At 42.1% G+C, this 144179-nt stretch overlaps 6 protein-coding genes across 8 annotated transcripts; 4 read left to right on the forward strand and 2 right to left on the reverse strand.

Moving 5' to 3' along the window:
• Positions 1–13112: 13112 nt before the first annotated feature.
• On the forward strand, positions 13113–31935 carry LOC124131281 (polycystin-2-like). Of its 2 annotated transcripts, XM_046494466.2 has the most exons (15): positions 13114–13561; positions 17389–17502; positions 17912–18039; positions 19343–19617; positions 22280–22504; positions 22739–22901; positions 23314–23550; positions 24037–24218; positions 24944–25163; positions 25384–25517; positions 25678–25795; positions 26186–26521; positions 27192–27380; positions 28414–28431; positions 30206–30343. In XM_046494466.2, exons 1-14 carry the CDS (start codon positions 13351–13353, stop codon positions 28426–28428), a joined length of 2547 nt encoding a protein of 848 aa, XP_046350422.1. In that variant the 5' UTR covers positions 13114–13350; the 3' UTR covers positions 28429–28431; positions 30206–30343. The 2 variants fall into 2 exon arrangements, with proteins under 2 accessions (XP_046350413.1, XP_046350422.1); XM_046494457.2 differs by lacking the exon at positions 28414–28431 and having other exon boundaries at positions 13113–13561; positions 30206–31935.
• A 7624-nt stretch (positions 31936–39559) lies between these two features.
• On the forward strand, positions 39560–74673 carry LOC124133310 (sodium-coupled monocarboxylate transporter 1-like). Its single transcript, XM_048400831.1, has 16 exons — positions 39560–39912; positions 40435–41043; positions 47901–47966; positions 48279–48330; positions 49521–49588; positions 49845–49999; positions 50573–50713; positions 55593–55722; positions 56182–56270; positions 60529–60644; positions 63381–63448; positions 65120–65206; positions 66307–66524; positions 67520–67620; positions 69823–69944; positions 70753–74673. Exons 2-16 carry the CDS (start codon positions 40672–40674, stop codon positions 70945–70947), a joined length of 1980 nt encoding a protein of 659 aa, XP_048256788.1. The 5' UTR covers positions 39560–39912; positions 40435–40671; the 3' UTR covers positions 70948–74673.
• Positions 71339–72580, reverse strand: LOC124133319 (A-agglutinin anchorage subunit-like). The gene is made up of 3 exons (XM_048401011.1): positions 72542–72580; positions 72051–72332; positions 71339–71713 (listed from the first exon to the last, which is right to left on the reverse strand). The coding sequence occupies exons 1-3, from the start codon at positions 72578–72580 to the stop codon at positions 71339–71341; spliced, it is 696 nt and encodes a 231-aa protein (XP_048256968.1).
• A 297-nt stretch (positions 74674–74970) lies between the features above and the next one.
• On the reverse strand, positions 74971–92319 carry LOC124131297 (alpha-2-macroglobulin receptor-associated protein-like). Its single transcript, XM_046494488.2, has 7 exons — positions 92104–92319; positions 89363–89504; positions 87695–87853; positions 84557–84652; positions 81824–82047; positions 80920–81078; positions 74971–78313 (listed from the first exon to the last, which is right to left on the reverse strand). Exons 1-7 carry the CDS (start codon positions 92263–92265, stop codon positions 78245–78247), a joined length of 1011 nt encoding a protein of 336 aa, XP_046350444.2. The 5' UTR covers positions 92266–92319; the 3' UTR covers positions 74971–78244.
• A 3847-nt stretch (positions 92320–96166) lies between these two features.
• Positions 96167–104316, forward strand: LOC124129572 (ubiquitin-conjugating enzyme E2 8-like). Of its 2 annotated transcripts, none has more exons than XM_046493015.2 (6): positions 96167–96249; positions 96603–96666; positions 99094–99125; positions 100145–100222; positions 100444–100549; positions 100839–104316. In XM_046493015.2, the coding sequence occupies exons 1-6, from the start codon at positions 96226–96228 to the stop codon at positions 100979–100981; spliced, it is 447 nt and encodes a 148-aa protein (XP_046348971.2). In that variant the 5' UTR covers positions 96167–96225; the 3' UTR covers positions 100982–104316. The 2 variants fall into 2 exon arrangements, with proteins under 2 accessions (XP_046348971.2, XP_046350462.1); XM_046494506.2 differs by having other exon boundaries at positions 96226–96249; positions 96603–96670.
• A 2019-nt stretch (positions 104317–106335) lies between these two features.
• Positions 106336–113386, forward strand: LOC124131316 (ubiquitin-conjugating enzyme E2 11-like). Its single transcript, XM_048400833.1, has 5 exons — positions 106336–106435; positions 109342–109404; positions 110380–110457; positions 110680–110785; positions 111058–113386. The coding sequence occupies exons 1-5, from the start codon at positions 106412–106414 to the stop codon at positions 111198–111200; spliced, it is 414 nt and encodes a 137-aa protein (XP_048256790.1). The 5' UTR covers positions 106336–106411; the 3' UTR covers positions 111201–113386.
• The last annotated feature ends 30793 nt before the right edge of the window (positions 113387–144179 follow it).

A 144179-nucleotide genomic window follows, 5' to 3' on the forward strand; every position in this document is an offset into this window, starting at 1 on the left:
TCAATCAACCCTCGTACAACAAACCATTTTCAAACCACCTGGTTGTAACTACCTGGTTGTAACGACCTGGTTGTAACTACCTAACGGCTTGTAGCCAAGTGCGTGACGTTCGCTCGTTACGCCAAAGGCAGGGTTCGATTCCCTTCATGGGTACAACATGTGAAGCCCATAACTGGTGTCCCCTGTCCTGAAATTGTTAAAATATTGTTAAAGGCTTCTTAAAACTCATGTAACTCACTCATGTTTCTTGATAGTATTTGACCTCATAACGGTTCTCGTCTCCCTGGGCAGAGTTGCGTCCTTTTGCTGCCAGGTTCCTTGTGGCCTGTGTTTGAATCTCACTTTTACTACAATTATGACCCGTGGTCCGTTTTAGTTACATGGTTCCTTGCATATGATCACTGTACCTATACGCGTCGGTTTCACGAACAACCTGCTTCACGTTGAGATCTGTCCTCACCTCATGCTGGCACTCCCTGCTGCAGTTGAAATATATATACTGATGGACATAAATAAGGGAGCACTTAGTTTCAGGCACTGATATGATATGCTATCATTGGTTCCAGCCTTGTCTACCAAATACGCGTCGTAAACAATGCACACAAACACATCTCAACATTTGACTCTGACATTTATATACAACACACATCATTGTTTTTTTTGTCATCTATGAAAATATATGACAGACCTTCACCTGTCTGAGAACAAAGACAGGCCTACACAGATCTGCTTGATGATTTGAACGTATTCTCGGAACAGTACAGTATAATGCATTTGTTTCTCAGGGACGCTGTGCTCAGGCAAATTGGCAGGCTAAGGGCCCATTGTAAATCAAATTTTAAAGTTTAAACTTTAACATATTAGTATTCAAAGTATCAGGCTTGTTCAAATAGCAGATAACTAGCATTTCTTTCTTTCTTACACTTGTAAGTTTTGGACTTCTGACATGGACAAATACACAAATATGGCTAAATTGAGTGAACATATTTATAACCTCAAAATCTAAGTATGATCAAATCCGTGACTCAAGGTGAATTGTGTACCTTTGATTGTAATATTTCTATGTCCTTCTATAAAAATCAAAGACTCTTGTATTTTAATTCTTGTACAGCACAATTCTTGAAATATGCAGATTCTGTGGGTCAAAAGGGGCCCTCGTATTTAACATACCTTGCCCTTTGATTTAAATCCCGTTTACGTTTGGCAGCTAGTTCTGTTTTATAGGGTATATTAGTCTATCATATAATATATGTATACTACAGACAAAAAATACGGCAACTGAAGAAATGATAGTGAAGGCCTAATGACGATTAATGACTGTAAAATTAATTTCGGGCCTGTAGATCAATAGCTGGTGTGTCCACCATGTTGGGCGATACATGCATGACACCTTGATGGCATACTGTAGATAACCTGTGTATGGTTGCCCCTGGTATTGCCCGCCATTCCGCCTGAAGAGCTACCCCAAACTGGGCCACGTTGGCGGGTACTGGGTCTCTGGCGTACACTCTCCGACCGAGAGTGAGTGAGTGAGTTGGGTTTAACACTGCTTTTAACAGTATTCCAGTATATCACGGCGTGTCAGCTTAATGTGGGAGGAAAGCCCGAAGTGATGCAGGTCTCAGACGTTTACCGCTTCGATGAAACCCACGAGCACGGGTACGGTGCTGACAAACCTAGAAACATAATCGGGGCGAACCGGGATTCGAACCCACAATCATAGGTTTCTGGCGTGCTTAAGGGACGCAACTTTGCACAGCGAATCGCGGGGCCTTAGACGACTGGGCCACCCGTGTCCCCTCTTTGCCCGAGAATTTCCCACAGATGCTCTCATGGGGAGACACGCAGCGAGTCAGTCCAATCTCCGTATGCCTTCTTGTCGTAGAAAATCGGTGACAACCTGAGAACGACGTGGCCTGGCATTGCCATCTTGCAGTTCAAACTTTCTGCCGATAATTCCAGCGAATAGAACAACAACAGGACGCAAACCTTCGTCAACATTTCTCTAACCAGTCAAATGTTCATTCACAATAACCAAACCAGTTCGCCTGCCATGTGTGATACCGCCCAACACCATGACACTGCGACCCAATAGCTATTATGGTAAAAAATTGTTGCCCTTGCATACCACTCGCCGCTACTTCGTCAACAACGTTTTCTGCCATCCATTGGCGCACAGTCCGTTCCTGGTGTTGCCTGGCCAATCTCAGTCTTTGCCGCCTGTGGTAAACTGTTAGGGTCACGCCCTTCACAGGGCTCCGTGTTTTCAGGTGTGCTGTACAGAGCCGGTGTTTAACGGTAGATGTTGAAATTCGCCTTCCGGTCATTGTATGGAATTCTCAGTTGAAACTGAATATATTTATAAAATCACATAAGAAGAAAAGATTAACTCTAGCTATGAAAGAACTATTAACAACAGCAAATAATCTTATGTCTTCCGAAAAGAGGAAAAAACATTTACCAATAGATTGCACTATCAAGGTTTCTGGTGTAATTGTACTGCCATTAATTTTGTATGGTTGTGAAGTTTGGGGATATATAAGTAATAGAAAAATTCCTATTAAAATTTCTGAAGATAATAACTGGTTTTGGGAATTCTAGAATTCTAATAACTTCAACCGAAATTGGTTAAGATCATAAGTCAAATCTGTACTACGAGATCATTTTATACAACCACGGAGAAATGATACGTTCTCTAGTTTCGAGGGATTACTGTATTCATTATTTGTAAAGTCCCATTCTTTCGAAGGGGCGACGGGATATCCTAGTGGTAGCCTAGTGGTTAAAGTCCCCCGAACATCGGGTTCAATTCCCCACATGGGTACTGTGTGTGAATTTGTGGTGTTCCCCGCCGTGACATTGCTAAAAAGGGCGTAAACCCATACTCACTCACCATTCTTTCGTTAAATAGACTTGGCAATGCCTTATCTCAAATACAGAACCTCGAATCATACATTTCTATAGAAACCGGCAGATGGCGGCGTGGTCGTCCCATTCAGGACAGAATATGTCGTTTGTGCGACGCTCCATCTTTTGCAGATGCATTTAACTATGGATTTAAATGTCCTTATTTTAGCTCTCATATATGTAAGTATTTAAAGGAAAAGATTTTAGCGTATTTAAATATTCAGGTGTGTTATTCCCTACAAGACTAAACCATATCACGCAAATGTATTCGGTTATTCCCGCTACCATCAACACAAAAAAATGTTGGCTCCATGCCAGTATGCATGTGTCTGTCTTGCATCACGTGTAACTATTGTAACATTATTGAAAATAGTTGGTAAAATATGCTCTTGTACCACCGTGGGTGGTTTTGAGAATAAAATCACTTGACTTGACTTCCCTTGATAACAGGAGCAGAGTTGCATCTATTGCGTAGTGCAATTAATGCAATGAGACGATCTTGTCTAGGTGTCGCTTTGTTAGGCCTGGCCCTCCCAGGTCTCCTTGCAACCCCACCCGTTCGACGATACTTGTCCCACAGTCGAGCAATTTCACTTTTTGATTTGTCAAACATTCCGGCAACTTGGAATATTGGCGTCCACCACTCTATCGTACCCACAATTCACCATTCTTTCTATTCAATGAGATATTGTCTCGGAAACATTAAAATTGTGCTTAGCTCAATTGCATTAGTGATATAGCTCCCCTATAGGCGTACACACTTTGGCTTCCGTATGCACGTGCATCACGTGCTGTTCATGCAAGATGTGAAATTTCATTGTGATTAGATGTTGCGTTCAAATGCAACGCCACAGTATTGCAAATGTACACCACAATGATGGCTACATTCAAATCATTAGTTTCCTTATTTTGTGCCCGTAGTATATACTACTCAAAAGAAGTTAAGGATCACCCGATTCTTTCATATTGGTAATGTTAATCTGTCATGGCTTGAGAGATTAACTATTGTAATATGAAAGAATCAGGTGATGGTTAACTTCTTTTGAGTAGTATATATTTGAAGCCTAACTACGCAGAAACAAAATCTTAACTTCAAATCTCGCACTAATCACAAACGTCTAAAACAGCAGATAATTGGCTCTGCGGATGATTAGCACAGTCCCTCTCTAAATGTTGTCTTGGAGTAGACCTGTTCGATATATACACTTTTTAAAATCTAATATTTTGATTAACACATACATGTCACCACACATATAAAACAGTTTGCCATGGGTATTACACCACATGGTATTGGTAATAAACTCGGTCTTGGATGTAGAATTATACATATCTTGTTTAAAATACAGGGCCATCTTAAGAATGTATGTAGGTCAGATAGCACGTTTACTTATCTTTAATCTCTACGTACGCAGGCAAACGTACCTTTTGATTGCCATGCAATCTAGACAGAGAAACAATGACGCTAATATTTAAACATTGATGGGATGTACCCGGTAGCCAGACAACCAACTAAACATCAAGCCTGGATGAGGATGTAGCCAAGACGATGAATTGCTTCTTATCGATCGGCAAGAAAACTGCTCCGTGTGTGTACATAGGTATACTTTGAAAGGTATTATGATTCGTGAATAAATTATGATTAATCGACTTCACGATAAACATGGCGTTCTCAATCGTTATGTCGCTGGTGGTTTCAAAATGGTATGCGTACATGTATAAAATCTTATACAATATTAAATTCCAGATAACTAGAAGTTGCCCCTTATTAAACGCGGTGGTGATAAACATCATCTTTTAGAATCATCTGTGTTGGAATTTGGTTTCAAATATTAATTATTAATGAACGCTCAGGTACTCTATATTCAATAACACCACAGAACTGAAATTACATACAATATGATGAATAATGTAAATACCAAAATATCTTGCACTTGTCTAACCACTCTATTTCTATGTCAACTTAAACACAAATGCTTCCGAACTCATGGGAGATTAATTTGAACGTCAGATTTTCTTTATTAATTGGAAAACATGATGAATATTATTTTCCCATCTTGTGCTAAGAAAGGGATTTGCGGGTTCTATTCGACGTGGTCGTGTTAACAATATTTGTTTGTTTGTTGTTTAACGCCGCACTCAGCAATATTCCAGCTATATGACGGCGGTCTGTAAATAATCGAGTCTGGACCAGACAATCCAGTGATTGGCATCATGAGCATCGATCCACGCAATTGGGATACGATGACATGCATCAAGTCAGCGAGCGTGACCACCCGATCTCGTTACTCGCCTTTTACGGCAAGCATGGGTTGCTGAAGACCTATTCTACCCCGGATCTTCACGGGTCTAACAATAATCAGTTTGCAGCACAGCCCACATTTGTGTTTTACATTATGTAAGTTTATTTTATTCCCTGATCGTACTTCGAGGTGAAAAAGATTGTTACACAGCATATATTTTCATTTTATACTGAGATGAACTTCCTCTGTCTCCAATACAGTAAACTACGGCCATGACGAACTCAAAGGGACCTCTAATTTCAGTTCGTAATAACCGTAGTGCGGTATAAGCATATACATGTATACAACAAATGGCCGGGACTAAAAGATAAGTTCGTTATATCGGTCAGTTCGTTATAAGCGTGTTTGTTATAAACGTAGTTTACTGTATCTGATTATCTGGTGGGGTCATTGATTTTTTTTTTAAAATTTCCCAGTAACGGTTAACCGCAATACTTGAATATCTGGATAGAAGAAATGTTCCTTAAAACAAAAAGGACTGTGAACCTCTTGGAGTATGTGTATACATCCAATATATTCAAAGCAGCATTAAACACAACTCTCTCACTGTTGCATCCATCGCGACATTAACAACTGGAGTGAGTGAGCCAGTGTCATGTGTATAACGGAGCTTTCAACATAAATAGACGGGCAAGAATATTGTACACTTAAATACTGGATATGACAAAAACATTATACTATAAACATCATCAAAACGTTACTGGTCTGTAAACAGTCGCCGAAACATTGAAAACAAAACAACGCCAAAACACAACTGTGATACCCGTCTCAAATACATCACCATCAAATATGCATGTCGTGTTTGTGTCATTTTAGCCAACATCAGTGAGTGGGTGAGTGAGTATGGTTTTACGCCGCTTTTAGCAATATTCCAGCAATATCACGGCGGGGGACACCAGAAATGGGCTTCACACATTGTACCCATGTCGGGAATCGAACCCGGGTCTTCGGCGTGGCGAGCCAACGCTTTAACCACTAGGCTACCCGACCGCCCCTTAGCCAACATCAAACATGGGTGTATACTGTCTTTTGCCTGGCTGTTAACTTGGGGCATGCTGGAATTAGATAATCTTGAAACCCTTTTTGATATTAGGCAACTTCTCTCTTTTCTCGACATTCAAATATGTGAAACTATTATGATTTATTAAACCTTAATGAAAAGGCCATCACATTGTGCACAATTGAATAAATTAGTCACCATTCTAAAACAATTATTCCATAGCAGTTAAATGAGCATATAGACATGTCGATATATGAATGAGTGAGTGAGTGAGTGAGTGAGTATGGTTTTAGCAATATTCCAGCAATATCACGGCGGGGGACACCAGAAATGGGCTTCACACATTGTACCCATGTCGGGAATCGAACCCGGGTCTTCGGCGTTACGAGCGAACGCTTTAACCACTAGGCTACCCGACCGCCCCTGTCGATATATGAGACACGCCTACCTACTCAATGGACAATATTGTTTAGTAACAGTGATAGAGATTCGGTGATCGTGTGTTCGAATCCCAGAAACTTCCTCATGATCCTCAGTTGGATTATCAGATTTATAACCGTGTACGTGGTTTCGCCAAAAGGGATACCCCTCATATTGAACCAAAGCAGCGTAAAACTCAACTTACTCATTCACGAAAGGCAACAAGCATTTTCAAAATAAAATAAATTTAACCTTATGAAATGAATAATAATTTAACATCCCATTGTGTTTAGAATTAGCGCTATACAAATGTGCATGTTTTATAATTCCCCGTGAAGACCAATATAAAATAGTTTCACCAACCCATGTTTGTCGTAAGAGGCGAATAACGGGATCGGGTTGTCGTTGGCTTGGTTGATGCATGCTTTCGTATCCCAATTGCATGGATCGATGCTCATGATGCTAATCACTGGATTGTCTGGCAAAGACTCCATTGTTTACAGACCGCTGTCATACAGTTGGAATATTGCTGAGTGTGGCGTTAAACAAAGAAATATTATCTTCATTAACCTCCTGCATCTGGCATTTTGGCCCAAGTAATCCCTGTAACAAAATGCAAGAATCATTTGACATGATAAGAACACCTTATGACGTCACATGATAATCAAGATGTAATGAACCGTAACAGTCATTGTTGGTTTCATGCAACGACATCTGGAGACACGTGCAATTACGTCATCCGTGCTGTGTCAGCTGGACATATATAACAATGACAATAACAAGCACCATGCGGCTGCGGACAACAGTCAGAGGTCACCGTGGGATGACCTACAGGTGGACATGTTCATTTGTCTTGATGGGGAAGGGAGCATAAAGAATGATAGTAATTTTCTTTTTTTCATTTTTAGCCACCATCAAACATGGGTGCATACTTTCTTCTACCCGGCAGTTTATAACCATCCTCCGGTTTCAAGCGGTAAGAAGTGGTTGCTTGTATGGAATATTTGTGTTGCAATAAATACTTTTCCAACTCATAGTAGGGTTTAAACAAATATAATTTGCTTTTTGACGACAGGATTATTCGCAATGCCAATTTGAGTAACTTATCCTTCATTAATAGCAGTGTTGTCATGTACAGGTTGTTGTTTTCCACAAATAACCTGTCTAATTGACTTTTTGGCGCGTTCTCGTGTTTGATAGAAATAAAAACCTCTTAAACATATTTTTTCGTTAAGCATAGAATTTTATGGTACGTAGAATAATACAAATGCAGTTGAAGATGATATGTGTGTTAGAAAAGTGTATGTATATAGTTCAAGCCAGTCAATCGTTATTCAAAATGTCCTACAACAAAATACCTCTCTCCTATTGACCGGTTTGTACCAAGTATACGTGTTACCATGTAACGCCCTCCAATCAATAACCATACGGCAACTCGATACCACGACACACAAAGACCCCCCTTGTCACGTCGCAGTGTCCAAGGCAAGTCTGGCACCGGCCCAATAAACATATCTCAAAGAAAATGAGATAAAGACTTACAGAATTAAAGCACTACCTATGGTTTGGTGTGTATTGATTTCCTTCTTGGTTGGGAGTTTGGAGACAATTAAAGAAATATACTTGGAGTGGAGTATTGTTTGAAATATCGTTTTTATGCAGTCTTCTTACGTTGAGCTGTCTTGTTAAAACATTGCACGTCTTAGACACTATAAACTAGAGAGCACAGAAATTTCTTTGAAAGTGTTCGGTGGTCGATGAGTCCTAAAACAGTCTATGTATATTGTCAATGTAAAAGAAAAACTTACATATGTTAAAAAACTTCAAAATATATTGTTAAATTATATTAAAATTATAAAATTGAATTATAAAAAAAACGGGACGTGTGCCTACATCAGTGACTAATATATCCTCTTGACAAAAAAACAAACAAGTTGAAAATAAGATATTGTGTAGATCTTATGCATACACCGACTGTACATTTCGAAACAATGTGTGCTATGAAGTTGTAGGAGATGATATGGGCACGAACGCTATTTTAACTACAATTTAATAATGCGACGCTATTCTATACTTTTCAAGAGAGAGAGAGAGAGAGAGAGAGAGAGAGAGAGAGAGAGAGAGAGAGAGAGAGAGAGAGACTAACGGACACACACAGATACACATAGCGACACACACACATGTACACATATCAAAACACAGAGACACACACACACATACGTATAGCGAACCACACAGAGACACACATATACACATAGCGAAACACACAGACACACACACACACACACACACATAGACATAGCGAAACACACATACAGACACACATATACACATAGCGAAACACACAGAGACACACATATATACATAGCGAAACACACATACATACACACATATACACATAGCGAACCACACATACAGACACACATATATACACATACTGAAACACACATATACACATAGCGAAACACACATACAGACACACATATACACATAGCGAAACACACAGAGACACACATATATACATAGCGAAACACACATACAGACACACATATACACATAGCGAACACACATATAGACACACATATACACATAGCGAAACACACATATACACATAGCGAAACACACATACAGACACATATATACACATAGCGAAACACACATAGCGAAACACACATATACACATAGCGAAACACACAGAGACACATACACAGACACAGAGCAAAACACACGCACATATCCACGTACATTGCGAAACACACACAGACACATACACAGACACAGAGCAAAACACACGCACATATACATGTATATAGAGAAACACACACATACACAGACACACGCATATACACATAGCGAAACAGACATTGTGTTGTGTGGACATTTATTTGTGCTGCAAAGTCCATGAAAACACTCTACCGCCAATCAGTCATTGAGGATTGCGATTGGCCGGGTCGGAAGACCCCGTCTGATTGTAACCTACAGGACTGGCATGCTTTATCACGATCCTTGGTCATCAGACAGCTTTGTGAGACCCTTCTTCGTCCCCGAGTCAAAAGATTGGAAGATAGGTGGAACGGTAGAGAGACAAACAGGCAGTTGTATGTAGATAGGTGGGACGGTAGAGAGACAAACAGACAGTTGTAGGTCGATAGGTGTGACGGTAGAGAGACAAACAGACAGTTGTAGGTAGATAGGTGTGACGGTAGAGAGACAAACAGACAGTTGTATGTAGATAGGTGGGACGGTGGAGAGACAAACAGACAGTTGTAGGTAGATAGGTGTGACGGTAGAGAGACAAACAGGCAGGTGTAGGTAGATGGGTGTGACGGTAGAGAGACAAACAGGCAGTTGTAGGTAGATAGGTTTGACGGTAGAGAGACAAACGGACAGTTGTAGGTCGATAGATGTGACGGTAGAGAGACAAACAGACAGGTGTAGGTAGATAGGTGGGACGGTAGAGAGGCAAACTGACAGTTGTATGTAGATAGGTGTGACGGTAGAGAGACAACGGGCAGTTGTAGGTAGATAGGTGTGACGGTAGAGAGACAGACAGACAGTTGTAGGTAGATAGGTGTGACGGTAGAGAGACAGACAGACAGTTGTAGGTAGATAGGTGTGACGGTAGAGAGACAGACAGACAGTTGTATGTAGATAGGTGTGACGGTAGAGAGACAACGGGCAGTTGTAGGTAGATAGGTGTGACGGTAGAGAGACAGACAGACAGTTGTAGGTAGATAGGTGTGACGGTAGAGAGACAAACAGGCAGTTGTAGGTAGATGGGTGGGACGGTAGAGAGACAGACAGACAGTTGTAGGTAGATAGGTGTGACGGTAGAGAGACAGACAGACAGTTGTAGGTAGATAGGTGTGACGGTAGAGAGACAGACAGACAGTTGTAGGTAGATAGGTGTGACGGTAGAGAGAAAAACAGGCAGATGTAGGTAGATAGGTGTGACGGTAGAGAGACAAACAGACAGTTGTAGGTCGATATGTGTGATGGTAGAGAGACAAAGAGCATTTGTAGGTAGATAGATGTGACGGTAGAAAGACGAACAAATAAACAGATGGATGGACGGACGAACAGTTGTAGATAGATAGAAAGGTCGGTAGAAAGGAAAACAGACAGATGGATGGACTGGCGGACAGGTTTAGATAGATAATGTATATATAAATAGATATAGCGGAGTTGGTAGATTTTTGCCTTCATAATTCAAACTGTTAGGGTGAGCTACGCTGACATGTACAGCTTAATCAGCACAGCCATTGCGTTCTGACGTTGCTTCAACTGTATGTATTTGATTTGATCATTTCTGGTTTCTGCGGGTCTGACAAATGGGAAATTGAATGTCGATAAACAGCTAAACATTCCATGTCAGATAACAGTCAGAAAATAGTCTAAAGCACACTGGGGTCCCAGTGTAAGGCAATTGGCGTCGTTCTCGTTGGGGGTCTTATAGCGATCCGCTTATAGTGTCCGACTGAGAGAGAGAGATTTGGCCACATTGACGTATATGGAAGCGGTACCGGGGACCTTCCTTAACGCTTCCCTCCATTTCAATCTCAGAGTGATTTTTGTCACCACAAAGTGAATATGAAATGTCTCCATTATGTTTGTTCTTAGGTATTTCGATCAATTTATTTATAATATTTTTTACACTGACATGTAGCTATAAATAAATGCAACTCAATTTCCGGAAACTTGAATGAGCAGTCTATGTGTTCCAAACACGATGCTGCGAAATTCTTGAGAACACGCGGAATAATTAATTTTTCACGTTGGGTTTTCTTTTCATCTCGATAAGGGGGTGGTGGGGTAGTCAAATGGTTAAAGCGTTTGCTCGTCACGTCGAAGACCCGGGTTCAATTCCCCTCATAGGTACAATGTGTGAAGCCAATTTACGGTGTCCCCGCCGTGATATTGCTGGAATATTGCTAAAAACGGCGTAAAACCATACTCACTCACATCGAAAAATGTTTGTTTGTTTGTTGTTTAACGTCTCACTCAGCTATATTCAAGCTATGTGGCGTCAACCTGTACATAATCGAATCTGGACCAAATAAACCAGTGATTGATAGTATGAGCCACGTGCCACGCAATAAACCAAGACACCGATCGAGTGACTGAGTGAGTACCCGATTTAGGCATTCCAGGCATTGGCTGCTATATTCTACCCCGGAATCCAAGAATCCCTGTACATGACTGAAATATATAACAACAGTCCACCCCGTGAATCCTGTGGGTGTGTGTATCGCGGAATGTGAAAAAAGACAGGCGACTCTTGGTTTTGCTGAGTATTTACACTCACGGAGAGTAAGTGGAGGGACATATGTCTTCCACTGAATCTATGGAATTTAGCGCGTTATATTATTATTATTATTATTATTATTATTATTAATAATATACGTTGGGTTTAACTACGTTATGAATACCATTAGGTCCACTATTCAAATCAGTTAAGTCTATGTCAAAGACAAAGAAGACAAAGTGGTTAAAAAAGTGATGCTAATTAGTTAAAATATGGAAGATTTTAACCGAACGTGTGATCCTCGTCCCAGACCGAATGCGAAAACGTTCAACAACATAATTATAAAAAATAAATCGTCAATACAAGAGAATAACCAGTCTAGATGATCCATCTATAACTGGATTAAAGTTTGGTAGAAAGGGCAAAATAGAATGGAAAATAATATGAATGGACAGTGAAAATCTGTGATGACACCAGGTGTTCGCGAAAAGGGTAAACATGTCCTGCCCTACCTGTAAGCACCGCCATTCACACACTTTGCATAAAAAATGTAAGTATTTTTTTCCTGATTCCGCACAGCAGTACTCTGCCTTGCGAGTGCGGCCTGTAATCAAACCAGGCAATCAAGTGCATGATCGGTGTACCAGAAAACATAGTGACGCGATTGTGTACTTTTTGTTGAAACTTATAAACACTATATGTTAATTTTACGTCTGCTGTATTCAAGTGCAGAGATTCTGTTTGTGTGGAGGAGTTTTAATGTTTCGGACCAAACATTTTTTAGAAATTGACTCAGATAAATGCGATAGATGACTTCATGTGTTTTCATGTATTTTTGAAGCAAAACATCTAAAATATGATGTCAGATTTAAGATTTTTCCACCTTATTTTAACATAGGTGTGTTTGTGAGTTGTCGAAAAATTGATTTTGTAACCGGTTTGTGTGGAACTAAACTGTCCGAGGAGTGGTAGTACGTATACGGCACTGTATTCTTAAACCGGTTCGAAATCTTCCAACTACGCATTAAGTTCTTCATTGTATTGCAAGCTTTTGCGACAGAAAAGTTCATTGTTCCTGTTTTATAACATCGTATGTGTTTCTGGGCCTATTGCTATCTGAGCAGGCCCAGTCTATCTGGTTTTAGCTGGATGGGAAATGAAATCAATCGAACGTTTCAGGACGAGCACTGTGGGGGCTCTTGTCCAATCAACACGTTGTTGTCGTATGACGTCATGCAATTTCCGCCATGTTGCTGAGAAAGTTGTGAGCCCAAAACTTTTATCGATCTGTCAAACAGCATCGGTAGCTGATATTCGCGCATCTTCTCAGTCTCCACCTTGCGGGCGCGTCGACCACAAGCTTCTGAGTGGTACTCGCTAAATTTGGGACATATCGTCCCCCCTTGTCAAACTCCGTCCATATAGAATCTGTTCACCTTTTGTGAAACTTTACGTGCTTGTAAATTCGTGATAGTGTGATGTCAAGGAATCGGCCGTCGAGCAGCCAGTCCCGCACGGCGTGGGGCGATGAGGGCATGGAGGGGTATGGGCCAGATATTCGGGATGACCCCGACCTCCCTGATCAAGTTTACATGGACCAGGACCGCCGAGGAAACGTGCCCGCCGTTAGGACCAAGAGCACGCCACAGAACACTGGGTGCATGGGAACCTTCGTCCGTGGTCTTAGATGTAAGTAAATCTATCTGTCAAAACATGGTACTCTGATTTTGTTAGAGACAGTTGGTATTAATGATTTCATGAACTTTGATATGACATTCTTCTGTCTTTACCAAATTTGAAAAATATCTTTTGGACATTTTGGACGACAATCTGACTGAAATGTTTTGAAGGAGTTTGACATGTGTGACAACAAATTTTCAATAAATATTTATGCCTGCAATCGTATTTGTTCAGACCTGTCATAGCATTTTAACTCCAAAACTGCAAACAAATTGTTTAGGTAGTTAAGTGAGGAAGAACATTTCATGCGAAATAAGGCTCTTATCATGTAATAGTATTATTAATCTTATGGGCATGTTTGCTGCATGTATCTGATGATTTTAAGGTTTCAGTAAATAAAATATTACTTTATCATAATCATGAATAACATGGGTTCAGATTGTCCTTTCAAAATGTCTGGTTCCTGATGTCTCTTTCGGATATGTTCGTCATGTTCATCTCTGACTGCTATTCTCAGGGAATTAATATTTGATGCCTGGGACCGGTTCTACAACTTCATAATGTAACCCAATCCTGGTGTTGTGATGGTACCATGGACACAATATTGATTATCTATGCGAAAACTCTTTCCAGAGCATAAACAGCTTTTGTTAAATTCTGCTTGCAATGGATGTTATTGATTGGCTATATTGGTTCTCATGTAGTCTTGTTGATCCATTGCTATACCAGCTTTGAAAGAAGCTTAGGTACATTGTCATGGCTGTTGGAAGAATATGTCATAACAAAATCAATTTTGGTGCCATGACAACTTGTGGCAGGATTGACTTTGTCTCCATAATGCAAAGACGAAACTGAGGCGCTTGAGGGTTCAAGCTGTATTAATGATTATAAATGAAATAGATGATGGGTTAATGTTTCTTTTGTTATTGAATACACAATACTGGTTCCCATAGACAATGATAAATTGAAAACTTTGTGTATATCATGGTCCATGGTAATAAATGGATTAGTCATAATTTAGCAGTCTTCAGAACATGCAAAATGCAACATTTTCCTAGATTTACTTTGATCAAACAATGCATATGAACATGAATAACATTGTTAAAAAAAAGAGTACCCTTTGCAGGCAAATTGGGCAAAAAATCATTATACTGTGCAAACATGATTTTTTTTAAAATTCTTATTTTCTGAAACTTGGATTGTTTTAACATAGCATACGGCATATTGAGTGCAGTGACGTAAAACTAAGTAAAAAAGGACATATACGCTTACCATGCTTACAGGGCTGATGGAATGTGCAGGTTACCAAAAACACGGTTAACATGGGTAACAAATTCTTTGTATTGTGGAATGGTGATTTAAGATTGAATGGCACAGTAAAATTAGTTCTCAGTGCCTGAAGCAGTGAAGAGCACACAAAACCAGTGTGATGCTGCTTATTAATTATGATCATATGAAGTAAGTGTAATTGTACTTTTTGAACCTCTGCTCTTGACAATTGCATGGGAAATGATGACCATTTGAAGGCATGTAACCATGGTAACATGTGTAATGCACAGTATGTAAATCAAAAGGAACCTGGGAACTCAGAAGTTGAAAAGTGTGTTACCATGATTACCTCTTGTATCTAAATTACAGGTACTAACTTTATATATGGCACTTGATGTTCATAGGATAATCCCTGTTAGGCATTATAAACAGCGTTAGAATTTGGCACTGGTCCCTACCCTTGGGACTCAGAAGTTGAAATGTGTGTTACCATGATTACCTCTGGTATCTAAATTACAGGGTACTAACTTTATATATGGCACTTGATGTTCATAGGATAATCCCTGTTAGGCATTATAAACAGCGTTAGAAATTGGCACTGGTCCCTACATCCTTGCCAAACTGCCCAATAGTTCAGGTATCATAAGGACTAGTAGAAATTTGCCCTTTTAGGGTTTGGCTGTATGTTATCATCATAAGGACTAGTAGACTAAAACTGTTAGTTTCTATCACTGTAAAGTATTCTGGATTTCATTCTTTGATGATGTTCACTGGGAACAACTTGTGGACACTGACTTACGATATAAAACAAGGCTTCACCAGACCTCCAGATAAGCTGTGTATATGCGTAATTATGCACAATATATCACCATTCCCAAATAGGCATGATAATGTTGCTTGTATACAAATATGCAGGAAATTGAAAAACAAACAAAATAAATAGTGAAAAGATACTGCATAATTAATTTTCAAATGCAACCTTTCAGCTTGCGTACATGCATGTTTACAGATATTTATGTACTGATCCAATGCAGGCCTCACGTATGTACGTGAACTCTACTGGAGTGAATTTTGCAGGACCCGTGAAGATCCAGGGTAGACTGGGTCTTCGGCAACCCATGCTTGCTGTAAAGGCGACTAATGGGATCGGGTGGTCAGGCTTGCTGACTTTTGTATTCCAATTCAGCGTTAGAAATAAGCACTAGTCCTTTTGTCCTTGCTAGTCCTTTTGTCCTTGCCAAACTGCCCAATAGTTAATGTATCATAAGGACGAGTAGAAATTGGCCAATTTTAATTTTTTTCTATATTTTATCATTATAAGGACTAGTGGATTAAGAATGTTAGTTTCTATTGCTGCAATTATGTATTCCAATCACTGGATTATCTGGTCCAGGCTCAATTATTTACAGACTGCCATCATATAGCTGGAATATTGCTGAGTATGGTGTTAAACAACAAACAAACCAACAAAGGATATTGCAAAGAAGTGCTGTCTCTCTTATCTGGCTGTTGTGAGCTTATGCCATATGTGACACTTGGGGCATCACAATGACAGGTGCAAATTAGAAGTCACCTGAAACAGCGTTTTAATATAAGTAGAATTATTTTTGATAAAGGGTCACTCATGTCCAATCATGCAATAGACCATGATAGACTGGCCCCAAGGGGTAAAATATCAAGCTCCTTCCCAGCGTGTGACACCTTCGTTACACTCTCGGTAACATCGCTGCCACCAGTGTGGGCGCGGCCATTACAAGAATCTTGAAATTTGGCCTCTAACCCCAAATGTAGTAATGTTCATGCTTTTGTTTATGTGTTCGGGAATGCCATCATAGTGAATTTTGTAAAGGTTTACGACTGACCATGTTTTCCAGATGAATTTACTTTGTTGTTTGTATAATCAGATTGGTTCGAGATTGCAGACTAACGGAAAATCAACCAACTTCTCCCTTACATTTTTACTTTATCAATAACATGATAGTTTTAATGAAATAGAAATTCAAATTGACAAACAAAGAAAGTAATTTAGCAGGGGTAAGTGTAATTGGCGTCACGACAGTCGTCACTTGTTTGTAAACATAACGGTCTTTTGGTTGTGAGTTGAACTCCAAGTATGGTTGGGGTCACCTATCACAGTGGGGAGTTTTGACTGGTGGCAGCGATATAGAGAGCTCCGTGAACGGGCTATTGCTGCGAGGAGCATGGGTAAAATATATTGAACACACAAAGAAGGCTATCAATAATGAAAGTGAAAGATAACATGGGAATAAATGCTCAGTGGTTCCAAAAATTATCTCGAACCCTGCAGTTCAATCTTTAATGCTACTCGTCATTAGTGAAACAAATTGTCATTTTAGATATTAATGAAATAGAATGTTCATCAAACGATCACTATCATAGTACAGCATGGCAAAGATAATATCTTGTCTAAGGTAGATAATATCTTGTCTAAGGTGTTTTGTTTAGTTTAGCACTGCTGATCATGCTGATCTTGTTATTTATTTTCATGTATATTTATATGTAGCACTTTGATGCTGTTGGTAAGACTTGGCGTTGCTTTCTTCCAGCACTATGGGCCACAAGGCACACCGAGGAGACCAAGTCAAACAGGGAGCTGTATGTGAAGACCACCCTGAGAGAGTTGATCATCTACATCGTGTTCCTTGTCATCATCTGTGTCAGTAAGTAGCAGCTGTTGCACACTGTCACATGTAGTGCTGTCTAGCTTCCGGAAGGTCATCTTGACTGATGGTATGGTGTGGCAAATTCCTGTCAGTGGGATGTTTACCATGTTTAAGGTAATCAAACCCATTTTCAGGTAGGATTTTGTGATCTAAACAGAAAATGCTTGAGATTATTTGCCAAACTGATACTGTTTCAGAGTAAATGATCAAAAGCTTAATGCATGAGATATTCTTGCAGCATTGCTTTCATTCAACATGTTATTGTTATTATTCAAGTGGTTTTAATCAAGTGTGTAAATTTTGATTATTGAATGTACTTGACACAGTGTATAAGAGTTACAGGAATACGATATGCCTATTTTGTATTGTTGTGACCATGGTACCTGCAATTTGTTGCTTTTTACAGTTACATTTGGCATGACAAGCACCACCATGTATTACTACACCAAGGTAATGAGCGATCTGTTCCTGGACACCCCTAACTCACTCGCAGGAACCTTCCGAGGAATCACCAGTGTTGATGACTTCTGGAGGGTAAGTACAAGTTTGTGATAGGGGTGTTGGGTACTGGTGATGTTTTAGTAGTATTATACACCAGTGCCCATGGTTGTGCTGTAGGGCTATGTATTGGCAAACAATTTGTATTGCAATACATCAAATACAGGTATCTGTATTATGATACGCATTGCAATATATTGGGAGTGTTTGACAGTGACTGACACTGATTTTATATGTTCTACATACTTCGTTTAATATTACTCAGCATGGTCAGTCGCCACCATTTTGTAGTCATGCATACAGGGGGGTGACAATGTGAGAGAAAAGTCACTTCCTCGTTTCCGCCATTTTGGCAATCAATTTCAAAGGGAAAGATAATTTTTGTTTGAACTTCTGTGTAGGTTTAAGGTTATGTTTATTTTACCCCAATATACTGGAACACAGAAAAAGTATTCCTATACGTGTTGCAGTTCATCAGTGATACCGAGAAAAGAGAAAAGTATTATTCCTTTAGGTGCAGAGCTCATCTTTCTAGAAGCACTGACACTGATAAACTTCCCAGGGATTTTAGTGATGTTCAAATTTTTTAATGTCAACACTTTTGTATACTTTTCATGAATGTTGACATCTAAGATCTTTCGGGGGCACGGGTGGCCCAGTCGTCTAAGGCGCCGCGATTTGCTGTGCAGAGTTGCGTCCCTTGGGCACGCCAGAAACCTATGATTGTGGGTTCGAATCCCGAATATGTTTCTAGGTTTGTCAGCACCATACCCGTGCTCGTGGGTTTAACCGAAGTGGTAAATGTCTGAGACCTGCATCACTTCGGGCTTTCCTCCCACATTAAGCTGACATGCCGTGATATAACTGGAATACTGTTAAAAGCGGCGTAAAACCCAACTCACTCACTCACTCACTCACTCACTCTAAGATCTTTCGCCTTTTTACTCCATCATGTCCATTTTTGCAATATTTTTTAAAGTGAATGCAACTTAATGGTCCGAAACCTTTGTTTGTTTTGTGGTGTAATGTTTTTACTCTGTTATTGCCAAATGGATAAGAGGCATTATGGTGGACATAGTGTTTGCTCGTCATGCCGAAGTGTCAGGTTCGATTCCCGACGTTGGTACAATAGGTGCAGCCCATTTCTGGTGTCCCCCACTGTGATATTGCTGGAATATTGCTAAAAGTGGCTTAAAACCATACTCACTCCCAAACGGATAAAGACATTCGAGGACTGATCTCTGAGTTAAACATACCTCACTGTACGTCCATTCCAATAAGTTAGTCTCTCTCACAGTAAGGTGTTCTGTGTTTGTAAGATAGGCTTTTTCCTTATCAGTTCACCAAGGGCCCCATGCTCCGTGGCCTCTACTGGGAAACCTGGTACAACAAGGAAGCCGTCCCAGAGCAACAGCTGGGTTATATATACTACGAAAATAAGCTACTAGGCATGCCCCGACTCCGACAACTGAAGGTCCACAGCAACTCCTGCATTGTCCACGACGACTTCACTGATGTTATCAAGGAATGCTTTGACTCCTACTCCACCAGCATTGAGGACACCCACACCTTTGGGAACTATGATCCCAATAGTGAAATTGCCAATTACACTGCGTATGTATTTATACTTATCATTTCAGACAGGTGTAGGCCTGGGCCCACTTGCACAAAGCGGTCTTAGCCTATGTTAAAGTATGGGAGTTACGATCACCTTAGCGCTAAGATTACTTTGTGCAAGTGGGCACTGGAACTTAAGTTGATGTTAGAACGTTAGTGAATATTTTGTTTGTGTCAACTGGGAATATGTTGGTGATTGTGACTATGATTATTATCCCCCGCCGCGCGAAAGCGCGAAGCGGGGGATATAGTATTCACGACCGTCCGTACGTACGTCCGTCCGTACGTCCCACCTGTTTGTTGCCGCGATATCTCAAGAACTAAACACTGGATTGTCTTCATATTTGGAACTATGGTGTATATACAGACTCCGCAGACACCAGTCGGTTTTGGTGACCTTGATCCCATTTTCAAGGTCACAGCAGACAAATCTGCTTTTAGAGTTGGAAAACGGTGTTGCCGCGATATCTCAAGAACTAAACACTGGATTGTCTTCATATTTGGAACTATGGTGTATATACAGACTCCGCAGACACCAGTCGGTTTTGGTGACCTTGATCCCATTTTCAAGGTCACAGCAGACAAATCTGCTTTTAGAGTTGGAAAACTGTGTTGCCGCGATATCTCAAGAACTAAACACTGGATTGTCTTCATATTTGGAACTATGGTGTATATACAGACATCGCAGACACCAGTCGGTTTTGGTGACCTTGACCCCATTTTCAAGGTCACAGCAGGCAAATCTGCTTTTGGAGTTAGAAAACGGTGTTGCCGCGATATCTCAAGAACTAATCGCTGGATTGTCTTCATATTTGGAACTATAGTGTATATACAGACACCGCATACACCTGTCAGATTTGGTGACCTTGACCCCATTTTCAAGGTCACAGCAGGCAAATCTGTTTTTGGAGTTGGAAAACGGTGTTGCCACAATATCTCAAGAACTAATCGCTGGATTGTCTTCATATTTGGTACTATGGTGTATATGGCGGGGGATATTTCGTCACTCTGTGACAAATACTTGTTTGTTGTTTTTTCACCACACTCGAAAAATATTCCAGTTATATAACAATGGCCTGTAAATGTTCAAGTCTGGGACAGATAATCAAGTAATTTTCCAGTAATCAAATTTTTTGGGGTATGTTAAAAGACTATCAACCAAGTCACCGTGCCACCTGATCCATTAAGTCGTAAGGCAAGCATAGGTTGATAGGGACTCGTGACTTATTTATTGTGACTATGTGCATGTTGTGACTGTCTAATGTCAGAGTGTGAGTGTGAGACTGTCTGGGAATGTATGTGACTGCTTTTCAATAACGAAAAACCTGGTTCACAATAACTCTAGCCAGATCAGCCTGGTTTTTACTGGAGCTAACACTTTACGGATGGAATGTGTGGTATTAATAATTCAAAAGATCAAGCTACTTGTCCTATTGATCCAACATTATATTATACGATCATTAACAATGGCCATTTTCTGTGGCATATCTAGAGTTAATATACATGGTAGGGGTTGATATTGTCTGTGTCTGTCACATGTTGGACAATCAGCCACCATGGCAAATACTTCACAGGTTTGAATACATACACTTTATTCCTCCGTCACATAAAGCAGCTGTGACTGTGGATTAGTACCAATGTGTGTTTCTTCTTAATCTGCTGACAAATGTGTGAGGCCATTTATAACTCACAGAAGTCAAATAAGAACAACTCAGTGCATTGACTCTTTGCAAACCTTACCTTTACCTGACATTGAAGACTGCCGCCTTGGTTTAGTGGTGGTGCGTCCGCCCGGAGAGCGGAAGGTCCGAGGTTCAATCCCCCGACGTGTAATACCAAAAGACGTTAAAAGATGGTACTTGTTGTTACCCTGTCTGGCGCTCGGCATTAGAGTCAGTGTACTGTGTCTGAGTGGAATATTCATGTTAAACCACATGGTCTCAGTGAGCTAGCTCTAGAAATTGGCATCAGTCCGGACTAGTACAAGCAGCCACACGTCGCTATATAAGTGGAATAATCTTGGACACAAGGTTATACCCAATTTCACCTCACCTGATATTGAAACAGTATGTAGGGCCACAGGACCATGTAGCATATGATAATAACGAACAAGCTCACAGATGAAGTTTGTTTCGGTCACGTCTGCGAGTTTGTTTGTTATTATTATTAGTTACATGGTCCTGTGGTAGGGCAGATGAGTGCAAGTCTATGGCACATGTTGCAAGGGAAATATGATCAAATTTGGGTGACGTAATCTGAGTGCTCATTGATGTGAGCACTTTCTGGTTTCCTCCACTATTCCGTTCATGTAGGAACAAGGCAGTAACTTCAATTGTTGGTTAAAAATAGTGACTGTACCTCAAAACAGTCCTATGAATTCAAAGGTGATGGAAGGACTTAGTGTATACAAAACTTGTAAAGTATTGACGATGATCAACCACATGTTACTAATTGTTTAAAGCATGTTTGACATTCTGAGGTAAGATACGTGTTAGACATTCTGTCAGGTGTTAGGACGATTTCACATATAATAAACAAGCTGTCTTCTCTTCTGATCTTAGACAACAATCCATCATCTGCAACATGGCGCCACAGTCGCCATTGGGGGTTCTGTGTCTGTATTTATGATGTATGTTTTAATTTCTGTTCCTTGTTGTAGGTGGAAGTATAAAACGGAATCAGAACTAGAAGGTTCGTCACATTGGGGGTTGCTGACCACGTACTCCGGAGCAGGGTATGTTCAGGATCTCCGGGCCAGCATGAATGAGTCGCAGAAAATAATAGACAACTTGTTCAATTCGTTATGGATAACGCGGGGGACAAGAGCGGTGTTTATAGACTTCACGGTCTATAACGCAAATATCAACCTCTTCTGTGTTGTCAGGTATGTATAGACATGTATGTTGTATGTAAGATATTTTATCAATTATGATCATGATGATGTGAACATGATGAATATTTTATTTGTAACCATGGTAACCTCCAGTTAGACTTATGGTCATCATGATTTTGAGGATTATTTGGCATAAATTTATTTCAAATTCCTTTTTCACATCCTTCTACATCTGTGACTGTTTCTGTTGTATGACAGATGTAAATTTTGAGTTGTCTCCCTTAGACTTCTGGTTGAGTTCCCTGCCACCGGAGGCGCGATCCCATCATGGACTTTCCGAACTGTGAAACTGATCCGTTATGTGACTGTTGGGGACTACTTCATCATGGCCTGCGAGTGTATCTTCTGTCTCTTCATCCTGTACTACATCGTGGAGGAAGTGCTGGAGGTGAGGCTGTTCAGGGTTAAACCATACCTTCACTCATATTAGAGCTCTCTATTTGATCAGAGGTGGTCCTTAAATAGTTTGATCATTACACAGAAGGCCCAGTTTTGATTCCCAATTTTGAAGCCAATTTCTGGGGTCAACCCAAGTACCTTGTGATCTGGTGATATGCTGGAATTTTTGTTAAAGTGATTTAAAACCTTTCTCACTCTTTCTATTTGGTCATGTTTGTTGGCATTCCTTATCAAAGCTTTAATTGCTCATTCCCTGCTCAGAGTCTTGGCAGCATAGGTCATGCTTTTTTGTTTGGTTGTGTTTGGATTGGCAACTTGAGCATGTTGAGTGCTCACTGTCTGTCACATTGCGCTGACACTGTCCCACACTGATCCCTAAACATTTCTTTTGTTTTCTTCAGATCAAGAAACACAAACTGACCTACTTTAAGAGCGTCTGGAACATCCTTGACATCCTGGTCATCATGATATCACTAATCTGTGTGGCGTTTGACATATATCGGACAGTTGCGGTCGGGGATAAGTTAACATCACTGCTGGAGAACGACAAAGTGTACGCGGACTTCGAGAGACTGAGCTACTGGGAGACTCGCTTCAGCAATGCTATTGCTATAGCGGTCTTCTTGGCGTGGATCAAGGTAAGGCAGTTGTCTGGGAGGCAAAGATGGGATACAGGGGCTCTCGAAATTGCGTTAGCTCTTGCAATAATAGGGTTGTTTCAGTAAAGTTTGGGTTCTTACTTTAGTGAAGTGTGGGGTCATCCTCAGTAAAGTTGGGGTCTTGAATCAGTATAGGTTCTTATTTTAGTAAAGTTTGGGCTTGTCTCATTAAAGTTGAGGTTTTCCTTAGCAAAGTTTGGGCTCTTGCCTCAGTAAAGTTGGGCTATGGTAGTGGTAATGTCATGTACTTGTACAGTATTAAGGTTATGTATTACTTTATTACTGATTCTTAATTGTTACAGCCCTAAATGTGTTTGTAATCAATGCCTTTGAAGAATAGTTGCTAAACGTATTTGAAGAATAAGGTAATCTTGATCATGAAATCTTAACTTTAGTGAAAGATGAACTAACATGTTTTATGTCCCTACGAATCCCTTCTGACTGTCACAAACATTGTGTGTTCAGATCTTCAAGTACATCAGCTTCAACAAAACCATGACCCAGCTGTCTTCAACCCTGGGGCGCTGTGCTAAGGACTTGGCAGGCTTCGCTGTCATGTTCTTCATCATCTTCTTGGCTTTCACACAACTGGGTTATCTGCTCTTTGGAACCCAGGTCAAGGACTTCAGCAGTTTCCAGGACTCCTTGTAAGTCACCAGCTGGCCTTTAAAGCTGTACTCTTACAACTTAAGCTTAGCTTCAATAACATTTTACAGAGATTCTTGTATATGTTGAATAGTAACAGATTATTTCAAATATATATGCAGTGGTGCTTGTTTCATCCCCTCCACATAGTTCAGTTAACTGAGCTTGTGTGTCATGTTGATCTGGGTGACTTGTCAAGAAGTTATCTATAAACATTTCCTTATGTCTGTCATAGGCATGGCCAGACCTAGTAATCCTTTGCATTGCAATTTGTTGTGCAAAGTTGCTTCCTGAACCGTGCTTGGATTCCCAAGTTATGTGTTTGAATCCTAGATTTGCCCTGATTACGACCCTTGGTTGGCATCATACCAGAGTGGGTGCAGGTCTTCCTCCTGCTCCACTGGGGCTCTCGACCCGTGAAGATTTCGGGGTAGAATGGGTCTTCAGCAACCCATGCATGCCGTAATCAGGTGGTCAGACTCGCTGACTTGGTTGATGCATGTCATCGATCCCAATTGCGTGGATCGATGCTCATGATATTAATCACTGGATTGTCTGGTCCAGGCTCGATTATTTACAGACTGCCGTCATATAGCTGGAATATTGCTGAGTGCAGCGTTAAACAACAAACCAACCAACCAACCACTGGGGCTTTCCTAACTCATTAAGCTGACATGCTGTCACACAACTGAAATATTGTTTTCTTACAACTGACTCTGTGTTCCAGCTTCACCCTGTTCCGTATCATCCTGGGAGACTTCGACTTCCACCAGCTGGAGGCTGCTAACCGAGTGCTGGGACCGATCTTCTTCATGCTGTTCGTGTTCTTTGTCTTCTTCGTGCTCATCAACATGTTCTTGGCTATCATCAATGACACCTACTCTGAGGTTAAGGGTGACATGGCCAACCAGAAGAATGAGTTCGAGATGACCGACTTCTTCAAGAAGGTCAGTGGAAGTGTTGACAATCACTGAGAGGGAATGAAGAAAATAAAATTTATCAAAATAATGATATTTGTGTGATGGTCAGATTAATGTATCAAGGCTTATATCAGAATAATATTTATAGTTATCCATAGACATGAAAGAATAATTTTGCATGCTGTTTTACCTGGTTGGTCAAAAGGGCTATACCATTTTACTTCCATTGTTGATTGTATTTTTCTAGGGAGCACAGAAGATGATGGACAAACTGAACTGGAAGAGAGACAAGATCGTGGACATCCAGAAAGCGCTGCAGTCAGCCGACATCAACGACGACAAGCGACTCGACTTCGATGAATGGAGACAGGACCTGAAGACGTGAGTGTTACTGACCATTATATAATGCAGTACCAACATGCAAAAGGCAAATTGGAACATGAAGACATTATAGATGTTATTCTGTGTTTTTATGCGAAATGAATGAATCGTCATTGTTGTACCAGTGTTTATTCAGAGATCGATTCAAATCTGTTTCCAGGCGTGGTTATGCTGATGGTGAAATCGAGGCTATGTTTGCCAAATACGACATCGACGGTGACCGTGTGCTTGATGAAGATGAACAACGCCGCATGCATGCTGACCTCACAGAACAAAAGGTGCTCTTGAGTCCCTGCTAAGAAAATGCTTTGAAGTAAAATTAGAAATGAAATTTGGTCATTGTTGTCAAGGGGCGGTCGTGTAGCCTAGTGGTTAAAGCTTTCGCTTGTCACGCCGAAGACCCGGGTTCGATTCCCGACATGGGTGCAATGTGTGAAGCCCATTTCTGGTGTCCCCTGCCGTGATATTGCTGGAATATTGCTAAAAGCGGCGTAAAACAGCACTCACTCATTGTTGTCAAGGCATGGCACCTTGCTCATAATATCAATCACTGGGCCATCATATAATTGGAATGTTGTTAGTGCGGTGTCAAATAACAAACACACACAATTAGATCTACAATTGTCGTAACTTGTATATTATTTAGACATCTGACAATATATTTTTAGAATGCTCTCAACAAAGAATATGACGAACTGGAGGAGAAGGTCCATCGCCCAGGCACTGCTCGCCGCTCCAGCAGCCGAAACAGCTTCAACGAAGACAGTGGAGAAGACAGCGATGACGAGGACAGTGGAACTAAATCATCCCGAACTGGCAGAACATCAAGCGGGGTTTCATACGAAGAGTTTACAGTCCTATCTCGGAGGGTGGACAGAATGGAACACTCTATTGGGAGCATTGTATCAAAAATAGATGCTGTGCTGGTTAAACTAGAGGCCATGGAGAAAGCCAAGTTAAAGAGAAGGGAAACAATGGGAAAAATTTTAGATAGCATCACAGAGGTAAGTGTGACTATACAACAACCTTGCAATCTCCACCTCAAAACGGCAGTGTCATTCTTGTTCACAGTGCTTCAGATTGCCAGGCTCGGAGCATTGACTCTTCCAAAATTTACTTGACCCATCATTTCTGTTAATGTTTATCTATTTCACAGGTAATTGGTCACTTGACCAATACTTTTTCTTATCAACTGAAGATCTGTCTTCCGATTCATCACTTAGACATCCCTCAGTTTCTTTTCGGCCAGGGGGGTGGTGTAGCCTAGTGGTTAAAGCGTTTGATCATCACGCCGAAGACCTGGGTTCAATTCCGCACATGGGTACAATATGTGAAGCCCATTTCTGGTGCCCCACTCCACCCCCCATGATATTGCTGAAAGCGGCGTAAAACCATACACACGCACTCTTTTCATCCACTTAGTGACGAGTGAGAGAGTTAAATTTAACTGTCTCTGGAGCCAAGTGGAATTTTGCCACATCTGTTTGCTCATTAAAATAACCAATCTGCTTATTGTCAGATTTTATGTATTTAATTGATAAAATAATGGTGAAAGTCTTTCTCGTTCTTATGTCAGTTTCTCATTTTTTTTAACTTATATTATATCTGTTTCTACAGGTTGTACCTGTTGCCTTGTATGCTTGATAAGTATATAAGTTGTGATCTCCATTTCAGTCTGATGGAACGAGTGATGAAATGAAAAGGGAGCAGATGGAACGTTTAGTCCGCGAGGAGCTGGAGAGATGGGACTCCGAGACCTCTATGGGGGCAGGGAGTGCACGAGGGGCGTCACCCAGCGGAACTAGCGGTAGCAGTGGCAGAGGAGGAATGAGAGCTCGTTCTCGTCCCGGGTCAGGACAGAATGTAAGTGTCCCTGCCTCGTAGAAATACCCCTGTTAAAGTCTTCACCTTTCAATACTGCAGCAGTAGATGAAGTGGTAGAGAACTTTTTGCTTTTTGTGAAATGTCTTGTGACTTTTCGTCCATGGATTCCAAGTTTCTTTATGATGACTAGAGCAATGCATCTGCTTGACTTATGTAATCGACGTTAGTTGCTGAATCGATATACATGTGTGGGTGTAGTTTTGCTGCGTAGAATTTGATTTAGTCTTTGTTATGGATTAGTTGCTTTATAGATGAATGATGTACCAATCTCATAATATCAGATCTTAGTGCTTGCTACTGCTAAACAAAGATATGAGGACATCCCATTACGGCTCACATCAGAACAACCTTTCATCCGACCACTCAGATTTTGGTATCAGATCGGGGAAAGTGACAGTCAGAAAGTGTTTTTTTGTCATGCAACATGGAAACACAGGGTATTGCAAACGACAGTTACAAGCTGTACTACTGATTCCATCAAAATCATTGTCTATCTCCCACTTCAATAGGATAAAGACTTGGGAAATACTGCCATACAATCTCGGCCATCTACTGCACATTCAAGAATTGTTTTTCGTTCAGTTTTCAAATTTTGAATCCAGAACTTTGTCAAAATATTTTTTAATAGTCTGGAATAGAAGTCGCCAGTTTGAAACTAGAGCCGTAAAGCTGGAGAAAGCTGCTTTCTGTTTGGCTCTTGTCGACTTCTTGTCAGTCCTTCCATTGGTCGGTCAAAGTTCGTGAAAGGTCATTTGGACATGACTTGTAATGGGATGTCCTCAGATCTTTGTGTAGCGGTAGCGAACTCTAAGATCTGATTTTAATGAGATTGTACGATTACTCTCTTGAATAATCAAGAGTTCTCTTAATTCATTTATACATACATATACATTAGCATAGATTTGTTTGCCCTCTTATAGGTGAATGGTTAATGTCTAAAGAAACCGGTAGATTTGTACTCATGATTTTCAATATTGATTTCTGACAACTGTTTTTCTTTCCCTCCTGACAGTCCTCAGAGGTGTAATAGGTAATTTGAGTTTTGTGTCTCTGTAGTGCTAGTCTGTATTTATTTGTGCACACCACAAGCAGGTGTCCACTGTGCTTTCTCATTGTTGTGACTCCCTCAGCGTCTTCATGCCTTGCTTATCAAGACAAACTATTTTAGATGTTTGCTTAGTTTCTGTACAATGTATCCTTGATCAGCTGATGCGACTTGAAAAAAGTACAGAGAAAAATGATAGGTCAATGTTCAAAGAAAGAAGTTTAGTTTCAAGATATAAAGATTTCAGTATAATTTTTTTTTCTCATTTCCCAACGCCATGCACTAATAATAAACATGATAACTTTTAATAGTTTCTTAATTCTATTTCATTTTGATGGAAAACAGTCAACTAGAATAATTATTATGACTTCGGCTTTCTCTAATTGGAGAGTATTTTGTACTGAGTTTCCGCCTAGTCATGGTTACTGTATTCGACGTAATAAGCCCCCCGCTCTTATAAGCACCCACGGTGATTTTTGCTGATATATTGGCAAGTGAACAAGCCCAATTTGCACCCCTTCCGATTGATCAATGTACAAAGGCTTATTTATTCGGTAAAATACGCATACGTGTGTTATATGCACCCTTATTTATGGGTAATTAACATCTGGAAAAATATATCTGTCGTACATAAACATTTCAGGCTGTCAGCATAAACAACGAAATTTATCTTTCAACCATTTTTTTTTTCACCGAAATAATTTTCTCATAAGAGCCCCCTATTTCTAATTTTGAGAGCGACCCGGGCGCTTATTACGTTGAATACGGTATCATATAAAACAGAAATACCCATGATCAGTCCTGAAGTGCACTTGACACCTGCTTTTCTCTGTAGTTCACATTGATATTCTGCATGCTTTGATGTGTCACTGAGTCAATGGATGTCAGTTTGGAATTAAGCTGTCTGATCTGGAAAGGAAAGATCTTTTAGCATTTTGTTTATATCTGCTGGTATACTGCATGATGCAAGTAAACTTTAGTCATGATATCGCATGCTTTCTGTTCTTTTAAATGTCTTTACTTTCGTTACCCAAAGGAACTAGAAAGAAAGATTTCAGATGTGTATCTAAAGTGTTGTTTCATATGCAAATGTATTGAGTGTGTTGCAGTCATTTGATTATCAGTTATTTCATTTTCATGTAGTCATTTGTTTATCAGTTGAATAATTTTGAGCATTTTAATAATTAACCTACCCTGTGAAGCTATGAGGCAATAACTCATAGTATTATGCATGTTTTTTGAGTTTTAAGTTGTGTTTTCATGTAAGTGTATTGAAATAACAAATTATTTTTGAAAATGTTAATATCTCTTGTAATTGGTAATTACCGAAAACAACATAATTCCGAGATATATGCTTTCATTATTATTATCTTTATAATTCCCTGTGAAGATCCATACAGATTAATTGGTCTTCATCAACCCATGTTTGTTGTAAGAGGCGAATAACGGGATTGAGTGGTCAGGCTTGTTGACTTGGTTGATGCATGTCATCGTATCTCAAATGTGTGGATCGATGCTCATTATGTTAGTCACTGATTGTCTGGTCCAGAATCGATTATTACAGACTGCTGTCATATAGCTGGAATATTGCTGAGTCTGGCGTTAAATAACAACAAAGAAAGAAAGAAATGTTACTTTATTCCAGGTATTACATAAATCATAGTTGATTTTTGGCTTAAAGATAGACCTTTTTGGATTTCCTGGTTATTTGTTACCCACTTGATGGTGACTGTTGTCTGATGTGGTCTGTTTTTTGCAGAATGATGCTGAAGACATCGCCACCTCATCCGTCTAACTTGGCGGACTGACACGATATTTACATCCTCTCGTCACCATTCCGACGCACTTGCAGCAGATGATACAACTATTTGTCCCCACCTTTTTGTGTCGTTTGTCTTTATGTCAGCTGTAACACCTTCTTTTAACCTTTTTTTATTATCCGAATTTAGTTGTGGCAAATATATTTTCATCAGGGTAACATTCAAATATTTGAGACCATAATTTCAGAATTTATCCACAACGTAAAGCTGCCAACTGCTGATGTATATCTCGATTTTAAATCAAAGAGTATTGACTTGTTTTAACTGTGATGTTCTGTTGAAATCCATCCATTTATAAAAATCCCATAGCAGCAATGTGCCATATTTATTGATATGTAGCTCACTATATTAATTTATCACTTTGTTTTCAAAATGTATTTTTTGTGTATTATAATGCTGCATTTTTTGTATGGGACCAATTTAACAATTCAACATCATTTACAACTGGTATTTTATATCAAAACCAAATCTTCCTCCATTTGCAACAAGGGATGAGTTAATCGGGTGATTGAATTATTCTACAATGAAAAAAGTGTATATGTCTTGAATCAATGCTTATGCTGGATGCATAACATTTGCATGAATTTACATGTAATTATACCGAAATTGTTATGGCTTTTTGCTTAATTGAAGTACTTAATCATGTGCAATAGGATTAAGGTGGTTTCATTCTGCTGTACATTTCCTATGCTAATCTTGCTGTTGGTGAAACACCTGCTGAAATTGATGTTAATATTTCAGTTTTACATTTCCTAGTCATTTCTCAAAAGTTGAAATGAACAATTTGTAAAGAAGAGAGTTTCTGAAATAGTTCTTGGAAATCAAATGGTTTACTCTCACATTGCTGTTGATGTTTGTAAATTGTATTTATATAGAATATTGCCGAAAGTATTGTATTCCGTCCAAACATGTATGAAAGCATATTTCTTAATAATCATGAGTGATAATGGTTCTGTTCATAAAAATGTTATAGAAGATGACAAATGATAAATATTGAAATTGTTTTGCCAAACATGACAGAAGTGTGAATCTCAAATAAAGTTGATAAGGGTTATCGAACACAGTTGTCAGGCAACGTCTCATATGGCCTTTGTTTTCATTCAAAATATCAGATTATTTTTTTATGAGACTGTTAAACAAAAATGTAAGTTAAAAAAAGAATATATGTAAATATATTTTGTTCATGCTATGAAGAGGGTTGAGGCCAGACCCAGATAGATCTGTATTGATATAATATGGTGATAGTGTTTGAACCCTTATTACAAAATGTCCCACCATTTAGATTTTATTTATGTATATTTTGTTACCTCTAGAATGATATTTCATGATTATGTTATTTGCAGGTGTTTACAATTTTCTATTAAAATCTACTGCTGTTTTGGGTGACAACAAACTTCGATCATGTTTTGGTCGTTGTGCTGTAGTGAGAAATGTTTACAATCGCTCCGTCCAAGTAAGCTAGTAGTTCAGTCTTTACATAACTCGATTGTAGGGAGAAATATGGTCCAAGAACCACAAGCTTTGTTGGAAATGCCTGTCATCGGTATGTTGAAAAGGCTTGATGAGATATGAAAAGACTGAATGCCTCTCTGTTAATTCTGCTGAAACTCAGTATTGTATTGTGATACAAGATGTATTTATTTGTTGAGAATAAAGAGTGTCATCATTATCTTGTCTTAGGGCTTTTGTTAGCTCACATGGCCTGTCGTCCCAAGTCGTCTATTGTCGGTACTGTCCATTAATGTTTTACGTTTTCGACAATGGCTTGGTGGATTCAAATGAAATTCTGTGTGGATGTTTATTACTATAAGGGGCATAAATTTGTTCATTGCAACAAAGTTGGAATTTAAATGTGGTTGCCTAGGTGCCATTTTTTATTTTAAAAACAAAACTGCTTAAAGACAAGACTTAAAGGAAGCCTGAAACTTGTTGAGTAAGATGTTCGTTCCTCGTTTGTTTGAGGCAACTTGCTTGAAAATCAGATATTCCCACGCTAGACCTATAGATCTGCATAATTAGCTATTCATGGCTAACTCGATTCCAGGTTTCTGATAGTAGATATCAGTCCCTAACAAGGGAAGACTGGGGGGAATTCTGGCTTAGAATGGGCCCCGAGCAAACTATGAAGGTCGTATGACAAAACTAAAAGGATCAGCTGGTTAGGCTTGGTGACTTGCTTGATTGCAAGACATGGTACACCGATGGTGTGGATCGTGTGATTGCAAGACATGGTACAATGATGGTGTGGATCGTGTGATTGCAAGACATGGTACACCAATGTTGTGGAAAATGTGTGATTGCAAGACATGGTACACCGATGGTGTGGATCATGTGATTGCAAGACATGGTACACCGATGGTGTTGATTGTGTGATTGCAAGACATGGTACACCGATGGTTTGGATCGTGTGATTGCAAGACATGGTACACAGATGGTGTGGATCATGTGTTTGCAAGACATGGTACACCGATGGTGTGGATCGTGTGATTGCAAGACATCGTACACCAATGGTGTTGATTGTGTGATTGCAAGACATGGTACACCGATGGTATGGATCGTGTGATTCCAAGACATGGTACACAGATGGTGTGGATCATGTGATTGCAAGACATGGTACACCGATGGTGTGGATCGTGTGATTGCAAGACATGGTACACCGATGGTGTGGATCGTGGCTCACAATATCAATCACTGGACATGAATATAGTCTTAGCTAGATTATTGCTCTTAAGCCACATACATTGATGCAATGTCTGCTTGATCAATAATTATTGGCATGCACTGGCTCGCACAATATGGTATGGTAGGTGCTTCTTCGGACAAACATGGCTGCAATTAATTCAACCTAACATTCATACGCGGGTTCTAAGGTTACTTCATCGAGCGAAAAGATATCTCAAGCTTTACACATGTGATAAAGAGAAATTTTTTTATCTTATCCTATTGCACACTATTGCATTTCTTCCTTTTTTCGTTCCTATGTGGAACCAATCTTGAACAAAGTTTCCAGCTTCTGAAAAACAATTCATCAAAACACATCCCCGCATCACCATGGTTACTACCCAAACTAATGAATCCCGTTCATAGCGACAAACACGATACGATCACGTGATTGCCTCTGCCACATGATTCTTTCTCATGGAGGTGACTGTGAAGAAAGATTGCACTGGGATTTGAGAGAATCTAGTTCTTTTTTTCCCGAGATTTCCTGCAACACCATGTAGATTACATAAATAATCTGAGGATAATGGGCAAGGACAGTTCTGGTCGCCCGGCCTGTCGGAAATGTCGACGTAACAAACTTTGTTGTGATTGCCGTGGCATATGTAGTTTACAAAAAAGCTGATCAGAATGAGAACACCTCACACACGAGTGTAACAGAAGGGAGATTTACCGGCGCTCAAAGTCAAGAGACTCGGACAAGCCTTTACTATCGCCTGCCAAGAAGCTTAGGAAATAATTCAAGTTGTCCTCTCCTCTGTTACTGTAAAACCAGCTTCGGATTCCGCCATGCCCATCTTCTCGGTAGCCGGTTACATGGTAGCTTTTTGACTGATGACGTCCCTACGTGTATATCGGAACCGCCAGCTGACTTGAAAGTTTGGAAAAAAGCTGCTTTTGACGGACATGCCTCGACTTAGGCCTTCCACTAACAGAACACGTTCACCTTCTAATGAAGATTGACGGATCAAGGATGGGTCTTGTGCTTCCTCCAAGAGACGCTGTTCCTGGAAAAGTCGCTCTAAGGGTCGCTCTCCTAAGGATCACTCTCCTCGGATTGATTGTCACAGTAAAGTCGGTCTGGGTCTCCTGGTCGCTCTCGGGATAGTCGCTTATAGGATTCACGTGACAGTGATCGACTCTCTCAAGATTGACAATATGGAGATCGGCATTGTAAGGACTTTGGTGTTTCCTGTCTCCTGACTCAGAGTATGGGTCGTATACTCTTCCGGACGTACCGTACCATTCTCTGTCCAAGGCCATCGGTGAGTCTGCCAGGACAGGTAACTCGTCTTCCATGTGACTTCTTTCAGCTTCGGGAGGACTGGACCCTTTCACCTCCAGTTGTGTCTGTTGTAGACTCACAAGTAGGGAATTGGGCCATCCTGGAAGATCCACTCATCTTGCTTCTTCTCCACCAAGGACGTCCATGTCGCCTCGCTCTCTGTATCCGGCCTTCCAGCTTCTTGTGCTTGAGTAGAGTATAGATATGTTGCTTGCAAAACACCCTACAGAGTGTCTAGGTCCAGTCCCCGAGACTCCAGGATTTTATTCGCCGATTTTTCTGATCCTGTAGAGAGAATGCCTGAAGCTCCACCTAATTTTCAACATGAAGACATTCATCGCATTGTATCTAGAAGATCTGTTACATTTCCGTATGACGTCTATCGTGCTTCTCCGTATAATCCTTCGTCACTTGATTTCAAAGTCAGTCCCAATGTCCAGGATGCGCACCTGCAATTTCTCATCCAACGGGAGCACCGCCATTCCATTAGGTTTGTTTTCCAAGGCCACCACTACCAATGGAACGTGCTCCCATTTGAAATTAATTTATTCGGTCCCGTGGCCCTTTAACTGCATTACCAAGTCCTTCTTGAAGTTTCTACACATCCGAGGGATGGTGTTCGGGTGATATATGGACGACTGCATTCAGGCCAACACAGACCCAGACGTCCTTGGGCACTGTGTCAAGTTTACGCAAAGGCTTGTCCATCAACTCGGGTGGCTCATCGAGGCCCTCTTCGAAACCTGCCCTGGCAAGTTGGTGGCTGAACATACAGCGTATCGTGTCATTTGGACTCAGACAGCCGCTCCTCCTACATCGGTGGCAACAGCTCCTTGGCCTTCTGACATCGGCGCAAGCACTCAATGAAGTGTCAACTTCACCTTCGGACGCTTCAGTGCTTCCTCCCTCCCTACATCCGGAGCGATGATTTCCAAGTTCCCAATCCCCCTGCTGACCAATCTGCATCCACATCTTACTGATGGCTAGTAACATCGAATGTTTGCGCCGGGATCTCTTTGCGGACGTTCGACCCGACCTTATATCTCTTTATCGACAAACGGATCGTGGGTTGGGAAGCACACGCGTACGTAAACGGTGGCAGGGCTTTGGTCTGTCCGAGACAAGCAACTCCATGTCAACAACCTCGAGTTCAAAGCCGTCATTCCGATGGCGTCCCATTGGGCAGAGCTCTTTCGTGCATCGCATCTCATGATCCAGTCAGACAACATCTCGGTCGTCTGGTTTATCAACAAGATGTGGTCAGCCAAGTCTATGTCGCTCCTGTGGCTCTCGATAGACTTCTTCTGGCTAATTGACTTCCTCAACATTAAGTTTCTGGCGAGACACATTCCCGGGAATTCCAACGTAATGGCCGACTCCCTATTCCATTCAGACAGACCCGTCCCCACCAGAACGGCGCCTCCACTCGTAGAACTTCCGGTAGATCTGCCAACTTTACCAATGCCCAGACATTGACCGGTTCAACACTCAGCTATCCGGGTTCGTCTCTCTCATCCTAGATCCTCAACTCTGGGAACACGATGCTCAAGCAGAAGGCCTCAACGCCTGTGCCTTTTCCCCCAACATGGATATAATACTTATCCTATCTCACACGCTATGTGCCCTCCCGAACATCTCCCCCCCCCCCCCCCCCCATCTCTAGCATGTTAGCTCTGCGAAAGAGAATGATGTGGCAGAGGCAATCACGTGATCGTATCGTGTATGTCGTTATGCTCGGGATTACAGTGCCCGACCCATATGTTTGGGTGGTAACCATGGTGATGCTGGTACGTGTTCGGGTGAATTTGTTTTAGAAGCTGGATACTTTGTTCATGCACGTTTCCAGGATCGAAAGAAGAAGGAAGAAATGCATAATGTGAGATAGGATAAGTATGGTAAATATTAGTGTACATTTTATTGTAAAATCATATATATATATAATAATATATATAAAAATACATAATATTTATATATATGGCTCGCATAACACAATTATAATTTTACAAGGATATTTACGATGCGGCTAGTAACCCCTTTCACTTATTGACCAATAACTTTGGATGTATTTGAGGGGTTAAGAACTGATCCGCAGTGAGTGATGGCATGTTGAAAATATGAGTAAGTGTATTTGTGCGGAATTAATTTCAGAATGAACGAAGTTGGTTTCGTTCTAATATAATCCCCGCATATGCTATGTTATAGTATAAATAAGTGATAATAAATAAGAAATGTCTATTGTAATTCCCAATGTTCTGAACAGTGTTTGATGTGATTTATGGCAGGTCTTTCTATTCTCACGAAAGCCTATGAAACACTGATTTAGGACATTACCTTGTAGCTCTTGTCTAATTAGTTTACAGCAAAACAAATGGCATGTAGTTTACTGCGCTAGATTGACATATAGTTCACAACACTATAAATGACATACAGTTCAATCACCGCAAATGACATGTAGTTTACTGCGCTAGATTGACATATAGTTCACGACACTATAAATGACATATAGTTCAATCACTGCAAACGACATGTAGTCTACCGCGCTAGATTGACATATAGTTCACGACACTATATATGACATATAGTTCAATCACTGCAAACGACATGTAGTTTACTGCGCAAGATTGACATATAGTTTACGACACTATATATGACATATAGTTCAATCACTGCAAACGACATGTAGTTTACTGCGCTAGATTGACATATAGTTCACGACACTATAAATGACATATAGTTTACGGCGATATAATGACAACACTATAAATGATATATAGTTCAATCACTGCAAATGGCATGTAGTGTACTGCGCAAGATTGACATATTGTTGACAACACTATAAATGACATATAGTTCAATCACTGCAAACGACATGTAGTTTACTGCGCTAGATTGACATATAGTTCACGACACTATAAATGACATATAGTTTACGGCGATATAATGACAACACTATAAATGATATATAGTTCAATCACTGCAAATGGCATGTAGTGTACTGCGCAAGATTGACATATTGTTGACAACACTATAAATGACATATAGTTCAATCACTGCAAACGACATGTAGTCTACCGCGCTAGATTGACATATAGTTCACGACACTATATATGACATATAGTTCAATCACTGCAAACGACATGTAGTTTACTGCGCAAGATTGACATATAGTTTACGACACTATATATGACATATAGTTCAATCACTGCAAACGACATGTAGTTTACTGCGCTAGATTGACATATAGTTCACGACACTATAAATGACATATAGTTTACGGCGATATAATGACAACACTATAAATGATATATAGTTCAATCACTGCAAATGGCATGTAGTGTACTGCGCAAGATTGACATATTGTTGACAACACTATAAATGACATATAGTTCAATCACTGCAAACGACATGTAGTTTACTGCGCTAGATTGACATATAGTTCACGACACTATAAATGACATATAGTTTACGGCGATATAATGACAACACTATAAATGATATATAGTTCAATCACTGCAAATGGCATGTAGTGTACTGCGCAAGATTGACATATTGTTGACAACACTATAAATGACATATAGTTCAATCACTGCAAACGACATGTAGTTTACCGCGCTAGATTGACATATAGTTCACGACACTATAAATGACATATAGTTTACGGCGATATAATGACAACACTATAAATGACATATAGTTCAATCACTGCAAACGACATGTAGTTTACTGCGCTAGATTGACATATTGTTGACGACACTATAAATGACATATAGTTCAATCACTGCAAATGACACATAGTTTACTGCACTAGATTGACATATTGTTGACGACACTATAAATGACATATAGTTCAATCACTGCAAATGACATGTAGTTTACTGCGCAAGATTGAAATAAAGTTTACGACACTATAAATGACATATAGTTCAATCACTGCAAATGACATACAGTTTACTGCGTTATAATGACAACACTATAAATGACATATAGTTCAATCACTGCAAATGACATGTAGTTTACTGCGCTAGATTGACATATAGTTTACGACACTATAAATGACATATAGTTCAATCACTGCAAATGACATACAGTTTACTGCGTTATAATGACAACACTATATATGACATAAAGTTCAATCACTGCAAACGACATGTAGTTTACTGCGCAAGATTGACATATAGTTTACGACACTATAAATGACATATAGTTCAATCACTGCAAACGACATGTAGTCTACCGCGCTAGATTGACATATAGTTTACGACACTATATATGACATATAGTTCAATCACTGCAAACGACATGTAGTTTACTGCGCTAGATTGACATATAGTTCACGACACTATATATGACATATAGTTTACGGCGATATAATGACAACACTATAAATGACATATAGTTCAATCACTGCAAACGACATGTAGTTTACTGCGCTAGATTGACATATAGTTCACGACACTATAAATGACATATAGTTTACGGCGATATAATGACAACACTATAAATGACATATAGTTCAATCACTGCAAATGACATGTAGTGTACTGCGTTATAATGACAACACTATAAATGACATATAGTTCAATCACTGCAAATGACATGTAGTGTACTGCGTTATAATGACAACACTATAAATGACATATAGTTCAATCACTGCAAATGACATGTAGTTTACTGCGCTATAATGACAACACTTTGAATGACATATAGTTTCCTTAAGAACTGTCGTGCCCACTCCCCCATGTGTCCACAGACACATAGACGGCGAGGTGATAGGTCGAGTGCTTTCAGGGTATATGTACTGTGGCTCTTGTAATCCCCCCAAAATAGAGCCACGCTAAGAACATATAATATGTTTCACATAACATGGTTCTACATTCCCTACCTGCAACAAAATAAACTGTAAACTTTGAAAAATTCCAAATGGCCGCTGCATCTAATTTTGGTAAAATAAAAAAAATAAAATAAAAAACCCCTTTGATATGGCCTTTATATATTGCCCAGTGGTTTCTGTATGCAAACTGTAGCTTCCTCTCTTCCCATCATCATTGGCTGTAAATGCATACTCACATCAGCTGTCTCAGACCCCGAGTAAATATGGGGCGGTGATATGTTTATGTGTGCTTACTCAAATATGGTGTGGAAAATATGGATTATTTTTAAGAACCCGATGCGAACTCAGCAAATATATACTCGCAGCTAATTTAAAAGTGGTGAATATGTCACGTGAAGGGGGGATGAGGGGAAACCTACAATTATAGCCAACAATTCGAGACAAGCGATGCCGACATAACAAGAGCTAACTAAAATGAAATTGACGAAAACATGCACATGAAGTGATTTAATACAAACAGCTGTCCGCATGCTATCAAGTGGTGAATTCGATACCATGGGCCCAGTGGCTCCGACAGTTCTCAGCGTGTTCCCCTGAAACCGTCACTGGAACGTATGTCTATAATTAGACAGGGGAGCAAAACAACCCTAAAAATGAGGTCACGAACGGAGAGCGCTGGATCAGGTTCATGTGTACAAGCGACATTATTTATTGGGGTGCACGAACCACGTGCATGTACAATTGTCAGAGTGCTTGTGAATATATTGGATATGCAACACGAAGCGGCGTGCACACTTTAACGGACCACTGTGAGTATCCACTTGTTTCTACCTCACTGTTTAATCATGCATACTGGTGTGACAAGTAGAGCTCTTAACGAACGGAAACCTTTCGTTCCATAATCCACATTTCCATAATCCGACTTTTTATGCCAACATATTGTTTCAGTGATTAGGTCGAAATTCATTGTGTGTAGTGAGTGTCGATCTGAAAATGTTGTTTTAACATAATCAAGTAGTGATACGTATTAAGCGAAGCAGGTGGTTAATTTTTTGTAAACGCCTGGTGAAAGCGAAGCTGTGGGTGTACATACATGTAGCCATTGTGCGAACGAATGGTCATGACAGATTATACAAAGTACATTTAACTTGACAAACCTTGACAATTCATTTTCAGACCGTGCATTGTGTGTTATGATTATCGTGCTTTGTGTTTCTTTCACACGAGCTTATATAAAAACCGCGAGTAAATTACACTTAACAAGCCTTGACGGTTCAGTTTCGGACGGTGATTGTGTGTTACGGTCAACGTTCTTTGTGTTTCTTTCACAGGAGTTTATATAAACGCCGCCAGTGACCACGATGACCATTTGACCGCTGCCACACCAGGAGAACTCATTATACATGCGAAATCTCTTGACCACAGCGTTTGAAGACAAGTGACCTTGAACCCCTTGTGCGGTTTAACACGCTCAACAAGTTCTCATTTGACCCTTGACACTGAAACAAGGACAGTGTCCATTAAAGCATTCCGCGTGTATAACTGACTGCCTACAGAAGACATACAACATGGACATGGAGAGAAAATACAGCTATCAAACTGGCGAGAAAAGTACATTCGGTACCATTGACTATGTGTTGTTCGGAGGATTATTGATGGTTTCAGCAAGTATCGGTTTGTTTTATGCCATCAAGGACAGGAATAAACATACAACGAAAGACTTCCTCCTTGCTGGCGGGAACATGCACGTTGTGCCAGTTGCCTTGTCACTGCTAGCCAGCTTCATGTCCGCCATCACCATCCTCGGTACCCCATCCGAGATGTACAAGTACGGCACCATGTACTGCTGGATAGGCCTGTCCTACTTCTTTGCCGTCTTTCTGTCAGCTCACATCTACATCCCCATCTTTTACAGAATTGGCATCACAAGTTCCTATGAGGTAACACGAGACAGGTTTTATGATAGATAATTGAGGTATTTGCGTACCGATATATGCCTACCAGTTATTGGGACGCTATGGTAGTGATAGACTGACGCACATGCTTTCGAAATGCGAACTATGTACAAGTACTGGTAGTTGATAAGATGCATGTCTAACGACTATTTTGGTACTTCGCAACCATCTGTTTTATCATATATGCAAAGAAAAAAGTTAAATCAACATAACGCATCTTGGAAAGTTAGCAGTACCTGTATAAAATATCGTCAAAGCAACAATTTTATTATGTATACCAAATTCTAAGATGCTTCGCTAAAGATAAAAGGCGATGACACTACTTTATCAAACGCAAGCGTCCTCGTGCTTTAACTATCGAGTTCATGAAAATATACTTTATAAGACTACACATGGGGTAGAGCAAACCTTATGTTTCAATCAACACATGACTACAACCATATTGATATAAATATTTCACCATTTATTGATCTTAACATTTTAAAAATTATAAGGACACTTACTTCTAAATATTTAAATGATTAAATATCGGGGAAGGAAAACAAGCGACATACGCAACAGGAGAATGCCAGTTGTTACAAACACCCAATGACATAAGCACGTGACATAAGTTACTTCGAGGCGGACGGGTAGCCTAGTGGTTAAAGCGTTCGCTCGACGCGCCGAAGACCCGGGTTCGTTTCCCGACATGGCTAGAATATTTGAAGCCCCTTTCTGGTGTCCCCTGCCGTGACATTGCTGGAATATTGCAAAAAGCGGCGTAAAACCATACTCACTCATTAGTTACTTCACGACCCCTGTGTTGGTGCCTCATAGCAATAACTCTTCTTCTTATCCCCCAGTGTTGTTAATTATTGCATCACTTTGCCATGTGAATAGTCAAACGTTAAATGTGAAACCATCCGTGAAGATCCGGGGAAGAATATGTCTGCAGCAACCCATGCTTGCCATAAAAGGCGACTGTGCTAGTTTGTCGGTGACTAACGGGATCGGGTGGTCAGGCCTGCTGACTTGCTTGATGCATGTCATCGTATCCCATTTGCGTAGATCGATGCCCATGATGTCACTCACTGGATTGTCTGGTTCAGAATCGATTATTTACAGACCGCTGTCATATGGCTAGAAAATTGCTGTGTGCGGTGTTAAACAGCAAACAAACAAACAAATCAAATGTGAAACCACCAAAATAATGAAATCTCTAGAAATCATTTTGCACGCTGAACCTTCTTTCACGAAACGAAATTAGATGAACGATTAACGCAGGGCTAGGTTGCAACACGGCTGAAAGTAATCGCAGTGCCCTGGCCGCTCTGTGGAATGAGACCCTGCAGTTACAAACGCCTTATACGAGGATATTTACAGTAAACTACGGTTATAACGAACTGAAAGGGACCACTAAATTTAGTCCGTAATAACCGTAGTTCGTTATAAGAACATATACAGCATATATACAGAAAATGGACGGAGCCAAAAAACAGTTCGTTATAAGCGTGTTCGTTATAAACGTAGTTTACTGTATGTTCAAAGATAATTGCCTGCCGTGCTTAACTTTTCTAATTGGTATAGCTCACTTAGTATTATATGCACGACTGTCAACATTTGAAACAAATACCCTGTGAACGTAACCAATAACTGTATTGTCAGTAACTTACAGGAGACACGCGTATTTCCTTCAGTTTCATGTGAAAAAAACACGGTGAACCAGCGAGTTCGATTTAACGTCGATTTGAACAGTATTTCAGTTATATCACGGCGCGTCAGCTTGATGTGGGAGGAAAGACCGAAGTGATGCAGGTCTTAGGCGTTTACCTCTGATGAAACCCATGAACACAGATAAGGTGCTGACGAACCTTAATGCATAAGGGCATACTCTGCTACCCGTGTATACGCAGTGAAGTGGCAATACTTGAACGGTATAACAGGGTTTCAGTCTCTTTATTGAAGCCGAGCATTTATTTCGTGCAGTCGTACCTTTATGACCTGTACTGTCACAAGTTATCTATATTAATTTACTTTGTACAAATGATAATAAATATCACGTTCCGCATGGAATACATCTGCTGCACACTATCCTTTATATTTAGGGTCTGTCGTACATTATACGCGATATAAATGAACTCCGCGTGTTAAGAAGGCCATATCTCATTGGGCAAGAGGTTCCAGCTGTGTATGGTTTATCACGAACACATTTGAACAAACATTTCAGACTATTGGTGCATGGTATCCAGCTGATAGCTGGGTTGGACTAGAATTTGGAATCTTGAGCGTTGATGTAGCAGGGCTGTTGAACATAATACTGAATGTAATCTGGGTGTTTGTCAGAGTATTTGTTCAAAGAATGAATAAATCCGAGACAAATACGAGCGCGCGGGCTACGTAACATCGTTAACCACAGTGGTTCCAACATACATTATCGGGATTATTCTCGAGTAGAGTTGCCATTGAAACAGGAATTAGGTTTGACACTTTTGAATGACGTTGACAATCGAACCGAAACTGTAAATCTCTTCCTACATGGAAGAATACCAACACCCTCATCTCTAATCGCTGTTTTAACAGAACCCGCTTTAACTCGACGTGAATCTATTGCGTGTGGTGCAATGTCAAGGCCACGTTGCGCCGTGAGGTATTATATAACTACGTGATAAGTACAACCCCGGCTGTTGGTGTTTTCAACGTCAATGCATCAGTTAGATGGACCAGCGTAGTGCATACAGGCCCGTGTAGTGTTGGGGATGGGATGTTTCGTGCATGGTCGATTAACTTTGCCAAGGAAAGAATTCGTGAATATGTTTATACACACGTGTCTATTATTGCAACAGCTTAAAAGTCCATAAAAACACACACAATACTACATTACCTGCACACACACACAGACACACACACACACACACACACACACAGAGAGAGAGAGACAGACACACAGAGAGAGACACACACACACAGAGACACACACACACACACAGAGACACACACACACAGAGACACACACACACAGAGACACACACACACACACACACACACACACACACACACACACACACACACACACACACACACACACACACACACTACTACATTACCTGCACACACACATGCGCGTATGGCAAGCCGTTTTCACGTTTATTTCGGAATTACTGATATCTTCAATTATTTTAAAGATATCTTTAATTGAATTGAAGATATCTTGTATTGAATTGAAAGTATCTTGAATACAATTGAAGATATCTTAAATACAGATAATTGTAGATATCGGCAATAAAATCTCGATTGGTCACGTTAGCTTATTTGTTTGATGCATTTTATCTATCCCAATTGGGTATGTCGGTGCTGATGATGTCAATCACTGGATTGTCTGGTCCAGATTCGATTGATTACAGGTCGTTGTCAAATACTTGGAAATTGCAGAGTGCGGCGTTAAAAAAACCAATAGACTAAACCAAAACATCGGTGAGGTGAGGTGAAATGGGGTTTAACGCCGCGCTCAAGATTATTGCACTTATATAGATGCCCGTTTCCGGAAGAAACATTAGAAGGCATGTCGTGGGGGTGCGGTCACGGGGAGACTGGGGCAGACGCTGAGATATAGGTCACGCTCTGTGCACATTCGGAGTGATCGTTGAAACTGAAATGGTCCTCCAATTCTTTTAATTAATGTGATAACAAGAAAAACACGCCAGAAACAAAAGAAATGAATACTTTCAGATTGTTAGATTTTTACTTGCTACTTTCTGCATGATGGAGCCTGGTAATTCATTATAAGAATTCTCTTCGGCCCTCATGAAATACATGTATGTGCATCGGACCCGAGCCGGCTGAAGTAGGTTTATCTGATTAATGTCAGAAGTTAATTGGGGTCACAATGTATTCTTATCACATAAACACAGCATAACAATGCCTGCAGTCTGAGCCCACTAGCAGATACCGCGTCGCGACGACAGTTTCAGATAAAGCTTTTCTCAAAATGTATGTAGGCACAGGGACAGCTGACAGACATAAACGTTTCACCAGCTCTAATTCGTAATATGGATGTATCAACTTTTCCGAGCAACCCTGAAACACGAGAGTTCAGCACCAACCCTACTTGGCCTTCACTATAACTGCAGAATATCTACATCCAGTTTAATCACAACAAGTCTAGATGACAGAAATAGACAAGTCTAGCGGGTTATAATTCTCATGCATAAGATGAGAAAACCTTGTGGGTTAATAACATATTTCATAGTCTGCTGGGGCGGTCGGGTAGCCTAGTGGTTAAAGCGTTCGCTCGTCACGCCAAGGACCCGGGTTCGATTCCCGACATGGGTACAATGTGTGAAGCCCATTTCTGGTGTCCCCCGCCGTGATATTGCTGGAATATTGCTAAAAGCGGCGTAAAACCATACTCACTCACTCACTCACTCATAGTCTGCTCTCCTTTATTTCGTGACCGCCTCCGTGGTCTAGTGGTAGAGCGTCCGCCCGGAGAGCGGAAGGTCCGTGGTTCGATCCCCGACCGCGTCATACAAAAAGACGTTAAAAGATTGTACTTGTTGTTACCCTGTCTGGCGCTCGGCATTAAGGGGCTAAAACAAGGACTGGTCGGCTCGGAGTCAGTATACTGTGTCTGAGTGGGGTATTCATGTTAAACTGCGGCATGGTATCTGAGTGAGCTAGACCGGACTAGTACAAGCAGCCACACACACACACACACACATACACGTACATACACATAAGTGCAATAATCTTCGACGCGACGTTAAACCCAATTTCACCTCACCTCACCTTTATTTCGTTAAAATATGCTATTTGTTGTTGCCCGGCACTCGGCATTAAGTGGATAAAACAAGGACTGATCGTCTTGGAGTCAGTACATCAACGGACCTATATAACATACAAGTGCGTGGTATATCCATGCTAAACTGCGACATGGTATCTCAATGGGCTACCACTATTCTTGTTAAGTCACGTGTTTTGTTCGTATGAAGGCCACAGCCCCATATACAGCTAATGTGCAAAAATACATTAGCTGTACATGGGCCGATGTTAGTAAGTGGGTGAGGGAAAAGTTTTACGCCAGAACCCTAAATAATAATCTCACGGAGTGTGTTTGTTTGTTTGTTGTTTAACGCCGCACTCAGCAATATTCCAGCTATATGACGGCGGTCTGTAAATAATCGAGTCTGGACCAGACAATCCAGTGATTGACATCATGAACATCGATCCACGCAAATGAGATACGGTGACATACATCAACCAAGTCAGCAAGCCTGACCACCAGGTCTCGTTAGTCGCCTCTTACGCCAAGCATAGTCGCCTTTTACGCCAAGCATAGTCGCCTTTTACGCCAAGCATAGTCGCCTCTTACGACAAGCACAGTCGCCTTTTACGACAAGCATAGTCGCCTCTTACGACAAGCATAGTCGCCTCTTACGACAAGCATAGTCGCCTCTTACGCCAAGCATAGTCGCCTTTTACGCCAAGCATAGTCGCCTCTTACGACAAGCATAGTCGCCTCTTACGACAAGCATAGTCGCCTCTTACGACAAGCATAGTCGCCTTTTACGACAAGCATAGTCGCCTCTTACGACAAGCATAGTCGCCTCTTACGCCAAGCATAGTCGCCTCTTACGGCCAGCATGGGTTACTGAAGACCTGGTATAACCCGGATCTTCACGGATCAGACACCGGACTATCATATGGATGTATCATTATTGACTCTGGTGTCATACCTGTTCAGAATGACTGACTGAAAGTTAATATCCTCGGTCGTGCGAGTGATATATATTCATTGAAACCATGGCCGACATATACCGAGTGTCAGGTCGGTACATGTTTTCTGTGTGACTCACAGGACATAAAATCCGGGTTTGTGTTTACGAGGACATTATTGGCAGCTGCTGTGTAAATAGCTTTTTTAAATACTGCTTGTTATTTTCCTTTTGATGGAATAAGTTGCTACTAATTATTATTCGCCATGGTACATATTTATTAGTTAAACTGAGCAGAACGTGCCATATACCTTTTTCATCACTTACCCGTCCTCTTGGGTTTCATCAAAGTGGTAAACATCTGAGACCTGCCTCACTTCGGGCGTTCCTCCCATATTAAGCAGACACGCCGTGATATAACTGGTATACTGTTCAAAGCGGCGTTTAATCTCACTCACTCTTGTCTCCGTATCCGTGATATTTATTGCATTGTGTCAATGGATTCCCTATTCCAGATTCGATCATATGTATGCCTCCGTGATTTAACTGGAATGTCACTAACTCCGGCATGAGGCAACACAGTATATTAGATGCAATGTGGTTGATTCAGATTTAAAGTCTTCACGGTGCGTTCGTGAGCGTATTATATGAGGCGTTTAATTAGGAATTGACTTTAATATTTTCTGCGTTTATGGAGCTGTAAAAGTAAAACCAGATGTGCTCTCTGTAAAAACCCGCGTAAAGTGTAAACGTGTAAACTCCGTACACACTAAAACATTGAAATCCACACCGAAACGTCGCCTCAATTGCAATGAAGTTGTTTATCTATAATAACTTGCCCTAGTTAATAACCCATGTATTTAAAAAAGATATATTTGACAAACCACTTCCAAACGCCACTGAAAGAAGTTACATGAATGATGGCTTGAAAAAGAAATAAATATTTCATAAAACCGATTTTCAAGATGCCTTACCTCATGGTGATAACTTGACCCGACAGTTCTGTAGTTATAACATTGGCACACATTCCTAAACCTGCTTTAGTATTTTCTGTCTACATTGCGATTACTGCGAAGATGAACTTGTCACTGGAAATCGTATAACTTTATTACGCAATAACTCGATAAATGCTATTTCTCCCTGTTTTTTCAGTATCTGGAATTCAGGTTTGGTCAAGCGGCCAGATTGGCTGGAGCCCTAACGTACGTTGTACAAATGGTAAGTGATGGATGTTTCAAGGACATTCAGATCACCACAAACAACACACGGACATGCTGTGTGAGGAGAAACCAGGCGTCTGTATGTGTAGTAGAAATATTTAAACCAAATCATAAAACAGCCATAAAATATGCCACACTCTTTCAACACAATCTATGTTGATCGAGGTTTATATATGTTATCTTCGTTTTGAAGGCTGTTTTATTTACCTTGAGTAGCGGTCCATGAGCCAACCCTACATGAAATGAAATATACCCATCCGCCATCTCATTGCACACTCGCTAATAAATATTTCATCTGCGACTATTCCAGACAATCTACATGGCCTGCGTACTTTACGCCCCCTCACTGGCCCTGAACGCAGGTACGTATTCCCAGGATATATACTCTTTACTTCTTTTCCCTGAATGCAGGTACGTATACCGGGATACATTCTCTTTACCTCAATTTCCCTGAACGCAGGTACGTATTCCCAGGATATGTACTCTTTACTTCTTTTCCCTGAATGCAGGTACGTATACCGGAATATATACTCTTTACCTCAATTACCCTGAACGCAGGTACGTATACCGGGATACATTCTCTTTACCTCTTTACCCCTGAATGCAGGTACGTATACCGGGATACATTCTCTTTACCTCTTTTACCCTGAATGCAGGTACGTATACCGGAATATATACTCTTTACCTCTTTTTCCCTGAATGCAGGTACGTATTCCCAGGATACATACTCTTTACCTCTTTCCCTGAACGCAGGTACGTATTCCCAGGATATATACTCTTTACCTCTTTTTCCCTGAATGCAGGTACGTATTCCCAGGATACATACTCTTTACCTCTTTCCCTGAACGCAGGTACGTATTCCCAAGATATATACTCTTTACCTCTTTTTCCCTGAACGCAGGTACGTTTTCCCAGGATATATACTCTTTACCTCTTTTTACCCTGAATGCAGGTACGTTTTCCCAGGATACATTCTCTTCACCTCATTTTCCCTGAACACAGGCACGTATACTGGGATATATACTCTTTACCTCATTGGCCTGAACGCAGGTATGTATACCGGGATATATACTCTTTGCCTCATTTTTTCTGAACACAGGTATACGTATTCCTGGGATATATACTCTTTACCTAGTTTTCCTTGAACGCGGGTACGTATTCCCAGTATACATTCTCTTTACCTAGTTTTCCTTGAACGCGGGTACGTATTCCCAGTATACATTCTCTTTACCTGATTTTCCCTGAACGCGGGTACGTATTCCTTGTATACATTCTCTTTACCTAATTTTCCCTGAACGCGGGTACGTATTCCCAGTATACATTCTCTTTACCTAATTTTCCCTGAACGCGGGTACGTATTCCCAGTATACATTCTCTTTACCTAATTTTCCCTGAACGCGGGTACGTATTCCCAGTATAGATTCTCTTTACCGGATTTTCCCTGAACGCAGGCACGTATTCCAGGGACACGGACTCTTTTTTCCCTCTCACAAATCCTTAACGCAGATACGTATTCCAGGAATACACATTTCTTTCTTGAATATATTTGCAGTGACAGACTTCAATCTGTGGGGTTCTATCTGGGCTGTGGGGCTTGTCTGCACCTTCTACACCTCCATTGTAAGTACGGGGGCCCCGACATATCTGCGTCTGTAGTTGACATGCAAGTAGCTAAATAGTCAAAACTGAGACACAGTGTTGGTATAAGATTCTGTTTTGAGGATAATATAACTATACCCTGACTTTAGTTGAGAGTGCATGGCGTCGATATGGAACCAAGTTATAAATTATTTAAAAAATATATATTTCATAGAGAATGAAAAAAATCCCAACTATGATCTATAACGTTAAATGAAGTGATCCATGTCGGCTGTAGGGTGGCATGAAGGCGGTGCTGTGGACGGACACGTTTCAGACGTTCATGATGCTTGTGGGGCTTCTAGCAGTGCTCATTCAGGGCTCCATAGAGATTGGCGGGTTCCGGCGGGCGTGGGACATCGCCTACAATAACTCCAGGATAGAGTTTCTAGAGTAAGTGTCTCGGGTAACAGGTGTACAGTGAAATCCCGTTAGTCCGAAAAACCCATCTTCCGGTCGAGCACTGTTCTGGGGCCCATCTCCAATCTGTCAGACACCCCATTTGTCAGACAGCATAAAGCAACAACTTTTATGGTTGAGGATATATGGTAATATTTACTTCCAAATCAACGTCAATGTGCTGTAAGTCACTCAACTGTCTTTTCCATTGTCTGACAAATGGGAGGACCCCTTCTGGAGAGTCGAGATTCTGTATACATAATATGTATGATTAAATTGATATTACCCTTGGGCCAGACTTGATCCGTCGACTCCCTAAAATGAAATGTGGAAATTAATGTACAATTTTGATATTCTGTTTTTTTTGTTGGTTTACATTTGATTGAAATGATTATGTTCAAAAGTCAACTTTGCAAGTGAGATTCAACGATGTACATCGTAGTTAGAACAGTTATCTGATGTACTCACATCGTCTACAGAACAAACAAAAGCATGGTAATTAGGTGTGTCAAGAAATGATACAACCCAATTCTTTCAATGATCAGCGTTGAAACCTTTGACCTCCAGGTTCAGCCCTGACCCCACCGTCCGGCACAGCGTTTGGTCCTTGGTCATCGGCGGCACCTTCCTGTGGACCTTCGTGTACGGCGTGAACCAGGCGCAGGTGCAGAGAGCAGTTGCCTGCCCCACCCTCAAGAAGGCGCAGCTGTAAGAACGCACCCCACCCCTGTGTCATGTGCATGCAACGCCTAATGGCGGCTTAATGAGGAGAGTCCTTGTCTCCCCCGTGTGGTCAGAGAGTCCTTGTCTCCCCGTGTGGTCAGAGAGTCCTTGTCTCCCCGTGTGGTCAGAGAGTCCTTGTCTCCCCGTGTGGTCAGAGAGTCCTTGTCTCCCCCGTGTGGTCAGAGAGTCCTTGTCTCCCCGTGTGATCAGAAAATCCTTGTCTCCCCCGTGTGGTCAGACAGTCCTTGTCTTCCCCGTGTTGTCAGAGAGTCCTTGTCTCCACCGTGTGGTCAGAAAGTCCTTGTCTCCCCCGTGTGGTCAGAGAGCCCTTGTCTCCCCCGTGTGGTCAGAGAGTCCTTGTCTCCCCGTGTGATCAGAAAATCCTTGTCTCCCCCGTGTGGTCAGACAGTCCTTGTCTTCCCCGTGTTGTCAGAGAGTCCTTGTCTCCACCGTGTGGTCAGAAAGTCCTTGTCTCCCCCGTGTGGTCAGAGAGCCCTTGTCTCCCCCGTGTGGTCAGAGAGTCCTTGTTTCCCCGTGTGGTCAGAGAGTCCTTGACTCCCCGTGTGGCCAGAGAGTCCTTGTCTCCCCCGTGTGGTCAGAGAGTCCTTGTCCCCCGTGTGGTCAGAGAGTCCTTGTCTCCCCCGTGTGGTCAGAGAGTCCTTGACTCCCCGTGTGGTCAGAGAGTCCTTGTCTCCCCGTGTGGTCAGAGAGTCCTTGTATCCCCGTGTGGTCAGAGAGTCCTTGTCTCCCCCGTGTGGCCAGAGAGTCCTTGTCTCCCCCGTGTGATCAGAGAGTCCTTGTCTCCCCGTGTGGTCAGAGAGTCCTTGTCTCCCCTTGTGATCAGAAAGTCCTTGTCTCCCCTTGTGGTCAGACTGCCTTGTCTCCCCGTGTGGTCAGAGAGTCCTTGTCTCCCCGTGTGGTCAGAGAGTCCTTGTCTCCCCGTGTGGTCAGAAAATCCTTGTCTCCCCGTGTGGTCAGAGAGTCCTTGTCTCCCCTTGTGGTCAGACAGTCCTTGTCTCCCCGTGTGGTCAGAGAGTCCTTGTCTCCCCGTGTGGTCAGAAAATCCTTGTCTCCCCGTGTGGTCAGAAAATCCTTGTCTCCCCCGTGTGGCCAGAAAATCCTTGTCTCCCCGTGTGGTCAGAGAGTCCTTGTCTCCCCCGTGTGGTCAGAGAATCCTTGTCTCCCCGTGTGGTTAGAGAGTCCTTGTCTTCCCGTGTGGTCAAAAAATCCTTGTCTCCCCGTGTGGTCAGAGAGTCCTTGTCTCCCCTGTGTGGCCAGAAAATCCTTGTCTCCCCCGTGTGGTCAGAGAGTCCTTGTCTCCCCGTGTGGTCAGAGAGTCCTTGTCTCCCCCGTTTGGTCAGAGAGTCCTTGTCTCCCCCGTGTGGTCAGAGAGTCCTTGTCTCCCCGTGTGGTCAGAGAGTCCTTGTCTCCCCCGTTTGGTCAGAGAGTCCTTGTCTCCCCCATGTGGTCAGAAAGTCCTTGTCTCCCCCGTGTGGTCAGAGAGTCCTTGTCTCCCCGTGTGGTCAGAAAATCCTTGTCTCCCCGTGTGGTCAGAAAATCCTTGTCTCCCCCGTGTGGCCAGAAAATCCTTGTCTCCCTGAGTGGTCAGAGAGTCCTTGTCTCCCCGTGTGGTCAGAGAGTCCTTGTCTCCCCGTGTGGTCAGAAAATCCTTGTCTCCCCGTGTGGTCAGAAAATCCTTGTCTCCCCCGTGTGGTCAGAGAGTCCTTGTCTCCCCGTGTGGTCAGAGAGTCCTTGTCTCCCCCGTGTGGTCAGAGAGTCCTTGTCTCCCCCGTGTGGTCAGAGAGTCCTTGTCTCCCCGTGTGGTCAGAAAATTCTTGTCTCCCCGTGTGGTCAGAAAATCCTTGTCTCCCCCGTGTGGTCAGAGAGTCCTTGTCTCCCCGTGTGGTCAGAAAATCCTTGTCTCCCCGTGTGATCAGAAAATCCTTGTCTCCCCGTGTGGTCAGAGAGTCCTTGTCTCCCCCGTGTGGTCAGAGAGTCCTTGTCTCCCCCGTGTGGTCAGAGAGTCCTTTTCTCCCCGTGTGGTCAGAGAGTTCTTGTCTCCCCGTGTGGTCAGAAAATCCTTGTCTCCCCGTGTGGTCAGAAAATCCTTGTCTCCCCCGTGTGGTCAGAAAGTCCTTGTCTCCCCGTGTGGTCAGAGAGTCCTTGTCTCCCCGTGTGGTCAGAAAATCCTTGTCTCCCCCGTGTGGTCAGAAAATCCTTGTCTTCCCGTGTGGTCAGAAAATCCTTGTCTCCCCGTGTGGTCAGAGAGTCCTTGTCTCCCCGTGGGGCCAGAGAGTCCTTGTGTCCCTGTGTGGTCAGAGAGTCCTTGTCTCCCCGTGTGGTCAGAGAGTCCTTGTCTCCCCCGTTTGGTCAGATAGTCCTTGTCTCCCCCGTTTGGTCAGATAGTCCTTGTCTCCCCGTGTGGTCAGAGAGTCCTTGTCTCCCCCGTTTGGTCAGATAGTCCTTGTCTCCCCCGTGTGGTCAGAGAGTCCTTGTCTCCCCGTGTGGCCAGAGAGTCCTTGTCTCCCCCGTGTGGTCAGAGAGTCCTTGTCTCCCTGTGTGGTCAGAGAGTCCTTGTCTCCCCGTGTGGTAAGAGAGTCCTTGTCTCCCCCGTTTGGTCAGATAGTCCTTGTCTCCCCGTGTGGTCAGAGAGTCCTTGTCTCCCCGTGTGGTCAGAGAGTCCTTGTCTCCCCCGTGTGGTCAGAGAGTCCTTGTCTCCCCCGTTTGATCAGATAGTCCTTGTCTCCCCGTGTGGTCAGAGAGTCCTTGTCTCCCCCGTTTGGTCAGAGAGTCCTTGTCTCCCCCGTGTGGTCAGAGAGTCCTTGTCTCCCCGTGTGGCCAGAGAGTCCTTGTCTCCCCCGTGTGGTCAGAGAGTCCTTGTCTCCCTGTGTGGTCAGATAGTCCTTGTCTCCCCGTGTGGCCAGAGAGTCCTTGTCTCCCCCATTTGGTCAGATAGTCCTTGTCTCCCCGTGTGGTCAGAGAGTCCTTGTCTCCCCCGTTTGGTCAGATAGTCCTTGTCTCCCGTGTGGTCAGAGAGTCCTTGTCTCCCCCGTTTGGTCAGAGAGTCCTTGTCTCCCCCGTGTGGTCAGAGAGTCCTTTTCTCCCTGTGTGGTCAGAGAGTCCTTGTCTCCCCGTGTGGTCAGAGAGTCCTTGTCTCCCCCGTTTGGTCAGATAGTCCTTGTCTCCCCGTGTGGTCAGAGAGTCCTTGTCTCCCCGTGTGGTCAGAGAGTCCTTGTCTCCCCCGTGTGGTCAGAAAATCCTTGTCTCCCCGTGTGGTCAGAGAGTCCTTGTCTCCCCGTGTGGCCAGAGAGTCCTTGTCTCCCCCGTTTGGTCAGATAGTCCTTGTCTCCCCGTGTGGTCAGAGAGTCCTTGTCTCCCCCGTTTGGTCAGATAGTCCTTGTCTCCCCCGTGTGGTCAGAGTGTCCTTGTCTCCCCGTGTGGTCAGAGAGTTTTTGTCTCCCCCGTGTGGTCAGAGAGTCCTTGTCTCCCCCGTGTGGTCAGAGAGTTCTTGTCTCCCCGTGTGGTCAGAGAGTCCTTGTCTCCCCGTGTGGTCAGAGAGTCCTTGTCTCCCCGTGTGGTCAGAGAGTCCTTGTCTCCCCCGTGTGATCAGAAAATCCTTGTCTCCCCCGTGTGGTCAGAGAGTCCTTGTCTCCCCCGTGTGGACAGAGAGTCCTTGTCTCCCCGTGTGGTCAGAGAGTCCTTGTCTCCCCCGTGTGGTCAGAGAGTCCTTGTCTCCCCCGTTTGGTCAGATAGTCCTTGTCTCCCCGTGTGGTCAGAGAGTCCTTGTCTCCCCCGTTTGGTCAGATAGTCCTTGTCTCCCCCGTGTGGTCAGAGTGTCCTTGTCTCCCCGTGTGGTCAGAGAGTTTTTGTCTCCCCCGTGTGGTCAGAGAGTCCTTGTCTCCCCCGTGTGGTCAGAGAGTTCTTGTCTCCCCGTGTGGTCAGAGAGTCCTTGTCTCCCCGTGTGGTCAGAGAGTCCTTGTCTCCCCGTGTGGTCAGAGAGTCCTTGTCTCCCCCGTGTGATCAGAAAATCCTTGTCTCCCCCGTGTGGTCAGAGAGTCCTTGTCTCCCCCGTGTGGACAGAGAGTCCTTGTCTCCCCGTGTGGTCAGAGAGTCCTTGTCTCCCCCGTGTGGTCAGAGAGTCCTTGTCTCCCCGTGTGGTCAGAGAGTCCTTGTCTCCCCGTGTGGTCAGAAAGTCCTTGTCTCCACCGTGTGGTCAGAAAATCCTTGTCTCCCCCGTGTGGTCAGAGAGTCCTTGTCTTCCCCTAGGGTCAAAAGAGGTCATAGACATGCACAAACAAGAAAGTCTATCAAAACTTAACTTAGTGTGACCCCGAAGATGTTCCCTTGGCTTAATGCTTCTGGATAATCCGTCGCTTGTGACCTCTGGTTCAATGCCTGTTTTCACCAAAACAACCCATGCACTATTATAATTTTTTCCCTAGGGTGAGTACCATTTGCTGATTAAGCAAATTCAAATAGGGATCAATTTCAGTTGGAGTAGGAGAATCAGTTCAGTAGAAGCAATATTGATATGTAATCTTCCGAAGACTGATTTTCATTCTTTGAAAACTAATTATCCCAATGAGTAGTCAGCAGTGAATGGGTACCCGGTAGGATGAGATGGTAATGTAACTGTTAACCTTCTCACACCTCAAAGGTAGTTTGGCTTGTATACTCCCCAGGGAGCTGAGAATGGAAATCAAGTGCACACTGACCCGTTGACGGGGATAAATATAAAGATATAACGCCATGAGTATTTACTTCATGAATGAAATCTGGCGCATTGTCAATCGACTTGTTTGTTGAGGGCGCGCTCTTCAGTGTTTACGCACCGTCAATAGATAAGTCATGTGGTCTTCTTCAGCGCCTACTGGATCAACTGTCCTGGCCTCGCCATCATCCTCTACCTCACCGCAATGATCGGCATCGTCATCTACGGCTTCTACAGCAAGTGTGACCCGCTGAGCCTTGGACTCATATCTGCCGGCGATCAGGTGACAACAACCATCACACTACTTTTGAGGTTACCGCATTTCGGGCAAACAGGGATGTCTAGATGCAACCTGGGTTCATCAAGGACAAGTTGGGACAGAGCCTGACATAGAACGGCTAAATGCAAACTATAGTGTTAGGAGGAGACGCATCATAGCCTTGTAAATTAATATGATAAATGAAAACTAGTGTTTTATTACCGGACAAAACTTTCATTGTACTTTGTCCATATAATGCATGTTAAACATAGGTGACTCTGGTCATCCGAAGTGTGACATCAATCAGTTGACATGTGCTGACATTGATCAACCAAAGTTTACTTCGGTAAATCTTGGGTCAAATTAGGTTAATTTCATTTTAGAAATGTTTTTTTATTTCAGCCATCGATCCTAGGGCTTTGAGGAAAAATCGAAATCCAAATAATTAAAATAATTTTTCCTCACGGTAACTTTGTATCGCAGCTCCTGCCGCTGTTTGTGATGGACGTCCTGGGCCGGATACCCGGAATACCAGGCTTGTTTCTCGCCTGTATGTTCAGTGGAGCGCTGAGGTAAGACACGCAGTTATACACTACTACTACTACTACCACCACTACTACTACTTCTACTACTACTACTACCACTACTACTACTACTACTACTACCACTACCACTACTACTACTACTACTACTACTACTACTACTACTACTACTACTACCACTACTACTACTACTACCACCACTACTACTACTACTACTACTACTACTACTACTACTACTACTACTACTACTACTACTACCACCACTACTACTACTACTACTACTACCACCACTACTACTACTACTACTACCACTACTACCACTACTACTACTACTACTACTACTACTACTACTACTACTACTACCACCACTACTACTACTACTACTACCACTACTACTACCACTACTACTACTACTACTACTACTACTACTACTACTACTACTACTACTACTACCACTACTACTACTACTACTACTACTACTACCACTACTACTACCACTACTACTACTACCACTACTACTACCACTACTACTACCACTACTACTACTACTACTACTACCACTACTACTACCACTACTACTACTACCACTACTACTACCACTACTACTACTACTACTACTACCACTACTACTACCACTACTACTACTACTACTACTACTACTACTACTACTACTACTACTACTACTACTACTACTACTACCACTACTACTACTACTACTACTACCACAACCACTACTACTACTACTACTACCACTACTACTACTACCACTTCTACTACTACTACTACTACCACTACTACTACTACTACTACCACTACCACCACTACTACTACTACTACTACTACTACTACTACCACTACTACTACTACCACTACTACTACCACCACTACTACTACTACTACTACTACTACTAATGAACGTAATGATAACAGCACTACTCCCACTACTTCTACTTCTCTATTCTCTATCTACTACCGCTACTTCTGCTACTTTTACTACCACCACCAACATTTGTTTATTCGTGTCAAATAACATATGTTTTACATCTCGTGACAAGGCAAAGTAAAACATTATCACTCGGTTAGGTCACTTGATGAGATAAACATGTTATCTGAAACGACAACTATCCTCTAGGTCTTATACTCTGGTCACTGAAGCCCTGCAACATCCAGATGTGGATCCCCACACTTGGGGAGGCTGATGTGCACCATCTTCATCTTACCTGATGACCTAGACCCGTTTCACGTTTCACGTAAGGTGATCGTAACACCATACTTTACATAGGCGTAGTGCTTAGATGATCGTAACCCCATACTTTACATAGGCTAACGGTAGGCGTAGTGCTTAGATGATCGTAACCCCATACTTTACATAGGTTTACGATAGGCGTTGTGCTAAGGTGATCGTAACCACATACTTTACATAGGCGTAGTGCTAAGGTGATCGTAACCCAACACTTAACATAGGCTAACGATAGGCGTTGTGCTAAGACGATCGTAACCCCATACTTTACATAGGCTAACGATAGGCGTTGTGCTAAGACGATCGTAACCCCATACTTAACATAGGCGTAGTGCTTAGATGATCGTAACCCCATATTTTACATAGGCTAAGGATAGGCGTTGTGCTAGGACGATCGTAACCCCATACTTTACATAGGCTAACGATAGGCGTTGTGCTAAGACGATCGTAACCCCATACTTTACATAGGCGTAGTGCTAAGGTGATCGTAACCCCATATTTTACATAGGCTAACGATACGCGTTGTGCTAAGACGATTGTAACCCCATACTTAACATAGGCGTAGTGCTTAGATGATCGTAACCCCATATTTTACATAGGCTAACGATAGGCGTTGTGCTAAGACGATCGTAACCCCATATTTTACATAGGCTAACGATAGGCGTTGTGCTAAGACGATCGTAACCCCATACTTAACATAGGCGTAGTGCTTAGATGATCGTAACCCCATATTTTACATAGGCTAAGGATAGGCGTTGTGCTAGGACGATCGTAACCCCATACTTTACATAGGCTAACGATAGGCTTTGTGCTAAGACGATCGTAACCGCATACTTTACATAGGCGTAGTGCTAAGGTGATCGTAACCCCATACTTTACATAGGCTAACGATAGGCGTTGTGCTAAGACGATCGTAACCCCATACTTTACATAGGCGTAGTGCTAAGGTGATCGTAACCCCATACTTTACATAGGCTAACGATAGGCGTTGTGCTAAGACGATCGTAACCCCATATTTTACATAGGCTTGCGATAGGCGTAGTGCTAAGACGATCGTAACCCCATACTTTACATAGGCGTAGTGCTAAGATGATCCTAACCCCATATTTTACATAGGTTTACGATAGGCGTTGTGCTAAGACGATCGTAACCCCATATTTTACATAGGTTTACGATAGGCGTAGTGCTAAGACGATCGTAACCCCATATTTTACATAGGTTTACGATAGGCGTTGTGCTAAGACGATCGTAACCCCATATTTTACATAGGCTTGCGATAGGCGTTGTGCTAAAACGATCGTAACCCCATATTTTACATAGGTTTACGATAGGCGTAGTGATAAGATGATCGTCACCCCATATTTTACATAGGTTTACGATAGGCGTTGTGCTAAGACGATCGTAACCCCATATTTTACATAGGCTTGCGATAGGCGTTGTGCTAAGACGATCGTAACCCCATATTTTACATAGGTTTACGATAGGCGTAGTGATAAGATGATCGTAACCCAATATTTTACATAGGTTTACGATAGGCGTTGTGCTAAGACGATCGTAACCCCATATTTTACATAGGTTTACGATAGGCGTAGTGATAAGATGATCGTAACCCAATATTTTACATAGGTTTACGATAGGCGTTGTGCTAAGACGATCGTAACCCCATATTTTACATAGGCTTGCGATAGGCGTTGTGCTAAGACGATCGTAACCCCATACTTTACATAGGCTAACGATAGGCGTTGTGCTAAGACGATCGTAACCCCATATTTTACATAGGCTAACGATAGGCGTTGTGCTAAGACGATCGTAACCCCATATTTTACATGGGCTTGCGATAGGCGTTGTGCTAGGACGATCGTAACCCCATACTTTACATAGGCGTAGTGCTAAGATGATCGTAACCCCATATTTTACATAGGTTTACGATAGGCGTTGTGCTAAGACGACCGTAACCCCATATTTTACATAGGCTTGCGATAGGCGTTGTGCTAAGACGACCGTAACCCCATATTTTACATAGGCTAACGATAGGCGTTGTGCTAAGACGATCGTAACCCCATATTTTACATAGGCTAACGATAGGCGTTGTGCTAAGACGATCGTAACCCCATATTTTACATAGGCTTGCGATAGGCGTTGTGCTAGGACGATCGTAACCCCATACTTTACATAGGCGTAGTGCTAAGATGATCGTAACCCCATATTTTACATAGGTTTACGATAGGCGTTGTGCTAAGACGACCGTAACCCCATATTTTACATAGGCTTGCGATAGGCGTTGTGCTAAGACGATCGTAACCCCATATTTTACATAGGTTTACGATAGGCGTAGTGCTAAGACGATCGTAACCCCATATTTTACATAGGTTTACGATAGGCGTTGTGCTAAGACGATAGTAACCCCATATTTTACATAGGCTTGCGATAGGCGTTGTACTAAGACGATCGTAACCCCATATTTTACATAGGTTTACGATAGGCGTAGTGATAATATGATCGTAACCCCATACTTTACATAGGCTTACGATAAGCGTAGTGCTTTGATGATTGTAACCCAATACTTTACATAGGTTTACGATAAGCGTAGTGCTTTGATGATCGTAACTCTATACCCCATCCCCGAGCTCGTGGACTTCACCAAAGTGGTAAACGTCTTAGACCTGCATCACTTCAGGCTTTCCTCGCACATTAAGCTAACACGCCGTGATGTACTATCCAAAGCGGCGTTTAACTCAACTAACCCACTCACTCACTCACTACTTCTGTCAGCGAAGGCTTTTTTCTGATCACAGGGTGACTATAGTGGCTAGACAATCTGTACAATGCGTTTGATGATTACTATTTAATAGCTGTACAACAACCTTTTGTTGGATATTTGTAAGTGAATCGTTTTATTTTTCTGATCAATCATAGTTAGAGGCTCAGGTACATTAAACAAATGCAAATCATTTGTTTGTCATTTTATTTATGCTTTGGACTTTGATCGGTCGAATACGTAAACCAAAAACTGAAAGGTCTCGCCTAACCCCGTGACTTGATCCACAGCACCATCTCGTCGGGACTCAACTCCATCTCCGCAGTCATCCTGACCGACTTGGTCAGGAAGTACTGCTGCACTAGGATCAGCGAGAAGAAAGCAACCATCATCTCCAAGATTCTCGGTCAGTCCTTCATTTAACAATTAAGAATTGACATCCGCGAATCTTCACAGTGTGAACACCGGTTTTACATTTATAAGTCCATAAACGCTAGAAATCTCGTCGTAGTAAAGTCAATTCTTAAAAAAGAAGAAGAAATAAATAAATTAAAAAAAAGAAAAAGAAAAAGAAAAAAGAAGAAGAAATAAACAAACAAACAAACAAACAAACAAACAAACAATAAATAAATAAATCAATAAATCAATAAATCAATAAATCAATAAATCAATAAATCATTATCACAAAAAAACATGAAGACAACAATACGAAATCAGTGACGTCGTTCAGTGCAATATCGCAACCCAAGTCCCGCCCACCCTATTATCAACCAATCAGGGAAGAAAAATCCGCTTGTGGGCGTGGCCTATTCTTGTCGGTTTCTGGAAACATAAACGCTAAAGCAAAATTGCTTGGTAAGCCGATCAAATTCCATGGAATCAGTTGGAAATTATATATTTATTATTACTTGACGCTCTGTGAAATATGTATTAAGCGCGTTCCTTGTCCCATAATTATGACGACTTTCGGGTCTAAACATGTTTAGGATCTGTGTTTAACAGCTAAACGTGTTTAGGATCTAGATGTGGTAAAAACCCGTATTTTCACCCCCACCCCGAACCAACACCAACACACCCCAACCCACCACCCTCACACACAAATGTCAATTCATCTAGTCACCATTGTCTAAGCTTGGTTTTCTTATACACTATCATGTTAATGTTATACCAAGTTCGTTGTAAGTCCTGGTGGTATATGTGTTATACAAATGTGTAATACAAATGTGTTACACAAATCTGATTGCACATCTAATTGCGATACATTTTGTGCATCTCATCCATATAATGCCCAGTGATATAACATTATCTAAACATGTTTAGTGCGGGGATCTTGTGTTCAGGCGGTAATACAAAAACTCATTTCATGTGTTTAGACCCTAAACGTATTGAGATAGAACACACCAAATTTGTATTCCGTTTAGGATTTAAATGTCTTGTATGTCTTCAAATTCTAAACTCAGTTTTACAGTGCATATATCCATACATTATATACACTGAACGCTTATCGTGTACAACAATATAAAAATATGTTATATACATGTACATTGAACACTTCGTGTGATACTCAGCACTGGTGTCTAGCCGGGAGCGCCACATTTCAGAAATGGCTATTGCCGGTAGGGCCACATTTCCAGCTGAGTGCATTTCACCTATTCTATCGGGTAATTAATTAATCCGATTACCGATACCTTTAAATGAGTGTCCCACATTTAAATTACTAAGCGTGGTGTTCTTTAGAGATACCTTTAAATGAGTATCTCACATTTAAATTACGAAGCGTGGTGTTCTTTAGACATACCTTTAAATGAGTATCTCACATTTAACCTGTTAGAATCACAAAGCATGTTTTGACAGCATAGCCGTGAGAGCCACATTATACAATCACGCAACCATAACCATTGCCGGGAGCGCCACATCAATTTGGGCTATCTATTTTCGAAATGTGGCGTTGCCGGCCTGTAACCCTCAGCACTATCTATAAAACACAAAAATACTTCGCGGTTGCTATGAGTCCACGCGATATCCAGCAAAAGCCTATAACATGGTATTTTATCTCAATCAAAATGCCAGTCACTCCCGCAATAAAAATAATTGGGCAACTTATAACAAAATAACCCTTTTCAGTTAGGCCTTTGGTACGCATGGATTGATCAGATTGTTGGAAGTATCAAAATGTTAATGTCATTGTTACTCCAAGAGCTAAAGATTTTTTCAGCAAATGTGGTTAGAAAAACAATTGATGACCTTGACCTCTAATGTGCACTTATTCTCTCTTAAAAAAACAATTTATACTCGAAACAAATCTAGTATCTGTTCCAATAAAAAAATATTCGAGTCTCGCTATCTCAATTCAGATCAGGGTATTATGATTTAAAGATGTATAAAGGCATATTACAAAAGTCTAACAACGCCTGTACGTTTCGTAACCTTCATGCTGTAGAAAATGAGTATCTTTTTATGCTTATATGTAAACTCTATCTTCAATTATGAAACAAATATATTCCAAAAAAGTTTACATCTTAACCAAATAGCAGTTTGTATGTATACTCCATCTTGCCGAGGCAGGCGTGCCCACTAGCCTATATCAAAGCCTAGTGGAAACAAGACTTTGATAAAAGAGTGAGTGAGTGAGTTGGGTTTAACGCCGCTTTTAACAATATTCCAGTTATATCACGGCGTGTCAGCTTAATGTTTGGAGGAAAGCCCGAAGTGATGCAGGTCTCAGACGTTTACCACTTCGGTGAAACCCACGAGCACGGGTATGGTGCTGACAAACCTAGAAACATAATCGGGGCGAACCGGGATTCGAACCCACAATCATAGGTTTCTGGAGTGCCCAAGGGACGCAACTCTGCACAGCGAATCGCGGCGCCTTAGACGACTGGGCCACCCGTGCCCCCTTTGATAAAAGAGGCTAGTGGACGCTCTTGCCTCGGGAATATGTGCATACTCATGTAAGCCTCAAATGTTACATTATTACAAAATAGTGCACTGCCCATAGATCATGCATTTGTAGAAGAAACACGCATAACTTGTAAATATGTTGAACTATGGGCTTATGGCCTCTCAGTTTGCCATGAATAAACACAATTGACTGAACAATAGTCAGCTGAAGCTTGAAAGTTAATGATCTCCCTTTCAGCCGTGGTGATCGGGTTTGCTGCTATCGGCCTGACATACGTGGCCGCAATGCTTGGTGGCATTCTGGAGGTAGGACTATAGAACTACTCCACATTTATAACAATACAACTAGACCGTGCATTGGCTGCGATGTTAAAGAAAAGTGAAATGCATGTATTCTCGAGCCATGTTTATCGCATACCATCTCGATCATGAATAGTGCCCACTATGCCGTTAAGAGCCCTTCAAGTGGAAGAATGCAATGAAAGGTATGATATCTGGAGCTGGAAATATGTGTGTAGAATCAACCATATTACATTCCCACCCTTTATACAATGCAACACGACTCAATCACGATCAACTCAAAACGCCATGTGGGTAAATCAAAAGACGGCATCTTAATTTGAAGTTTTACTTTGTGTTCTGTTACGAGGCTTAAGCAGCTCTCACACTTTGCCGAGGTGGTTGCCGAGCTCTCCCGAGCCAAACTTGGTTGGGACTCGGGAAGAGACTACATGTATACGAGTATTATACAAGTACGCTACGAGTGTGTTACGAGCCTCATAGGAGTCCAGTAGGAGTCCAATAGGAGTCTATTAAGAGTTGCATACGAGCACAACGATCTCGGCACGTGCTGTACGAGTTTGGTGCGACGTTGGTACGACGTTGGTACGAGGTGGCTACGAGCTGCTAAATAATTCGGCGGGAATTTGTCACATGTTTAACATGGAGGCTCGTATAGCTCTTATTAGACTCGGTCAACTCGGCAATAAATTTTGCCGACGATCCTTATACGAGTTCTGTACGAACACCACGAGGTCGCCACGAGGGTACTACGAGTAGGACGAGTGTGTTACGAGTTTGTTAGGAGTTGGCTGGCGGCCCGAGTGTTTTGAGTAGTTCTAAAACTCTCGTAGATCAGTACGAGGTATCCCGAGTTACCCCGAGTTGAGTACGATCTCGCTACGAGCTCCATACGAGTACTCCGCAACTCGGCAAAGTGTGAGAGCCCCTTTAAAGGCCCGTCAAGACCCGGGTTAGTTCAGCAACCCATGCTTGACGTAAAAGGCGACTGAGGGGATCGGGTGGTAAGGCCTGCTGACTTGGTTAATGCATGTCATTGTATCCCAATTGCGTGGATCGATGCTCATGATGTCAATCACCGGATTGTCTGGCCCAGACTCGATTATTTACAGACCGCCGTCATATAGCTGTAAATATTGCTGAGTGCGGCGTTAAACAACAAACAAACAGACAAGGATTAAATTCTGGAAGTTCAAAGATGCAAGATTGGACTTTCACAATGTTTTTCTTGCTCGTTTTATAAACAAATATTTTGTCTAGACTAGGTGTACCCTCATTCGTTGACGCATACTACCAATGTCAACGTCATAGTTTTCTGTGTACAGAGATTTATCAAAGTTCGCACACCAATAGATTGTAGGAAACTATATTTCCTAGTTAGGTTTTGTTTTATTAGAGAAAAGTAAGGTAACCTAGTAATAAATCAACATACCTTTTGGGTGTTGGAGGTGGGGTAGCCCAGTGGTTAAAGCTTTGGCTCATCGAAGACCTGGGTGCCATTCCTCACATGGGCACAATGTAAAAGTCCATTTCGGGTGGCCTCGGCCTTGATATGGCTGGAACATATGGCTCAATTCTGAGGACACTACCTAACCCCCAAACCCTTCCACCCCCTCTCACTCACTCACTCACTCACTCACTCACTCACTCACTCACTCACTGTGATTTGTGTTGCAGGCCGCCCTGGCGTTGTACGGGATCCTGGGAGGACCTCTACTTGGGACATTCACTTTGGGGATGCTCTTCCCGTGGGCCAATCAGATCGTGAGTCGGACTTCACCACGTATTACAGTACAGAAAAGATAAACAAATTGTCCTGAGATTAAATTCTATAAATTTCATCTAAATAAACGTTAAAAATATCCCAGGGTATATTTCATGTTCGCCTTTCCTTATTTCATTCAGCTTGTTATGTAAGAAAAGTATTGTGATTTACTTGAAACTAAGTTGAAATCTTGATATTACTCTTCAAAAAGAAGTACGCCTAAAAACGTTAAGAAAGTAAAGAATGATGACATCATAGTAACATTTATAACTTACCAGACTAAAAATCAAGAAAGCATGAGTCGTGGCACGTTGTCCGTCCGTCTATAAACTGTTATCTTCTCTATATCTTAGAAACCATGAGGGCAAGGACTCTTGTAAATCTGCCATGGTCATGACAGATAATCAATCGTCACATAAAATAGGCGGATGTTATTTAACTTTCTTTGAGTAGTATATTTGGCCGAATATTGTGATATTTTGAGGAAAATCCAACTTTCCCGCTACAGTTGGCAATAGTGCCATGACAATCATTATTCATGTGTAATTTGGGGGCTTCTCCATTGTCAGGTATCAATGTATTTCTTTATGAACACTCCTCTGTGGTGTTTGTTGTATGGACACGGTCGTTAATTATTTTGGTTAATGGAAAAATGCAGGACAGAGAAGGTTTCCTTGCAGTCCTTGCAAGCAAAGACAGTTCTCACCCCATCGACCACTGGTTTGTCTGTTCCGGACTGACCTCAGATGGAGTATTGAACACTCTCTCTGCTGCTCTCTCAGAAGAATATTGACTACTCTCTCTGTTTCTCCGTCAGAAGAGTATTGACCACTCTCTCTGTTTCTCCACGAGGAGAGTATTGACCACTCTCTCTGCTACTCCGTCAAGAGAGTATTGGCCACTCCCTGCTTCTCCGTCGGGGGAATCTTGACTACTCTCTTTGCTACTCCGTCAGGAGAGTATTGACCACTCTCTCTGCTTCTCCGTCAAGAGAGTATTGACCACTCTCTCTGCTACTCCGTCGGGGGAATCTTGACTACTCTCTCTGCTTCTCTGTCAGGAGAGTTTTGACCACTCTCTCTCTCTGTTTCTCCGTCAGGGCGCCGTGGCAGGGATCGTCACAAGTCTTGTGTTCATGTTCTGGATCAGCGTCGGCTTCCAGATCTACAAACCTGTGGTAGCAACGTTGGCTCCGATCAGCATGGTGGACTGCAACTGGAACATCACTACAATTGCAGCGACTGCAACAACAACTATGTCGACATTCACCGGAAATGCATCGTCAGTTCTTTCCAACGCTACTGCAGCGCCCGAAAGGTAATTTCTCAGCCATCAGCCAGTTGAGACAAATAATTCATATGTAAGATGAATCGAGAGTTATGACTATCCGATATTTTCACATGTGTATTTTATCGCGTCGTTATGCTGATGAGTCAGTTGAAGCGATATATCACATTGATCAATTGCTTAGAACAAAACCATACGACGTCATCATCTTCATGATGTCGTAAGTTGTTAACATTAAATCATGAATAATAGATAAACAGTTATTAATCATTTAGGGTAAGATTTGACATTTATACGATCTTCAATTTCCTTCTTAATGACAACATCAGACAACTAAATGGGGTTTGACTTTGCGTTCAAGATTATGACATTTCTATGGCAAGTGCATGCGCGGGTGTGTGTGGCTGCTTGTATTTGTGCTAGTCCGCTAAGATCGTACCAGGCCACAGTTTAACATGGATACCCTTCTCACACACGGTATACTGGCTCAAACCGACCAGACCTTTAGTTGTCATCTTAATACCGAACGCCAGGTAGGCAGGGTAACAACAAATACCATATTTTATCGTCTTGTGGTATGAGGCGGCCAGGGATCGAACCTTCAACCTCCGCTCTCCGGGCAGATGCTCGACCACCCGACCACGGAGGCGAGGACTTGGAAATACGGATGATCTGCCCATTGACATCCAACTGGATGCAGTTCCAATGGCTCGGGGCTTACACAACTCATTCAGTCAGGGCAGATAATCCGTATTTCCTTGTAACTCGTTGTTGCGTCGCTGAATAATAAAGTTTGATTTTGATTTTAAACCGGTGAAAGACGTCAATTCATAAAAGGTACGACGGGACAAAAAATATCAACTGAGCGTTGTTCCAATGTTAATCTAGAAATAAATCGTGGTCTGAAACATGCCACATGTAGCGTCATGTATTGTCATTATGCAATGGCCCATACTAATAGTCCACAGTATATATGATAAACTACGCCCTTTTTGTAAGGTTTTCTCTCCCTATTACTGTTACAGCACTCCCCTGATGGGCCTCTACACGCTGTCGTACATGTGGTATACAGCCACTGCCGTAGCCACTACCGTCATTGTCGGGCTCATTGTCAGCTTCATAACAGGTAAGAGGTATTGAGCAGGCGTCTCACTGTATAGAATTCATTTAAGTAGATGCATTTGGATAACACTGTTGCAAAATGTTTTGGAGTCACAATCATGCAGGTGTTGTTGGACAGTTTATAACACCATAAATTGCACAAGTTGCAATACGATATGTGAATAACCATATAACAAGAATATGCAGGTTGCTTTTTACGCCTATCATTCTGGTGTTGGCGTTTTGATTCAAATTCACAACAAATAAGTTATTTGTTTTTCGTATATTTCATTTCCTTGAGAACACGAAGGAGTCTTTTGGGGGAACATTTATTGCTTTTACAACGTGGAAAAAAACAATTATTTTCTCTAAACAAATGTTATGGATTTTGTAAACCTGATGGACTACCAACTAATGAGTCTTAACGGAGAGTTTATTCTCAACCGACGCGATTCCCGACATGGGTACAATGTGTGAAGCCCATTTCTGGTGTCCCCCGTCGTGATATTGCTGAAATATTGCTAAAAGCGGCGTAAAATCAAGCTCACTCACCCACTCTCAACCGACGCCTTGTTTAGTGAGTCATTGCTTTGGTACGTAGGTAATTAAGCACCTAGAAAAGTGAAACATTAGACATTTTGTTCTCATGTTCTTGTAGAAAAAGATTAAATTTCGAGGAAAAAAATAATTAATTTGTTGTTGCCTGAACGAATTTGTGTCGGAACACATGAAAGGTGTGTTGATTACTTACTCATCGCTCACATATGCAGACGGTTTGTCCTTGAGTTTGTTGTTTGTGACTTTTATCAGACACATTAAAATTTTACCGCATACATAAATACACGATTGTCGTTCAGATTGACATATGTCACTTGTGACGTAACGTGGTCCCTGGGACGAGAGTAGTTTCTTCAGTTAGAACACGTCGGGTGGCAGGTAACAGCCTGGTCGCATCACAGTGTTAGTAGTCAACAGATTTCTCCTCAAAGTTTTAGGGGTCATGTGTGACGTGGGAAGCTGATATTTACAATTGTTCTGAAACCCGCTGACACATTACAGACAAACCAAGTGTCATAGTCAGGTCTGGATTCGAACCCATCACATGCAGATCCTGGTCCGGCTAGAACACGCAGATCTGCACAAATAATGGCGGGACCTTACACCCCTGGGGCACACGTGTACTGACAAATGAATATTAGGAGGAAGTGTTTTGAGATTTGCGCTGCAGTTTGTGACAATGTGTGTGTGCGGTTTAAACACCAATAAAACATTATCATGTTGCATTTCTTAACAATGCACCGTTGATCTGTTTCATTTCATAACAATTCACCTTTAACCAGGTGCATGTCATAATAATGCACCTTTGATCTGTTGCATTCTTTTAATAATGTACCGTTGATCTGTTGCATTCTTTTAATAACAATACATGTTGATCTGTTGCATTTCATAACAAAGCGACCGCCTCCGTGGTCTAGTGGTAGAGCGTCCGCCTGGAGAGCGGAAGGCTTGGGGTTCGATCCCCGACCGCGTCATACCAAAAGACGTTAAAAGATGGTACTTGTTGTTACCCTGTCTGGCGCTCGGCATTAAGGGGCTAAAACAAGGACTGGTCGGCTCGGAGTCAGTATACTGTGTCTGAGTGGGGTATTCATGTTAAACTGCGGCAGGGTATCTCAGTGAGCTAGCACTATTAATCGGCATTAAACTAAAGGGATAATTGCTATCATTATCAAAAGAACAGTCTGATATACTAAAAATCAGTGTCTAACTGTGATGTAGCTAAGGCATTTTATTACTTTTGGCAACTTTGGAGATATAAATTTCGAAACAATTTTGCGAGGGCACCAGGCCTAGCCAAGCGGGATCAGTAGCCATATCTGTGCTTGTCGACCTCTGCGGCTTGAAACCTTTTCCACAAATTAAAATAGTTGGATTTGGCCAAGGCTCCCTAAATACAATGTTTATTCCTAATGCAGGATATTTACCATCCTCAAACACACTCGCGCGATAACCTCTATATATTCTGTTCACCACAAACCCTGTACAAGGGCCACACGTGCTGCTGCCAAGGTGACATGGATGTGATTTCTTGTTTGTTACTTAATGCACACCTTTCACACACTTACACTGACCACATACGAAACATCATAACAATATGACAACATGGGTACCCTGCTGTTTCCACTATAGCTGTTATGAATAATGTGTATATGCACCTCTCTTTCAGGCGCAACGAAACCAGAAACTTTAGATCCACGGTTGATGTGCCCATTCTTCGATATAGTGTGCCCCTACCTCCCAGAGAAGATCCTCAAACCGCTCAGATTTGGAGTCCGATATGATAAATTGGTAAGTTGAGTAACTGTTTTCATTACTTGTTTTACTAATAAGCAAATCCGTATTTTGATTACGTCAGAATTTATATTCTTGCTAAATCTGTTTTAAAAAATACGAAAGTAAGTAATTTTAGTTTTTATTTCTATTTCTTCAACCTACTCGACATTTAAAAAATATATATATTTTTTTGGCAGATATAACCGAAAGCCTAACATTTTGAATTTAACACGTATTTTGCTGTGTACTTTAAGTTCAATATAGCGACAAACCCTTACCTTAATCCTGACAAATATATGCTAATAGCACAACACCAGTTTCAAAATGAAGGTATACATAAACAAATGTGATTTCTTTGAGAAAGGATTCTAGAGAACGAAACCTCTTGACCTCACTATACTTTAATATGTTGCCGACTGTATGCACAAGCTCGTTCAGATTCAGCTTCTCTGTAATCCTCATGTCTGTATTCTGTCTGTAATTTTCATTGGAAGTCAGGTCTTAATCCTCCAGCCTGTCTGTAATGTTCACCGGAAGTCAGGTCTTAATCCTTCCGTCCGTCTGTAATATTAATCGGTAGTCAGGTCTTAATCCTTTAATCTGTCAGTACTTCTCACCGGAAGTCAGGTCTTAATCCTCCCGTCTGTCTGACATGATCACCGGTAGTCAGGTCTTAATCCCCCCGTCTGTCTGTAATGACCACCGGAAGTCAGGTCTTAATTCTTTAACCAGCCTTTTATGTTCACCGGAAGTCAGGTCTAATCCTTAAAACTGTCTGTAATGTTGACCGGAAGTCAGGTCTGATTCCTAATGTCTGTTCCAGGGAGAGGCAGACATTACCAGACGACCGTCCACTAGATCTGAAGTGAACCCCCACCTACAGGACGAGAAAGAGAAGGAGGCGGCAGCGCTGGGTTGGTCCCTCGATGGCCAGGGGGTAGACAAGGGCGCGTCTAACCCCGGCGCGGACACCAGCCTCGGAGAGAAGGGTGGGACCTCTGTGTCTACAAGACTCTGATCCTCATGCTGTGGATTAGTGTGTGTTCATGTGTCCACAGTACGTTGTAGAAGTATTTGAACAACGTATCAATATATAGGAACAGCTTATTGAAGTGTGACTTTAACGGCTCACACAGTCTAACAATACAAACTGTAAAGGTAGAAATAATATGTATTTGGGCACAATTTCCTTACTATAGAAATACTCTAGACGAGAAATGTGAAGAAATGTAAAGGCTGATATTGAATGTAAAAGGGCACAATCTCCTTAATGTTCAAGACGATAAATGTGAAGAAATTAAATATTCATAATACAAGATATGAGGAACTGTGTCAACACGGGGTTACCATAGTGACGATGAAGGAGGTGTCTGGGTTTATCTTTTGATTCGAACACAGGGCACAGGTCACTACTCAGATGCACTGGGGGTTCTGGCATAGTGTTCCCGGCTAGATGCACGGAGGGTTCCGGTACAGTGTTCCCGGCTAGTTGCACTGAGGGTTCTGGCATAGTGTTCCCGGCTAGTTGTACTGAGGGTTCCGGTACAGTGTTCCCGGCTAGATGCACTGAGGGTTCCGGTACAGTGTTCCCGACTAGATGCACTGAGGGTTCCGGTACAGTGTTCCCGGCTAGATGCACTGAGGGTTCCGGTACAGTGTTCCAGGCTAGTTGTACTGAGGGTTCTGGTACAGTGTTCCCGGCTAGTTGAACTGAGGGTTCCGGTACAGTGTTCCCGGCTAGTTGAACTGAGGGTTCCGGTACAGTGTTCCCAGCTAGTTGTGTTCTGGCATAGTGTTCCTGGCTAGTTGTACTGAGGGTTCCGGTACAGTGTTCCCGGCTTGTTGTGTTCTGGCATAGTGTTCCCGGCTAGTTGCACTGAGGGTTCTGGTACAGTGTTCCCGGCTAGTTGTACTGAGGGTTCTGGTACAGTGTTCCCGGCTAGTTGAACTGAGGGTTCTGGTACAGTTTTACCGGCTAGTTGTACTGAGGGTTCCGGAACAGTGTTCCCGGCTAGTTGTGTTCTGGCATAGTGTTCCCGGCTAGATGCACGGAGGGTTCGGTACAGTGTTCCCGGCTAGTTGAACTAAGGGTTCTAGTACAGTGTTCCCGGCTAGTTGTACTGAGGGTTCTGGTACAGTGTTCCCGGCTAGTTGTTCTGAGGGTTCCGGTACAGTGTTCCCGGCTTGTTGTGTTCTGGCATAGTTTTCCCGGCTAGTTGCACTGAGGGTTCTGGTACAGTGTTCCCGGCCAGTTGCACTGAGGGTTCTGATGAATTGTTCCCAGCTGGTTGCACTGAGGGTTCTGGTACAGTGTTCCTGGCTAGTTGCAATGAGGGCTCTGGTGAATTGTTCCCAGCTGGTTGCACTGAGGGTTCTGGTAAAGTTGTAGCTCACCACCTTCAGCTTGGGAGGGTAAAAAAAATGTTATGTTTTAGTTATGGTTATCTATGTAACGCCCATAACTGTTATACCGCAGCGGTTGCTTGGCGGAACGGCATCCCAGAGACCATACCTGGGCCAGACGGCTGCAACATTCATTCTCTCAGCTCGAGTCATCGCCCTGCGGATATCAGATTCGTAAGCTACTCCGGGCTTACAGCTTACGTGTTTACCAGCGAGATGGAACCGAAGACTACAACTGCAGTCTCCATGTTTGCATGGCACTATGCAAGCAGCTGGAAGTATCACACGTCGACTGTTGGGCCTGTCTCGACGTTCTCCTGAGGGCAATGACTCAGACGGAGCTAGAAATTGCTTCAGCATCTGTCACCAAGATGTACCGGTGGTGCTCGTCACCAGATACAGCATCTACAAAACATTACACACCTCGGAGTAGAACCTTGTCATAATAGCTTCCAGGGAAGTAACGCGTACGTTCAGCAACGAGTTAACGAGGAATAGTTGGGAAGTAGCAGTACCAATGTCTTATTTATAGCCCTGGTCTCTTGGCAGAGATCAGATTTCTACTGGAATGCACACATGAATCAGACATCTGTATTGATTGTGTCTAAGACGGGATTTGATCAGTACAAGTTACGAAATAAACGTAAATAAAGGGTAGCAGGGGTGGCTATGTTGGCCAAAGTACTACACATTCTCGGTGGTGAGTTACGTCCCGTGTGATCGTGAGTTCGATTCCCAGATTCGTCCTGATAATCATTGGTTTGCCGGCACCATATCCGTGTTAGTTGGTTACCAAGTGATCAACGTGTCTACCCTGTTCACGTGGACACTGATGCGTACACGAGTATTTATACACACAAAAGTAAATTTACTTACAGTAAGCAAATGAGTCATGTGAACACATTTACTCACGTGTGTAACGTGGCTCAAAGAGAATATTTACATTAGCAAAAGAGGTAATGAAAAAGTATACAGTAAACTACGGTTATAACGAACACGCTTATAACGAACTGACGGATATAACGAACTTACTTTTTTTTGTCCCAACTATTTGCTGTAGTTATGCTGTATATATGCTTATAACGAACTACGGTTATAACGAACTAAAATTAAAGGTCCCTTTGAGTTCGTTATAACCGTAGTTTACTGTATTTACACATAAGTAACTTTACATGGTGTGCAAATTTGGCCAGGTGAACAGCAATGATGTTGCCTGAGCGTGTAAAGTGACGGCATCCGATCCAAGTATAGCAGTGTATTACGCTATGTTTAAGTGCAGCAGCATCCTGCGTGAAAACATGATCGGTTATCTTGCTTTAAGGGGAGCAAAACACGGAGTTGCTCATGACACTAATATAACAAGTGAATGCAAAGTATCTCTACTTTTACATACATGAATCGCTTTACCCCCCATGCAAATATACTCATATATGTATTACTGTTTATGTGAGCGGGGTATTAGACTTGCATCACTTCGGGATTGCAAGCTGCCATTAAGCCCTGATATAACCGAAACAGTGGGCGGCGCAAAACACAACCCTCTCATGCGATTAAAATGCTTTTGTATTTTAGTATTTGAGGATAATCGCGAATGTCAGTGTAAATGTAATAAAGGACTATTCGGGAATGTCAGCATAAATAATTTTCTGAATATTTTTACTTCCTCTGTGTGTGCGTGTGTGCGTGCGTGGGCGGGCGGGCGGGCGCTTGTACTAACCCCGACTTTATAGTGCTCCCCCATGCCGCAATTGAACATGGATACCCCACTCAAACACAGCATTTACAGACTCCGGCCTGCCAGTCCTCGTTTCAGGCCTTTAATGCCAAGTACCATCTTTTAACGTATTTTGGAACGATGAGACAACCGACTTTCCAGCCTCAAGGCAGAGCCTCTATCCACTTGACCACGGAGGTGGTCATTCATCAGAAGATGAAACCTTGATGTTACAGTGTGGGTACTGAGATGGCACCAGTACGTTTTAAACGAAGCCCACGATCATTCTAACATTACTGTAGTCAGTCTCATCAACAAAAGCTCCTACCGACCTGAGCTTAGATGTACAGTCAAGTATCTGAGATTTCTATCTATTAACGAAAAAGGAAGTAGATCGTGTTGCACATAAACATATCCCAATTCATTAAAATCAGATCTTAAATTAGTGCTCGCAACTGCTACTGCATTACGACGCGCTACTCTGATTTAATGTATGTATGGAAAGGATAACTCCTGTTACAAACATGTTTAGTCAAAACTCACTGTACAGTGCTCATTGCTTTATATGAATCAGTTATTAAAATGGAAGTACCTTAACACAATTGTAATAAAACATGAATCTTTTGAGCTGTGTGTTTTCCTTATATTTTCTATACCAACAGAGAGATGGGGGAGCCTAGTGGTTAGAGCGTTATTCGTCACGCCGAAGGCCCAGGTTCGATTCCCCACATGGGTACAATGTGTGACAGATTCTGGTGTCCCCTGCCGTGATATTGCTGGATTATTATCAAAAGCCAGGTAAAACCCAACTCACTCTGTATCAACCTGTTTTCGATCATGGTACATGTGTTCTTTTCACTATGCCAACACGGTCCTTTGTGAACTCAAGTATTTCTAAAATACATGAAAAAGAAATAAGTAACATCATTTTTCAGGTTTTATTTCAGGAAAGTCATGCCTTGTCAAATATATGGAATGTAAGAAACCTACCTACATATTGCACGGTAACGCCATCAGGAGCACTCTACACTACCACGCATACAAACTCATCAGCCTTAGCTAGATCATCATCACCATCATCATCATCATCATCTAGGCTGCACTAAATACACGGAACACACTCCGCTCTTAGCATCTCTCTCCAACAGCACCAATATTAACTGTCCTATACACGTATATCCTCTAATAAGCACCAGAATTATTTTCTTTGAACAAGCTTCCAAACCTGGGTATTTAGAGACCTGGGTGCCGTTGTTCAAAACAACCTTAGCGCCTCGACTGTCGTAAGTCTATGTTAAGGTATGGGAGTTACGATCAGCTGAGATCGCTTTGTACAACGGCACCTTGGAACTTAATATTTCAACCACCCTGTTGCATGCGCTTTGGTCACGAATAAATTGAAATCTTCTACCTGGCACATTGTGCTGTACGCTGGTTCAACCCGCCGCTTGTTGGAGGGTGATGGAGGCCGAACCACCCGATCCTAGAAACATTATCGGGGTGAACCGGGATTCGAACCCACAATCATAGGTTTCTGGCGTAACCAAGGGACGCAACTCTGCACAGCGAATCGCGGCGCCTTAGACGACTGGGCCACCCGTGCCCCCGGGATAATTAAGGTGACAATATCTAATTCTGAATAGATAATGGAATCATGGGAACAACTTTTCTGAAGTTATTCAAAGTAGGATCAAGGATTTGTGTGTGTGTGTGTGTGTGTGTGTGTGTGTGTGTATGTGCGAGAGAATTAGTGCTAGCTATTGATACAGATCTTAGAGATCAATAATCGTTAACTAAATATTGATTAATTATCGATAAATATCAGAGAATTAACTTTGAGCAAATACGTAAAATAAATTCCGAAAGAAATCAACATATTTCACTCCCCTTGTGAGTGGTGGCACATTTATGCAGAGATTACTTTGTGCACATTTAAGATATAACAAAAACAGTTACTTTCCATCTTCAGCAATTGACATTATTGTCAACAAGCACGTTTTGGTAAATCTGAAACTTATTTCATCATAATAGTTTATGTAAGATATGATCACTGACACAATGTTCACATGAATAATCGTTAATATTTCTACCCATCCACGATCTCTTTTGCCAACCCTAGTGTGCATGAGTGTATGTGTGAAGGTTCTGAAAAATTGGGGTGTGCATTATAAACATTAATCAGACACGCATTAATTGAAACATGGTATTCCTTTTCAGTAGAGTAAAACATTTTTCAGATATTAATTGCTCCATGCCGTTATGTAACTATCTCTCTTCCATTACATCAGTTTCGTGAAATGACATCATCATCATGACATTTTTGATAAATCATGTTAACAAGGTTAATATGTGATTTCATTCAGACACCATGTTTAAGTCTCACTGTGTCTATCACCATGACAAGTACACATCACATGTAGACATCACACTTATCCCACCTCCACATTCAACAACGTAACAGATGTACACCATCCTCATTGATTTCCATCTCCTGTGTGTACACAACACGAAACAATCTGTCAGTGTGCTTGCCCGACAACCCATGACAGCCAAGGACAGCCTCAGGCAAAGCAACAGTGAACATTGTGAAGAATGCATAAATCAGAACTTAACAACCTGTCAGATTCACGGCTAAGAAATCTCCCTAGCTAAGAAATGGCTATCTACTCAAACAAGCTTTGTTGTTGACGACAGGAGTTATATATATTGCATATATGACATAGCCACACTGACACACACACATCAAAGGTTGTTGTGATCTATATTCTCCCAGAGACAGTTACACAGCAGTGAAGTGGGGCTATGTCATCATATATCACCACATGTGTAAATCCTTGTATAAATCAGTCTAATGCCAAGCTATCGCTTGATGTAAGCCAAATATTTCTGCAAGCCAAATATTTCTGCTATCTATCTAAACAACAAAATGTTAAAGGTTTTTTAACTGAAACGTTGTACATGTATTTGAATATGGTCCACACCGAGGACTATTTGAGCCCAACACTTATCATGCTTATGGTTATGCTGGTGAATAGTGAGGTGATATGAAGTTTATTATTTGAAGAAGAGGAGGGAATATCTGCCAGAAAATAGTTCCAATATCAAGGAAAGAATATTAAAGAAAATGAACAATGACATAACATCTGCTATAAGATTAAATAAAGGTGCATGAGAACTGCCACTCATTTGGGTCAACTGAATTCCAGCTGAAGTCTATAAGCTGACAGGAGTTAACTCCCCCATGTCAAGACTGGGAAGTCTGCTGACTTGAAAAGTAGGAGGTTTGTCATCAGCATCATTAAGAAAATGAGCAAAAGCTTAGAAATTAGTATGAAAGTAATCAGATGCTTTCACGTGAATGAGATCTGTCTTTGATCATTTCAACAACTGGATGTATGGGTCTTAGGGTGAGGGAATGAGTATGGTTTTACGCCGCTTTTAGCAATTTTCCAGCAACATCATGGCGGGGGACACCAGAAATGGGCTTCACACATTGTACTCATGTCTGGAATCGAACCTGGGTCTTTGGTGTGACGAGTGAACGCTTTAACCACTAGGCTACCAGACCGCCCGTCTTAGGACAACAGTAAACAGATAAGCATAAAATGAGTTAAAAGATTTTTTCAAGAAGCATTTTCAAATATATGAATGTGTGCAAGTACTTGACCCAAGCTGATTTACATGGGAGATGAAGATTAAAACATAGGATAAAAAAATTCGCTCGCTCATACTTATGACTTATATCAGCCATATTTATATATTTCATCTATAAAAGACTAGATTGCAGCTATTTAAACATGTCTGATTACTCTCAATCAATACTTCAAAGTTTTCAACAACTTTAAACATTTCTAGTCAGCCCCAAATGTCCCTTATCCAACCTTGTCATTTAACAAAATGACAAAATTGAATATTTCAATATCTGATAGCCTTTATTTAATTTGTCCTAAAATCAGTGTTTACTTGAAGATCTGTATAAATGTCAATCAGATCTACCAATCAACAATAGGAATTATACCTTGATGACCAAATAAGTTTGACAACACATAAAATTGAGAAGATTCTTACATCCGAGCTGTTTCTACCCTCCATGAACTAAATGCCTGTTATCAACAAAAGACTTGAAGAAAGAGATTTCACATTCAGACCTACATAACTATTCATAATATTGAAACTATGATTTCTTGACTTGGATTCACTATAACTCTGTATGTCTGGCAAAAGCTTTATCAACTTGTTTTTTCAAATCAGCATGGATTTTCTTCACCTGAAAATAAAGTGATGAAAACATCTTACAAACACAGTGGTAATCACAGTTCTTTCACAGCATAAGTGAGACAATGAATATTGTTCCAAGCCTGTCTAAAATTAGGGTACATCTACAGAATATCAGCTACCATCCACCATGCTTCTTTGATGCCTCTAATACAGCAGCATGAGGTAGAATGCTTATTTTTTAATTAGGGCAATGATGCACAAAATATGGAAATAAATAACTGCTTGCATTTGTATGGTTTAATATGATTAAACTTCAAAATTAAATATCAAGGTAATTCATAAACATCATAAAATAGGACATCAACATATAAATATTATTTGAAAATAGAAGTTCCATGATGGTGTGCAGCAAATCATCAGTGTCATCTACCGGGACACATTTCAACATATACACATGGAGTTTGTCATTAAATCTGCAATCTGAAAACGACATTTATGACAGCATTTGTTTCAAGGAGCTTGTGCATATTCCCTAACAATAAGATGGAAGGTATCTGGTTTTACCTATGCTACCTAAAATTACAACTACTGATATGTCAATGCTGCAGCCAGTAAATTATCAAAACTGAGCAGGAAAACTAATGGTTGATAGCATGAGCATCAACACTATCAGGTCACAATGACATGATTAGCCAGACCTTGGAAACATCCCACCCGCACTCGCTGGCCCTTAAAAGCATCGTGTATAGGGCCCCATTTCACAAATCGATCTTAGTGCTAAGATGATCGTAACCACATAGTTTAACATAAACTTACGATAACAGCACTGAGAGAGCTTTGTGGAACGTGACTCTGGGACCTATTCTACCGAGTATCTTCATGGGCTTGTCACATCACAATCTCATTAAAATCAGATCTTAGTTCTCGCTACCGCTAAACAAAGATCTGAGGACATCCCATCCCAGAACGACCTTGCGCAAACTTTGACCGACCAATGAAATGACCAATCAGAATGAATATTTTGACAAATTCTCGATTACAAATTTGAAACCTGAACAAAAGAACATTCTGGAATGGCTAATAGATGGTCTAGATTGTATGGATCCAGTCGTTAAGCCCGTAACTATCGTTCGGAATACCCTGTTTTAAAGTTTTCGAGGTTGGATGATCAGAAATCACATTCCGACTGTCACTTTCATAATCTGGTAAGCGATGCTCTGATTGGTTGGATGAAAGGTCGTTCTGAAGTGACTCCTAATGGGATGTCCTCAGATCTTTGTTTAGCGGTAGCGAGAACCGAGGTCTGATTTTAATGAGATTGGTCACATCACAAAACATGTAAAAGTTCATGAGAAAACAGTCATTTATCAACTTAAGTATTATTACATTTTAGGACAAACATTCAACCACATGCAATTAATTTTGAATATTTTTGAAAACTTGTTGCTGAAACATTCTCACACTGGGGATAAAAACACCCCCCACAGTTCTCAGTATGTACCTGCCGGATGCCGCAGCAATGACAAGGATCGTTATGAGATGTTGTGCTCAAGGAGGACCTACCTTTCTGCCATACAAGGATCGTTATGAGATGTTGTGCTCAAGGAGGACCTACCTTTCTGCCATACAAGGATCGTTATGAGATGTTGTGCTCAAGGAGGACCTACCTTTCTGCCATACAAGGATCGTTATGAGATGTTGTGCTCAAGGAGGACCTACCTTTCTGCCATACAAGGATCGTTATGAGATGTTGTGCTCAAAGAGGACCTACCTTTCTGCCATACAAGGATCGTTATGAGATGTTGTGCTCAAAGAGGACCTACCTTTCTGCCATACAAGGATCGTTATGAGATGTTGTGCTCAAGGAGGACCTACCTTTCTGCCATACAAGGATCGTTATGAGATGTTGTGCTCAAAGAGGACCTACCTTTCTGCCATACAAGGATCGTTATGAGATGTTGTGCTCAAAGAGGACCTACCTTTCTGCCATACAAGGATCGTTATGAGATGTTGTGCTCAAGGAGGACCTACCTTTCTGCCATACAAGGATCGTTATGAGATGTTGTGCTCAAGGAGGACCTACCTTTCTGCCATACAAGGATCGTTATGAGATGTTGTGCTCAAGGAGGACCTACCTTTCTGCCATACAAGGATCGTTATGAGAAGTTGTGCTCAAGGAGGACCTACCTTTCTGCCATACAAGGATCGTTATGAGATGTTGTGCTCAAGGAGGACCTACCTTTCTGCCATACAAGGATCGTTATGAGAAGTTGTGCTCAAGGAGGACCTACCTTTCTGCCATACAAGGATCGTTATGAGATGTTGTGCTCAAGGAGGACCTACCTTTCTGCCATACAAGGATCGTTATGAGATGTTGTGCTCAAAGAGGACCTACCTTTCTGCCATACAAGGATCGTTATGAGATGTTGTGCTCAAGGAGGACCTACCTTTCTGCCATACAAGGATTGTTATGAGATGTTGTGCTCAAGGAGGACCTACCTTTCTGCCATACAAGGATCGTTATGAGATGTTGTGCTCAAAGAGGACCTACCTTTCTGCCATACAAGGATCGTTATGAGATGTTGTGCTCAAGGAGGACCTACCTTTCTGCCATACAAGGATCGTTATGAGATGTTGTGCTCAAAGAGGACCTACCTTTCTGCCATAGTCCTGAGCCTTCTCTTCCAACTTTTTATGTTTATCGGGATATTGCCCATCTTTGACCTCCCCACGCAGTTCATATTTTGACATCAATACTTGGTCTTTCATATATTCATGCTTGCTGATTCTATGTTCAAAATGTTTCAATTCACTCTGAAACAAAGAATTACAAGAAAAGATCAAGCCAAGCAGGTGATGAGGCCAAGCAGGCGATGAGGCCCTATACAATACTATACAATTAAAATACAGTCGAATCTGCCCAAAACAGAGTCGTGCTGATAAGGATTCTGGCGGATACCGACATTAATTTATCATCCCAAACTGGCTTCCACAGGATATGTCAATTGGGAGACATCACTGCAATGAAATTGCATCACAAGCCTTTGCTGACCATTGTGACATCACCGGTTACCCTGACATAACATGACTCTAATAATCTGTCCGATGTCCACAGGCAGTGAAGAAGTCTTGTCTTCTACAGTGTCATGATGTCTACAGTGATAGAGTTGGTGAAATTATTATTTCACATATGCTTAGAATGGAATTTATTACTTTAATAACCTTACTCAAAACAATACTGTTAATAAACCAATTAATTATCCAATAGGCGGTGCGGTAGTCTAGTGGTTAAAGTCTTCACTCATCATACAGAAGGCCTGGGTTCGATTCCCAACATGGGCACAATGTGTGAAGCCAATTTCTGGTGTTCCATGCTGTAATATTGCTAAAAACGGCACAAAACAATACTCACTCTCTCATATCATATGACACAATTTTTTATCCAATTCTTCAGATCAGCGTGTTCAGTTTTATTTCCCCCTATCTTATTAACTAATATAACAACTGATTATCAAACTATACCAACGACATCCTCATTACCGTTGTGCTCATCCCTTACCTTGAAAGATGTGAGTTCATCCTCAGACATGTTGGCTTTCTTGGCCACTGCCCAGAGCTGGTAGACCCGTGGGTCCTCAAACTCCAGATCCTTATTGGTGGACAGACTCTCCAGCTTTAAGTAGCCGTCCTTTACCTGCTTGTGTCTCATCTTCAGGTCCTTGTGTTTCTCTTTGGAGTCCAAGCCATCAGTCTTCACGCGCCCCAGGGTGTTGCTGTCTATGTCTGCAAGGGAGGAACATACAGGGAATCATGTGTCTGTGTGCATGAGGTGGAGAGGAACATACAGGGAATCATGGGTCTGTGTTCAGGCCAGGGAGTGACATATAGGGAATCATGTGTCTGTGTGCATGAGGTGGAGAGGGACATACAGGGAATCATGTGTCTGTGTGCATGAGGTGGAGAGTGACATATAGGGAATCATGTGTCTGTGTGCATGAGGTGGAGAGTGACATATAGGGAATCATGTGTCTGTGTGCATGAGGTGGAGAGGAACATACAGGGAATCATGGGTCTGTGTGCATGAGGTGGAGAGGGACATACAGGGAATCATGTGTCTGTGTGCATGAGGTGGAGAGGGACATATAGGGAATCATGTGTCTGTGTGCATGAGGTGGAGAGGGACATACAGGGAATCATGGGTCTGTGTGCATGAGGTGGAGAGTGACATATAGGGAATCATGTGTCTGTGTGCATGAGGTGGAGAGGGACATATAGGGAATCATGTGTCTGTGTGCATGAGGTGGAGAGTGACATATAGGGAATCATGTGTCTGTGTGCATGAGGTGGAGAGGAACATACAGGGAATCATGGGTCTGTGTGCATGAGGTGGAGAGGGACATACAGGGAATCATGTGTCTGTGTGCATGAGGTGGAGAGGGACATATAGGGAATCATGTGTCTGTGTGCATGAGGTGGAGAGGGACATACAGGGAATCATGTGTCTGTGTGCATGAGGTGGAGAGGGACATACAGGGAATCATGTGTCTGTGTGCATGAGGTGGAGAGGGACATACAGGGAATCATGGGTCTGTGTGCATGAGGTGGAGAGTGACATATAGGGAATCATGTGTCTGTGTGCATGAGGCGGAGAGGGACATATAGGGAATCATGTGTCTGTGTGCATGAGGTGGAGAGGAACATACAGGGAATCATGGGTCTGTGTTCAGGCCAGGGAGTGACATACAGGGAATCATGTGTCTGTGTGCATGAGGTGGAGAGGAACATACAGGGAATCATGGGTCTGTGTTCAGGCCAGGGAGTGACATACAGGGAATCATGTGTCTGTGTGCATGAGGTGGAGAGGAACATACAGGGAATCATGGGTCTGTGTTCAGGCCAGGGAGTGACATATAGGGAATCATGTGTCTGTGTGCATGAGGTGGAGAGGAACATACAAGGAATCATGGGTCTGTGTTCAGGCCAGGGAGTGACATACAGGGAATCATGTGTCTGTGTGCAGGCCAGGGAATGCATATAGTTAATCATGTGTCTGTGTGCATGAGGTGGAGAGGAACACACACATCTAATCTTCCTATTTGCAGAGAAGGAGACACTTGAGAATTAAATTTTATTTTCCTTTACGGAATTGTCTACCCAACATAATAATTTTCGTTTTGCCAAATTTACAATTCTATAGGTTTCTTATGTTTGAATACTTGGTTATTATTTTACGCCACAGTCAGAATTACTCAAGCTGCATCAAGGCAGCCTGTACAGAGCCTAGTCTAGGTCACACAAACATGTGCTTGAGACAATGAGCCACGTGCCATGCCATGGGGCTATGCTGGCAAATAATCAAACAAGTCACTGAATCCAATGATCCAGTCCAATTTTTGATGCGTATGATAGGAACAGACTGTTGGGCACTATTTCTATACCTGAACGGCCCTCAGCCATGACTCAGTCTTTTCATACATAAATCTGTATTACCAAGCATTGAAACAACAAACATGAAAAACAAAGTAATAAAAGAATACATGTTTATTCCCAATTGCTTTCAAATAGATTGTCCCCTCTGAACTCATCCTTGTAACCATGGTAACCCTGATGGACCTGTTCTCAGCCAGCGACCATGTGTTACCTCAACATAGAAATGGGTAGTTCCAAAACAACGTTGACCCATTAATTTTCTTTTAAAGCAAGCTTCTGAACAGACAAGGTGTGACACCTTCGTTACAGTCTTGTTAATATCGCTGCCATCAGTGTGGGAGCGGCCATTACAAGAATCATGAAATTTACCCTCTAACTTCAAATATTGTAATGTTTATACTTTTGTTTGTGTCTTTGGGAATGCCAACATACTAAAGTTTTGAAAAAGTTTTCAACTTATTTCCCAGATGAATTTTAGTTTTTGTTAGTTTCATCAGATTGGTTTGAGATTGCAGACGAACATAAAATCACCCAACTTCCCCCTTACATTTTCACTATACCAATATTACATGATATGATATGATAGTTAAAATGAAATAGAAATTCAAATTGACAAACAAAGAAAATAATTTAGCTGTGGTAAGAGTATACGGCATCACGACAGTCATTACTTGTTTGTAAACATATCAGCCAGGAGTTCAACTCCAAGCATGGTTATGGCCACCTATCACAGTGGGGAGGTTTCACTGGTGGCAGCAACAGTGTAGAGAGCTCTGCGAACGCGCTGTGAGGAGCTTCTTGAACAGAGAGGAAAGGGGAGTAACTCCTGCATGGAGTGTAATCAAGGGAGAGAAACACCTACCATCCACACCAGTCATTTCATCTCTCACTGAATTGTATTCGTCGATCTTCATCTGTTGGTGCCAAAACTCCATCTTTAATTTGTCCAGCTCTTCATCTGAACAACAGTCATAAATCAGGGAAAACATGAACATATTTCCCAATGCAATATAGAGGTAATAACTATGAAGGAAGCATGGTATACACATTCTAGTTGTTCTGCTGAGTAAATTATATAATATTATATTATATTATGACATGTATGTCATCTGTGTTTCATTAAAATACTAAATATACTCTTACATTAAAATACTGCAAATACAATCTTGATGCATTTTGGAAGTATCTATTTAAAGAAGCACACACAATAATGCTAGTGCCACAAATCAACTGAGATTGCAAATACTGCCTCTCACAAGCTGTATTAGACAAGCGGTTTCCCTGCCCATCACAGTCTATCCCCGCCTTCCACAGTCTATCCCTGCCCATCATAGTCTATCCCTGCCCACCACAGTCTCTCCCTGCCCACCACAGTCTATCCCTGCCTTCCACAGTCTATCCCTGCCCACCACAGTCTATCCCTGCCTTCCACAGTCTATCCCTGCCTTCCACAGTCTATCCCTGCCTTCCACAGTCTCTCCCTGCCCATCATAGTCTATCCCTGCCCATCATAGTCTCTCCCTGCCCACCACAGTCTCTCCCTGCCCACCACAGTCTATCCCTGCCTTCCACAGTCTATCCCTGCCTTCCACAGTCTATCCCTGCCTTCCACAGTCTATCCCTGCCTTCCACAATCTCTCCCTGCCCATCATAGTCTATCCCTGCCCACCATAGTCTATCCCTGCCCACCACAGTCTATCCCTGCCTTCCACAATCTCTCCCTGCCCACCACAGTTTATCCCTGCCCATCACAGTCTATCCCTGCCCACCACAGTCTCTCCCTGCCCACCACAGTCTCTCCCTGCCCACCACAGTCTCTCCCTGCCCACCACAGTCTATCCCTGCCCACCACAGTCTATCCCTGCCCATCATAGTCTATCCCTGCCCACCACAGTCTATCCCTGCCCACCACAGTCTATCCCTGCCCACCACAGTCTCTCCCTGCCCACCACAATCTCTCCCTGCCTTCCACAATCTCTCCCTGCCCATCATAGTCTATCCCTGCCCACCACAGTCTATCCCTGCCCACCACAGTCTATCCCTGCCTTCCACAGTCTATCCCTGCCCATCACAGTCTATCCCTGCCCACCACAGTCTATCCCTGCCTTCCACAGTCTATCCCTGCCCATCATAGTCTATCCCTGCCCACCAGTCTCTCCCTGCCCATCACAGTCCATCCCTGCCCATCACAGTCTATTCCTGCCCATCACAGTCTATCCCTGCCCACCAGTCTATCCCTGCCCACCACAGTCTCTCCCTGCCCACCACAGTCTCTCCCTTCCCACCACAGTCTCTCCCTGCCCACCACAGTCTATCCCTGCCCACCACAGTCTATCCCTGCCCATCACAGTCCACCCCTGCCCACCACAGTCTCTCCCTGCCCATCACAGTCCATCCCTGCCCACCACAGCTTATCCCTGCCCATCACAGTTTATCCCTGCCCATCATAGTCTATCCCTGCCCATCATAGTCTATCCCTGCCCACCACAGTCTATCCCTGCCCACCACAGTCCACCCCTGCCTTCCACAGTCTATCCCTGCCCACCACAGTCTCTCCCTGCCCACCACAGTCTATCCCTGCCCACCACAGTTTATCCCTGCCCACCACAGTCTATCCCTGCCCACCACAGTCTCTCCCTGCCCACCACAATCTCTCCCTGCCTTCCACAATCTCTCCCTGCCCATCATAGTCTATCCCTGCCCACCACAGTCTATCCCTGCCCACCACAGTCTATCCCCGCCTTCCACAGTCTATCCCTGCCCATCACAGTCTATCCCTGCCCACCACAGTCTATCCCTGCCCATCATAGTCTATCCCTGCCCATCACAGTCTCTCCCTGCCCATCACAGTCCATCCCTGCCCATCACAGTCTATCCCTGCCCACCACAGTCTATCCCTGCCCACCACAGTCTCTCCCTGCCCACCACAGTCTCTCCCTGCCCACCACAGTCTCTCCCTGCCCATCACAGTCTATCCCTGCCCACCACAGTCTATCCCTGCCCATCACAGTCCACCCCTGCCCACCACAGTCTCTCCCTGCCCATCACAGTCCATCCCTGCCCACCACAGCTTATCCCTGCCCATCACAGTTTATCCCTGCCCATCATAGTCTATCCCTGCCCACCACAGTCTATCCCTGCCCACCACAGTCCACCCCTGCCTTCCACAGTCTATCCCTGCCCACCACAGTCTCTCCCTGCCCACCACAGTCTATCCCTGCCCACCACAGTCTCTCCCTGCCCACCACAGTCTATCCCTGCCCACCACAGTTTATCCCTGCCCACCACAGTCTATCCCTGCCTTCCAGTCTCTCCCTGCCCACCACAGTCTCTCCCTGCCCACCACAGTTTATCCCTGCCCATCACAGTTTATCCCTGCCCATCATAGTCTATCCCTGCTCATCATAGTCTATCCCTGCCCACCACAGTCTATCCCTGCCTTCCACAGTCTATCCCTGCCCATCATAGTCTATCCCTGCCCACCACACTCTATCCCTGCCTTCCACACTCTATCCCTGCCTTCCACACTCTATCCCTGCCGATCATAGTCTATCCCTGCCCACCACACTCTATCCCTGCCCGACACACTCTATCCCTGCCTTCCACAGTCTATCCCTGCCCATCATAGTCTATCCCTGCCCACCACAGTCTATCCCTGCCCATCATAGTCTATCCCTGCCTTCCACAGTCTATCCCTGCCCACCACACTCTATCCCTGCCCTACACAGTCTATCCCTGCCCACCACAGTCCGTCCCTGCCCACCACAGTCCATGCCTGCCCACCACAGCCCATCCCTGCCCACCACAGTCCATGCCTGCCCACCACAGTCCATCCCTGCCCATCACAGTCTATCCCTGCCCATCATAGTCTATCCCTGCCCACCAGTCTCTCCCTGCCCACCACAGTCTATCCCTGCCCATCATAGTCTATCCCTGCCCACCAGTCTCTCCCTGCCTACCACAGTCTATCCCTGCCTTCTACAATCTAGCACAGACATACCACTGAACCCGGACAGCAAGGCTTTCTTCCAGATCTTCTGCAGCTTCTTGTCACCCAACTCCATTGTCTTGTCTAAGTCACTCCCAGTGGGAATGTCATTGGACATCTCAGGATCAACATGCTTGAACTGCTCCAGCAAGCCATAATTCTTCACAATAGCTGTGGGAAGCAGGGAGCACATTGATGATACAATCTAAGATACTAACCAGCTCAGTGTGCATCAGCTTGCACTCAAACATAATCACTGCAGTTGTCATCTCTGTTCTTAAATACCGTATTCCACGTAATAAGCGCCCAGGGCGCTCTCAAAATAAGAAATAGGGGACTCTTATTAGAATATTATTTTGGTGAAAAACAACAAAGTTGAAAGATAAATTTCATGGTTTATGCTGACAGCCTGAAATGTTTATATACGACATATATATTTTTCCAGAATTTAATTGCCTATAATTAAGGGTGCATATAACACACGAGTGCGTATTGTACGCGAATAAATAAGTCTTGTGTACATTGATCAATCCGAAGGGGTGCTAATTGGGATTGTTCACTAGTCAATATATTAGCAAATATCGCCGTGGGCACTTATTATGTTGAATACGGTACCTTAAATATACTTGAAACAACAAACAAAAGATCCTATTGGGAGTGTGGCCCCTTTCAGCTGTTTACACCGTAATTCTGTCAAAGGATGAGACTTCCAAGTCATAGTCATGGTAGTGCAAAAACAATCCATTGATCCATCAGTGCATTGTGATACTGGACTTACAACACATGATCAGTGACTGCGCATTTGCTGACATAAATATTAACGACAGCATACTTTATTGATTCATTCACATCATTTCTTGGCAAATCCAGCAGATTGTCAAGTCCAGACATATAATCAATATTTCCTTTTCATATGTACACATACTACAGTAAACTACGGTATAACAAACTCAAAGAGACCACTTATTTTAGTTTGTTAGAAGCATTTCGACTGTGTCTACCGTGGTAATTTTATCAAAACTGAATCTTCTCACACTAGTCATCACATTTTATTGAGAGAGTATATCAACTAAAGGCTATAGCCTAATCACTGTGTTTCTAGTAACTGATGGTGTAAATTAAGGACAACGTGTCAGTTTTTAATCCAGTTAATTAAACAATTGCCCTCAGTTGTTTGCTGGCGTTTTGAACAGACGCGTGTGGCTGTGGATGTTTTGATTGGCTGATGAGTGACGTGTGACCAGCTCAGAGATTAACAGTTCGTAATAAACATAAACACTATCGTTGACAGAGTAAACATGGGACCACAAAGTGTTTTAGCTGTGTCTGTCATCTCGTTATAAACCTGTTTGTTACATCCCTAAATTGTATATGATAAAATATACGACAATGGTTAAAGCGTTCGTCTAACATGCCAAAGGCCTGGGTTCAATTCCAACTTGGATACAATGTGTGAGGATAGACCCTTCTGGTGTTCCCCACCATGATATTGCTAAAAGTCGTGTAAAATCCCACTCACTCACCCAACCATGTTAACTAACACTTCACACAGTTACAAAGACATTTTGAAGAACTAAAACGTAAATCTTAAATGATGTGTTTATTTAAATATTTAACATGTTTAAGTTAACCTTGTGAAATCAGGCTGGCTTATTGTGGGCTAATGTCCTGTGTACTCACTCCTGAATCGGAGCCTGGTCTCCGCCTCCTTCATCCCATCCTTGTCCAGATCATCCAGCAGGTACTTCTTCAACTCCATCTCGTACTTGTCCTGGACACGCAGATCTGCGTACATGTCAGCTAGACGGGGTCCCGACAGCCGCTGAAAACAACATGGACACTAATGAACTAAACTTGGTACTGATGAACTAAACTTGGTTCTAATGAACTAAGCTTGGTTCTAATGAACAAAGCTTGGTTCTAATGAACTAAACTTGGTTCTAATGAACTAAACTTGGTACCACTGAACATGAAGTGAGATGAATAGAGATAAGCGTCGCATAGTGACCTAAAAATGACCAGTCCCACCCAATTTTTGCCAGTCCCAACTTTGAACATATAAAAATCATATAAAATTTACCTGGTTTTAATTCTTTCAATTTCAATTTCAATGGAGTGTACTTTCATTGCTGACAATTTCAGAGACGTCATTCCTGAGGTAACTTATTTAGATTGACACGTCATTCACACAATGTGCAATCACAATTTTCTCCTTTTTTTCCAGAATATTTCACTTTGATTCACGACTAAGTCACTACAAATAGATATTTAACCTTGAAGCAAAGCGAAATATTATTTCTTTGCGACATAGCTCAATCCAACAGCTGTTATTGTAATAAAGAAGATGTTCATCCATAAATCTTATCCTTACTTGATTTATGAATTTGTTTTCATTCTTTCACAATAGCAGATTAAAACATGTTGTAAAGATAAATTGGTTGGAGCAGGATCACTCAGGATACATGGGGTTTTATGCATCCCTCGTTGGTGAATGGTATTAAACCTAAACCCCTTACAAGTTGAAATTAGTAGATTTGCTAAACCTATCACACCTTTACAGGATAGAATATGTAAATTATGTAATAATAAAGCTGTAGAAGATGAGATACATTTTCTCATTAACTGTCCATTTTATTCTGACTTAAGATATGATTTATGGTCGAGAATTATAAAGTCTGATCCCATATTTATTTCATTCTCTTCTGTGGACCAGTCAGTGTTCTTAATGAACTGTAACACGTATATAAAACCTCTTGCCGCACTTATTTAAAAAATGTTTGCACGCAGGCAACTTTTCCTTACTTAAAACTGTAATTCATTTTTATCAGGTTTTGCAATCCTATAACTTATAATTCTTTTATATAAATAATGTTTTTGATTGTCCATTGTGTCTCATCGACCTTTAATGGCCTCATGTTGTATGTATTTACGCAAGTTGTTTATGTCTAATGTGTACACATACAACATGTGACACATAAATAAAATATATATGTCTATGTCATAACAAGGGGTGAATAAAACCCCCATGTACGCCTCATGATCCTCATACAATTTACAGTAAAACCCTGTCAATTAACATGACAAACAGGACACAGTGCAAGATTCCTGTTTCAATGTTAAACAACGTAAATGTGTATCTTATTTCATAAGACATTCATGACATTGGCTGATATCTTATGGGGAATTTAATTGTTTTCATGCTGCAAGAATCTATTTTAATAGCTTATCAACAAGTATTATCATTTCAACAAGAGATAGCAAACATAGACTGCAATTTGCAGTCCTAGCAAATATGGAGCAATGATTTCATGAAGTAAACAGTTTCAGGGATAGACATGGCCACTAGTCTGTTATTCTGAATACAATGTCTCATATTCTTACACATATTCTGTCTCACATTACTGATGAGTATCTATACCTACATTGAACACACCGGAAACAGAGCACCAGGGCTAAGAGGAAACAGACAGAGGGTGCAGGGAGGTGCATAAAAAACCCCATTACATACAATGATATAAATAAATTGAAATGAATATTTACTCATTTAAGGTCCCATGAAACAAAAAATAGTAGGCCATGCCCACTAGCGGTCTACTAGTTCCTGATTGGCTGAATCTCTAAAGTTATTATTGTTGACTTTTTATATATAACAATTGACTTACATATGATTATGCTTTTAAGAAGGTATAAACATAAAAAAATGGTGTACATTTTTTGTGTAAACATGGTAAACATATACATGATATAGATTCTACCTCCTTTAACACACAAAAATAATGAAGGCAACATATTGTGATATGTTTTTCAACAAGAATAACAATTAATTCAATACTTTTGACTAACAAAGAAAAACTACATTCATGTTTTTATTTTTTTTTATATTAAGCGCAAAAAGCTGCTCTTCCCCCAAAACCCTGTTAAGTGTTTAAAAGCTGATGTATGCACTGGGAGCCCCTCCCCCACGATGTGGGCTGAAAGTATATGGTATGGAATCGCTGAATGCCAAATTTGAATTACAAACGAGCACAATTAAACCCACAAGTATGTAATGTTTATTATTTCTTACACAGAACCTAAAATATATCTTTTACTGTACATGCTGCATACTATAACTATACAGATCAATTATGTGTAAAGTTACCAGTAAAACTGGGCAAAACAGACATCATCATCTAAGAAAGCCACAGGCCTATCCATGGAAAACATCAAAAAAGTTATTATCTTTAAAAAGCACAGTGATGTCAAAGTCAATTTACTACAAGGTACATGTACATACTTGAGAAACATTTATATCAACTGCGTGTAACGTTGTACACTATAGTCTATTATACTACATAGATAAGAACCAGACTTGTAGAACAATCCATATCTTGGCAATGACCCGGACCTATGGGCCTCGAGCTTACATTTCCAACACTCACCTTCTTGGCCTTCTCCCAAAGTTGGTTAACTTTCAGACTTTTGAACGGATTGTTCTCATCTTCGTGCCAATTCTTATTCACTTCCTTGGTATATTTATTGGCACATGCAATCGTATAAAGAGAAAACGCAAAAAGTGCGAGACAAGTCAACTGATACGTCATCTCTCCCAATTTTCTCAACAAATAGATCCACTCGACTTTATCAACAAAGGGAGACCACTCCAATATTGTTTGCCTGTACAGTTAAAAGACGAATCAAAATAAACACGAATCAGACATAGTAGTGAAATCAGAGAAAACTTTCCACACAATTTTTCGGTTGGATTGACAATGAGAATCTGGATTTTACTCTCTTTCTCGTGCCGTTTGGAGAACCGAATAAAGATAGACACGTATTGCCATATAGGCTTATTTAGTGTAGTAGGTTTGATCAGAGATCATGTTTTATGATTGGCATTTTATAAATATACTTTGTACAATTTAATACAAAATATATGTCGTTCAAGAAGTAATAATTCTGGAGTAAGAGATGTCAGTGAAACAAATGTGATGAATATGACCTAACATAAATCGTAATGAACTAAATTCGATCCAATTTCAAAAACACATTTCACGCCGTCTCATCTTTGTACGTACTGAAAGGTTCACACCTAGGTATTGGAGTAAGTCGGCAATTTTTCTTTTTTTGCTTGAAAGAGCAATTAAAATAATTTAAATTGATTTATACAAAGGGGAGGGACCATATTACATTTGTGTAAACATTTTGCATAATTATTACATCTATATTTGTGAATCTCAAGTTGAACAATTTCGTTTTTTTCGGTCAACTGGAAAAGTATACTGTCGACATTATTAATCAAAGGGACTATTTCAGGTATACAGGGGAGCACAGGTGGCACAGTCGTCTAAGGCACCGCGATTCGCTGTGCAGAGTTGCGTCCCCTGGGCATGCCAGAAACCTATTATTGTGGGTTCGAATCCACGGTTCGCCCCAATTATGTTTCTAGGTTTGTCAGCACCATACCCGTGCTTCGGGTTTCACCGAAGTGGTAACCGTCTGAGACCTGCATCACTTCGGGCTTTCCTCCCACATTAAGCTGTCACGAAGCGATATAACTAGAATACTGTTAAAAGCGGCGTTAAACCCAACTCACTCACTCACTCAGGTATACTGAATGCAAAACGCCAGCACACATCTTGTTTGAATTACAGATTCATATTACTAAAGGAAACTGAAAAACGTGCATCTGAATTCGGTTGTCCTGTTTTGGTATCTGTACTGTCATATTTTGACCTGTAAACTGTTATCAGAACAATTAATATTAAAGTGAACTGTACTATGACATGACTATGTTTATAATTAACACCCCCGAAGAGAAACCAACCGAAAAAACCTTTTGAATTCCCCCAAATCGATAGAAATATCACGTTTAATTTCATCATTAAAATCACTTTTAAGCACAAAATTAATTTATATTACAGATGGCTATCAGCGGTCGTCCCGTTATGAGTACTTAGGAAGATGCGCGTGATGGCGAAATTCCTCCTTTACCGCTGAAAGCTAAGTCAGCACTTACGATCACTGCAAAATATTATGTTTTGTCAAAGTATCCACTGTGTAAATACCTACAAAAGACAGAAATGCAGACAATGAATAGCACCTTAAAACTCACGTCCATCTGGGAAGACGTACAAGCGCCTTAAGCCGGGGTTATCACCAGAAATCACCAGTTTGTAAAGCTCATTATACAGTTGCTCAAGATTGTTGACGTCTATTTTATAATTCCTGTGTCGTAGCGTGTCATCTGATTTTTTGTCCTTGTGTTCATACGATGGCTTCAAATTGTATTGATTACGGCGCACCTACTTTTATTGAGTAGTAATGTCGGACTCAACGCCGGACAAGTCAGAGTCAAGAGTCGCTGTCCGCGTCAGGTGTGGGCCTTGAGAGAGATTGACAAGCATGGGACGATAGCAGCACAAGATTCGGACCAATTCTCCAGCAAATACAGGAACAACTTAAATCCCTAAATACTTTTGTTTGTTGTTTAACACCGCACTCAGCAATATCCCAGTTATATGACGCCGGTCTGTAAATAATCGAGTATGGACCAGACAATTCAGTGATTGACGTCATGAGCATCGATCCACGCAATTGGGATACGATGACATGCATCAACAAAGTCAACGAGCCTGACCACCCGATCCCAACAGTCGCCACTTACGACAAGCATGGTCGCTTTTTACGGCAAGCATGGGTTGCTGAAGATATGATCGCAAAAACTCCCAGAATCACAGAAAGTAAGTTGTCTAAAGACGTCAGTTCTTATCGGTTGGTCGCTTCAAACACGACGATCCATGACATCTCAGAGGTGTTCTATGGTGGACATGTCTGGGGAGCGTGCAGGCCACGGTAAGACGTTGACGTTGTTGGCGGCAAGGAAGTTATGTACTATTCGGGCTATATGGGGGTCTGGCGTTGTCATGTTGATAAAGGACACCACGTGACAGCTGTTGTAGACATGGTAGGACAATCGGACGAAGAATGTCACCCGAACAAACAAAGTCATTCAATCACAATCGACACACTTGGTCACTGAAGTAACACGATCTCTTTTGACGTTTTTCTGTAAGATAACCGACGGGAACTCGAAAAAAATGGTTCCACGAACGGTGTAATCAGAATGTCTGCAAAAACTGTGAAATCCTGCAACGTTAAACATGTTGAATTATGTCGAAGCATCATCACACCATTCATCGCCGTGAAAATTCCGGGGTAGAATAGGTCTTCAGCAACTCATGCTTGCCGTAAAAGGCGACTATGCTTGTCGTAAGAGGCGACTAACGGGATCTGGTGGTCAGGATGGCTGACTTGGTTTGAGGCATGTCATCGTATCTCAATTGCATAGATCGATGCTCATGATGTCAATCACTGGCTTGTCTGGTCCAGACTTGATTATTTACAGACCGCCGTCATATAGCTGGAATATTGCTGAGTGCGGCGTTAAACAACACACAAACAAACAAATAAAACAAACATACATATACACACACACAGAGTATCGAACCTATCTGTCCGGGATGTTAGAGTTCGGAACGTCTACACACACGATGGGACAGTTCTTAATTCCAGAGTATTTCATGGAGTATGACACGTTCTGTATTAACCGGTGATCTGTACTGTATAAATTACAACGTTCATTGCATACAATTCATTATTCATTGCTTACAAAAATGGTAGCCTTGGACTACGGTGGCCCGTATTCCATATTTTGATATATCACTTACTTTTAGCGTTACCTTTTGCAAATTAACACGATTTGTCTTACAAATATGTGATAAATCATGTGTAAAGAAGATATTGAATCGCTGAAAAGTGAAACGAAAATATCCAAAACTAAAATGAAAATGTAAAAAAACAAAAACTAAAATGAAAATACAGAAAACTATTTCCACCGCGGTGATAATATTATCACCGCAGTGGAAATAGTTTTCTGTGGTTTCATTTTAGTTTTGACATTTTCGCTTTTGTTTTTGACATTTTCGTTTTGGTTTTTGACATTTCCATTTTAGTTTTTGACATTTTCGCTTCACATTTCAGCGACTCAATAGCTACTTGAAAGTACATTTTCTATGTTTTCGGTTGTTTTTATACCTGATTTATCACATATTCGTATGACAAATTATGTTAATTTGCAAAAGGTTACGATAAAAGTAAGTGAAACATCAAAATATTGAAAAACAGACTCCATGTTCCTTATGGGCCACCGTATTGGACAGTCTATTGAAATTGGAACGGTGAATAATATTGCACAACGACATAGAAAATATATACTTTTTAAAAATACTCCAGGCAAGGAACAGTTACTGCACTTTCTGTAAGATTGTTCACGCTTAATTTATCTGAGAAAAAAAATCAACCTGACTTTGTATTAATATGTTAGTGGTCACACCCCATCAGAAAACTGTTTACAAACGTCAAGTCAGCTACAGGTTACGCCCGCTTCATATATATTTCTTTTCACGCTGTGTGATGTAGGGGAGGTAACTTGGTAAACATTCCTCGATACAAAAATAGAACATGACGGACCAAAGCAGTTTTTACAATTGCACCACGGAAACATGGCTTTGAAGCGAATATTCAAGGTACGCTTATCCCCGAGAGTAGCATTAGTAGCATCTGATACACAGAAATTCGTTGTTTTGATTGCTTCTGAACTGGGTCAATTACTGGTCGTTTTAATCAGCTGGCGATTTCACTGAACAATGATATTCACTTCCGCATTGAAAGCTTGTGAACTTCTGTTATGAAATCGTAGGTATGTCCACTATATACACTCGCTATCGGATAGTGTACGTGCATATATCACGCTAGAGTTTAACAAGATTGTTATTACTTGTACAATTTGTCATATAATAATAATAACAATAATATTATCTATCTAACAATAATATCGCTGTAATTGATGCATGTATTAATCAATACTACACATATACAGGAATGGCAAGACACTTTGGAACACCCTATGGAGGGAATTGCTGTCGGGCCTTTCGGAGATGACTGTGGGTGATGACATCTTTAGTTTTTAACCATTTTATCATTTACTAAAGAACATTTTAAATACAAATTTGCACTGAAGATAATTTACTGACGCCAGTTTGAGGTTTTTTCTCGGTGGTAAATGAAACACTGTACATCTATCCCTATTTGTCAATCACTTATTGTGGAACTTCGTTTTACCGAACGCCCATTTCTTAATAACGATCATGTAGCGAGTGGGGTATTGAGTGAGTGAGTGAGTGAGTGAGTGTGGTTTTAGGCTGCTTTTAGCAATATTCCAGCGATATCAAGGCAGGGGGACACCAGAAATGGGCTTCACACATTGTACCCATGTCGGGAATCGAACCCGGGTCTTCGGCGTGACGAGCGAGCGCTTTAACCACTAGGCTACCCGACCGCCCTAGTGGGGTATTGAGATGGGTTTAACGTCGCTTTAAACATTATTTCAGTTATATCACGTGTCATATCAATATGCAGAAGGAAAGCCCGAAGTGGCGACCATTGACACCAACACATAAAATACGACACCCATCCGCTTGTTGATATTTAGTTCTTTCTTACCTGTTTCGAGTTAATAATATTTATAAATGAACTGCCGGGGAAAAGAAAATATACACTGGCAAATTCACACTTCTCTCCGTTCATTACTGTGTCACCGGTAGAATCCGGGGTAGAATAGGTCTGCAGCAAACCATGTCTGCCGTAAAAGGTGACAATGCTTGTTGTAAGAGGCGACTAACGGGATCGGGTGGTCAGGATCGCTGACTTGGTTGATGCATGTCACCGTATCTCAATTGCATAGATCGATGCTCATGATGTCAATCACTGGCTTGTCTGGTCCAGACTTGATGATTTACAGACCGCCGTCATATAGCTGGAATACTGTGTACTGTGGAATTGCGACCCTCCATGTTCCTTGAGACGTCTTGTACGTCACCCGTTGTGAGACACTCATTGATATGATGCATGTAATATCGCCCATGATACCTGTATTATATACATCATCATCGAATTGCCATTTCTTGTTTGTTTCATTTTTAGCCACCAATAAACTAGAATGCATCCTTTCCTTTAAGCGACCGAACTATACTCTTCAATAAAAAAGAAACGCAATACGGATATTTTTGGTCATAAAAGCAAAACTAGCGGACCAAGAGGTGCAAAATGAAGAGGTTTAATGTGTTATAGTGTCATTAAAGAGCAGGGTTTTTGATTGCCTGTCATCTGCGTCAATCGAACAGTGACAGTTCAACAACATGCCAAGATTAACAGAAGTGCAAAGAAACAACGTCATAGGCCGCTTGCAGGCAGGGGGATCCCGATCAGCTGAAGCCAGGGTTTTCTATGTAGCGCCCAGCACCATCACAAGGCTATGGGATCTGTTTCAACAGCATTGGTCAACACGTGATCGGCCAAGGTCGGGACGACCAAGGGTAACCACCCCCGCCCAAGATCGCTACATCTGATTGCGCCACCTACGTGAAAGGACGACCACAGCCACCTCAACCGCATCCCAAATACCCGGACTGCGCATAATCTCCGACCAGACCAGCAGCAGGTCTACGAGCAAGACATCCTGTTCGACGCGTCATATTGAGTGGACAACATCACATCATCAACAACGACTGCATTGGTGTCATCAACACAGGGTATGGCCTCAACTGTGATGAAGAGATGTCTGGTTCAGCGACGAATGAAGATTTCTCCTCCGTCGAGGGGATGGAAGAGCACAGGTCTACAGACGTCGAGGAGAACGTTACGCCGGAAACTGCGTACAGGAAGTGGACAGGTTTTGTGGGGGTAGCGTTATGATGTGGGCGGATATCTCTCACCATGGCAGGACAGGTTTGATCCATATTCAGGGCACTCTTACGGTTCAACACATCAATGAAATTCTCCTACCACACGTCCTCCCAATTGCAGGCAACGGCAACGGTGTATTCCAGCAGGACAACGTCGACCGCATACAGCACGGATCACAAGAGATTGTCTACATAACAACAACGTTGATGTTCTCCCCTGGCCCTCCAGAACCCCAGACGTTGCAGCAGTTGGCTTTTGCGTTGCATGCCGAGTGGGCGACCATTCCCAAAGATGTGATTCGCATACTCGTCTCATCCATGGGCTTGAGATGTCAGGCCGCTATCGATTCCAACAGGGGACATACGCGTTATTGATGGTAGTTGACCTTCACCTTGGACTTTAACTATGTACCGATAACTGAGAAGACTACAATCACCAAGTGTTCTCTCCACTACATTTTGGCTCAATACCTTGTACGGTTTCTCGTATAAATGTATTTTCCTACCTCGCACAAATCTGGCTTTGCGTTGTGTTTTTTAAGAGTATATATATATGTTAGTTTATTTCATTAGAAGCAACAATGGTATTGTAATTGCTGTTACCATGTAGGATTTCGTTTGTTGCAGGTTTTCACTGGGAAGCGATTATACTGGGCCCGGTATGTATTTATGACCCAAATTAATTTTTCTTTAAGTTTATACATGAAATCTAATACATAAAACAAACTCAATTTCTTAGGCTAAAGTCCTTAAACAATTATAGTTGATATTTTGATAACCGCCATGTGATATAAGCACTGTAAAGTATTATATTTAGATCCTGTTGTAGTAAATATCGATATTTACAAATCCACTTGCCACACGCCAAATCCACATGCCACCAAACGATATAAGTAGGGAGGTGAAATGGGGTTTAGCATCGCGTTCAGGATTATTTCACGTATTTAGCGACGTGCACTGTGATGCATGCGTGCGTGCGTGCATGCATGCATGCGTGTGTGTGTTCTGTAGTTTAGCATGGATACCCCACTCAGACTCGTTATACTGACTTCGAGCCGATATAAGTTGGGTGAGGGTAAAAGGGATTTAGCATCGCGTTTATGCTTATTTCACTTTTATAGGGACGTGCATGCACGTGTGTGTGTACGTGTGTGCGCTCGTTTGTGCGTGTGTGTGTTTGCCGCAGTGCCACATGAATACCTTCAGAGAGATTAAGCTGACTCCGAGACCAATCCTGGCTTTATCCCCTTAATGCCGAGTGCCAGGCATGGTAACAACAAGTTGCATCTTTAATCGTCTTCTGGTATGACGCGACCGGGGATTGAACCTCCGACCTTCCGCTCCCGAGGAAGGTGTTCTGGTCACACTAGTATAGGACACTCAATAAGCCAATATCGAGTAATCTGTTGTTCGAGACAAGCGGTGTAAAGACATTAGGCCATGGAGCATATAAGGATTCTAGCGGGATGATAATTTCACATAGTCAATAACGATATATCGAGGAGGAAGTGAAGTGAATGTTGTTTTACACCGCAGTAAGCAATATTCAAGCTATATTACGACGTACTGTGAATAAGCGAATCTGGAGCAGGCAAACCAGTCATTGATAGTACGAGCAACGCTAAGATATATTGAAATAATCCGAGTCCGAGTAAACGAGGTTGTACTCTAATTTCAGGCTGGAACATCGTATGAAGGTGGGACGTTCAAGCTGGAAGTGACATTCCCAATTAACTACCCATTTAAACCCCCAAAGGTAAGATACCGATTGAGACCCCCTCGGGATTTGTAATATTCTATTATCGATTTTCGTATCAATGATTTATCTGTTAATTTACATTTTCAGTGCACGCATTCTGCCCTTTTTAACGGCATATATGTCGTGCCGACCCCAGCAGCTGGAGTGAGTGTTGATAGTGGAATTTCTCAATTGAGGAGGTCCGGTTTAACGAGGTCTCACTGTTTATCTTTCTTTAGGTGTGTTTCAAGACTCGTGTCTACCATCCGAACATCAGCAGTGCAGGATGTCTGAACCTGGACATTCTGAGAGAAGCCTGGAGCCCAGCACTCACTGTAGCCAAAAGTATTTAACTGATGCAATCGTTTTCGAGACAGTGATTAAAACTGTTGGTCTTCTATCTATATTTTTACAACATAGAATCGTATGGAATTAAATCACCATGACAATTTTATGGGTGGGTGTTGTGCTCTTAAGCCTTGGGCAAGTAAAGTAAAAAGCGAACAGGAAAACAATTAGGTAATATCAACGCCCGTTGCCATTTACATTGTAACAAAATGCTGGTCTAGTGATCCTCGTATTTTGTGATAGGAACTGACAGGGATGTTATAAATTAAATACTTGATTATTTCAGTCTTAATGTGTGTGCGCTACATGCTGGTGGATGGCATTAACCCAGATGACCCCTTGGAACCAGACATAGCTCGCCTGTTCAAAACTGACCGGGCCAAATATGAGCAGACTGTCAGAGAATGGACGAAGAAATACGCCATGTGAGATCATCGCCACAACAGACCATGTGAACAAAGCGCCACAACACACCATGTGAACTTATCTCTACAACACGCCATGTGAGATCATCGCCACGACACACCGTGTGAACAAAGCGCCATGACACATCATGTGAACAAAGCGCCACGACACACCATGTGAACAAAGCGTCACGACACACCATGCGAACAAAGCACCACGACTCACCATGTGAACAAAGCACCACTACACACCATGTGAACAACGCTCCACGACTCACCATGTGAACTCAGCACCACTACACACCATGTGAGCAAAGCACCACGACTCACCATGTGAACTCAGCACCACTACACACCATGTGAACAATGCACCACGACACACCATATGAACAAAGCACCACGACTCACCATGCGAGCAAAGCACCACTACACACCATGTGAGCAATGCACCACGACTCACCATGTGAACTCAGCACTAATACACACCATGTGAACAAAGCGCCACGACACACCATGTGAACAAAGCACCACGACTCACCATGCGAACAAAGCACAACAACACACCATGTGAACAAAGCGCCACGACACACCATGTGAACAAAGCGCCACGACACACCATGTGAACAAAGCGCCACAACACACCATGTGAACAACGCACCACGACTCACCATGTGAACTCAGCACCACTACACACCATGTGAACTCAGCACCACTACACACCATGTGAACAAAGCGCCACGACACACCATGTGAACAAAGCACCACGACACACCATGTGAACAAAGCACCACGACACGCCATGTGAACTAAGCGCCACACACGCCATGTAATCCCATCACTACAACACGCCATGTGAATTCATCACTATAACACGCGATTTGAACCCATTGCCACAACACGCCATGTGAACAAAGCACCACGATTCACCGTGCGAACAAAGCACCACGACACACCATGTGAACAAAGCACAATGACACACCATGCGAACAAAGCACCACGACACACCATGTGAGCAATGCACCACGACACACCATGTGAACAAAGCACCACGACCCACCATGTGAACAAAGCGCCACGACACCATGTGAACAAAGCACCACGACACACCACGTGAGCAAAGCACCACGACACACCATGTGAACTCAGCACCATGACACACCATGTGAACAAAGCATCACTACACACCATGTGAACTAAGCGCCACGACTCACCATGTAAAAAAGGCGCCACGACACACCATGTGAACTCAGCACCACGACACACCATGTGAACAAAACGCCTTGACACACCATGTGAACAAAGCACCATGACACACCATGTGAATAAAGCGTCACGACACACCATGTGAACAAAGCACCATGACACAATGCAAACAAAGCGCCACGACACACCATGTGAACAAAGCGCCGTGACACACCATGTGAACAAAGCGCCATGACACACCATGTGAATAAAGCGCCATGACACACCATGTGAACAAAGCACCACGACTCACCAAGTGAACAAAGCGCCACAACACAATGCGAACAAAGCGTCACGACACATCATGTGAACTCAGCACCACTACACACCATGTGAACAAAGCGCCGTGACACACCATGTGAACAAAGCGTCACGACACACCATGTGAATAAAGCGCCATGACACACCATGTGAACAAAGCGCCGTGACACACCATGTGAACAAAGCGCCGTGACACACCATGTGAATAAAGCGCCGTGACACACCATGTGAACAAAGCGCCATGACACACCATGTGAATAAAGCGCCATGACACACCATGTGAACAAAGCACCACGACTCACCAAGTGAACAAAGCGCCACAACACAATGCGAACAAAGCGTCACGACACATCATGTGAACTCAGCACCACTACACACCATGTGAACAAAGTGCCACACACGCCATGTGATCCCATCGCTACAACACGCCATTTGAACCCATCGCAACAACCCGCCATTTGAACCCATCGCCACAACACGCCTTGTGAAGAAAGCGCCACGACGCACCATGTGATCAAAGCGCCATGACTCACCATGTGACCAAAATGCCGCAACACACCACGTGAACAAAGTGCCACAACACACCATGTGAACAAAGCATCATGACACAATGGATGAACTCATCCCTAGAACACACTATGTGAACTAAGCGCCAGGACACACTATGTGAACTCAGCGACACAACACACCATGTGAACTCAGCGACACAACACACCATGTGAACAAAGCATCATGACACAATGGATGAACTCATCCCTAGAACACACTATGTGAACTAAGCGCCAGGACACACCATGTGAACTCAGCGACACAACACACCATGTGAACTCAGCGACACAACACACCATGTGAACAAAGCATCATGACACAACGGGTGAATTCATCGCTAGAACACACCATGCGAACTCAGCGACACGCCACACCATGTGAACTCTGCCTCACGGCATGTTATGTGAATCCTCAACATCAACACGCCATGTGAACCATCAACAGGTCATGTCGGCAATATTTCAGCCATATTGTGGCTTGAACAAATTTACATAAATGTTATTGAAAAACTACTTGTCGTCAAAATAGTAACCAGTAGTAATATGTCACAAAATATGTCACAGAGAATTCCTAAAACATAACCTCGACATCGAGGAAAGCCGAGCTGATCGCATTCCGAAAGAACGAGCACACAGGCTGCCCACTAAACGGCACCCACCGCCGATAATTGTTACATTTTCTTCTTTCAAAGATAGAGAATTCGTGAAAGTAGTGACGGCAGTCAAACGTAGTAAAATCGGTGATGTGTCAGTCTCCCTCGACTACACCCAGGCGGTAAGAGACACAAGACGGCAGCTAGGGAAATTTCTTAAGACGTTCAGATCTTCCTTCGACAACACATCGCCTAAGGGTTCACCCGTATACATGATGATTGGTCGGACTGTATCTTGTTTATAAGTGACATCACACAACGCCTGGTCACAATACCTATACAATATCCGGTTCTGTGTATGTGACCGATACACACAACTCTGCTACCCTGGGACCTACTGGTATAGGTTTTAGAATAGTGACTTTATATGCTATCTAACAAATATTCTGATGCAGACTAGATGATGCAGGGAAACGTAAACTGGGTTTCTTCTGTAAGAATACTATTATTTAAATACGGGCATGTCTGGCTCGCGCAAGATGTAGGTGACATAAGAAAGAGTGTTCTGAATATTTTTGAACAAAGGTTTAAAGGTATGTATCAACAAAAATGGTTCTTGAGTGTTCGAGAAACAAATTGTGTACATTATTATTCTGAATTCAAAAGTTCTATTGCATCTGAGACCTACCTTACGTCAATAAAAGCAGTTCATCGCCGTCGAGTCTTGACGTAATTTAGATGCAATGTACATACTTTGAGCATTAGAGCAGTTAGAACCCGTGACTTAGTTGATGCATGCCATCGTATCGTTTATGATGTCAGTCCCTGGATTGTCTGGTCAAGATTCGATTATTTACAGACCGCCGTCATATAGCTGGAAAATTGCTGAGTGCGGCGTTAAACAACCAATAAACAAACAGACTAGATCAGTTAGATTAAAAAAACCAACAACCGGCAATTGAAAATACACCTTGTCCAACCCAACCAACCCAAACGAGGACGAATATCCAGAATACACAAGTTTAAGAAATGATTACATACAACAGTATTTTAGAAAATGAAAATGTCATGTAAGTTACCCGTGTTATCATACCGCATATTTCTCATGAGGGCTAAGAAGCCAAAATAAATCTATTATGAAATTCATGTTTGTTAACCCGTTCTACGTGTTCTGAAACTACAATGTCAAGTTTGCGCTGTAACTTGTACAATGTTATTGTATGCATGATGTACTATTGGCCTTTTGGCCACACATACACACAAACTTTCTGTGTCTAATAATATCTGATTCTCTCAAATCGACCATACTGTTCATTGATGACAAACTGTATAAGAAATAATCTTATTTCAATTCACCCCTGGCGTGACATATGCTCGTACACTATCCGATAACGAGTGAATATAGTGAATATACCTACGATTCATATCACAAGTTCAAAAGCTTTCAATGCGAAAGTGAGTATCATCGTTCAGTGAAATCGCCAGCTGATTATAACGTCCAGTGATTGACCTTGTTTAGAAGCAATCAAAACAACGAATGTCTGTGTATCAGATGCTACTAATGCTTCTCTCGGGTATAAGTGTACCTTGTATATTCGTTCCACAGCCATGTTTCCGGTGGAATTGTGGATACTGCTTTGGCACGTCATGTTCCAATTTTGTATCGCGGAATGTTTACCAAGTTACATCACGACGCATGAAAAAAAATGTATGTCGTTCTCAACGTAAGACTCCGGAATGGAGAACTGTTCCAATGTGTGTGTAGACGTTCCGAACACCAACATCCCGGACACTGGGGTCCGATACTGTCGGGGTTTGGAGTAACAAGGTCTCAGTGTATATATCGCGGTATTCTCAAATTAGAGGACTGTTATGAAACGCTGATCCCGCGTCAAACTGATGTGATATATATCAGTTGTAGTTTGATTGTGTTGCTTGGGTCAGCAAATATTAAGAACATTTTGTGAACTATGTTTTTATGTACAATTTGGGAGAACTGAGCTATCATGTGACAAGGTAATTGATTGTGTTGTAATAGATCTCATACTCTTTGAGTGACATGTTTAACTTTCAATGAACTTCTTTATTTGATACGGAACATGGAAGGGATCATTTTTCAGAACCATGCACTCTTGGGAAGTTCATGGAATCATAGTTCCTGGTTCCTGTTGCTTGTCAACCAGAACAACGAAAAAACAGTCGTGTTAATATATACATACAAACTGACGGCCCAAGGAAGCTTTACCATAGTTTAAAAACCACAAAAGATAGATGCATGATGCATGTATTGAAAATATCAAAATCTCAACGAAACATTTAAAATGACAGTCATACAGCATCCGATATTGGCATGACATTTGCCCGAATTGAGGTGGGGTAACAAAACAAGCTTTCAACGTAATGGACAAAGGGCACACACATCTAACATCGCTGATGTTCAATGACACGTCACATTAATAGCGTGTGTGACAGTCTATTGAGATTGGAACGGTGAACAATATTGCACAACGACATAGAAAGTATATACTTTTTAAAAATACTCCAGGAAAGGAACAGTTACAGCACTTTCTGTAAGATTGTTCACACTTAATTTATCTGAGAAAAAAATCCACCTGACTTTGTATTAATATGTTAGTGGTCACACCCCATAAGAAAACTGTTTACAAACGTCAAGTCAGCTACAGGTTACGCCCGCTTCATACATTTCCTTTCACGCTCTGTGATGTAGGGGAGGTAACTTGGTAAACATTCCTCGATACAAAAATAGAACATGACGGACCAAAGCAGTTTCTACAATTGCACCACGGAAACATGGCTGTGAAGCGAATATTCAAGGTACGCTTATCCCCGAGAGTAGCATTAGTAGCATCTGATACACAGAAATTCGTTGTTTTGATTGCTTCTGAACTGGGTCAATTACTGGTCGTTTTAATCAGCTGGCGATTTCACTGAACAATGATATTCACTTCCGCATTGAAAGCTTGTGAACTTCTGTTATGAAATCGTAGGTATGTCTACTATATACACTCGCTATCGGATAGTGTACGTGCATATATCACGCTAGAGTTTAACAAGATTGTTATTACTTGTACAATTTGTCATATAATAATAATAACAATAATATTATCTATCTAACAATAATATCGCTGTAATTGATGCATGTATTAATCAATACTACACATATACAGGAATGGCAAGACACTTTGGAACACCCTATGGAGGGAATTGCTGTCGGGCCTTTCGGAGATGACATCTTTAGTTTTTAACCATTTTATCATTTACTAAAGAACATTTTAAATACAAATTTGCACTGAAGATAATTTACTGACGCCAGTTTGAGGTTTTTTCTCGGTGGTAAATGAAACACTGTACATCTATCCCTATTTGTCAATCACTTATTGTGGAACTTCGTTTTACCGAACGCCCATTTCTTAATCACGATCATTGAGCGAGCGAGCGAGCGAGTGAGTGAGTGAGTGAGTGAGTGAGTGAGTGAGTGAGTGAGTGTGGTTTTACGCTGCTTTTAGCAATATTCCAGCGATATCACGGCGGGGGACACCAAAAATGGGCTTCACACATAATACCCATGTCGGGAATCGAACCCGGGTCTTCGGCGTGACGAGCGAACGCTTTAACCACTAGGCTACCCGACCGCCCTAGTGGGGTATGGAGATGGGTTTAACGTCGCTTTAAACATTATTTCAGTTATATCACGTGTCATATCAATATGCAGAAGGAAAGCCCGAAGTGGCCACCATTGGGACCAACACATACAATACGACACCCATCCGCTTGTTGATATTTGGTTCTTTCTTACCTGTTTCGAGTTAATAATATTTATAAATGAACTGCCGGGGAAAAGAAAATATACACTGGCAAATTCACACTTCTCTCCGTTCATTACTGTGTCACCGGTAGAATCCGGGGTAGAATAGGTCTTCAGCAAACCATGTCTGCCGTAAAAGGCGACAATGCTTGTCGTAAGAGGCGACTAACGGGATCGGGTGGTCAGGATCGCTGACTTGGTTGATGCATGTCACCGTATCTCAATTGCATAGATCGATGCTCATGATGTCAATCACTGGCTTGTCTGGTCCAGACTTGATTATTTACAGACCACCGTCATATAGCTGGAATATTGCAGAGTGCGGCGTTAAACAACCCACAAACAAATAAACAAATCATTACTGTGTACTGTGGAATTGCGACCCTCCATGTTCCTTGAGACGTCTTGTACGTCACCCGTTGTGAGACACTCATTGATATGATGCATGTAATATCGCCCATGATACCTGTATTATATACATCATCATCGAATTGCCATTTCTTGTTTGTTTCATTTTTAGCCACCAATAAACTAGAATGCATCCTTTCCTTTAAGCGACCGAACTATACTCTTCAATAAAAAAGAAACGCAATACGGATATTTTTGGTCATAAAAACAAAACTAGCGGACCAAGAGGTGCAAAATGAAGAGGTTTAATGTGTTATAGTGTCATTAAAGAGCAGGGTTTTTGATTGCCTGTCATCTGCGTCAATCGAACAGTGACAGTTCAACAACATGCCAAGATTAACAGAAGTGCAAAGAAACAACGTCATAGGCCGCTTGCAGGCAGGGGGATCTCGATCAGCTGAAGCCAGGGTTTTCTATGTAGCGCCCAGCACCATCACAAGGCTATGGGATCTGTTTCAACAGCATTGGTCAACACGTGATCGGCCAAGGTCGGGACGACCAAGAGGAACCACCCCCGCCCAAGATCGCTACATCTGATTGCGCCACCTACGTGAAGGACGACCACAGTCACCTCAACCGCATCCCAAATACCCGGACTGCGCAGAATCTCCGACCAGACCAGCAGCAGGTCTACGAGCAAGACATCCTGTTCGACGCGTCATATTGAGTGGACAACATCACATCATCAACAACGACTGCATTGGTGTCATCAACACAGGGTATGGCCTCAACTGTGATGAAGAGATGTCTGGTTCAGCGACGAATGAAGATTTCTCCTCCGTCGAGGGGATGGAAGAGCACAGGTCTACAGACGTCGAGGAGAACGTTACGCCGGAAACTGCGTACAGGAAGTGGACAGGTTTTGTGGGGGTAGCGTTATGATGTGGGCGGATATCTCTCACCATGGCAGGACAGGTTTGATCCATATTCAGGGCACTCTTACGGCTCAACACATCAATGAAATTCTCCTACCACACGTCCTCCCAATTGCAGGCAACGGCAACGGTGTATTCCAGCAGGACAACGTCGACCGCATACAGCACGGATCACAAGAGATTGTCTACATAACAACAACGTTGATGTTCTCCCCTGGCCCTCCAGAACCCCAGACGTTGCAGCAATTGGCTTTTGCGTTGCATGCCGAGTGGGCGACCATTCCCAAAGATGTGATTCGCATACTCGTCTCATCCATGGGCTTGAGATGTCAGGCCGCTATCGATTCCAACAGGGGACATACGCGTTATTGATGGTAGTTGACCTTCACCTTGGACTTTAACTATGTACCGATAACTGAGAAGACTACAATCACCAAGTGTTCTCTCCACTACATTTTGGCTCAATACCTTGTACGGTTTCTCGTATAAATGTATTTTCCTACCTCGCACAAATCTGGCTTTGCGTTGTGTTTTTTAAGAGTATATATATATATATATATGTTAGTTTATTTCATTAGAAGCAACAATGGTATTGTAATTGCTGTTACCATGTAGGATTTCGTTTGTTGCAGGTTTTCACTGGGAAGCGATTATACTGGGCCCGGTATGTATTTATGACCCAAATTAATTTTTCTGTAAGTTTATACATGGAATCTAATACATAAAACAAACTCAATTTCTTAGGCTAAAGTCCTTAAACAATTATAGTTGATATTTTGATAACCGCCATGTGATATAAGCACTGTAAAGTATTATATTTAGATCCTGTTGTAGTAAATATCGATATTTACCAATCCACTTGCCACACGCCAAATCCACATGCCACCAAACGATATAAGTAGGGGAGGTGAAAAGGGGTTAAGCATCGCGTTCAGGATTATTTCACGTATTTAGCGACGTGCACTGTGATGCATGCGTGCGTGCGTGCGTGCATGCATGCGTGTGTGTGTTCTGAAGTTTAGCATGGATACCCCACTCAGACTCGTTATACTGACTTCGAGCCGATATAAGTAGGGTGAGGGTAAAAGGGATTTAGCATCGCATTTATGCTTATTTCACTTTTATAGGGACGTGCATGCACGTGTGTGTGTACGTGCGTGCGTTCGTTTGTGCGTGTGTGTGTGTTTGCCGCAGTGCCACATGAATACCTTCAGACAGATTAAGCTGACTCCGAGACCAATCCTGGCTTTATCCCCTTAATGCCGAGTGCCAGGCATGGTAACAACAAGTTGCATCTTTTATCGTCTTCTGGTATGACGCGACCGGGGATTGAATCTCCCACCTTCCGCTCCCCGGGAAGGTGTTCTGGACACACTAGTATAGGACACTCAATAAGCCAATATCGAGTAATCTGTTGTTCGAGACAAGCGGTGTAAAGACATTAGGACATGGAGCATATAAGGATTCTAGCGGGATGATAATTTCACATAGTCAATAACGATATATCGAGGAGGAAGTGAAGTGAATGTTGTTTTACACAGCAGTAAGCAATATTCCAGCTATATTACGACGTACTGTGAATAAGTCAATCTGGAGCAGGCAAACCAGTGATTGATAGTACGAGCAACGCTAAGATATATTGAAATAATCCGAGTCTACTCTAATTTCAGGCGGGTACATCGTATGAAGGTGGGACATTCATGCTGGACGTGACATTCTCAACTGACTACCCATTTAAACCCCCAAAGGTAAGATACCGATTGAGACCCCCTCGGGATTTGTAATATTCTATTATCGATTTTCGTATCAATGATTTATCTGTTAATTTACATTTTTCAGTGCACGCATTCTGCCCTTTTTTACAGCATATATGTCGTGCCGACCCCAGCAGCTGGAGTGAGTGTTGATAGTGGAATTTCTCAATTGAGGAGGTCCGGTTTAACGAGGTTTCACTGTTTATCTTTCTTTAGGTGTGTTTCAAGACTCGTGTCTACCATCCGAACATCAGCAGTGCAGGATGTCTGAACCTGGACATTCTGAGAGAAGCCTGGAGCCCAGCACTCACTGTAGCCAAAAGTATTTAACTGATGCAATCGTTTTCGAGACATTGATTCAAACTGTTGGTTTATATAGAATCGTATGGAATTAAATCACCATGACAATTTTTATGGATGGGTGTTGTGCTCTTAAGCTTTGGGCAAGTAAAGTAAAAAACGAACAGGAAAACAGTTAGGTAATATCAACGCCCGTTGCGATTTACATTGTAATAAAATGCTGGTCTAGTGGTCCTCGTCTTTTGTGATAGGAATTGACAGGGATGTTATAAATTAAATACTTGATTATTTCAGTCTTAATGTGTGTGCGCTGCCTGCTGGTGGATGACATTAACCCAGATGACCCCTTGGTCCCACACATAGCTCACCTGTTCAAAACTGACCGGGCCAAATATGAGCAGACTGTCAGAGAATGGACGAAGAAATACGCCATGTGAGATCAACGCCACGACACACCATGTGAACTCAGCGCCACGACACACCATGTGAACTCAGCACCACAACACAACATGTGAACTCAGCACCACAACACACAATGTGAACAAAGCCCCACGACACACCATGTGAACAAAGCACCACGACACACCATGTGAACAAAGCATCACGACACGCCATGTGAACAAAGCACCACGACACACCATGTGAACAAAGCATCACGACACGCCATGTGAACTCAGCGCCACGCACGCCATGTGAACTCAGCACCACAACACACAATGTGAACAAAGCCCTACGACACACCATGTGAACAAAGCACCACGACACACCATGTGAACAAAGCACCACGACACACCATGTGAACACAGCGCCACGACACACCATGTGAACAAAGCCCCACGACACACCATGTGAACAAAGCATCACGACACGCCATGTGAAATCAGCGCCACGACACACCATGTGAATTCATCACTACAACACGCCATTTGAACCCATCGCCACGACACACCATGTGAACAAAGCATCACGACACACCATGTGAACAAAGCCCCACGACACACCATGTGAACTCAGCGACACGCCACACCATGTGAACTCATCGCTACAACACGCCATGTGAATTCATCACTACAACACGCAATTTGAACCCATCGCCACAACACGCCTTGTGAACAAAGCGCCACGACACACCATGCGAACTCAGCACCACGACACACCATGTGAACTCAGTGCCACGACACACCATGTGAACTCAGCGACACGCCACACCATGTGAACTCAGCGACACAACACACCATGTGAACTCAGCGACACGCCACACCATGTGAACTCAGCAACACGCCACACCATGTGAACTCAGCGACACGCCACACCATGTGAACTCAGCGACACGCCACACCATGTGAACTCAGCGACACGCCACACCATGTGAATCAGCGACACGCCACACCATGTGAACTCAGCGACACGCCACGCCATGTGAACTCAGCGACACGCCATACCATGTGAACTCGGCGACACAACACACCATGTGAACTCAGCGACACGCCACACCATGTGAACTCAGCGACAAAACACACCATGTGAACTCAGCGACACAACACACCATGTGAACTCAGCGACACGCCACACCATGTGAACTCTGCCTCACGGCATGTTATGTGAATCCTCAACATCAACACGCAATGTGAACCATCAACAGGTCATGTCGGCAATATTTCAGCCATATTGTTGCTTGAACAAATTTACATAAATATTATTGAAAAACTACTTGTCAAAATAGTAACCAATAGTAATATGTCACTGATTTAATTAAAACTATAGTTAGAGAACAATAAATCAGACTATTAGACAAGGATACAAAAATGTAGACTATTGGTTGCCAGAAACCAAGTAAGGATGCCATACCAGGGGCAAGTGGGGATTTACTTACCTCTGCTACCTGCCGGGTACCCATTAGTATTTACCCCACCCCTCTAGATTTGCACCATTACTCTAGAGTTACATCATTCCTAAGGATTTACCCCTTCCCTCTAGATTTACACCATTTATCTATATTTACACCACCCCTCTAGACTGACACCATCCCACTGAATATAGACCATCCCTCTAGATTTACCCCACCCCTCTAGATTTTACACCATTTATCTATATTTACACCACCCCTCTAGATTTACCCCACCCCTCTAGATTTACACCATTTATCTATATTTACACCATCCCTCTAGATTTACACCACCCCTCTAGATTTACCCCATCCCTCTAGATTTACACCATTTATCTATATTTACACCACCCCTCTAGATTTACACCATCCCTCTAGATTGACACCATCCCACTGAATTTACATCATCCCTCTGGCTTTTTGCTGTTGTCGGAATAATGGTGATATATCATGATATAATTATAAAGGAACGTTAAAGAATGAATAATATTTATTGTTGTTGAATACCACATTCCTGTACATGTATGTCGACAGTTTGTAATACCAGTCTTGTATCCCTTGGAGCTCAATTTACAACTTGCCTGTGAGTGTAAAAAGAGGGTTTATTCTATTTTGATAGATTCATGTGTAACATAGGAGAAGACAGTATCTGTGTTTACACCGACATTAGATGGTGTAACGTGTCTGTACTATGTGTCACATGTCCTTCATTAATCAAATAAATTCCCTGAAGCAGCATTTGTTTGTCTGAGTTGCAGGCTTAATACCTAAGTTATCTCCCTTACACTGATGTAAAGTGAATATGAGTGAGTGAGTATTGTTTTACGCCGCTTTTAGCAATATTACAGCAATATCACGGCGGGGGACATCGGAAATGGGCTTCACACATTGTACCCATTGTCGGGAATCGAACCAGGGTCGTCGGCGTGACGAGCGAACGCTTTAACCACTAGGCTACCCGACCGCCCCTAAAGTAAATATAAAATGAGGGGAGGTGAAATGGGGTGTAACGTCGCGTCCAAGATTATTGCACTTATATAGCGACGTGCATGCACGTGTATGTGTGTGTGTGCGTGGCTGCCGATTTATAGTTTAACATGAATACCCCACTCAGACACAGTACACTGACTCCGAGCCGACCAGTCCTTGTTTAAGCCCCTTAATGCCGAGCGCCAGACAGGGTAACAACAAGTACCATCTTTTAACGTCTTTTGGTATGACGCGGCCGGGGATCGAACCCCGGACCTTCCGCTCTCCGGGCGGACGCTCTACCATTAGACCACGGAGGCGGTCGAATATGAAATGATTAAAGCGAACATCAAATATGCTTAGATAGAAAGGGAGAAACTTAATTTTATCATACCTCCATGTCAGGATGATGAGATCTCATTGGTCCACGTGATCTTCATACTATACTATGTTACCCGCCTGGGAGGGTAATAAATTTCTCAGCTGGAGAATAAATCCCTTATACCCCGTCACGAGCAAGACAGGTTGCACGTGGATTTCTGAGAGGTTGAATAAATCCCTTATACCCCACCCTTTTTCCGAGTCAATAAAAGTCATGTGACATAGCACAAGTCAACCTTAACTCAATTGAACAGCTGTTTTCTATCTATTTTGAATTTGTTTTAATTCATTAACAGTGTCATATTAAAACATGTCGGTAAATGCGTACTCGGGGTACATGTTGTTGAATGAGTCTCTCCTTAGATTTCATACTACTCGCCTCCGACTCGCAGTATAAAACTTGACACGGGACGCATAAATCCCCATGTACTGCTCGTGATCCTGCTACAACTTATGATGTACCCCGAGTGTTTTTTTTGTTTTTTTTTAATGCCGCACTCAGCAATATTCCAGCTATATGACGACGGTCTGTAAATAAAGGAATCTGGACCAGACAAGCCAGTGACTGACATCATGAGCATCAATCCATTCGATTGGGATACGATGGCATGTATCAACCAAGTCAGTGAGCCTGACCACCCGATTCCGTTAGTCGCCTCTTACTACAAGCATAGTCGTCTTTTACGGCAAGCATGGGTTGCTGATCATGAAGACCAATTCAACCCCGGATCTTCACGGGTCGTACCCCGAGTGATACTTCTACGACTTATAATATATGCACTTCATACGGACAGACATTATTTTCGGTAATAAAGGCATCGGCCCACAATACAATAATATGAATATTTTTGAAAATAATATCCCGCATACAAAGGTATATATAATACATCAAATTTTCTCACCTCTTTTTGAAAAGGTTTTAGTTGGAAATAAATTTAGTCCAATGTTGTATATAGCAAGTCTTTCAGCGGATGTGACGAGTAGGATAAATGTTTCAGTATTGGATAATCTGTATAATATGGATGTGTATATTGTTTTGCCAGATGAGTGTTCACATCTCATCAGCACATGGTACTGATCTTCTACAAACTTTTTTTTTTTCTTCAGACAACATTCTCATCATGAGGAATATTATTGTGTCTTCCAATTTCAACATAAAATCTCTAAAATTATTACACCTAAATTTTGATAAATACCACTTAATATATCGAGGTGTGTTTATTGTTAAATATAATTCAGTATTGAGTATTGAGTAGATGATGTATATCTTTTTATACATAGTTGCACTTTGATAAACATTCCAAGGATGTGTGTCTGCCTTGATATAAATTGTCGGAGAGCCTTTGGTGATTAACATGCCAGTATTTCCCATATTCAGCTGAATCCAGACTGTTCCAAATCCTATGTAATATAAAATACAAAATAATTAAAGTGACCCATTTGTGTTTTCCAGCATCATCAATAGATGTAAGCCTGATATTGTTGTCTATTATTGATGAGATGAATTAATCGAGTCCAGTATTTTAGTGCTCTTGTCATGTAAATATATGGTAAAGGGAGTCTGCCACACTCCCTAAGAGGGGGGCACGGGAGGCCCAGTCGTCTAAGGCGCCGCGATTCGCGGGGCAGAGTTGCGTCCCTTGGGCACGCTAGAAACCTATTATTGTGGGTTCGAATCCCGGTTCGCCCCAATTATGTTTCTAGGTTTGACAGCACCATACCCGTGCTCGTGGGTTTCACCGAAGTGGTAAACGTCTGAGACCTGCATCACTTCGGGCTTTCCTCCCACATTAAGCTGACACGCCGTGATATAACTGGAATACTGTTAAAAGCGGCGTTAAACCAAACTCACTTACTCCCTAAGAACCATTTTATAAGGAGTATGCTTATAAAAAGTCAGCGAAGATGCTATAAAATGTACCCTTAGTGTTTAGAAAGGTATTTTTGTGTCACTGCCTGTAATGTAAAAAACGTGGTCAATATTTGAGTATATTCCAGGTTTAGAAACAGCTTGAGATCATGTGTTGTATTATAATGTCACACCAGGACTGTAGTCTTTTATCCAGAATATATGTAAGAACTTAGCATCGTGAGTCAATTTGAGATATGCCCCTGAAATTATCTGTGATAACCAGGTTTCTTGATTTGTGAATCGGACATACTATATTTCTTGTGGAAAAGTTTCAGGGCTAAAAAATAAGTTATCTCCCTTACACTGATGTAAAATAAATGTGAAATGAATGAAGCGGACATAAAATAGGATATACCACAGAAAGGCGGTCAATGAACCTAGACTTACGCACCCCCCCAGAAGGTTATATATGCACTTCATACATTAACTCCTAAACACAGAATAGCATCAACAAAATGTGAATTATTATGAACATATTCAATACCGATACATGAAGGCCATTGAAAAGGCATTTACTTTCTCTAGTGTTGCGACCTGCGTCAAACATCTTTCTTTGGTTTCTTTGCACAGATCAGATTAGATTTGTACAGCTTTTCAACACACTGAACATTATTATACAATTTAACAAGCCACGTAAAAATATTCCCAAGACACACTGCTTTTTGGAAAACATATTCTCTTAATCGGTGTTATCCAATGCGTAAGATAATACTCCTGGGGGGATTGCTGTTTTTTCTAAACTCCACTTTAATTTCTGTCAGCCGCAACTCGCCGTCCATCCATTTCTGACAGCTAAATCTCTTTGGGTGAAACTAACGCTGATTATTCCGACTCTGTAAACGTGAAACCACGACAGTTGTAACAATTGAATAAATCATTAGCCAGAGTGACAATGATGTTCTTTGTCATTGAAATATGAAATTCATTCCAGGTCAAATTAGACTCTGCTGTATCCATGGCAATACAGTTGATGCTCTGTCCTAGTCCATGCATGTACGCTGGAAGATCCAAATATCAGCTCGCTCAATGAATTTATTTGTCTGTCTATTTATCTATCTGTCTATTTGTCTGTCTGTCTGTTTAGTATCTAATTTTCCCGTCTATTCCACTCCCCATCTCCAATCTCAGCTCAATGAATTTATTTGTCTGTCTATTTATCTCTCTGTCTGCCTATCTGTCTGTCTGTCTGGTATCTTATTTTCCATTTATTCCACTTCCCATCTCCAATCTCAGCTCAATGAATTTATTTGTCTGTCTATTTATCTCTCTGTCTGCCTGTCTGCCTGTCTGTCTGTTTAGTATCTTATTTTCCATTTATTCCACTACCCATCTCCAATCTCAGCTCAATGAATTTATTTGTCTGTCTATTTATCTCTCTGCCTGCCTGTCTGTCTGTCTGTCTAGTATCTTATTTTCCACTTATTCCACTTCCTATCTCCAATCTCAGCTCAATGAATTTATTTGTCTGTCTATTTATCTCTCTGTCTGCCTGTCTGCCTGTCTGTCTGTTTAGTATCTTATTTTCCATTTATTCCACTACCCATCTCCAATCTCAGCTCAATGAATTTATTTGTCTGTCTATTTATCTCTCTGTCTGTCTGTCTGTCTGTCTGTCTAGTATCTTATTTTCCATGTATTCCACTTCCCATCTCCAATCTCAGCTCAATGAATTTATTTGTCTATTTATCTCTCTGTCTGCCTGCCTGTCTGTCTGTCTAGTATCTTATTTTCCACTTATTCCACTTCCCATCTCCAATCTCAGCTCAATGAATTTATTTGTCTGTCTATTTATCTCTCTGTCTGCCTATCTGTCTGTCTGTCTGTCTGTCTAGTATCTTATTTTCCATTTATTCCACTTCCCATCTCCAATCTCAGCTCAATGAATTTATTTGTCTGTCTATTTATCTCTCTGTCTGCCTGTCTGTCTGTCTAGTATCTTATTTTCCATATACGCCACTCCACGTCTCCAATCTCAGCTCAATGAATTTAATTGTCTGTCCATTTAGAGAGAGAGGAGGCAAATGTTCTCGAGTTCGTGCGATACGAGTGATGGTCAACATGTTCAAAGCCTAACAAACAAAACCAACAACTGTGAAAGTGTTGTCAGTTATATTTTTCAACATAATCTCCCTGCTTTTCAATAATCTTCTCATATCGATACTGAAGCTTTTCAATTCCAGTCAGGAAGACGTTTTCTGAAGCCACCCTGAAAAACCCATTCACGGCACCTTTGAGGTCATCGTTGTAATAGCGCTTTCCACGAAGGTGTTCTTTCAGTTCAGGAAACTGGTGGAAATCACTCGGTGCCAGGTCTGGCGAGTATGGACTGTGAGGAAGCTCTTTGAACCCACATTGTCGCACAGCAGCCTTTGCAAGTCGAGAGGTGTGAGAAGAGGCATCGTCATGAACTCAAGCAGTCACCACTCGTCGTCGCTTTTTCTTTGATAGAATCCCTCAGTCGAACACATCTTTTGACTTTCTAAGTAATCAACAAAGAACACACCTTTTGCATCCCAGAATACAGTGGCCATAACTTTCTTCACTGATCTTGAAGACTTGAATTTCTTTGGTGCCGGAGAAGTGGAATGGTGCCATTCCATGGATTGACGTTTAGACTTGGGATCATAGTGGTAGACCTATGTTTCATCACCATTACTAATCTCTTTTTGAATTTGACGAAATCCTCCTCAATTAGCTCTACATTTTCTCTGGCAATGTCAGTTCTTTTTTCCTTAAGATCAGAATTTAAAAACTTTGGCACCCAACGAGGAGATATCTTATTCATCTGTAAATGTTCATGAATAATAGTTTCAGTGGATCCATGGCTTAGACCTGTGTCTTCCACATGTTAAACAATGGTAATACACCTATCTGACAGTATATCAGTGTTTCTATCCTCTTGATTGAATCTTCATTGATGGAAGTTGAGAGACGTCCAAATCAAGTCGTGTTCTCCCAGCCTTAATCATAGCTGCCCAACGTTTAGCAGTGGAATAGCTGGGGCATTAATCTCCTTACACTTGTGGCATGCACTCAGGAATTTCTTGGGGAGTACTTTTCTCTGAAGTCAAAAACTTGATAACTGCTCGGTACACGTTCTTTTCTATTTGTATGTCCATTTGGACCCCTATCACGTTTAATTGGCTGTCACTAAAATACAAACGGCCTCAATAGACCAAATACACTTGCAACGAACTACTCAAACAATGTACTACAATGACTAATTCACTTTGTTATGGCCTATAGATGAAAGTTAGTCAAACTTAGAGCCTTTTGACCAGCCCTCGTACTTCAATGACTAGTTCACTTTGTTGTGGCCCATAGTTGCAAGTTAGTCAAACTTAGAGCCTTTTGACCAGCCCTCGTACTTCAATGACTAATTCACTTTGTTATGGCCTATAGATGAAAGTTAGTCAAATTTAGAGCCTTTTGACCAGCCCTTGTACTTCAATGACTAGTTCACTTTGTTGTGGCCCATAGATAAAAGTTAGTCAAATTTAGAGCCTTTTGACCAGCCCTCGTACTTCAATGACTAGTTCACTTTGTTATGGCCTATAGATGAAAGTTAGTCAAACTTAGAGCCTTTTGACCAGCTCTCGTACTTCAATGATTAGTTCACTTTGTTGTGGCCCATAGATGAAAGGTAGTCAAACTTAGAGCCTTTTGACCAGCCCTCGTACTTCAATGACTAGTTCACTTTGTTATGGCCCATAGATGAAAGTTAGTCAAACTTAGAGCCTTTTGACCAGCCCTCGTACTTCAATGACTAGTTCACTTTGTTATGGCCCATAGATGAAAGTTAGTCAAACTTAGAGCCTTTTGACCAGCCCTCGTACTTCAATGACTAGTTCACTTTGTTATGGCCCATAGATGAAAGTTAGTCAAACTTAGAACCTTTTGACCAGCCCTCGTACATCAATGACTAGTTCACTTTGAAGAAAGACAAGTTCTGTGGATGAACAACTTCTTTATTACAATTAGTGCGACGTTTCGGTGTAGATCCTAACACCTTTATCAAGCAAGTGATAAAGGCGCTTGATAAAGGTGTTAGGATCTACACCGAAACGTCGCACTAATTGTAATAAAGAAGTTGTTCATCCATAGAACTTGTCTTTCTTCATCACACCAACTTCTAAATGCCACTGAAAGAAGTTATAGTTAACTTTGTTATGGTCCATAGTTGAAAGTTAGTCAGACTTAGAACTTTTTGTCCAGGCCTCGTATTTAAATTACGACTTGAAACCGTTATCTATTTTAAGAAGACAGTTAGATAGGATTTGTCCGTCGACTTGAAAGGTAAAACTGAAACAAGAGACAGTACCTAGTACGATTGCACAAAGCATAGTTATTAGTTCCTCTGCCTAAAAAAATCTTTAGCGTTTAGTTTTTCCGATTCACTGAAATCAATTTGTTTTCCCGAAACCTGTTAACAAGCTTGTAGCCGATGATTTCGTGGCGCTGTAGGTCTCGTCACACAAGGGCATGGTGTCTAGTTGATGGTACCATGAAAGCCCGCAGCAACTTGGACAAAATCAACGCCACCGATGTCGTAAATAGCGGTGTCAGGTGTGTCGTATCCGAACATGGACTGGTAAATAATAGCCATTGTACAAGGAACTCAGTAACACTTGTCTCGCCAGCTTCCGTAATTCAATCACCTGTCAATCAATCTGACTGTTCTGAAATTGATCGCCGCTGTGTCGATTTCATGGAACACGTGCCCTGCATTGAGCGAATGTACTCTGCCTGATCGGATGCTGAAATGGTTTTCAGTTGCCCCCTTGATCCGAAGTGCCGATTTATTAGCTGGAGTAAACGGTAGCAAGGATTTGAAAGTGATGATGTATCTAATTTCGGGGAATTAATTTCTCAGTTGCTTTCTGAAACCTACCACCCATTCATATTAAATACAATGAAACTAACTATTAAGTTTACGGAAACATCGCTAAAAGTGAGATGAGGTGAGGTGAAATTCGGTTTATCGTCGCGTCCGAGATTATCGCACTCATATAGCGACGTGCATGCATGCGTGCGTGTGTGTGTGTGTGCGCGCGCGTGCGTGCGTGTGTGTGTGTGTGTGTGTGTGTGTGTGCGTGTGTGTGTGTGTGTGTGCTTGTACTGGTCCGGACTGATGCCGATTTTTAGTGCTGGCTCACGCATTCTAACATGAATACCCCACTCAGACACAGTATACTGACTCCGAACCATCACTCCTTGTTTAACCCCTTAATGCCGGTCGCCAGACAGGGTAACAACAAGTACCATCTTTTAACGTCTTTTGGTATGACGCGGCCGGAGATTGAGCCCCCGACTTTCCGCTCTACGGGCGGACGCTTTAACACGAGACCACTGGGGCGGTCAGAAACAACTCCAAATCACATCTGTGATGCACACATACAATGAAGCATGCGGAACGGATGTCCCTGTGGATAAGGCAACTGTAGCCCCACTGATCGGGGCTAGAATCCAAGATTTGCTTTGATAATAATCCATGATCTGTCAAAACCATACTCATTCTAAAGGCTTTACTGAATATGATGGACTGCTATCCGCACACATTCAGCTGACACGCAATGGTGTTAAAAGAGTGGTGTCAGTCCCAGGGTTCGAATCCCAGATTTGTCCAGACTATGATTCTTGGGGGTTTCACCGAACGTTGTGAATACTGCATACCCTTGGACTTTCCTCTGAAACGCCATCATATGACTAAAGTTTGTTTCTTTCTTTTTCAACGCCGCACTCAGCAATATGTCAGATGTATGACGGCGGTCTGTATATAATCTAGTCTGGACCAGACAATCCAGTGTATGATATCATTAGCATCAATCCACGCATTTAGGATACGATGACATGCATCAACCAAGTCATTTAGCCGATCCCGTTAGTCGCCTCTTATGACAAGCAAGGGTTGCTGAAGACCTATTCTAACCCGGATCTTCACGGGTTATGACTGAAACACTAGTCAAAGCAGCGTTAAACTTGACTGACTGACGGATTGACGGATATACGGACAGAAGGACGGACGGACGGACTGACTCCGGTTTTACAAACGGTGTGTTGTTACACCAAAGTGAGAGTTTAGTTTATCACCGCTTTGAACCCTATTCTAGTTATATCATGGCGTGTCAGATTAGAGTGAGAAAAGCCCAAAGCGATGCATGTCTCAGACATTTACCAGTTTGGTGAAGCCCACGACTACGGGTATGCTGAACTAAACCTAGTAACATAATCCAACCAGGATTAAACCAAGGGACGCAACTGTGGCTCTTATGACAATGCCCCCCCCCCCCCCCCCCCCCCCCCCCCCCCCACCCCCCCTTCCCGCACACACACACACACACACACGCACACGCACGCACACACACACACACACACACACACACACACGCACACGCACGCACGCACGCACGCCCGCACACACTCAGACATCCTTCATGACATTAACCGGGTTTACGACTCCTACAACTATGACACTCTGCACACGTTTTCACATTAAAAAACCTCAACCTCCTCATTGTCCTTGAATGAAAACCGATAATTTGTATTAGAAGCCTTACCCAAACTTAAACCCAGGGATCAAATATATTCACATTTTCTGGCGCAAATGGCAGGCCTCCCTAATACAGCCACAATCATATAATGAGACGTGAGTATTGCATTGCAAATGATTCTCTACCATTTCTATGCAAGAATGGACATCGAAAGGTGGCTATTATCTTGGCCAGGGTCGCGAGTCTTTTGATCCATTTCCTGAGCCAAAGACAAATTTCCGTCCAGACTGACCGCGATTTAGTTATTTTAAAGGAATTAATCCACTGAATATACGTACTGCCATCAGACTGAGCCAGGATGGGTGTCATCCCACCGTACATGCATCATGATTGACAGAATAATAAGGCCTGCCCGGGGCTATGGCGGACACATCCTGACCAGGATAAATACATTATTGGTGCCACGGTGTCATTTGAGAACGTACAAAAACCGCCTTGCTAAAGGATAAAAAACAGCGGTTCTAGATTAGTGAGGAAATTACATGTACATGAAGGCTCTCTGTGTTTGTTTGGCCATACGTTGAAAATCGACATAATTACTGCCAATTAAGTGTACGAGATTAAGGACAGTTCTTGAACGAATCAATTGGCCGTGAATAAAGTGTTGGATGTTGTATACGGTCATTCATTAGTGTTAAGTATGTGTACGAACAGGTTGTACTGCATGGTTGGACGCCGTTTCTAGCAATATTGCAGCCATTTACTGAGAATGGGTTTAACCATTTGTGGAATGGAACATGGGTACGATCGAGATACACACGCCTACCCCACCACCCGTGAGGGCTGATAAGGGGCTGTCATATTTAAAAAATGACAACCACTTACGCATTTTTGAACTGGCTGGAAAATATCTAAAAACCGTACTTGCCAGTTTAAACAAATTCTTGGATCGCTCTAGTTTACTTCCGTATATTTCTTGACACATACGTTTTCCTTTTGATTGTAGGTCTTTCTTACTTGGCCGGGGGGAGGGTGGTATTGTCGAAATTCGCTGTAGTCCGGAAAGTTGCGTCCCTTTGGTGTGCCAGAATCCTATGATCGTGGGATCGAATCTCAGGTTATGATTATGTTCAGTGTTTTTTGGAACCTGTGCTCGTGGCTTTCACCAAGTCTTAGACTACCAAAAAAATTTCTGTTCAAGGCGGGGTTTAACCCAACACACTTACTCACAGTTGATTAGTGAGAAGTATTTTTGGGATGTGCATTAGAAGATTTACCACACATAACGACCTTCATTAACAGAGTGTTTTGTCATGTTTCCTTGTGATAATATGTTCTATCTTCCTCGGCTCAAACATCACTTAAAATATCTCGTTTCAATCTGAACTATTTTGACACATTGAATTGTTACGTTTTTATATACACCACCTGAAGGCAAATTGAATGCAAACACGATTAACGTATTTCGTTTCCAGCAAATCACTAAAAAAATAAAACCTTTTAAAAAATCTATTTCTTCACGGAACGTATTGAGAGAAAAGAGCATCAGCTTATTTAGTTCAGTTTCTTACACTTACAACAACTTCTAAAAGTTAATAACTCGTGTTGATTGCTTTCCCTCAAGCCTCTTGCCCAATTTCCACTCCTTGAATATTGACCACCGGTGAATTAACAGACGGAAGCGATCAGACGCATTGTACATCTTAATAGCGCAACGGCGTAACAGGTTTGTCCGACAAGGATTTTGTAAGTCCGCCTCAATAGTCTATCTTGCACAAATGTCTTTCCCCACATGTGAATATCCCCTGTGGGTGAGGACGTGGGGAGGAGGGGTGAGGCGATATATCCGTCATTGTCGTCGCCGGTGGCACCAATCAGCGCTCAAAGACTCTGCAAATGCCAGCGTAATAGAAAGTCACTCTAATTCAGTCTTGTCACGAAATGCCTTTCTCTTCAAATTCCGCTGGAGTTAGTCGAGTCCGATATTTTGCAGGCTTTTCGTGTTAAGTTGAAACAGGCCCCGCGTTGTAGCAGGATCACGGAGGGTCTTCTGTGGAGACATGGTTAAGCACAATAATTGGCAATAGACGATCGCAAAAATGTATCTTCTCCGCACGAAGATATTCCCTGGGTTCTAATACTTGTTGTCGACAGTCTGCGCTTACATGGACGTACAGTGTATGTACCAGTCTTGCATCTACTGCACAGAAAGTGCTTAAAAAACAAAAGGGTATTGTGTGTTTGTGGTTTAACGCCGCACTCAGCAATATTCTAGCTATATGACGGTGGTTTGTAAATAATCGAGTCTGGATATCAATATTTGTGTTATTTTAAATGGTAAATGGTGAATATTTCAGAGGATATTTTCAAGGAGTCACACTACCGAACTTCATCTACTGGACTCAGGGATCAACTAGGAGCAAGGTCAAAAGCCGACTGGAAGGTTAAGGCGTTTTAATGAATTATCCCCATTTAGAAACATACAGTAAAGTACGGTTATAACGAACTCAAAGGGTTATAACGAACTCAAAGGGACTACTAATTTAAGTTCGTTATAACCGTAGTTCGTTATATGCATATATACAGCATAACTACAGCAAATAGTTGGGACCAAAAATGTAAGTTCGTTATATCCGTCAATTCGTTTTAAGCGTGTTCGCTATAACCGTAGTTTACTGTATAGCCAATAATCACTAAAGATGACGCAATCGCTAGAGGCGCCACTGATCGCGTCGTAAGCGCACCAGAAACCCAAGACCGTGAGTTCGAATCCCGGTTAGCAAAATTTAGACAGTAGCATACCCAAACTCATACCCATGGTTTTCCTATTAAATTAAGCCCCGTGGTATTAATGAAACGCTGCTCAAAGCGACTTACACAAAACACATCTACAATAATGAAGAAATAGGCACGCCAAGTCTCCAATAAACTCCGTTGCTTGTCCGACAAACAAACACACCTGGGTGTTGTTATGGTAAATACCGCATTCCCATTCTCACCATTGCTTCCGTTGTTCAGTGCTGCCGGAAGCTGATACTTACATTAAGATCCCGTGAAGACTTTCCTTCGCCAGACATACCTTCAAGGGCTATTTGAACTTTGAACAACACGGTATTCGTCAGCTAACTGTTTGTGATTTATTTCAGAATACCAATGAGGTCGTAATTGCAGGATATAACTCTAAGTATAACATTAAGTATAAGTCTTCTAGACAGTTCGCCGTGTTGACATCAGGTTCTAAAACAACGCGAACATTAAAGCTTACTACTATTTCTGTTTTCGTGACTGTATCTGCGACTAGTCGAGATGTTTAATCACCATGGACATGGTTGGGAAGTCATAAATGTCTAAAATGTTACGTCAAGCTAACCGAACGCTTGGTTTCAACCGCGTCTATATTCTGTAAATCTTGAAATTACGCTTGCGTGAATTACATGCGACACACTATCAACAATAAGACGGCCTCACTGCACACTTTGGATAGCGGAAATACCAACTTAAAAATAAACACAAAAACGGTTTATTGAGCTGCAGTTGTAACAAGTATAAAATATTGACACCCGAAGAACAAAGAACACACCCTCAAACAATGTTTTTTTTATACACCTGACAAATTCACCGAAAAAGGTACATTCAGATTAAAGGGGTTCAATATTGTTGCCACCAGCGCGAAATCAGCAATAACTTGAAGCGTTCGTAAAGTCTCTATCGAGTTGTCGGTAAACAAGTACGTGAGTAAGTATAATTACCCGGGGGAACCTACAAACAAAGAATATTTTTCCTGATTAAGAAGCCAAAGGTTAGAGGGTATTGATGACGCCCCCGCGCAACATCAAATTCCATTTAGATTAATAGGAACCATTTCTCCAAATGAGGGGAGTTGGGGTAGTCATGATATTGCTGGAATATTGCTAAAAGAGGCGTAAAACCTAACTCACTCACTCTTCAAATGAACTACAGAACATTGAAGCGACATGACCCTCGACAGGAACACATAAACAAGGGATTCAAATTCTCCAGACACAGTATGCTGTCAGTTACATAACCAGTTCCCAGACCAACGGGGCTGTATGTGAAACTAATCCTGACAGTGACTGTGGAAGCACAGTAAACTACGGTTATAACGAACACAAAGAGACCACTGATTTTAGTTTGATATAACCGTAGTTCGTTATAAGCATATATACAGCATATATTCAGGAAATGAGGGGGATCAATAATATGTTCGTTATATACGTCAGTTCGTTACAAGCGTGTTCGTTGTAAACGTAGTTTACTGTACCTTAAACTAAAACTTCCAACAAATAACACCTTTGTGTCGAGGAGCGTGATTAAGGCTAGCGTCATCTTCTTGTAGCTAGTGCATTTTATCTCCACTCAGCTGTCATAAGTACCCCGGATCCATTCACTATCACATGCGACTATGATCGTAAGAGGTGACTAACAGGATCGGGTGGTCAGGCTCGCTGACTTGCTTGATGCATGTCATCGTATCCCAATTGCGTGGATCGATGCCCATGATGTCAATCACTGGATTGTCTGGTCCAAACTCGATTATTTACAGACCACCGTCATATACATGTAGCTGGAATATTGCCGAGTGCGGCGTTAAACAACAAACAAACAAACAAAACACTATCACGGCATCGTTAAGGAAGGGACGTAATCTCCTTATCTCGATCAGTAACATTAACATTTTCTCCTGCTCATTGAGTGTGTTTCAGATATTAGCTGTTGTAGCGAATGGGTCTGGGTATTTATCATGATGTAATTTACACACAAAACGCTGGGTTATTGAGGACGGACTAGTCTTATTAGCCATTCCATTGGTTTCTTAGCCTTGAAAATCCTTTGCAAATAATTCATGTTAATGATCGTCATACCCGTGAAGATCCGGATTACAATAGGTCTTCAGCAACCCATGCTTGTCGTAAAAGGCAACTACGCTTGTCGTAAGAGGCGACTAACTGGATCGGGTGGTCAAGCTCGCTGACTTTGTTGATGCATGTCATCGTATCCCAATTGCGTGGATCGATGCTCATGATGTCAGTCACTGGATTGTCTAGTCCAGACTCGATCATTTACAGACCACCGTCATATAGCTGGAATATTGCCGAGTGGGGCGTTAAACAAACAAACAAACAAATAATGGATCAACAGATGAAATGGGAACCAGCTCTACTCTCGCCCCCTCCCTCTGTGTCATAGAGCAGACTGTGTGTGCCGCTTGTGCATTGGAGACCCAGAGTAAGGTATACAACACAATTTATATTCATTGATTTATGAAATACACGTCGATGACCGAGGTATACAGACATCATAAATAAAGATGACATATACATATATGTATAGATAAAGGCAGACTATGTATGGATAGATTAATGTAACAGAAAAGGTTTATTAGCAATAGACTGATCTTTATTTACCTTACTAAAAGTCGAATCAATTTTCAAAACGAAGAATTTGATCAAAATAGCTCATACAATATTTGCTTTCGGCTTTAAGATTCAGAAACCAAGCTTATTGTTTTAATGCGATGAAAGAAGTGAAGTACAGTGAATTGATTTATTTTATGTCTTTTCGTGAAGTTCCAGAAAGTTCCGGCATTGAACGAAATGGCCAGCTACTAAAGGCATTTCGCGAAATTACTGATTTGACAAGGTGCCGGTTGCTGTCTGTAGAGACATAACTGAGTTAACGAGTAGGTTTTACGCCTCTTTTAGCAATATTCCAGCAATATTCCAGCAATGGACACCAGAAATGGGCCTCACACAATGTACCCATGTGGGACTCGAACCTGGGTCTTCGGCGTGACGAGCGAACGCTTTAACAACTAGGCTACCCGACTGCCCCTGTAGACACATGAAATGATGTGTACTTAACACGTACTGACACTGCAAACGTAAGGTTCAAAACACAACTATGATATTCACCATCAAATAACCATTTCTTGTTTGTTTCCCTATTAGCCACCCTCAAACATCGGTGTATACTTTCTTTTGCCCGGCGGTATATGTCAATATCCCTATCAAACGTTGAGCAGTGCAATACAAATCACTTAGATTGTTCAATAAAAAATGCTATATACAACGTGACCACGCTGATCAGGACGGCAGTCGCGATTACGCTTCGATAAAGAGACAAACGGATTAGAAACTCCATGCCGCTTGTAATGTCTTCTGTAGATGTTCAGACGTTCCTGATAGTCGTCCGGAATATTGAGGTGTCCGGATTCACGGGTTTTCAGTGTGAACGTGTTTTACTTTGAGATGATACAAGGTGAGTACAATACATTGTCAATACTTGGAGGAAGGTATTAGGGACACTACACAAACATTTGCTTGAAACACGACTTGATTAGATTGTGTGTCTGTGTCGGGATGTCGTCGCTGTACAGTGTCACGTGTCTCCCTGCCCATCACTCGCAGATGACAGGAGCAATTTGTCTAGATTAATGAAGCTGGGGACCCACGTGGTCGGCCAGTAAAGCTCTGACCAGCTGATTAGTCTGATGGTCAATATGACACTGACCTTCTCGGACACAAGAGTGAAGATTCATAACGACGTCAGGCAAACACGAATTGTGCTTCGATCTTCCGTGAATCGTCTGAGTTTTTAGTGAGTGAGTTGTTTTTTTCGCTGTTTTGAACAGTCCTGCTATACACAACGGCGTGTCGGCTGTGAGGGGGATGGGTCGGCGTGATGTAGGTTGAAGATGAGTGAGTAAGTGAGTTCAGATATACAGCATAATTCCAGTCATATCAGTAGGGGTGGTGGGGTGGGTTGTGTGTGTGTGTGGGGTGGGGCAGGGGAAAGAATTGTCTTCGCTCATTGTTTCCATGTGGGGAATCTAATCAATATCTACGAACCTTCACTTTAACCACTAGACTGTCCTTATTCCTAACCATTGCTAAGGGCATGAACTCGTACATATCCGTGAAGATCCGGGGTAGAATAGGTCTTCAGCAACCCATGCACCCCACACAGTAGATCCCACCCATTCTCCGGTAGGCCTACTGCGTATTTTAAGTTATGCATGTATCTCCTTATAAACACCATACTTAACACTGATTGCTCCATTTATTCGAAATGGCTTGACAGATAGTCCCCAGGAACAGCATTCACCCAGAAGCACGAGAATGGACAGCGTCCCCTTCCAGTCGGAGGCCAGGAAAATAATCGTTACAGCGACAACTGCCGGAAATGTATGACGATAACTCTTGTATACGATTCCCAGGAGGCTGAGGCGGAAGTTAACAAACAGCCATATTGAATCATGTGCAATCGGAGCAGCACGGTGATAAATCAACAAGGCAGCAGTTTTATAATGAAGACTTTAATGCGGCGAGAACACGGACTGGGAATTAAGAAAAATGGCCGTTTCGCTATGCACACTGCAATTAGAGACTTCAGTGAGCTCTCAATCACGGTCAGGTGTATTTAGCTCACATTTGACAAATAGATTATGAAGGCCGTGGAATGTGAAATCAGTCTTCTTTAGTTGTCGTTTACGCTGTTGATCCATCGTTGAACACAACTTGGCTTTGGCGTTTAGACTTTGATGGTTGAAAACTGTTTTTATGTCACTCTACATCTTTCTAAGTGAGAAGCGCCCGTTGTCGGCATGATTCGATTTCTTTGTAGTAAAAACTCCAAGGCCACCATTGTAATTCCAGGTTATAATAAAACTTCTCCATTTCAACAATATTCGCCAAACTACAACACAATACAGTGGCAATTATTATGGCTGTAACGTAACAATCAGGTAACGGCTCCAGATAGTGTTGGAGCCGTTGAGTACTGGACAGTTTATGGTGACACTGGTCAGTACAGTATCAATACTGAGCCCACGTACTGGACAATACTGACCCCATCCATCGGACAGTTCAATATCAATACTGAACCAATCTTCTGGACAGTTCAGTATTACTACCGCTGCATACGGGTCAGTCCAGTCTCAATAATAAACCCATATGCTGGATAATACTGAAATAATCAATTGGACAGTTTTGTATCAATACTGAACCAATTTACTGGACAGTTCAGTAGTTTTGTTTGATTGTTTGTTGTTTAACACCGCACTCAGCAATATTCCAGCTAGATTAAGGCGTTCTGTAAATAATCGAGTCTGAATCCAGTGACTAACATCAATAGCATAGATCCATTGATTGGGCTATGATGACGTGCATCAACCAAGTCAGTGAGGCTGACCACCCGATCCCGTTAGTCGCCTATTTCGACTAAGTCGCCTTAAGGGCAAGCATTGATTTCTGAAGACCTATTCTCTAGCCGGATCTTCACGGGTCAGTTCAGTAGTAATACCACTTAGGGCTGCAACGATACAGGAAGGTTACGATACGATACGCATCTCGATATTCTGGTCACGATACGATACGTATCTCGATACGCAAAGATAAAAAAAAAACAAGACTTAAAGCATGTCAAGATTGAACCTTTCATGATTTTGAAACAGTCAAAATTATTTTATAATAACTAGACTACTGACGTTGTTAAGCTTCAAAGTGGAACTTTCTCTAACTTTCCTTCAAAACAAATTCAAATTTCAAACACAAGAAAATACAACTTCACAATTTGACCAGTCACCGTAGGGACTTCCCGCGGTACATGTATTTCGATTGCGAAAACGTTATGTTGACATATATTAGCCAAATTGCCATAAATTTGACTTTTAACGAGTTAAAGTATGGCATTTTTAATATATGTATCCATTCTTTACCGACTAAAGTTTGTTTCAATGCGTCAAAAGCGGTAATCTGACCGTGGTTGCTGTATCTCTTCACACACGATTTCACATAACTTAATGAAAACAATATTAAATGAAATTTTGAATAAAATTAATAAAATACAGTAAACTACGGTTATAACGAACTCATAGGGACTACTAATTTTAGTTCGTTATAACCGTAGTTCGTTATAAGCATATATACAGCATAACTACAGCAAATAGTCGGAACTAAAAATTAAGTTCGTTATATCCGTCAGTTCGTTATAAGCGTGTTCGTTATAACCGTAGTTTACTGTATGTTACAAACACTAGTCCAGATATACAACGAACACGTTTTACTAACAAGATAGTATAATAATGGTATTGAATTGCATACTTCAGTTTGGTTTTGCTGACTGGTATTTCCGGTGTTATGTGCTTACGGTGATCAGCTGGTAGTGTTTTTTGAGATGGGGAAAACATCTGTCAGTGTAAAACATGAGCTTATTAAAAATGTTAGCGTTTTATCGAAAGGCACAATAGCGAGGAAACGCTGGACTTTGCGTTCTGTATCGTGGCGTTTCGATAAATGGGCCCACGCTTATCGTATATCGTATCATGGGTCAAGTATCGCGATGTATCGGAATATCGGTGTATCGTTTCACCCTTAATACCACTGCAACACAAGGGTCAGTTCAGTATCAATACTGAACAAATCAACTGGATAATTCAGTATTTATACTGCTGAAACGCACTGATGACATTAATCGTTGAGCATGCTGCGTTAATATCCACGATCAATCAACATCCAATAATTACGCTATTAAAATAATCCAAAACCAATACATCAATACATAAATTTCACCGAGGTACATTCACAGAAGGTTGGATCAAATGACACGCGGTCGATTCTTAATCGGAATACCAAACTCTGCTCCAAACAAGAGCACTTGCGTCTCTGTCTTGAAATGTCGATTTGACAGCAAACAGGACTTCCTGCAAGGTCACTTAACGTTACACTCTAGGATGCACGGGCTTGGCGAGACATGTCGTGCAGAATGCCAAATGCATCAAGCGGATGACTACCACAATGCTGACAAGATGGCGGTCTCTTTCACAACCATAAATAGCCGATACTCGGGGACACGCCGAAACACCTGAGACATTCGGAAGCCCTGTGACTGTAATGGAAGCTCGTTCACGGTCAGGCCTGCTCGCCTGGTGCCGATGGGTTTTCAGACAATATTAATGAGATACATGGCCAAGTAGCAGCATCTTAAAGTCTGCCCAGCGTTTCCTGTCAAGACCAGACCGTCTGTATGATGTTCACCTGGTTACAGACGGTCCAGTGTTTCCCATCCAGATATATTTTATATGTGTAGCATATCTGTTTAAAGACTCTTCGGTTGTTCTTATCCACAGTACATTGTATGTCATTTACGTATATCCGACATGATTACAGACTGTCTGGTGTTTCCTGTCCAGAATATATCCTCTATATGTTGCATATCTACTTAAAGATTCTTCGGTACTTTCTATCCACAATATGTCGTTAATGTGTAGCTCAACTGGTTTCCGGGGCGGTCGGGTAGCCTAGTGGTTAAAGCGTTCGCTCGTCACGCCGAAGACCCGGGTTCGATTCCCGACATGGGTACAATGTGTGAAGCCCATTTCTGGTGTCCCCCGCCGTGATATTGCTGGAATATTGCTAAAAGCGGCGTATTGATTTGAGTTACGAAAGACTTCTAAATCGATCAATACTGCAAAGACGTGCAGTATTAAATACCTTAAAATATATACACAGCACTTAGCCACGATATAAAATCGAAGATCAATTTGCATGTTTGGTTGTTCTTGTTGTATATAATGTAGGGCATGACAAAATAGAACAAAATTCTCTGTATCTGTAGCATACATTAAATCATCCCAGTATTCGACACGTTTTACCCTCGGGCATACAATGCGGTGGATATTGTCATCATCTTGACTGTCTGTCCGTCCGTCTGACCGTCCGTATTTCGTTTCCGCAGCATAACTTGAAAACCGTGAAAGATTTTTCAACCAAACTCACATGTCTTAACCTGGGGCTAAAGTGGTGCCTTTTGCTATCTAGCGATTTTTCCAAATTTCATTTGTCCCCGTTTCCATAGAAACAAGTTAGACAAAGCTGAAACGTAGATAGGTGTCGTTTCCGGAGCAGAACTAAAACAAACTAAAAACTATTCAACATTTTTAATCTAAACTTGGTTCATTTTGCCCGTTTCCATGGCAACAAGTTTGACTTTGACTCTGTTGAAAGTGTGTTTGTTCGGACTATATAATATTATCTAAAACTAATAGGTACTGTTTCATGAAACTGTACACACACAAAGACCAGGTTGTCAACTGGTGCCTTTTGCTATTTAGGGATTACAAGAATCAATATTTTACCTTTTCCAACAAGTTTGATTTTGACTCTGTTCATAGTGGTGTGTACCTGACATAGAAGTACAAAGTTCCGAATCCCAAGTACATGGTATTGTTCTGATAGCTCAACAACTACTCTTGTATACGGATTTATAGATTGGATAGACATTCGCTCATCAAGTTGAACACACTAGATGATTTGTTCTTTCGAATTTGTTGGGGCCGGGGGTATTTGTCATCTCCTGATGATTCTTGACTTAAACATATACAGTAAACTACGTTATAACGAACTCAAAGGGACCACTAATTTTAAGTTCGTTATATCCGTAGTTCGTTATGAGCATTTCGACTGTTAGACATCTGGGATCAAGTCATGTAACCACAACATCTTATTACCTATACAGTAAACTACGTTTATAACGAATACGCTTATAACGAACTGACGGATATAACGAACTACCTTTTTGGTCCCGACTATTTGCTGTAGTTATGCTGTTATATGCTTATAACGAACTACGGTTAAAACGAACTAAAATTAGTAGTCCCTTTGAGTTCGTTATAACCGTACTTTACTGTAATATGCTCCCTATAGTCGTAACATACAGGATACTTTAACACGAGGGTAGTTTATCAACACCTATAGGCACTGGAATCGGGAGAAGTGGCAGCCTCATTTCAATTTCAATCTTCAGGCGGTTTAAGTTTTACAAACCTGCCAACTGACGTTCTATAACCAAGAGGGGGCACGGGTGGCCCAGTCGTCTAAGGCGCCGCGATTCTCTGGGCAGAGTTGCGTCCCTTGGGCACGCCAGAAACCTATGATTATGGGTTCGAATCCCGGTTCGCCCCGATTATGTTTCTAGGTTTGTCAGCACCATACCCGTGCTCGTGGGTTTCACCGAAGTTATAAACGTCTGAGACCTGCATCACTTCGGGCTTTCTTCCCACATTAAGCTGAGACGCCGCGATATAACTGGAATACTGTTAAAAGCGGCGTTAAACCCAACTCACTCACTCACTCTATAACCAAGATAAGTCTAACAAAACAAAATTCCCCTGATTACGTATCAACAACTTAACACAAAGAACAACGAGTCTCGACAGGAAGTAGGAACCATGCCTAAATCCCATCACGACCAGACTTCCCAAAGCGCCTCCCCCCATACTGAACCAAACTGGGCAGATTTATCTTAACAGCTTAGAACTTAGTGCTTCTGGTGGGTGTGCATTTACGACCGATGTTAGAAATAGCCACTTTGACGTCAGTGTCTAGTAACATCTTGTTATCTTGCTATATATCTTCTGCATTTCAGGGGATTCCAACAAGACGGTACCGTCCAAGACCGACAGACCCATCTTGACAATGCCTTGTCGCAATATTCAACAGCCTAGATGATCATCAACATGAAACAGATACAATTGACCTTCTGTGACTGGGCTCCTCGGTCTGGTGCCTAAGGTATGGTCTTAGTCAGATTGTGTCCTTAATACCGCGTCTGGAATTGAGACATTGTCCCTGTGTAATTGGGGTAAGAGCTATTGTTGAGATAAACTGAACCAGAAACTTTGAGCTGTCAGATAAGTCTAAGTATCGATGACATGTTCAGAAAACAGTCGTATCATGTTGTTTCACTGCAGCGCAGATTATCAATCACAGTGTTCTACAATATAAAACTGAAACGAATAACCAATTTCCTCAAGAGACGCCACAGTCTGGTGCCAGCCTCCTCTATTCATAAAGACACTGTCATAAGTGTCATACCTCTCGATGATGTGGAACATGGTTAGTCGGGGAACCTAACACAGATGTAACAGCGTCATCCCCCCTGTGGAGTAGTGTCCAGCAATCCATGCTTGTAGTAGTGAGTGAGTGAGTTTGGTTTTACGCCGCTTTTAGCAATATTCCAGCAATATCACGGCGGGGGACACCAGAAATGGGCTTCACACATTGTACCCATGTCGGGAATCGAACCCGGGTCTTCGGCGTGACGAGCGAACGCTTTAACCACTAGGCTACCCGACCGCCCCAATGCTTGTAGTAAGAGGCGACTAACGAGATCCGGTGGTCAGACTCGCTGACTTGGTTAATACATGTAATCGTATGCCAATTGTGTAGATTTATGCTCATGATATCAATCACTGGATTGTCTGGTCCGTAAACGAATATTTCCAGACCGCTGTATAGCTGGAAAATGAACAACAAACAAAAAAACAAAAACGTTACTACGAAGATGTCCCAATGTTTTGTTCGTCTGGACATTTGCTAATCATGATTTCATAACTTCGAACGTGATTTTCTGGATGGTTTTTTTTTAGTTTAGACAGTATATTTATAATTGGGTAACCAGTTATCTTGTTATTCATGTCCAGATCAGAAAATGTAATTGATAACGAGTAATATGATGTTTGAATGATGTGTTGACCTTTGCCTCTTTATTTCCTGACCGTCTCCGTGATCTTGTGGTAGAGCGTCCGCCCGGAGAGCGAAGGTCCGGGGTTCGATCCCCGGCTGCGTCATACCAAAAGACGTTAAAAGATGGTAATTGTTGTTACAACGTCAGGCGCTCGGCTTCAAGGGGCTAAACAAGGACTGGTCGTCTCAGTATACTCTGTCTGAGTGGGGAATTCATGTTAAAGTGCGGCATAGTATCTCAGTGAGCTGGCACAATACATCGGCATCAGTCCGGACTAGTACAAGCATCCACACACACCCACGTGCATGCACGTCGCTATATAAGTGTAATAATCTTGGACGCAACGTTAAACTCAATTTCACCTAACCTCACCTCACCTCACCTCACCTTTATTTCCTCATTCGTGCATTAAGCGATTTACGTTTTTTTAATTTTATTTTTTAATTTTTTTAATTTCTACTTGATCTCAAAGATCTATGTCTAAAGTGCAACTGACCTCCAGCTTGGACACAAATGTACACATCTAGTTTATAACTTATTGTCATGAACTTCCAGCAATACAAGACGATGACGTCATGTCTCCTTTCTACGTCTTCTTCAACAACGCCCTTCCCCTTAGTGTCTTAAGATACCGCATGAACCGTGGGTGATAGGATTAAGTTTCAATGGCTTCACAGTCTTGTCCAGACATTCTGATGACCCAGAATTATCCGTCTTGATTTTGTAATTTGATTCCGGATATTGAAGAGATATTATTTTTCAGAAACATTCATTCTTGTGAAGTTGTGAAGTTGAAGCATTGTTCCTCGGTCTTGTTGCTTATCTTACAGAACAACAGCAAAGGCGCCCGTGTGACCTCAGTGACCGGAGACCAAATGTACCGATTGAATGAATGACTGAATTAGTGACGGGGTATGTTTTAAGCTGCTTTGAACAGTATTTCAGTTACAGCGGGTCAGCCATGGACGACAATCCGACAAGAAACGTAGGTCGTAGACGTTTAGCTCTTTGGTCACACCACGGATATGGTGCTGACTTGTTCTTCTAACAACCCTCCCCTGGCTCCACAGCACTAGGAGGGAACGCTTTAACTAAGTGGCTACTCTACCACTGCTGTAACCACCACTTTAACCACAAGGCATCCCCACCACCGCTGTAACCACAAAGCTTCCATGCCACCGCTTTAACCATCACTTTAACCACAAGACATCCATACCACCACTTTAACCACAAGACATCCCCACCACAGCTTTAACCACCACTTTAACCACAAGGCGTCCCTACCACCACTTTAACCACAAGACATCCATACCACCACTTTAACCACAAGACATCCATACCACCACTTTAACCACAAGACATCCCCACCACAGCTTTAACCACCACTTTAACCACAAGGCGTCCCTACCACCACTTTAACCACAAGACATCCATACCACCACTTTAACCACAAGACATCCATACCACCACTTTAACCACAAGACATCCATACCATCGCTCTAACCACCACTTTAACGACAAGACATCCATACCACCGCTTTAACCACCACTTTAACCACAAGACATCCATACCATCGCTCTAACCACCACTTTAACCACAAGACATCCATACCACCGCTCTAACCACAAGACATCCATACCATCGCTCTAACCACCACTTTAACCACAAGACATCCATACCACCGCTTTAACCACCGCTCTAACCACAAGACATCCATACCATCGCTCTAACCACCACTTTAACCACAAGACATCCATACCACCGCTCTAACCACAAGACATCCATACCATCGCTCTAACCACCACTTTAACCACAAGACATCCATACCACCGCTTTAACCACAAGACATCCATACCATCGCTTTAACCATCACTTTAACCACAAGGCGTCCCTACCACCGATGTATCCACTGCTTTAACCACAAGACATCCATACCATCGCTTTAACCATCACTTTAACCACAAGGCGTCCCTACCACCGATGTATCCACTGCTTTAACCACAAGACATCCATACCACCGCTTTAACCACAAGACATCCATACCACCGCTCTAACCACCACTTTAACCACAAGGCATCCCCACCACCGCTGTAACCACAAGACATCCATACCACCGCTCTAACCACCACTTTAACCACAAGACATCCATACCACCGCTTTAACCACAAGACATCCATACCACCGCTTTAACCATCACTTTAACCACAAGGCGTCCCTACCACCGATGTATCCACTGCTTTAACCACAAGGCTTCCCCAACACCACTTCAACCACAAAGCTTCCCCACCACCACTTCAACCACAAGGCTTCCCCACTACCGCTTTAACCTCAAGGCTTCCCCACTACCGCTTTAACCTCAAGGCTTCCATACCTCTACTTTAACCTCAAGCCTTCCCCCACCACCGCTTTAACCTCAAGGCTTCCCCACTACCGCTTTAACCTCAAGGCTTCCCCACTACCGCTTTAACCTCAAGGCTTCCATACCTCTACTTTAACCTCAAGCCTTCCCCTCCCACCGCTTTAACCTCAAGGCTTCCATGCTACCGCTTTAACCTCAAGGCTTCCATGCCACCGCTTTAACCACAAGGTACTTCCAACCCCTCACCCTCCCCTCCCGTGGGGATTCTCAGTTAAGGAGAATGTCCCCAACTATCTTTGCTGGACGTAAAAGGCGACAAAATCGATAGGGTGGTCAGACTCGGTGGTTAAGTTGACGTGTCATCGTACCCCAACGGCGTCGGTCGTTGTTCACATTATCAGTCACTGTATTGTCTGGTCCAGACTCGATATTAGTCACAGGCCGCCGTCACATAGCTGGAATATTGCTGAATGTGGTGTAAAACAACAAACAAACAAACAACTAAATACCTTTATTCAAATGTTGACGAAGCGTACTTATAATTACCATTTCCGCATCGTTAACCACCATCACTGTCCATCATGCCCCGCGCAGAACCAGGATACACTGCTCAGGCGTATTCAAAAGATTTCAAACTAAAGTGTCGAAATGATTATAGAGAAAAAAAATCTGTTTTGATCCGACGGAAATATTTGATCAAGTTCTTTTTAGTGAAATAGGATCGAATCGGCTTAAAGGATAAAGTCATAATTGAATAAATATAATGATTTATTTCTGTATGGTTTGGCGGAGAGTCAATAAAAACTCGGTAAACTGCTTTACGTTTTCCTAACCAAATCACGGAACAGGTAACGTTCTCTGTTTACACTAAATATTGAAAACCCGTGTGGCATTAGCGCTAAGAACGTGTTTGGAATTAAGGTTTCTTTTCTGAATTTTAATTTGATGTATTATGGATCCTTCAAACAAACACAACTATGGAATTACAGAAAATTATTCTTGAGGGATTGAATTATCCCATTAATCGTTATGCAGGTAAACACCGATATGGATGGGGAACTCCAGAAACGAGGCTATTGGGAAATGTATTTCTCTTCTGGGGATAAAAAGTACAAATTCTTGTGCAATAATATTATTTTCGGGTAAAAAATGAATTCGCTGAAATGTCTTCAAATTTAAGTGATTGTGATGAGATACCACTCGCTGTTATTCAGCAAATCTGACAGAGACAATATGTCTTAATATTTGACAAATATAAATAACTTCGCAGTTTCGGTATCAAGCAAGCGAAGTTGTTTTTGTTTCGTTTGTTGATTAACGCCGCACTCGGCGGTATTCCAGCTATATGACGACAGTCTGTAAATAATCGAGTCTGGGCCAGACAATCCAGTGATTGACATCATGAACATCTGTCCACGCTATTGGGATACTATGACATGCATCAACAAAGTCAGCGAGTCTGACCACCCGATCCAGTTAGTCGCCTCTTACGACAAGCATAGCCGCTTTTTACGGCAAACATGGGTTGCTGAAGACCTATTCTACCCCGGATCTTCACGGGTCAGCAAGCGGAACAGGATGTAATGACGCAATTCAAACTGGCATGCACTGCCGACTGACCCGAGATGAGACTTCTTCAGGGTCAATGAATGAGTATGTTTTTTCGCCTCTTTAAGCAATATCCAATAAATCTCACGACAGGTACACCAGAAATGGGCTTCGCACCTTGTACCCAGTTAGGGACTCGAACCCAGGCCTTCGGCGTCATGAGCGAACGCTTTAACAAATAGGCTACCCCTCCGCCTCGCCCCGAGTTGAGTTATTCTTTCATGTCCTCTGGCCTCTAGTTCTGATTTGTACAGTCGTATATTTCAGGTAATATGAAAGAATCATAATGCCTGCTCTGTGAATTATTAATTATTATGATGGAACAGGTGTCGCAATTAATAAAACATGATGTTATTTTTTTATGAGGCTATTTTTGCAGTGAGACAAAATAAGGAACAATGCAACATGAACTCGCTATGTAAGACCTTAGTTTGATTTAAGTACGGCGAGTCTTGCTTATCACACACAAGCGCTTTCCCATGCCCTCACAAACAAAATACGAAATGAAGTGCCTCAACATACACCTGATTCCCATGTTGTCGCAGCAGGTCGAGCCAGCACGCTTGCCTTGTAAATTAGTGTTGTTTGTCCTTCCATTACCATGACAACGTCAAATACATATAAATTACAGGTGGTCGACTCTGCCCCAGTATATGTGACAGGCTGTAGTTATTAATCAAGTGTCTGTCACTTCGCACCTGTTTTTATGAATGAGATTCTCTGAAAACAGACACAATCAGACAGCACCGTCAGATGATTCCGTACGCAATCAGCTGATTTCATCACCTGCCACCGCATTTAAATTGCGATGTGACAGGTCACGGTGACATCAACTTGGATGACCAGCTGAAATTATATCTGAACACTGACTGACCCCAGGGCAGTTGTCATCGGATGCCTTGATATGGCTTTGGTGGTTTGGAGAGGTTTCGGGTCATGGATAGGGTATCGTGGACTTGCATCGCATTGGGATGAGGGTGTGTCAGAATCACGAACACTGAATGTGGATTCACCACTGCATGTCTTTGTCCGATCTGGATCTATCGAATGCTTACTCATACCATCATTATAATACCTAGAATATAAGACGTCATGTGTTACACATGTCTGTTTGTTTGTTTGTTGTTTAACGCCGCACTCAGCAATATTCCAGCTATATGACGGCTGCTACACATACGCGATGGCGTGCGTGCAAAATGTAGCATCCCTTGTACAATGTAATGGCAATACAGGGGGCACGGGTGGCCCAGTCGTCTAAGGCGCCGCGATTGGCTGTGCAGAGTTGCGTCCCTTGAAACCTATTATTGTGGGTTCGAATCCCGGTTCGCCCCGATTATGTTTCTAGGTTTGTCAGCACCATGCCCGTGCTCGTAGGTTTCAACGAACTGGTAAACGTCTGAGATCTGCATCACTTCGGGCTTTCCTCCCACATTAAACTGACACGCCGTGATATAACTGGAATACTGTTAAAAGCGGCGTTAAACCCAACTCACTCACTGTAATTAATGGTAACACATGATGAAAATACAAGGAACTGTTATATTGTGTCATGACAATGTATGCACACGTGTTATGCACGTGTTGTACTGCGTGATGACGATGAGAGAACACTGTCATATCAACAGTTGTACTACAGTAAAGTACGGTTATAACGAACACGCTTATAACGAACTGGTGGTGTTACGAACTGGTTTTTAGGTCCCTGCCATTTGCTGTATCTCTGCTGTACATATGCTTATAATGAATTACGGTTATAACGAACTAGAATTTGTGGTCCCTTTGAGTTCGCTATAACCGTAGTTTACTGTATATGATAATATCTGCACATTCGCGTATAACTTGTACCATGTGATAAACCATCAAGTATTTACTATTTGATGACAATGCGTGAGTATCGTCAGCTTATATTGTCAATTTTGAGGTTAATTGAGTCAATTACATTTCAGTAAGTATATCCATACAAATAAACACCGACATGATCAGTTTGATCGATCAAGAATTCTATCCAAAGTCTCGAGCTTTACGAATAACAAAAACAATTTCTGAACGGTTGAAATTGCCTGAACTATTTTCCCCAAAGAAACAAAAAAATGTTCATGCATTCTCCTCAGCTGGCCACCACGTCGGCAGTGTCCGTGCAGTCTATTCTGGAGAGAATTGTAAAACGTACCCTGCATAATCGCTCCAACTCGACAGACATCTAATCACGCCGCATCGGTTTTCCACGACAAGGATGTGCGGCTCTCGGTCAGCTGATTAATTGCCGTGTCTATGCCGTTATCCTTTTAACAGATTTCCTCTGTCAACTTAACGACAGGAAATCTACGTAACTCACGGCAGAAAGGTATCAGTTTCGCATCAAGGGTTCGACCCCGGACCAACCAATATGCAAGTTGAAATTTACCCCAACACCAAATTGATTTGCTATTACAGATCGTTGTGGATAGCAGATGTAGACACTTGGGGCTGATATGGATGCCAGTAATTATACTTAATTCCGGGTCAAGTCTTATATGTCAAACTGAGGAGCTTTGCCAGGGAGAAGACGAGAAGATGAGACGATGATGAAGATGATGAAGTGCATCCTTCAAGAATTGCCAGTGCAGCACGCAATCATTTGGATTTACACTCACGGTAACCATTATACTGCTGGTTAAAAACTTTAATGTATCCTTCGTTCCATTCGCCATGACAACCGTCACCAGGCAAATGGCCGCCCCGGTCGACTCGTGTACATACTGTATAGGTTAATAGGTTAACGAGACTGTTTGACCTTGCCAGAAAGTGTCGACTGACTAGACATGTCTTCCTTTTGGAGGGGAGATAATCGAGTAATAGCCCTGTTCGTCAGAAAGTCTCATCATGGCTTGCTTTAAACGCGTGGTGGGAAGGGGGATAATCTCGCTGAGTAATCTCCCTCTTTGACATTGAATGTAACGAAGGTCAAATCAACCATGCGTTCGTTTTGAGACATGTAACTCTTGCTACTTACGACCATGGTTCGAGTCTCGTGTTTCCATATCAGAATTAGACAATTGGTTAACGCGTTCGCTCACCACGCAGAAACTTCTCTCAGATTCCTCACATGGGTACAAAGCATTAATCATTGGTGTCTCCCGTCGTGATAATGCTATTATAAGGATTAGTAGGGAAACAAAGTGGCCTTATGTCGGTTGAAGCACTGAAAAGGGAAACAAAGTTCAAAAGGATGCATGGCGTTCATGCTTCTTTAAAACACACACACATATTTTTGCCCATAATTAAATCAGTTTATTATATAACTATCCAAATATCAATAGTCAGAGCTTAAAAATATTAAATCAACAAGTTGTTTTGAAATGTCCAAAATTGAATAATACATGTTATGTGCTATGTGCTTTCATAAGTATATTCATAGTATATCATGTGCAAGTTCCATGTGCTGCTTTGACTTACTCAGAGGCGCCATTCGTAAAAGCTAAAAACTAGCTATAAAATAAACTCATGTCGCTAAAACCTGGTTCTTCGAAAAGGCACAAATGACCAAACACATCCTGAAACCAATCGCTCTGTTCCTGCAGCAGATCTGTGACTCTTACGGCTTCATCAACTGCACTGTGGATCAGAGTACTGAGTCGGACCTTTGGGAAGCGATCTACTCTATGATGTGAGTGCATATTGATAAACCCCTTCCTGTGTTCAGGTCAGCTGGGTCAATCCCCATTTACCGTGTCATAAATACAGCACTGGATGTTCTTACTTGGAACTAACATGCAATTGACGTGGTGTTCCGCGTAATATATTAGTCCCTTGGCAGCAACATGCAGAAATTGACACATTATAGCTACAGACAGAATGTCTTAGAGGGGCGTGTTCTTCTTCCTGCTTACATTCTACAGTGCCCCAGGGCCACATATATGTCATTGGCGTTCTGCACACGTATTCCGGACAATGGATGGGAAATCACCGGGAGTGATCGGTTAAAACTCATCACAGGGCCATTATGGTTGTTATTCAGTCATTGTTTCCTCGATATGGCGCTGCCTGGAGCACGTGTTTACTGTTTAGTCGTTCATGATGAACGTAAGTTAAGTGTGTGTGTTGTCAGCTTCGAATATCCTTCCAAAACACCATTCATTGTTTTTAATTAAAGCTGATCGATTATATGTTTTTGTGTTTGTTATTGCCCAATCGAGAGAGTTTTGCTGCCGAACAAAATGTATTGGCCGCTTTGAACAATATTTCATCAAAGCGTGTCAGCTTCATGTGGGAGGAAGGCCCAAGTG

This window comes from Haliotis rufescens, unplaced genomic scaffold, assembly GCF_023055435.1.
Source record: "Haliotis rufescens isolate VD_foot unplaced genomic scaffold, xgHalRufe1.0.p SCAF_20, whole genome shotgun sequence".
In the NCBI taxonomy this organism is placed as follows: Eukaryota; Metazoa; Mollusca; class Gastropoda; order Lepetellida; family Haliotidae; genus Haliotis; species Haliotis rufescens.

Excerpts from the sequence above, each read along its gene's own strand:
- LOC124131297 (XM_046494488.2), bottom strand. The coding sequence starts at position 92,265 with ATGACGTATCAGTTGACTTGTCTCGCACTTTTTGCGTTTTCTCTTTAT. Across the intron at positions 89,505-92,103 it reads TTTGGGAGAAGGCCAAGAAG|CGGCTGTCGGGACCCCGTCT; the intron begins GTGAGTGTTGGA and ends TGTTGTTTTCAG. Across the intron at positions 82,048-84,556 it reads TGAAATGACTGGTGTGGATG|ACATAGACAGCAACACCCTG; the intron begins GTAGGTGTTTCT and ends CCTCCCTTGCAG.
- LOC124131316 (XM_048400833.1), top strand. The coding sequence starts at position 106,412 with ATGGCTGTGAAGCGAATATTCAAG. Across the intron at positions 110,458-110,679 it reads ACCCATTTAAACCCCCAAAG|GTGTGTTTCAAGACTCGTGT; the intron begins GTAAGATACCGA and ends ATCTTTCTTTAG. Across the intron at positions 110,786-111,057 it reads AGCACTCACTGTAGCCAAAA|TCTTAATGTGTGTGCGCTGC; the intron begins GTATTTAACTGA and ends TGATTATTTCAG.
- LOC124131281 (XM_046494457.2), top strand. The coding sequence starts at position 13,351 with ATGTCAAGGAATCGGCCGTCGAGCAGCCAGTCCCGCACGGCGTGGGGC. Across the intron at positions 25,164-25,383 it reads TGACCGACTTCTTCAAGAAG|GGAGCACAGAAGATGATGGA; the intron begins GTCAGTGGAAGT and ends GTATTTTTCTAG. Across the intron at positions 27,381-30,205 it reads GTCCCGGGTCAGGACAGAAT|AATGATGCTGAAGACATCGC; the intron begins GTAAGTGTCCCT and ends TGTTTTTTGCAG.
- LOC124133310 (XM_048400831.1), top strand. The coding sequence starts at position 40,672 with ATGGACATGGAGAGAAAATACAGCTATCAAACTGGCGAGAAAAGTACA. Across the intron at positions 50,714-55,592 it reads ACCCTCAAGAAGGCGCAGCT|CGCCTACTGGATCAACTGTC; the intron begins GTAAGAACGCAC and ends GGTCTTCTTCAG. Across the intron at positions 56,271-60,528 it reads ATGTTCAGTGGAGCGCTGAG|CACCATCTCGTCGGGACTCA; the intron begins GTAAGACACGCA and ends CTTGATCCACAG.
- LOC124133319 (XM_048401011.1), bottom strand. The coding sequence starts at position 72,580 with ATGGAGACTGCAGTTGTAGTCTTCGGTTCCATCTCGCTG. Across the intron at positions 72,333-72,541 it reads TCTTCGGTTCCATCTCGCTG|CTGAAGGTGGTGAGCTACAA; the intron begins GTAAACACGTAA and ends TACCCTCCCAAG. Across the intron at positions 71,714-72,050 it reads ACACTGTACCAGAACCCTCA|AACACAACTAGCTGGGAACA; the intron begins GTACAACTAGCC and ends ACACTATGCCAG.
- LOC124129572 (XM_046493015.2), top strand. The coding sequence starts at position 96,226 with ATGGCTTTGAAGCGAATATTCAAG. Across the intron at positions 96,250-96,602 it reads CTTTGAAGCGAATATTCAAG|GAATGGCAAGACACTTTGGA; the intron begins GTACGCTTATCC and ends ACACATATACAG. Across the intron at positions 100,550-100,838 it reads AGCACTCACTGTAGCCAAAA|TCTTAATGTGTGTGCGCTAC; the intron begins GTATTTAACTGA and ends TGATTATTTCAG.